General features: G+C 40.0%; 4 protein-coding genes across 11 annotated transcripts; 2 read left to right on the forward strand and 2 right to left on the reverse strand.

Annotated features, from left to right (window-relative positions):
- Positions 1-24,492: 24,492 nt before the first annotated feature.
- LOC104230228 (protein SLOW GREEN 1, chloroplastic) lies at positions 24,493-61,051 on the forward strand. Of its 8 annotated transcripts, XR_711832.2 has the most exons (17): positions 24,498-25,664; positions 25,840-25,895; positions 40,354-40,391; positions 41,258-41,351; positions 44,168-44,273; positions 44,368-44,438; positions 44,614-44,683; positions 45,257-45,319; positions 47,129-47,200; positions 47,290-47,391; positions 49,214-49,288; positions 55,157-55,273; positions 56,895-57,011; positions 57,457-57,513; positions 60,248-60,355; positions 60,505-60,571; positions 60,720-61,051. XR_711832.2 is itself a non-coding variant. In XM_070171252.1 (15 exons), exons 1-15 carry the CDS (start codon positions 25,401-25,403, stop codon positions 57,935-57,937), a joined length of 1,311 nt encoding a protein of 436 aa, XP_070027353.1. In that variant the 5' UTR covers positions 24,497-25,400; the 3' UTR covers positions 57,938-60,233. The 8 variants fall into 8 exon arrangements, 4 of the variants coding, with proteins under 4 accessions (XP_009781274.1, XP_070027353.1, XP_009781273.1 ...); XR_711831.2 differs by having other exon boundaries at positions 60,505-61,051; XR_711829.2 differs by having other exon boundaries at positions 24,499-25,664; positions 60,248-60,571.
- A 555-nt stretch (positions 61,052-61,606) lies between these two features.
- Positions 61,607-62,161, forward strand: LOC138888453 (uncharacterized). Its single transcript, XM_070170319.1, has 2 exons — positions 61,607-61,943; positions 62,049-62,161. The coding sequence occupies exons 1-2, from the start codon at positions 61,607-61,609 to the stop codon at positions 62,159-62,161; spliced, it is 450 nt and encodes a 149-aa protein (XP_070026420.1).
- Positions 62,162-64,299: 2,138 nt separating this feature from the next.
- Positions 64,300-64,986, reverse strand: LOC104230227 (uncharacterized). The gene has a single exon (XM_009782970.2). The coding sequence runs from the start codon at positions 64,984-64,986 to the stop codon at positions 64,300-64,302; it is 687 nt and encodes a 228-aa protein (XP_009781272.1).
- Positions 64,987-67,977: 2,991 nt separating this feature from the next.
- Positions 67,978-95,556, reverse strand: LOC104235454 (uncharacterized). The gene is made up of 22 exons (XM_070171253.1): positions 95,163-95,556; positions 94,570-94,954; positions 93,126-93,242; positions 92,940-93,022; positions 90,006-90,152; positions 89,765-89,913; positions 89,549-89,679; positions 89,313-89,435; positions 89,160-89,233; positions 86,218-86,805; positions 85,993-86,104; positions 85,740-85,877; positions 85,212-85,541; positions 76,491-76,740; positions 75,112-76,379; positions 74,387-74,780; positions 73,383-74,302; positions 73,193-73,258; positions 72,995-73,120; positions 72,338-72,582; positions 71,067-72,261; positions 67,978-68,263 (listed from the first exon to the last, which is right to left on the reverse strand). The coding sequence occupies exons 1-22, from the start codon at positions 95,309-95,311 to the stop codon at positions 68,258-68,260; spliced, it is 6,996 nt and encodes a 2,331-aa protein (XP_070027354.1). The 5' UTR covers positions 95,312-95,556; the 3' UTR covers positions 67,978-68,257.
- Positions 95,557-144,179: the final 48,623 nt, after the last annotated feature.

Consider the following 144,179-nt stretch of genomic DNA (forward strand, 5'->3'; position numbering starts at 1 on the left):
ATACTATTTGCTGTTATTAGTCGGCTGCAAGCCAAGGCTAATCATTTGTGCTCTCTTGTTCTTTCATTTTGCTTACTTCTCTCTTCACTGGTGTGTCCTAGTTTAAATTTAAAGCCTCAACAACAACATGCTTCTCTTATTATTTCAGTTTCTCTTATTTCTAGTCTGCTTCTACTTGTTGTTCTGTTGTGAAACTTGTAATTAAGTTACATTATCAGCATGTTATTATGTTTCCCCTTCCCTTTAAATTAATGTATTCCCTTATGTGTGTTTCAAAGCATGCCTTGTCAGTTGTCGTTTACTTACTGTGTACTTACCATATTATGAATCCCAAATCCCTATTCCCATCCATGTGTTTATGCCCTTCCTGACTGGTTTGTGATTATGCCAGTGTCAACTATTTCTGAGCATATCCAAACCAGTCCTAAAACCCTTGTTGGGGTTATGTGTTTGCAGTCAAATGTCTGTGTATCCCCAAACCCCTTGACCCCTGTATGATTACTGAATTAATTTGGATTCTGTGTGTGATCCTATCCTGAAGTGCTTGACTTTGTTTACCAATCCAACCTCTTTTCAAACAACCTCTGTTGCTTTACTAATTTCTTTCAAAACAATCTCTAATAAACCTTTTTCAACTTGTGTCCTGCACTCTCACTTTACTCTTAGTCAATAAGTTATGCCCCCTCTAGTATGTGTATTGCCTTGGGATCCTCTTGAAAGCCCTCTAAACTCTGGCATACTAAGGCTGGCCATTCCACACTGCACTGGATAAATTCTTGGTTGCTAAGTCTAGGTGTAAGCATTGCCCGGGGGTCCTTGAGACCCTTAGGGAACTTTGATGTACTTAGACTCTGATTTGTCTATGGAAATGAGGCTTGTAAGTCCATTGGAGGCTTTGGGAAACTTGGGCCTAATTGCAGGCTCTCTGTAGAATAGCTTCTTGATTTTCTATTTTACTTATGTAATTCATTCATTGGTTTGTAATAATTTGTAAACAAATATTTGGGGTATTTAGTAAAAGGGTGGGTAGATGCATACATTAAAGGGTAATATGGGTAGAAATCCTGCACTTAGGACCTTATTTTTGAAGTCTGGCTATTTGCATAAGTAGAAAGCATGCTCATAGGTTTGCTCTTCTGAATCTGATTGCCTTACCTAATAGAAACCATGCCTATAGGATTTCACTTCCAATTTCGTTTGCATCAAGTAGAAATCATGTTCATAAGGTTCTGCATTTTGTCATGCTAGAAACCATGTTTATAGGTTCCAAACAATTATGTCTCGAATCAGTAGTGCCTGTAGGATTCAACTCTAGTTCAGTTTTAACGAGTATTCATGTATGTTGCTGCAAATTGATTAAAATCAGTAATCCACCTAGATATCATGCCTATAGGGGTCTTTACTCGCAATTCTGTCTAATAATCTAATTAGCCTAATAAATCAACTTCATGTATCAAATTTCACAACTATGGGTTTGAATCACATCAAACGACTTCCGTTTCTTACCAAATTTCATATACGCATCTTAAATGTCATCTTGAACCTGTATCGGGCTCCGAAACTAAAATACAGGCCCGATACCATAAATTTCAAATATAATCAAATTTCCAAAAACTCTTATATTTTTAGTAAAATAATTTCTTTCAAAAATTTATTTCTCGGGTTTGGGACCTCGGAATTCGATTCCGGGCATACACATTAGTCCCATATTTTCCTACAGACCCTCCGGGACCGTCAAATCACAGGTTCGGGTCTGTTTACCCAAAATGTTGACCGAAGTCAACTTAAATTTAATTTTAAAGGCCAAATTAACATTTTCATCACATTTCCACATAAAAGCATTCCAGATATATTCCTGAACCGTGCATGCAAATCGAGGTGAGGAAAAAGGAGGCTTCTAAGGCCTTGGGACACAAAATTTACTCGTAAATCAAGTAAAGGTCATCACATCCTCGACCACTAAAACAACCGTTCGTCCTCGAATGGACATAAGAAGGAAGTATCTGAGTCGGAGAAAATATAAGGATAACGGCTCCGCATATCAGACTTGGACTCCCAGGTCGATGCCTCAGCAGGCTGACCTCTCCACTGAACACAAACAGAAGGGAAACTCTTCGATCTCAACTGACGAACCTGTCAGTCTAGAATAGATACCGGGTCCTCCTCATATGACAAGTCCTTGTCCAACTGGACAGCGCTAAGTCTAACACGTGGGATGGATCGCCGTGATACTTCCGAAGCATGGACACATGAAACACTGGATGCACGGCTGATAAACTCGGCGACAACGCAAGGCTTTAAGCCACCTCTCCCACTCGATCAAGAATCTCAAATGGGCCAATCAACCTAGGGCAAAGCTTGCCTTTTTTCCCAAATCTCATCACGCCCTTCATAGGCGACACTCGAAGCAACACCCGCTCGCCAACCATGAATGCCACATCATGAACATAACAGTCGGCATAACTCTTTTGCCTGGACTAAGTTTTAAGAAGCCTATCCTGAATAATCCTGAGTCCAAGGCATCCTGTACTAGATCTGTACCCAACAACCAAGCCTCTCCCGGTGCAAACCATTTGACCAGCGACCGACACCACCTACTATAAAAAGCCTCATAAGAAGCTATATTGATACTCGACTGGTAGCTGTTGTTGTAGGCAAACTCCGCTAAAGGCAAAAACTGATCCCACGAGCCTCCAAAGTCAATGACACAAGCTCGGAGCATATCCTCCAAAATCTGAATAGTCCGCTCGTACTACCCGTCCATCTGAGGATGAAACGTTGTGCTCAACTCAACCCGTGTACCCAACTCACGTTGAACTGCTCTCCAGAAATGCAAGGTAAATTGCATACCTCGATCAGAAATGATAGATACGGACACACTATGAAGACAAATAATCTCCTGAATATAGATCTCAGCTAACCTCTCGGAAGAATAGGAGACTGCCATAGGAATGAAATGCGCTGACTTAGTCAGCCTATCAATAATAACCAACACTGCATCGAACTTCCTCTGAGTCCGTGGGAGTCCAACAACAAAGTCCATAGTGATACGCTCCCACTTCCACTCGGGAACCTTAATCCTCTGAAACAAACCACTATGTCTCTGATGCTCGTACTTTACCTACTGACAATTCAAACAGTGCACCACATACGCAACAATATCCTTCTTCATCCTCCTCCACCAATAGTGCTGCCGCAAATCCTGATACATCTTAGCGCCACCCGGATGAATAGAGTACCAGGAACTGTGGGCCTCCTCTAAAATCAACTCTCGGAGTCCGTCCATATTAGGCATACAAACTCGACCCTTAAGCCTCAAAACCCCATCATCTCCTAATGTAACCTGCTTGGCACCACCGTGCTACACCGTGTCTCTAAGGATACACAAATGAGTATCATCATATTGCCGATCTCAGATACAATTCAATAAAGAAGAATGAGTGACTGTGCAAGCTAATACACGACTGGACTCCAAAATATCCAACCTTACGAACCAAAGCCTAAACATCCAAAGCAAGCGGTCTCTTACCTACCGGAATATACGCAAAACTGCCTATACTGGTTGACTTCCTACTCAAAGCATCGACCACCACATTCGCCTTCCCCAAATGATATAAGATGGTGATATTATAGTCTTTCAATAGCTCCAACCACCTCCTCTACCTCAAATTTAACTCTTTTTGCTTGAACAAGTATTGCAAACTCTTGTGATCCGTGAACACCTCACATGACACGCCATATTGATAATGCCTCAAAATCTTCAACGCATGAACAATGGCTGCTAACTCCAAATCATGAACTGGATAATTCTTCTCATGAATTTTCAACTGACGTGAAGCATATGCAATAACCTTGCCATCCTGCATCAATACCGCACCAAGTCCAATACGAGATGCATCACAATAAATTGTATATGGCCTTGAGCCAGCGGGCAAAACCAACACCGGCACCGTCGTCAAAGCTATCTTGAGCTTCTGAAATCTCGCCTCACACTCGTCCGACCGCTTGAACTGGGCACCCTTCTTGGCCAACATGGTCATCGTGGCTGCAATAGATGAAAACCCCTCCACAAACCGACGGTAATAGCCTGCCAAACCCAAGAAACTCCGGATCTCTGTAGCTGATGCGAGTCTAGGCCAGTCCTTGACTGCTTCTATCTTTTTTAGATCTACCTGAATACCATCTGCTAAAACAACATGACCCAAGAAAGCAACTGACCCCAACTAAAACTCGCACTTTGAAAACTTAGCATACAACTAACTATCTCTCAAAGTCTGAAGAACAACTCTCAGATGCTGCTCCTTCTCCTCCCGACTGCGGGAATAAATCAAAATATCATCAATGAAGACTATTACGAATGAATCCAAGTAAGGTTTGAACACTCGGTTCATCAAATCCATGAAAGTTGTTGGGGCATTTGTCAACCCAAATGACATCACCAAGAACTCATAATGCCCGTATCGAGTGCAAAAAGCTATCTTAGGGACATCGAATGCCCTAATCATCAACCGATGGTAACCCGATCTCAAGTCAATCTTCGAAAATACCTTAGCACCATGAAGCTGATCAAACAAATCATCAATCCTTGGCAGTGGATACTTATTCTTGATTGTAACCTTGTTCAATTATCGGTAATCTATACACATTCGCATCGATCCATCCTTCTTCTTAACAAACACACCGACCCACCCCAAGGCGAGACACTAGGTCTAATGAAGCCTTTTTCAAGCAAGTCTTGCAATTGCTCCTTCAACTCAGGCTGGGCCATACGATACGGTGGGATAGAAATGGGCTAAGTGCCCGGAGTCAAATCAATGCAGAAGTCAATATCTCTGTCGGGTGGCATACCCGGCAGGTCTGAAGGAAATACCTCAGGAAACTCACGAATAACAGGCACAGAATCAATAGAAGGAACCTCGGCACTAGAATCACGAACATATGTCAAATAAGCCAAACACCCCTTCTCGGCCATATGCCGAGCCTTCATATATGAGATAATACTATAGGTAGAATGACCAGGAGTCCCTCTCTACTCTAAACGAGGCAAACCCCTCAAGGCTAAGGTCATAGTCTTGGCATGACAGTCCAAGATAGCGTGGTATGGTGATAACCAGTCTATCTCTAATATGACATCAAAATCAACCATGTCCAAAAGTAACAAATCTATACGAGTCTCCAAACCCCCAATCACAACTATACATGAATAATGGACACGATCTACCACAATAGAATCACCCACTGGTGTAGACACATATACATGAGCACTCAATGAATCACTAGGCATGACCAGATATGGTGCAAAATAAGTTGACATATATGAGTACATAGATCCTGGATCAAATAGAATTGAAGCATCTCTACTACAAACCAAATTAGTACATGTGATAACTACATTAGAAGCCTTAGCCTCAGGTCTGGCTGGAAGAGCATAACATCGGGGTTGGGCCCCACCACTCTGAACTACATCTCTGGGATGGCCTATTGCTGGCTGGCCTCCACCTCTAGCAACCTGAGCTCTACCTCTAACACCTTTACTTCCACCTCTACCACCTATACCCCCACCTCTAGCCGGCTGGGCGGGCGGTGGAACACTTGGTGCCTGAACCATGGCACAGAAACCATGGTGCTGAGAACTGCTTGGTACTCAAGGACAAAATCTAGCAATATGCCTCGTATCACCACAAGTAAAACAAGCCCTCGGCTGCCGGGGCTAACAACCCTAAAAACTTTAAAGTGGCGGTGCACTGATAGGAGATGGTGGTGCACTATAGGACTACTAATCAGAATACTACATATGAGAACTACGGCCACCTGAAGCACCGTGAGAAACCTGAAGTGCTGACTGAAAAGGCCTAGGAGGATGGCCTCTACCAAACGAATCCCTGCCTCCAAACGAGGCGCCACTGAATCTGCCTAAATGATGAGGCCTCTTGTCAAACCCCTGACCACCTCCCTGCGATAGAACCATCTCAACTCTCCTGGCCACATTGGCCGCCTCCTGAAAAGAAATTTCACTCCCCATCTCCTTAGCCATCTGAAGTCGAATAAGCTGAATGAGTCCCTCAATGAACCTCCTCTCTCTCTCTCTCTCTCTCTCTCTCTCTCTCTCTCTCTCTCTCTCTCTCTCTCTCTCTCTCAGTAGGAAGTATAAGAAGAGCATGATGGGCCAAATCAATAAACCTGGTCTCGTACTAATTAATAGTCATAGAACCCTACTAGAGATGCTCATACTACCTCCGATAGATCTCTCTCTAAGTGATAGGAAGAAGCTTCTCTAGAAATAGCGGAGAAAACTGATCCCAAGTCAAAGCTAGTGACCCAGCTGGTCTAGCCAAACAATAATCTCTCCACCAAGTCTTGGCGGATCCAGATAAGCGAAAAATAGCAAAGTCAACCCTATTGGTCTCCACTGTCCCCATGTTCCTAAGAACCTCATAACATCTGTCTAAATAATCCTGGGGATCCTCAGAAGATGCACCGCTGAAAGTGGTAGTAAAGAGATTGGTGAACCTGTCCAATCTCCACAAGGCATTAGTAGACATAGCTGCTCAATCACCAGTCTGAGCTACCATACCCGGCTGAATTGCTCCAACTGGCTGAGCTGTTGAAGTCTGAAACTAGGGAGCCATCTGCTCCGGAGTGCGAGTAGCAGAAGTCTGGGCTCCTCCTCCAGCCTGAGAGACCGTTGGTGCTACAGGAAGCAAGCCTGCCCAGGTGACACTCTCCATAAGGCCCACTAGACGGACCAGAGCATCTGGGACTTGAGCTGGGCCCACCAGAACTGCCTGGGCTGGAACCTCATCATCATATTTAACTTGAGGCTCCGCCGCTGGTGCTGCTGCTCTGGGCTGAGCTCTGCCCCTACCTCGGCCTCGCCCTCTACCCCTCGTGGGAGCTACTGGGGGGATCGGGCTGCTGATCAGTGGATAACGAAGCCCGTGTTCTCTCCATCTGCGAAAGTACAGAGTAGAAATTCAATTAGCATTGAGAAACCAAACCGCACGATAGAAAATAATAGATGTGAAGTTTTTCCTAACTATGTAGCCTCTGGGGATAAATACAGACGTCTCTGTACCGATCCCTTAGAATCTACTAAGCTTGTCCATGAATTGTGAGACCTATGTAACCTAGAGCTTTGATACCAACTTGTCACGACCCAGATTTCCCACCCTCGGGAGTTGTGATAGCACCTACTCGTGGAAGCTAGGCAAGCCGAATATTATAAAATCATTACCCTTTTTATTAAACATGTTCAACAATTTAAAATAATAAGTGTTTAAACAGTGGAATAAATTAAATAACCAGAAATGTGGAAGACGAAAACTTAAAAATTCAGCCAAACACTGCTACATAATCTGAAGTACAATACTACCCAGAATTTGGTGTCACAAGTCAAGGACTATAAAAAATACTACAAATAAGGTCTGAATGGAAATACATAAGTTTGTCTCTGAATAAGTAAAAATAGAAAAAGAAAAGATAGGAGGAGACAAGAGAAAAGATAGGAGGAGACGCCAAGGCCCGCAGACGTCTGCAAGATTACCTCGGGTCGCCTGAGTGGACTGAAGACAGCACCCTCACAACGGTCCAAACGCTCAAGTATCAGTATCTACACATAGCGCAGAGTGTAGTATCAGCACAACTGACCCCATGTGCTGGTAAGTACCTAGCCTAATCTCGGCGAAGTAGTGACGAGGCTAGGACCAGACTAGCAAATAAACCTGCACAGTTAAATCATATACAGCGGAAATAAAAGCAGATAATTATAACTAAAGTTGGGCGGGGGAAACATGTTGCGGGGAGTAATAGATAACAACATAGTAACAGTAGAGAAATGTAAGGAATGCCATAAATCAGTTACCAGCAAAGGATAAGGAAATAAGAAAACAAGTACACATGTAATATCGTTGCAGGCGTGCAACCTGATCCCATTTCATATAGTATCGTTGCAGACGTGCAATCCTCCCCCATTTCATATAGTACCGTTGCAAGCGTGCAACCCGCTCCCATTTTGTATACTACCATTGCATGCGTGCAACCCGCTACCATTTCATGTATTACCCGCCCCCATTTCATATATTACCATTGCAGGCGTGCAATCCGCTCCCATTTCGTATATTATTGTTGCAGGCATGCAACCCGCTCCCATTTCATATATTACCGTTGCAGGCGTGTAACACGCTCCTATTTCATTTATCATCAGCAATCATAAAAAAAATCTCGGCAAGGGAACAATAGCATAATAACAACATCCCGGCAAGGGAACAATAATATTACAACAATACAAGACTCACGGGCATGCTTGACACCGACGTATAGATACTCGTCACCATGCCTATACGTCGTACTCCACAGTTAACATGTAGCAAATAAGACACAACTCCTAATCCCTCAAGCTAATGTTAGACCAAACACTTACCTCAAACTTCCACGGACAACTCAAGCCTCAAACACCGACTTTTCATTTAGAATTCGCCTCCAAATTACTTGTATCTAGTCCAAATTAATTTAACAATATCAATAAATGCTAAATAATTCAATCCCAATGCTAAATTATAGGTTTTCTATCATTTTCTCCAAAAAGTCAAAAATCGACCCTGAGCCCACTTGGTCAAAACACAAGGTTCGGACCAAAACCCGATCACCCATTCACCCACGAGCCCGAATATGCAATTAATTTCGGAATCCGACCCCAAAATGAGGTCTAAATTCCAATTATTCAAAAAGCCCTAACTCTACCTAAATCCCCAATTTTCTACCCTTAAGAACATGATTTAGGCCTAGAAATCATTGGGTGTTAATGGAAATTGAAGAAAACAAGTCTAAGAACACATACCTATGGTTTTGTGGTGAAATCCCTCTTCAGAAATCGCCCAAGTTCGAGTTTAAGTGAAAAAGTTATGAAGTTTTGAAGAAATCTCGTTTTGCTAATGTTTTAAAATAACTGGACAGGGAACCTATTCGTTCCCACACAATTGAATGCGTTCGCATAGGGTAAGGGGGGTGGACATTGCGATCGTGGGGCAGGGAGTGCGATCGCATAGAGGAAAATTGGTTTCCCTTCCCCCAGGCCAAGTTAACTCAGTGCGATAGCGTGAGAAGCCTTGCGTTCGCATAGAACAAATGGTGACCCCCAGAATTAACTCTATGCGATCCCGGAAGTTGTTATGCGATCGCATAGCACAAAATAGGGTCCCTAAGACTACACTATGCGATCGTGAACCTACCCATGCGATCGCATAGCACAAAATCCTGGACACCAGCAAACAACAAAAACACCAGGTTTTCTAAGTTCGAATCACCCGTGACACCTATCTGAAACTCATCCGAGCCCTCGGAGCTCCAAACCAAACATGTACACAACCTCAAAAGCATCCTACAGACTTACTCGTTCGATCAAATCGCCAAAATAACATCTTAAACAACGAATTTAGCATAGAAATCCAAGAAAATCTAAAAACTTTCAAAGTATCAAATTTCACAACTGTGGGTCCGAATCATATCAAACGACTTCCATTTCTTACCAAATTTAACAGACGCATCTTAAAAGTCATCTTGAACCTGTACCAGGCTCCGGAACCAAAATACGGGCCCAATACCATAAATTTCAAATATAATCAAATTTCCAAAAACTCATATATCTTCAGTAAAATAATTTCTTTCAAAAACTCATTTCTCGGGCTTGGGATCTCGAAATTCGATTTCGGGCATACGCCCAAGTCCCATATTTTTCTACGGACCCTCCGGGAACGTCAAATCACAGGTCCAAGTCCGTTTACTCAAAATGGTAACCGAAGTCAAGTTAAATTCAATTTTAAAGGCCAAATTAACATTTTTATCATGTTTCCACATAAAAGCATTCCGTATATACACCCGGACCGTGCACGTAAATTGAGGTGAGGAAAAAGGAGGCTTCTAAGGCCTCGAGACATAGAATTTACTCTTAAATCAAGTAAAGGTCATCACATCCTCCACCTCTAAAACAATTGTTCGTCCTCAAATGGATATAAAAAGGAAGTACATGAGTCGGAGAAAAGATAAGGATAACGGCTCCGCATATCGGACTCGGGCTCCCAGGTCGATGCCTCAGCAGGCTGACCTCTCCACTGAACACGAACAAAAAGGAAACTCTTCGATCTCAACTAACGAACAAGTCGATCTAGAATAGCTACCGGTTCATCCTCATATGACAAGTCCTTGTCCAACTGGACAGCGTTGAAGTCTAACACGTGGGATGGATCGTCTTGATACTTTCGAAGCATAGACATATGAAACACTGGATGCACGGCTGATAAACTGGGCAGCAACGCAAGTTTGTAAGCCACCTCTCCCACTCGATCAAGAATCTCAAATGGGCCAATGAACCTAGGGCTAAGCTTGCCTTTCTTTCCAAATCTCATCACGCCCTTCATAGGCGATACTCAAAGTAACATCTGCTCGCCAACCATGAATGCCACATCACGAACCTTACGGTCGGCATAACTCTTTTGCCTGGACTAAGCTTTACGAAGCCTATCCTGAATGATCATGAGTCCAAGGCATCATGTACTAGATCTGTACCCAACAACCGAGCCTCTCCCGGCTCAAACCATCCGATCGGCGACCGACATCGCCTACCATACAAAGCCTCATAAGGATCCATCTGGATACTCGACTAGTAGTTGTTGTTGTAGGCAAACTCCGCTAAAGGCAAAAACCGATCCCATGAGCCTCCAAAGTCAATGACACAAGCTCGGAGCATATCCTCCAAAATCTGAATAGTCTGCTTGGACTGCCTGTCCGTCTGAGGATGAAACGTTATGCTCAACTCAACCCGCGTGACCAACTCATGCTAAACTACTCTCCAGAAATATGAGGTAAACTGCGTACCTTGATCAGAAATGATAGACACGAGCACACCATGAAGACGAACAATCTACCGGATACAGATCTCAGCTAACCTCTCGGAAGAATAGGAGACTGCCATAGGAATGAAATATGCTGACTTAGTCAGCCTATCAGCAATAACCCACATTGCATCGAACTTCATGTGAGTCCGTGAGAGTCCAACAACAAAGTCCATAGTGATATTCTCCCACTTTTACTCGGGAAGCTCAATCCTCTGAAACAAACCACCTGGTCTCTGATGCTCGTACTTTACCTGCTGACAATTCAAACACCGCGCAACATACGCAACAATATCCTTCTTCATCCTCCTCCACTAGTAGTGCTGCTGTAAATCCTGATACATCTTAGCAGCGCCCGGATGAATAGAGTACTGGGAACTATGGGACTCCTCTAAAATAAACTCTCGGAGTCCATCCACATTAGGCACAGAAACTCGACCCTGAAGCCTCAAAACCCTATCATCTCCTAATGTAACCTGCTTGGCACCATAGTGCTGCATCGTGTCTCTAAGGAAACATAAATGAGGATCATCATACTACTAATCTCGGATACGCTCCAATAAAGAAGAACGAGTGACTGTGCAAGCTAATACACGGCTGGGCTCCGAAACATTCAACCTCACGAACTGATTGGCCAAAGCTTGAACATCCAAAGCAAGCGGTCTCTCACCGACTGGAGTATACGCAAGACTGCCCATACCAACTGACTTCCTACTCAAAGCATCGACCACCACATTCTCCTTCCCCGGATGATATAAGATGGTGATATCATAGTCTTTCAATAGCTCCAACCACCTCCTCTGCCTCAAATTTAACTCCTTCTGCTTGAACAAGTATTGCAAACTCTTGTGATCCATGAACACCTCACATGACACGCCATATTGATAATGCCTCCAAATCTTCAACGCGTGAACAATGGCTGCTAACTCCAAATCATGAACTGGATAATTCTTCTCATGAATTTTCAACTAACGTGAAGCATATGTAATAATCTTTTCATCCTGCATCAACACCGCACCAAGTCCAATACGATATGCATCACAATAAACTGTATATGGCCCTGAGCCTGTGGGTAAAACCAACAGCAGTGTCGTCGTCAAAACTATATTGAGCTTCTGAAAGCTCACCTCACACTCGTCTGACCACCTGAACTGGGCATACTTCTGGGTTAACTTGGCCATCGGGGCTGCAATAGATGAAAACCCCTCCACAAACCAACGGTAATAGCCTGCCAAACCAAGAAACTCTGGATCTCCGTAGATGATGCGGGTCTAGGCCAGTCCTTGACTACCTCTATCTTCTTTGGATCTACCTGAATACCCTATTCTGAAACAACATGATCCAAGAAAGCAACTAACCCCAACCAAAACTCCCACTTCGAAAACTTAGCATACAACTGATTATCTCTCAAAGTTTGAAGAATAACTCTCAGATGCTGCTCGTGCTCCTCCCGACTGCGGGAATAAATCAAATATCATCAATGAAGACTATCACGAATGAATCCAAGTAAGGTTTGAACACTCGGTTCATCAAATCCATGAAAGCTACTGGGGCTATTGTCAACCCAAATGACATCACCAAGAACTCATAATGCTCGTACCGAGTGCGGTAAGCTATTTTAGGGACATCGGATGCCCTAATCCTCAACTGATGGTAGCCCGATCTCAAGTCAATCTTCAAAAATACCTTGGCACCCTGAAGCTAATCAAACAAATCATCAATCCTCGGCAATGGATACTTATTCTTGATTGTAACCTTGTTCAATTGCCGGTAATCTATACACATTCGCATCGATCCATCCTTCTTCTTAACAAACAACACCGCCGCACCCCAAGGCGAAACACTAGGTCTAATGAAGCCTTTTTCAAGCAGGTCTTGCAACTGCTCCTTCAACTCAGGTGGGGCCATACGATACGGCGGGATAGAAATGGGCTGAGTGCTCGGAGCCAAATCAATGCAGAAGTCAATACCCCTGTCGGGTGGCATACCCGGCAGGTCTAAAGGAAATACCTCAGGAAACTCACGAATAACAAGCACAGAATCAATAGAAGGAACCTCGGCACTAGAATCATGAACATATGCCAAATAAGCTAAACACCCCTTCTCGACCATATGCCGAGCCTTTATATATGAGATAACACTACGGGTAGAATCACCAGGAGTCCCTCTCCACTCTAAACGAGGCAAACCCAGTAAGTCTAAGGTCACAGTCTTGGAATGACAGTCCAAGATAGCATGGTATGGTGATAACCAATCCATCCCTAATATGACATTAAAATCAACCATGTCCAAAAGTAACAAATCTACACGAGTCTCCAGACTCCCAGTCATAACTATACATGAACGATGGACACGATCTACCATAATAGAATCACCCACTGGTGTAGACACATATACAGAAGTACTCAAGGAATCACTAGGCATGACCAGATACGGTGCAAAATAAGATGACACATAGGAGTACATAGGTCCTGGATCAAATAGAACTGAAGCATCTCTACTACAAACCAAAACAGTACCTGTGATAACTGCATCGGAAGCCTCAGCCTCAGGTCTGGCTGGAAGAGCATAACATCGGGGCTTGGCCCCACCACTCTGAACTACATCTCTAGGACGGCTTGCTGCTGGCTGGCTTCCACCTCTAGCGGCTTGAGCTCCACCTCTAATACTTGTACCTCCACCTCTAGCATCTCTACCCCAACCTCTAACTGGCTGGGCGGGCAGTGGAACACTCGGTTCCTAAACCATGGCACGGGAACCCTGGTACTAAGAATTGCTCGTTGCTTGAGTGTTACGCCCCTTTTTTTCCCTCTGCAAAGAGAGGTCCGGGTTTCGACATACATGGAGGGTAATAACTCATTTCCTCTTGGGAATTGGGTATAAGAAGAGTCGCTACCTAACGGGTTATGGTGCGTTAGGGCACCTAGAGTGATTAACTCTTGGATTGGTTTGCATTACCAAAGATTAGGGTAAGGGCTCGAAATGACCTCGAGGGGAAGGTGTTTGGAACCCCTCTTGGTCCACAATTATGGGTCCCAGCCGAACTTATATTTTCGAATTAGTCCATTACAAAATATATAGTTTGAATCAAATAATTTGCAAGTAAAACACGTTGGATGTTGTATAACACAAATAACAAGGCAAAGATTTTGAACAAGTTGTATAAAACAAAGTTTAAACAAAAGGAATTTGGGAAAAGGGGGAGTCCTAGGTTGGTTAGCCTATAAGATCACCCCACACAATGTTACATGTGACATTAGCGCATAGTCATCATATCCCATATCTACCCTTCCCACCCCCTTAGTGGTCATTAAAGCGAGTATTTGTCAGCGATCTCTATTGCGTGCTATTACCCGTCCCTTCTTAATGATCCTGGAGAAATTTTAGGACCTCTACCTATAGGTAGTTCTGGACAGACCCCTAAGATTTTAAAGGTGAAATTACTAAGGCGACAGACAAGAACAATTAGGACCTTAGAACATAAGATAAAAGGGAGAAATTAGAGGCTCAAGTTTACCTTCTCAAACAATACATATAAGCAGCATGACTCAAGCACAAATAAGGGCCTTTTGTTAAACAGTATCCTAAGGCATGGTGTCTAAGTGAATATCAAGACACAGATGATAGACATTTTATTTTATAAACTCAGAAGTAATGGCCCTATTAGTTGCCTACTGATTTTTAAAGCCTGTCAAAATCAGAATGACATTAAGTCACAGAAACAGTTTCAGGGTTACAGGATTTGGAAAAGCCCTATAGGCTTGCCTACACGTGGAATAATGATAATTATGTTTTATAGTAAAATAGGGTAGATTTTAAAAACAGACTCTTGAATCCCTATAGACATGCTGTCTAATGATAGATTAAGGCAGTTTTTGAAAGAACTCATTTCAGGGAAAATAAACCACTAATTAAATTAGTTTCGAAGTGAACTAATCGAGAATTGGATTGGCTTATTTAAACTAAACTGGTTTAAATCTATAGGCGGAATTTCTGGTGGTGTTTTCTATAAGCATGATATCTAGTTGTTTAAAATTGATTTTAGAAACTGGTAGGCATGATAACAAATGAAAGCACATATAAATATCCGTTATAACAGAAGTCGGACTGGATCATATTCTATAGGCATGGTATCTACTTGTGAAGTTGATTTTAAGACCTATAACATGATTTCTATTATTGGAACCACTTGAAACCTATAGGCATGATTTCTAACATAACAAAATATAAAGTCCTATAGGTATAACTTCTACTTGGTAAGGAAAACATAGCACAATATAAAGTCATGTAGGCATGGTTTCTATTTGGTAAGGCAATCATAGCAAAATATAAAGTCATATAGGCATAGTTTCTACCCGTATTACCCTACAAACATGTAACTACCCGCCCTTTTTCATTAGTTACCCCAATATTTGTTTACAAATCATTACAGACCATATGGATGAATTACATAAGTAGATAAGAAAAAATAAGAAGTTATTCTATAGGGAGCCTACAAATAGGCCTAGATTTCCAAAGCCTCCAACAGCCTCAAATGCCCAAATTCTATAGATAGTGTCATTGTCTAGGTGCGTCAGAGTTCCCTAAGGATCTCAAAGATCCCGGGAAGTGCTCACACCTAGACTTGGTAACCAAATTGAGTAAGTGCAGTGTGGAAGGGCAAGTCTTAGTGTGCTAGAGTTCAGAGGGTTCTCAAGAGGATCCCAAGGCAGTACACACACTGGAGGAACCTAGTGACTTAGGAGTAGAGTGAGAGTGCTTGACACAGTTTGAAAGGTTTTACTGGGAAAATAGTATTAAAAAGAGATTTGCTTGAAATAGTTTAGTAAAACAACAGAGGAGTTATTCAATGAGACAGTTTTGAAAAGAGTAGGGCAATCAAAAAATAACAGACCAACCTTAAGACCAAAACAGGTTCAGCATCAAACACAGAATAAAGAACTAAGATAGGTTTAACACCACAAGCCTTCACACATGGGTAAAAGGGAATTGGGGACAGGTGAAGCACATAATGGTAAACACATAGCAGGCAGAAGTCTTTGGAATTGGTACAGACATGCTCAGAAATACTGATTAGACATAGTCACAGAATCAACAATGCTTAAGGGGTCAGCATAGGATCAACATGATTTAAAATCAATCCTCAAACTCATACAAGTTTAGGAGTGCAGACTACTTTACAAGGATTCATACCAGAAACTAGATAGAGCAACACCACATGGAGACAGACTACATAGAGGGGGTAACATGTTCATACTGATCCTAAGGAAGGGGAGTACATAACATGCTAATAATGTAAACATATCAACTATAGGTTTCACAGCAAAACCATAAGTAAAAGCAGACTAGAAACAGGATAAATTGAAGTAATAAAAGGACCATATTATTTTTGGAATTTGAATTGAGGTCAGAACATACCAGTAAAGAAGGTAGTAAACACAAAGTGAGGAGCAAGGGAGTAGAGTAATCAGCCTTGGCTTGCAGCCGGCTGACTTAGAACAATAGCAAGTAACCAGAGAAAAGAGAGCATAAGAGAGTTTTTTGTGTGAGAGAGAGTTTTTAACCAATGTGTTCGTGTGTTTGTATTAATGAGAGTGTATGTATATATAGTAGTTTGAAATTAGGTAAAATAAGGCAAGAATCACAGTAGTATAGTAATTATGGAACCAAGTACTAATCAGTATCAAATCAATGCAAGTACTCCTTTAATTAATGGGTAATCAACCAACGGTAATGGGCAGAAAATATTTAAGGAAAGAAATCTAGTAGGGTATCAGGTATAAAATAGACAATTAGAGGTAAGTACATAAGAGTTCAATTAAGAAAACAACTAGTGCAGAATTAGTAAAATACTCCGTTAATCAAATAAGGTAAGAAAACAAAATAAAGTTGCAGAATATGGAAATAATCGAAAATCAGCATATAGTAAATCAGTGAATCAAGGACTCGAAATTACTGATTTAAGGAGAGTAACATGGATTCCCATAAATAAGCAAATAAACCAAGTTTAAACAAGAGAATCGAAGGTCTAAAGGGAAGTTTTCAAATCAAGCCAAGAAATAGGGATCTCAGATTCAATCAAAGAGAGAGTCATGATTCAGTATTCAGCATATAAATAGAGTAAGATAAGAATAACCAGACATAGCAAACATGCAGGTTAAACAGCACTGAAAGAAAGAAGCGAGCCTTGAACAGTCAAGACAAACATAAGCACATAGAGGTGATATAAGTTAGGCTAAAAACTCAATAAGAACATATTCGAGGCAAGATAGTTACAGAAACTCAAACAAGAAACGAGCAGTCATGCTAATACATATAACCAAACGAAGAAATCTAGAAAATTAGGGCTTTCAACATAGGCAAGTTGAAAAGGTAGTATAATCATAGAATCAGTTGAGATATGCAAGAAATAGAAGTTTAAACATAAAGAATCAATTTAAACAAAGTTTTAAAAGAAAGTTCTGAAACCCTAATTTTTTAGAAGAATGTGAAAACACTTGAAATCACATGATTCTCGTAAAGAGTTCCAAGGACAGTGTAAAACATCAAAGAAACAAACTCAAATCATTTTAAATTTGTACAGATCTAGGAGATGTAGGCAAAAATTAGGGTTTCAGAAGAAACCCAACTAGAGATGAAAGAACCTATCTAGAATCCCAAGGATCGTAACAAATACGGCGTGATTCTGCTCGAAATCACACTGGAGTAGCCAAGAACAGATAAGTGACGAACCCTAGATGCAAGTCGGCGTGGCCCTAGGCCCTTTAAGACCTTAGAGAAGGCAAGCATGACATTAGAGAAGCCATTGGAAACTTAAGAGTCAATGAGAGATCACCGGAGAAGACCGGAGAAGATAGGTCAACGGTTTGAAAGGCTAGGGTTTGGTTGAGTCACTAAGAGAGGAGAGGAGGTGAGAGAATACAGAGGCGTCGGTCTATGAAAAATGGTTAGGGTTATGAGTAGTTTAGAGTTAAAAAAGGAAGGAATGAACGAGGGTCGTTGATTTTTTAGATCAACGGCCAGGATTGACAGATCTTGGGTCGGGTAATTTCACTTAGGGCCTGGGTCGGGTAATTTGATTAGGAATTGGGTTGGGTATTGGGTTTAATTGAGGCTATGATTGAAATGTAATCTGGCTATATTTTAAATAACCAATTTATCCCTATATAATTTATAATAAATAACAGATAATTTCAGAAAAAATAATTTTGTGTACTAAAATGATTTAAAATAGATATTTAACATTTTAAAAATATAAAATATCAATGTTATGCATATAAATGTAATTATACATTAATAATGTTAATATTGCAATTTATGCAATTTAGCTTTAAAAATGCAAAATATAATTATAAAAATGCACTAAAAATATTTCAACAATATTATGGCATAAATATAGAATTTATAGGACTAAATTACCACAACAATAATTTGAGGGATAATTATTGGGGATTTTATGAGTAAAAGGGAAGGAAATAAATTAATTTAAAATCTTTAAAATTATAGGAAAATTATAAAAAATTTGTGCATGCTTATATATGCATATATATTCTATTTTGAATGTATTTATGCATATTAAAAATATATAGAGAAAAATTGGGTATCAACATCAAGGACAAAATCTACCAATATGCCTCGTGTCGCCACAAGTAAAACAAGCCCTCGGCTGCTGGGGCTGACGACCCTGAAAACTCTGAAGCGGTGGTGCACTGATAGGAGCTGGTGGTGCACTGTAGGACTGCTGATCAGAATACTTCATATGAGAACCACGACCACCTGAAGCATCGTGAGAAACCTGAAGTGCTGACTGAAAAGGCATAGGATGATGGCCTCTACCATATGAATCCCTGACCACCTCCTTGTGATAGAACCATCTCAACCATACGAGGTGCCACTGAATCTGCCTGAATGACGAGGCCTCTTGTCAGACCCCTGACCACCTCCTTGTGATAGAGCCATCTCAACTCTCCTGACCATATTGGCTGCCTCCTGAAAAGAAATCTCACTCCCCGTCTCCTTAGTCATCTGAAGTCAAATAGGCTAAATGAGTCCCTTAATGAACCTCCTCACTCACTCTCTCTCTCAGTGGGAAGTATAAGAAGAGCATGACATGCCAAATCAATAAACCTGGTCTCGTACTGAGTAATAGTCATAGAACCCTGTTGGAGACGCTTAAACTGCCTCTGATAGATCTCTCTCTGAGTGATAGGAAGAAACTTCTCTAGAAATATTTGAGAAAACTGATCCCAAGTCAAAGCTGGTGACCCAGCTGGTCTAGCCAAACAATAATCTCTCCACCAAGTCTTGGCGGATCCAGATAAGCGAAAAGTAGCAAAGTCAACCCCATTGGTCTCCACTATTCCCATGTTCCTGATAACCTCATGACAACTGTCTAAATAATCCTGGGGATCCTTAGAAATGCACCGCTGAAAGTGGTAGTAAAGAGCTTGGTGAACCTGTCCAATCTCCACAAGGCATTAGTAGACCTAGTTGTTCCATTACCGGTCTGAGCTACCACACCCAGTTGAACTGCTCCAACTAGCTGAGCTGCTGGAGTCTGAAACTGGGGAGCCATCTGCTCCGGAGTGCGAGTAGCAGGAGTCTGGGCTCCTCCTCCAGCCTGAGAGACGGCTGGTGCTACAGGAAGCAAGCCTACCCGGGTGACACTCTCCATAAGGCCCACTAGATGGACCAGAGCATCCTAGAGTACTGGGGTAGCAATGAACCCCTCTAGGACCTGAGCTGGGCCCATCGGAACTGCTTGGGCCGGAACCTCATCATCATACTCAACCTGCGGCTCCACCGCTGGTGCTGCTGCTCTGGGTTGAGCTCTGCCCCTACCTCGGCCTCTAGCACGGCCTCGGTCTCACCCTCTGCCCCTCGTGGGAGCTGCTGCTGGGGGCTCGGGCTACTGATCAGTGGATGAGGAAGTGCGTGTTCTCGCCATCTACAAAAGAACAGAGTAGAAATTCAATTAGCATTGAGAAAACAAACCGCACGACATGAAAGAATAGATGTGAAGTTTTTCCTAACTCTGTAGCCTCGGGAGAATAAATACAGAAGTCTCCGTACCGATCTTTTAGACTCTACTAAGCTTGTCCGTGAATTGTGAGATCTATGTAACCTAGAGCTCTGATACCAACTTGTCACGACCCGAATTTTTCACCCTAGGGAGTCGTGATGGTGCCTACTCGTGGAAGCTAGGCAAGCCGAATATTATAAAATCATTACCATTTTTATTAAATATGTTCAACAATTTAACATAATAAGTGATTAAAAAACGGAATAAATTAAATAACCAGAAATACGGAAGACGAAAACTTAATAATTCAACCAAACACTGCTACATAATCTAAAGTACAATACTACCAAGAATTTGGTATCACAAGTCATGGACTATCTAAGAATACTACAAATAAGGTCTGAATGGAAATACATAAGTTTGTCTCTGAATAAGTAAAAATAGAAAGAGAAAAGATAGGAGGAGATGCCAAGGCCCGCGGACGTCTGCAGGACTACCTCGGGTCGCCTGAGTGGACTGAAGACAGCACCCTCACTGCGGTCCAAATCCTCCAGTATCAGTACCTGCACACAGTGCAGAGTGTAGTATCAGCACAACCGACTCCATGTGCTGGTAAGTGCCTAGCCTAACCTCGGCGAAGTAGTGACGAGGCTAGGATCAGACTACCAAATAAACCTGTACAGTTAAATCATATACAATGGAAATAAAAGCAGATAATTACAGCTAAAGTTGGGCGGAGGAAACATGCTGCGGGAAGTTACAGATAACAACAGAATAATAGTAGAGAAATGTAAGGAACGCCATAAATCAATTACCAGCAAAAGATAAGGAAATAAGAAAACAAGTACACATGTAATACTGTTACAGGCGTGCAACCTACTCCTATTTCATATAGTATCGTTGCAGGCGTGCAACTCGCTCCCATTTCATATAGTACCGTTGCAGGCGTGCAACTCGCTCCCATTTTGTATATTACCGTTGCAGATGTGCAACCCGCTCCCATTTCATGTATTACCGTTGCAGGCGTGCAATCTGCTCCCATTTCATATATTACCATTGCAGGCGTGCAACCCGCTCCTATTTCGTATATTACCGTTGTAGGCATGCAACCCACTCCATTTCATATATTATCGTTGCAGGCGTGCAACGCGCTCCCATTTCATTTATCAACACCAATCATAAAAAAATCCCGACAAGGGAACAATAGCATAATAACAACCTCCCGGCAAGGGAACAATAATATTACAACAACATCCTAGCAAGGGAACAATAATATCACAACAACATCCAGGCTAAGGAACAATATTATAATTCTCATATGAAGCATGAATAAACCACAACAGAGTCATAAAAATTACAATACAAGACTCACGGGTATGCTTAACACCGACGTATAGATACTCGTCACCATGACTATACGTCGTACTCCACAATTAACACGTAGCAAATAAGGCACAACTCCTAATCCCTCAAGCTAAGGTTAGACCAAATACTTACCTCAAACTTTCACAGCCAATTCAAGCATCAAACACCGCTTTTCCTTTAGAATTCGCCTCCAAATTACTTGTATCTAGTCCAAATTAATTTAACAACATCAATAAATGCTAAATAATTCAATCCCAATGCTAAACTATAGGTTTTCTATCATTTTTCCCAAAAAGTCAAAAATCGACCCCGGGCCCCCTTGGTCAAACATAAGGTTCGGATCAAAACCCGATCACCCATTCACCCACGAGCCCGAATATGTAATTAATTTCGGAATACGACCCCAAAACGAGGTCTAAATTTCAATTATTCAAAAAGCCCTAACTCTGCCCAAATCCCCAACTTTCTACCATTAAGAACATGATTTAGGCCTAGAAATCTAATGAATGTTAATGGAAATTGAAGAAAACAAGTCTAAGAATATATACCTATGGTTTTGTGGTGAAATCTCTCTTAAAAAATCGCCCAAGTTCGAGTTTAAGTGAAAAAGTTATGAAGTTTTGAAGAAATCATGTTTTGCTACTGTTTTAAAATAACTGGACAAGAAACCTATGCGTTCACACACAATTGAATGCGTTCGCATAAGGTAAGAGGGGATGGGCATTGCAATCGCGGGGCAGGGAGTGCGATCGCATAGAGGAAAATAGGTTTCCCTTCCCCCAGGCCTAGTTAACTCAGTGCGATAGCGTGAGAAGCCTTGCATTCGCATAGAACAAATGGTGACCCCCTAGAATTAACTCTATGCGATTGCGGAAGTTGCTATGCGATCGCATAGCACAAGATAGGGCCCCTGAGACTACACTATGCGATCGCATAGCACAAAAATCTGGACACCAGCAAACAACAAAAACACCAGATTTTCTAAGTTCAAATCACCCCGACGCCTATCCGAAACTCACCCGAGCCCTCGGGGCTCTAAACTAAATATGTACACAACCTCAAAAGCATCCTACAGACTTACTCATGTGATCAAATTGCCAAAATAACATCTTAAACAACGAATTTAACATAGAAATCTAAGAAAATCTCAAAACTTTCAAAGTATCAAATTTCACAACTACGGGTGCGAATCACATCAAACGACTTCCGTTTCTTACTAAATTTCACAGACGCATCTTAAATGTCATCTTGAACCTGTATCGGGCTTCGGAACCAAAATACGAGCCCGATACCATAAGATTCAAAAATAATCAAATTTCCAAAAACTCTTATATTTTCAGTAAAATAATTTCTTTCAAAAATTCATTTCTCGGGCTTGGGACCTCGGAATTTGATTCCGGGCATACACACAAGTCCCATATTTTCCTACGGACCCTCCAAGATCGTCAAATCATAAGTCCAGGTTCGTTTACCCAAAATATTGACCCAAGTCAACTTAAATTCAATTTTAAAGGCCAAATTAACATTTTCATCACATTTCCACATAAAAACGTTCCGGATATACACCTGAACCGCGTACGCAAATCGAGATAAGGAAAAAGGAGGCTTCTAAGGCCTTGGAACACAGAATTTACTCGTAAATCAAGTGATCACAAGTTTCTTTTTTATTTTCTTGATTCAACAAATAACTTCCCATTCCTATCAACAAAGCAAAACAGAGATTGAAATAGATGCCAATCCATCTTTAGAATTCTAGCCTGAAATAGAGCAATTCAATTGGAGCAGACTCTAGAATCTATTAGGCACAATTTCGATCATAATACATCTACCGCATGCGACTTGGTAAGACAAAAAGAATACAGAAAGTTAAGCATATAAGATCATAGTAAGCATTCAAACATACACATACATGAAACAAACAAAATTCTCAATCAAAGAAAAAGATGGTTAATCGATTGACATACGCCTGTCCTCATCCACTTCACGCTGCCAACTACATTTACACAAGCTGACAACTTTTGGGTTGAAACCAGCTATTTCAATCTTAACAGGCTTCCCATTTAACTGCACATTGTTATACATTTTATGTGCTTGGAATGCATCACTTCTCGTTAATAGCGGCATGTTGTCAGTTTGTTAACATATTATGAATTCGTTTATATGCACACAATTTATTCATGGGAATTTTTTCGTACACTATCTAGTTAAATACAACTAAAATAACATACAACTTAAATACAAATTTTACAAAATTTATACAGTATGCCTTTTGCATATTTTGTATCTGATTTAACATAGTAAAAACAAATTTCATACAACTAATTATATATTATACAATTTATCTACAATTTCCACACATTATTTCTACCTAGTTAAATACAACTACAATAACATACAATTTAAATATAATTTTTATATAATACTGTTCAACTTTCATATAATATTTAAATAAAAATATATATATATATAAACAACAAAATATAATTTTTCTACAACTTTACTACAATTTCTGCAGTATAATGTATGTCATGTCTTCTTCTTCGAGTTTCAATCTGAAATTCAGCCAAAACCAAATCAAATCTTCACCAAAACACCCTCAAAATTGAGATATAAACTCCAAACAATATTCCCAATTGTTTGCAATAACACCCAATACAAACAAATAATGATTTTTGAAAACCCAAATTCGAATTTAAAGCTTCAAAGCTTTTTAATGGTTGTCAATGGTGGAATTGCTGCTTTCTTTTTCTTTGTTTTACATTACTGAAATTAGGGGTTGAGATATAGAGAGAGACGTAGAGAGAATTCCCAATTGTTTGCAACGACACTCAATTCAAACAAATAATGTTTTTTGAAAACGCAAATTCGAATTCAAAGCTTCAAAATTTTTTAATGACTGTAAACGGTGAAATTGCTGCTCTCTTTTACTTTGCTCTATACTACTGAAATTAGGGATTGATATATATATATATATATATATATATATATATATATATATATATATATATATATATGAGAGAGAGAGAGAGAGCATGAGGGAGAGAGAACAAGGATGAGAAATAATTGATTTCTAATATAAAGAGATACTCATTTAATTCCTAAAGTGTATATAATTGGTAAATTTATATATAGAAGGTAATTAAATTGAAATTTGAGTAGGGAAGGTAATAAAATTTCCAATAGTATATAGGTACGCAAAAATTCCTTTGAAATTCCCTAATATTGGGGTTCGAAACTTTAACAAGTAAAACCCCAACGTAAGCTTCACTTGAGCCACACAAACTCCATTACAATATGTTGTAATTTTACTTGTCTAAATTTGAAGCTTCAGCCCACTATATTGGAGTTTCATGAACAAATTATGGGGTTTGATCAAATAAATATTTAAATTTCAATAGTCGTTCTTAGAGTTTCACTCTTAAAAGTTTCGAATTCCAGTATACAATACTGAGATTTCACATAAAAAATTTAAACTATAATCCAGGAATTTAGAAAATGTTCAAAGTCTAACAGTTGTTTCTGGAGGTTTTTCGTATTTTAGCAGGGGTATTTTTGTTCAAATATTTTTCGTATTAGAAGAGTGACTAATAGCCTGTTTGGCCAAAAACACTTTTAGCCAAAAATTAAGGTGTTTGACCAAGCTTTTGGAAGGAAAAAAAGTGCTTTTAAGGAGAAGCAGAAGCAGTTTTGGAGAAGCAGAAAAAAGTAGCTTCTGTCCTAAAACACTTTTTTGAGAAGCACTTTTGAGAAAAATACACTTAGAAGCAGTTTTTTAAAGCTTGGCCAAATACTCATTGCTGCTCAGAAGTGTTTTTCAAACTAATTAGCCAAACACAAACAACTTCTCACCAAAAGTACTTTTGAGAAAAACACTTTTGAAAAAAAACACTTCTCAAAATAAGCTGATTTTTGAGGCTTGGCCAAACGGGCTATAAATACTACTTTACTAGTAACTTTTGAAATATCGGTTAAACTCTAATACTTGAGGTTAAAAGTGGCTATTTTTGAAGTAAAACAAACATACTTGACTTTTTGACTTTCTGCATTTGCTTCAAACAATTGACGGCTGCACGAGGAAGATTTGTAGCGGCCGGGAATTGTAGGCAACGAACGGCAAACCTTATCTCATGGCCGTTGCAACGACTCACTTTACTATTCTTTGGCAGCCGCAACTGTTGTTTGCTCCTTCTAGGTCTCGCTTTCAGCCCGACGCTTGCAGTATATGTACTCGAAAAACATTCTCTTTCCCTTCTGGTATAAACCGGAGCAATCATCATCATTTTGAGCACACTACCAATTCCAAGTATGGGATTCTGAATTGTGTATGCTGCTCTACCGATTCAACTTCACGCCGTGGTTTCGGTGGTCCGAATGACGGCAACACTAACAAGGTCTTGCTTATCATCTTTCGTTTCTATCTTCTGCAATGCATTGACATTTCATCTCTCTTTTCAGACCCAATTGATGTCACCCTTTTGATTTTGTAACCATAATTTGAATCTAGTGCTGAACTGTTATCCCTGAATTTGGATCTAATGCTAAACGGTTGCTGCTACTTAAATTTAGGGAAAGAATTCTGCAACTGCCAGAAGGCAGGCCAAGGGCATAGTACGTCCGCAAAGGTGCTCTTCTCTTTCTTCCTCTGTGGAACTTTTTGTTATATATTGTTTACATTTAATTAATAATTTTTTAAAAAAATTCAATCCTTTCATAACTTTGTAGCCACCAATAGCGACTATTGTCTATTTAAATACAATTTGGTCCTTTCGAAAGTATTCTAACTTTTGCAGTAAATATTTCTTCTTTTACAACTTTCCTCCAAAACTCTCCTCCTTGTCTAAAGTTCTACACGTGAATCAAGTTGGTATTTCTTGCTTTCCTGAGAAGAATTTCTCCACCATTTGCGTAGTGCAGAAATTCAAATGATTGTCATATCTTTTTTTTTTCCGGATAAAGCTATTTGCATTAATCCCATCGCAATCTTGCGAAGGAGAGGGAGCTAATATCGCTTTTAGGAAAGCATTTTTAACGTGTTCTTATTCTTCATCTGTGGTGTTCTTAGTTCATATTTTCCAATGGTTCTGTCACGACTCTAATCCCGAACCCGGTCGTGATGACGCCTCTCATGAAAGCAAGGCCAGTCAATTAAACTCAATTCACTTTTTAAACAGTTAAATAATATAAAAGCAATCTAGAACATGATATAACAATACTAAGTAGCGAATAATGACAATAAAGTGCGGAAGTACAACCCAACACAGCCCTAACCCGGGTGTCACAAGTCACGAGCATCTATGAGCCATCATACAAGTCTGCTAAAGTCGTGAACTACTACAAATGTTTGAAAAGGAACAAAAGTGCTAGAGGAGTAGAGACACGAGGCTGCGGACGTCAACAACTACCTCGTAATCTCCGAAAGACCCGCCTGAAACTGGAGGAAATCAGCACTCTGGAGCGGAACCAGCAACGCCTGAATCTGCACACATGGGTGCAGGGAGTAAAGTGAGTACTCCAACTCAGTGAGTAACAAATGTAAATAACGACTGAAAGTAAGAACACACGTAAGGCACAAGGCATTCTATAATGAAGCAGTAAAATCACTTAAAAATAGTAAAACCAGTAAAATCAAGTAAAATCCTCTTTCAACCAGTAAACAGGTAATTGACAGATAATTAAAATAAAGTAAATAAATAAAAGTTCGCCCATCGGGCACAGTATCAGCAAAATCCGCCCCTCGGGCAACATCTCGGAACAGTACCAGCCCCTCGGGCTCAATCTCAGAACAATACCGGCCCCTCGGGCTCAATCTCACATCACAATGGGTACCCGCGCTCACTGGGGGTGTACAGACTCCTGGAGGGGCCCCTTACGGCCCAAGCGTAATAACAAGCCATCTCGTGACATCAAATCTAGGCCCTCGGCCTCATATAAATCAAGCCACCTCGTGACGTATATATATCTCAGGCCCTAAATCAGTATCAGTGTTTCCTCACAATAGAGGCCCTCGGCCTTACTCAGTCAAAAATCATCACAAGCCTCTCGGGCAATAGTAAAACGGTGTTTCTCAGTCCAAACATCATTTAAAATATCATTTAAGTCATAAAACTGAGTAAACATGGCTGAGTATGAAAACAGTGAGAAATAACATGACTGAGCTCAAGCAATAAGTCAAAACAGTGAGGAAAATCAATTAGCCTCGAGTGGTTGGCTCTAGGCCCAAATATGGCATTCAGCCCAAATAATGATGATAGCAAATAGTTTTCAATCAAATACGCGGTAAAATCATCAATCGGGACGGACCGAGTCACAATCCCCAATAGTGCACGGCCTCACGCTCGCCATCAAGCGTGTGTCTCACCTCAATATAGCACTACGATGTGCAATCCGGGGTTTCAAACCCTCAGAACATCATTTACAATCATTACTCACCTCGAACCGGCTAAATCTCTAGCTCGCGACGCCTTTGCCCCTCGAATCGGCCTCCACGCGCGTCGAATCTATCCAAAATTAGAATGAGGACGTCAAAATATGCTAAGGGAACAAAGCCCAAGCGAAAACAATCAATAAAGGGCACAAATCCCGAAATTAGCAAAACCCGAGCCCCTGACCCACTTCTCGAAACTCAAAAATTTTCACATACGAGTTCATACATATCAAAAGTTCTTAAATCCGACCCCAAATGGTCCTCCAAATCCCTAATCAAAAGTCCAATTTCTCAAGCCCTAGTTCTTCAATTTTAAGCTTAGCTTTCATGATTTTCTAGGTGAAATTCACATAATAATCGAGTTTTTAGTCCAAGAATCTTACCTCCCAACGATTCCCCTTGAATCCCTCTTCAATTTCCTTCAAAAATCTCCAAAAACGAGCAGCTATGGGTGAAATAAGCCCCAAAATCGCGAACAAGATGACTTAAAAACATTCTGCCCAAGCCTATATTTCCTTCTTCGCGAACGCGGTCAAACCCACGCGTTCTCGAAGCACAAACTCGCGTTGACCAACTTTTCTTCTATGCGAACGCGTAATGACCATCGCGAACGCGATGCTTCGTCCACCTTAACCTCCGCGAACGCGCTCACTCATACGCGAACGCAATGAACACTGGACCTCGAACCCATCTGACCCAATTTCCTCTACGCGATCGCGAAGACCTTCTCGCGAACGCGATGCACCACTTGCCAGCCCTCCGCGAACGCGAAGCCCTTCTCGCGAACGCGAAGGCTTAATTCTTGCCTTCCTCAACTGCCTCTTCGCGAACGTGAGGCTCCACTCGCAAACGCGAAGGGTAAAATCCCTGCAACAGCTGAACAACATTTTCTGCAATCTTTTCCAACTTCAAATGATCCGATTGACCACCCGGAACTCACCCGAGGCCTCTGGGACCTCAACCAAAGGCACCAACATATCCTAAAACCTTATTCAAACTTGTTCCAATCATCAAAACACCTCAAACAACATCAAATCACCCAAAACACATCGGATTCAAGCCTAAATTTCTAAAATCTTCCGAAACACGCTTTTGATCAAAAACCCAACCAAACCACGTCCGAATGATCTGAAATTTTGCACACACATCCCAAATGACATAACGAAGCTACTGCAACTCTCGGAATTCCATTCCGACCCCTATATCAAAATCTCGCCTATCAACTGGAAATCGCCAAAATTTCAACTTCGCCAATTCAAGCTTAAATCTACTACGGACCTCTAAAATTCATTCCGATCGCGCTCCTAAGCTACAAATCACCTCCCGAAGCTAAGCGAACCATCGTAACTCACATCCGAGCCCTCTAACACATAAGTCAACATCTAGTTGACTTTTCCAACTTAAGCTCACTCTAAAGAGACTAAGTGTCTCAAACCTTACCAAAATCATTTCGGATTCGATCCGACCAACCCGATACCACAAAACACGGATAACAAAGCATAAAGAAGTAGAAATAGGGAAAACGGAGCGGTAACTCATGATACGACTGGCCGGGTCGTCACATCCTCCCCAACTTAAACAAACGTTCGTCCTCGAACGAGTCAAGAAACATACCTGAAGCCTTAAACTGGTGAGGATATCTGCTCCGCATCTCCCGCTCGGTCTCCCAAGTAGCCTCCTCCACGGGCCGACCTCTCCACTGCACTTTCACTGAAGCTATATCCTTTAACCTCAACTTTCGAACCTGACGACCCAAAATAGCTACTGGATCCACATCATAGGTCAAATCATCATCCAACTGAACTGTGCTGAAATCCAAAACATGAGACGTATCCCCAATATACTTCCGGAGCATAGAAACATGAAATACCGGATGCACACTCGACAAGCTGGTGGCAAAGCAAGCTCATAAGCCACCGCGAACTCAATTTCCCTTTCTTCCCAAATCTCATAACACCCTTCATGGGTGAAACCTTCAGTAGAACCTTCTCGCCCACCATGTAAGACACATCTCGAACCTTTCTGTCAGCATAACTCTTTTGCCTCGATTGCCCTATACGAAGCCTCTCTTGAATCACTTTCACCTTCTCCAAAGCATCCTGCACCAAATCTGTCCCCAATAGCCTAGCCTCACCGGGCTCGAACCAACCAACTGGAGATCTATACCGCCTCCCATACGAAGCCTCATATGAAGCCATCTGAATACTTGACTGGTAGCTGTTGTTATAAGCAAACTCAGCAAGCGGTAGAAACTGATCTCATGATCCTCCGAAATCAATAACACAAGCACGCAACATGTCCTCCAATATCTGAATAGTGCGCTCGGATTGCCCGTCCGTCTGAGGGTGAAAAGCTGTGCTCAACTCAACCTGAGTACCCAACTCTCGCTGCACAGACCTCCAAAACTTCGATGTAAACTGAGTGCCTCTATCTGAAATGATGGAAACTGGGGCACCATGCAAACGAACAATCTCCCGGATATAGATCTCTGTCAACCGCTCTGAAGAATAGGTAGTACACACAGGAATGAAGTGCGCGAACTTGGTCAGCCGATCCACAATCACCCAAATAGCATCGAACTTTCTCAAAGTCCGTGGAAGTCCAACAACAAAGTCCATAGGGATCCTCTCCCACTTCCACTCAAGAATATCCATCTGCTGTAGCAAGCCACCCGGTCTCTGATGCTCATATTTCACCTGCTGACAATTGAGACACCGAGCTACAAATCCCACAATATCTTTCTTCATTCTTCTCCACCAGTAGTGTTGCCTCAAATCCTGATACATCTTCGCGGCACCCGGATGAATGGAATACCGCGAGCTATGAGCCCCCTCCAGAATCAACTCCCGAAGCCCGTCCACATTGGGCACACAAATTCGGCCCTGCATCCTCAACACTCTATCATCACCAGTGGTCACATCTATGGCATCATCATGCTGGACTCTGTCCCTATGGACAAGCAAATACGGATCATCATACTGGCGCTCTCTGATGCGATCATATAAGGAAGACCGAGATACCACACAAGCCAATACCCGATTGGGCTCCGAAATATCTAACCTCACGAACCGATTGGCCAAGGCCTGAACATCAACCGCAAGAGGTCTCTCCCCAACTGGAATATATGCCAAACTCCCCATACTCACTGTCTTTCGGCTCAAAGCATCGGCCACCACATTGGCCTTTCCCGGATGGTACAATATAGTGATATCATAATCCTTAAGCAACTCCAACCATCTCCGCTGCCTCAAATTAAGATCATTTTGCTTGAACAAATGCTGAAGACTGCGATGATCAGTGAACACCTCACAAGATACGGCATACAAGTAATGCCTCCAAATCTTCAACACGTGAACTATGGCAGCTAACTCCAAATCGTGAACGGGGTAGTTCTCATGGGGCTTCAACTGACGAGAAGCATAAGCAATAACTCTACCATCCTGCATCAATACACAACCAATCCCAACTCTCGAAACATCACAATACACGGTATATGAACCTGAAGCTGATGGTAAAACCAACACTGGAGTTGTGGTCAAAGCTGTCTTGAGCTTCTGAAAGCTCTCCTCACATTCGTCCGACCATACAAATGAAATACCCTTCTGAGTCAACTTGGTAAAGGGCGATGCGATAGATCAGAATCCCTGAACAAACCGTCGATAATAGCCTGCCAAACCAAGAAAGCTGCGAATCTCTGTGGCTGAGGACGGTCTGGGCCAACTCTGAACCGCCTATATCTTCTTCGAATCAACCTGAATACCCTCGTTGGACACCACGTGCCCCAAGAAAGCCACTGAACTGAGCCAAAACTTACACTGGGAGAACTTTGCATACAGCTTCTCCTCCCTCAATCTCTGCAACACAACTCTCAATTGTTCATCAAATGCATGAACGTTGCTGGGGCATTGGTCAGCCCAAAAGACATCACCAAGAATTCATAATGACCATATCAGGTCCTGAAAGCCGTCTTAAGAATATCTGAATCCCTGATCTTCAACTGGTGATAACCTGAACGAAGATCAATCTTGGAGAACACCCTCGCTCCCTGAAGCTGGTCAAATAAATCATCAATACGAGGGAAAGGATATTTATTCTTAATTGTTACCTTGTTCAATTGTCTATAATCAATGCACATTCTCATGGTTCCATCCTTCTTCTTCACAAACAGAACCGGCGCACCCTAAGGTGACACACTAGGCCGAATGAACCTTTTATCAAGGAGTTCCTGAAGCTGTTCTTTCAATTCCTTCAACTTCGCTGGTGCCATACGATACGGCGGAATACTGAGTGCCCGACACCAGGTCAATACCAAAATCAATATCCCTGTCCGGTGACATGCCCGGCAGGTCTGCAGGAAACACATCGGGAAAATCCCTCACAATTGGAACAGAATCAATACTGGGAGCGTCAGCTCCGACATCCTTCACAAACGCTAGATATGAAAGGCAACCCTTCCCAACCATACGCTGGGCCTTCAAGAAAGAGACCACTCTACTAGGAACATAATCAGTCACACCTCGCCACTCGATCCGTGGCACACCCGGCATAGCCAATGTGACTGTCTTAGCATGACAGTCCAGAATAGCACGACACGGAGATAACCAATCCATGCCCAAAATGACATCAAAATCCACCATGCTCAATAGCAATAGATCCACTCGGGTCTCCAGACGCCCAATAATTACCACACACGACCGGTACACACGGTCTACAAGTCTACAACAACAGTATCGCCTACTGGGGTAGATACATGAACAGGCAAAGCAAGAAACTCACGGGACGTACCCAAATAATGAGCAAAGTATGATGACACATAAGAAAAGGTGGAACCGGGATCAAATAATACAGAAGCATCTCTGTGGCAGACTGAAACAATACCTGTAATGACAGCGTCTGAAGCAGTAGCATTGGGTCTGCCTAGGAGTGCATAGAAACGGGCCTAACCGCCCCCTGATCGACCTCCCCCTCTGGAACGGCCTCTAGCTGACTGACCCCCACCCCTAGCTAGCTGAGCGGGTGGTGGTGAAGAAACTGGCACTGAAGCCGATGACTGACCCCTATGCTGGGACGAACTAGCAACATGATGAGGACACTACCTTCACATGTGACCCATCTCACCACACTCAAAACAACTACTAGGTGCTGGAGAAGGGGACTGAAGGGAACCCCTCGCACCGGAGTGACTAGCAGATGCACTCGACATAGAAGAGCCTTGAACTGATGGAGCACGGGTCGAACTCTGAGCTGGAAGGGCGCTAAGTGATGACTGGCCCTGTTGAGATCCATGATAACCATGACCCAAAGATGCCCCACGATAACCTGGGCGAGCGGACTGAGCAGGACTGAATGAACGACCTTTGCTGTGCTGAAATTGGCCCCTCGAAGGAGCGCCACTATAGCTGCCAGATCCTCGAGGCCTCTTGGCCTCCCTCTCCTCTCGCTCCTGACAACGAATCGTCTCAATCTCACGGGCGATATCCACAACCTCCTCGAAGGTAGCACCAGTCACCCTTTCCCTGGTCATAAGAATACGGAGATGATAAGTAAGACCATCAACAAACCTCCTGATCCTCTCTCGATCTGTCGGAACCAACCAGATGGCATGACGAGCCAACTCAGAAAACTTCAACTCATACTGTGACACAGTCATATCCCTTGTCGCAACCACTCAAACTGCCTACGCAGCTCCTCTCTGCGGGGCTGCGGCACATACTTCTCCAGGAAGAGAATGGAGAACTGCTGCCATGTAAGGGGCGCTGCACCAACAGGCCTACGCCTCTCATACGCCTCCCACCAAGTGAAGGCAGCCCCAGAAAACTAAAAGGTAGTAAATGTCACACCACTAGTCTCAAGAATCCCTGCTGTACGAAGCATCCGTTGGCACTTATCCAAGAACCCCTGGGTATCCTCGCCCTCTGCACCGCTGAATGTCGGAGGCTGGAGTCTACCAAACCTCTCAAGTCGACACTGCTCATCATCCGACATAACTGGTACCACAAACTCCTGAGCTGGTGCATCCGGCTGGGCTGGAGGTGCCACCGGCGTCTGAAGTCCCTGCACAACCTGTTCAGGTGTGCGAGCGGCAGAAGTCTGATTGCCTCCCCCGGCCTGTGAAATAGCTGCGGCTGTAGTGGCTGAAACCACCTGAGCCAGGCCAGTGCAAACTGATAAGATCTGTGCCAAGGCCTCCTGAAGACCCGGAATCACGATGCGCACAGCTGGTGCCTAAGCTGGTGCTGTTGGAGCATCCATAGCTGGAGCCTGATCCTGAGCTGGGGCAGCTGATGGATACACAGTTGCTGCCCTCGTTACTCTGCCTCTACCACGACCGCATCCACGGCCTCTGGTGGCCACAACAGGTGGCACTGGTGCTCGTTCACCCTGTCTGGTAGCGCGTGTCCTCACCATCTGTGAGAGAATAGAATAACAGAAGTTCAGTACTCGGATCAACAAGTTCGCACGACAAGAATTTCAAGAATATGAAGCTTTTTCCTAAAGGTTCTGCAGTCTCTCGAGGATAAATACAGACGTCTCCATACCGATCCGCGAGACTCTACTAAACCTGCTCATGACTCGTGACACCTATGTAACCTAGGCTCTGGTACCAACTTGTCACGACCCTAACCCGAACCCAGTCGTGATGACGCCTCTCGTGAAGACAAGGCCAGCCAATTAAACCCAATTCACTTTTTAAACAGTTAAATAACGTAAAAGCAATCTAGAACATGATATAGCAATACTAAGTAGCGAATAATGCCAATAAAGTGCGGAAGTACAACCCAACACAACCCTAACCAGGGTGTCACAAGTCACGAGCATCTATGAGCCATAATACAAGTCTGCTAAAGTCATGAACTACTACAAATGTTTGAAAAGGAACAAAAGTGCTAGAGGAGTAGAGACACGGAGTCGCGGACGTCAACAACTACCTCGTAATCTCCGAATGGTCCGCCTGGAACTGGAGGAAATCAGCACTCCGGAGCGGAACCAACAACGCCTGAATCTGCACACATGGGTGCAGGGAGTAAAGTGAGTACGCCAACTCAGTGAGTAACAAATGTAAATAACGACTGAAAGTAAATTCATACGTAAGGCACAAGACATTCTATAATGAAGCAGTAAAATCACTTAAAAACAGTAAAATCAAGTAAAATCCTCTTTCAACCAGTAAACAGGTAATTGACAGATAATTAAGATAAAGTAAACAAATAGAAGTTCGCCCCTCGGGCACAGTATCAGCAAAATCTGCCCCTCGGGCAACATCCCATAATAGTACCAGCTCCTCGTGCTCAATCTCACATCACAATGGGTACCTGCGCTCACTGGGGTGTAAAGACTCCTAGAGGGGCCCCTTACGGCCCAAGCGCAATAACAAGTCATCTCGTAGCATCAAATCTAGGCCCTCGGCCTCATATCAATCAAGCCACCTCGTGGCGTATATATATCTCAGGCCCTCGGCCTTAAATCAGTATCAGTGTTTCCTCACAATATAGGCCCTCGGCCTTACTCAGTCAAAAATCATCAGAAGCCTCTCGGGCAATAGTAAAACGGTGTTTCTCAGTCCAAACATCATTTAAAATATCATTTAAATCTTAAAACTGAGTAAACATGGCTGAGTATGAAAACAGTGGGAAATAACATGACTTAGCTCAAGTAATAAGTCAAAACAGTGAGGAAAATCAATAAATAGCCCCGAAGGGTTCAAAGAGTTGGCTCTAGGCCCAAATATGGCATTCAACCCAATTAATGATGATAGCAAATAGTTTTCAATCAAATACGCGGTAAAATCATCAATCGGGAAGTACCGAGTCACAATCGCCAAGTGCATGACCTCACGCTCGCCATCAAGCGTGTGTCTCACCTCAATATAGCACTACGATGTGCAATCCGGGGTTTCAAACCCTCAGAACATCATTTTAGGCTTTGCCCCTCGAATCGACCTCCACGCGTCGAATCTATCCAAAATCAAAATGAGGACGTCAAAATATGCCAAGGGAACAAAGCCCAAGCGAAAACAATCAATAAAGGGCACAAATCCCGAAATTAGCAAAACCCGAGCCCCGGGCCCACTTCTCAAAACTCAGAAATTTTCACATCATTAGATTCCTTATCTCCCCACGAGTTCATACATATCAAAAGTTCTCAAATCCGACCCCAAATGGTCCTCCAAATCCCCAATCAAAAGTCCAATTTCTCAAGCCCTAGTTCTTCAATTTTAGGCTTAGCTTTCATGATTTTCTAGGTGGAATTCACATAATAATCGAGTTTTTAGTCCAAGAATCTTACCTCCCAACGATTTCCCTTGAATCCCTCTTCAATTTCCTTCAAAAATCTCCAAAAACGAGCAACTATGGGTGAAATAAGCCCCAAAATCGCGAAGAAGACGACTTAAAAACATCCTGCCCAGACCTATATTTCCTTCTTCGCGAACGCGGTCAAACCCACGCGTTCGCGAAGCACAAACTCGCGTTGACCAACTTTTCCTCTATGCGAACGCGTAATGACCATCGCGAACGCGATGCTTCGTCCACTTTAACCTTCGCGAGCGCGCGCACTCATACGCGAACGCGATGAACACTGGACCTCGAACCCATCTGACCCAATTTCCTCTACGCGATCGCGAAGACCTTCTCGCGAACGCGATGCACCACTTGCCAGCCCTCCGCGAACGCGAAGGCTTAATTCTTGCCTTCCTCAACTGCCTCTTCGCGAATGCGAAGGGTAAAATCCCTGCAATAGCTGAAAAGTATTTTCTGCAATCTTTTCCAACTTCAAATGATCCGATTGACCATCCGGAACTCACCTGAGGCCCTCGGGACCTCAACCAAAGGCACCAACATATCCTAAAACCTTATTCAAACTTGTTCCAATCATCAAAACACCTCAAACAACATCAAATCACTCAAAACACATCGGATTCAAGCCTAAATTTCTAAAATCTTCCGAAATACGCTTTTGATCAAAAATCGAACCAAACCACGTCCGAATGACCTGAAATTTTGCACACACATCCCAAATGACATAACGAAGCTACTGCAACTCTCGGAATTCCATTCCGACCCCTATATCAAAATATCACCTGTCAACCGGAAATCGCCAAAATATCAACTTCGCCAATTCAAGCCTAAATCTACTACGGACCTCCAAAATTCATTCCGATCGCTCTCCTAAGCCACAAATCACCTCCCGAAGCTAACCGAACCATCGGAACTCACATCCGAGCCCTCTAAAACATACATCAACTTCCGGTTGACTTTTCCGACTTAAAATCACTCTAAAGAAACTAAGTGTCTCAAACCTTACCAAAATCATTCCGGATTCGATCCGACCAACCCGATACTACAAAAAACGGATAACGAAGCATAAAGAAGCAGAAATAGGGAAAACGGAGCGGTAACTCATGAGACGACTGGCCGGGTCGTCACAGGTTCTCGGGGCAACTTGTAAGTGGTATGCAAAATATGCTGATTCACTGCAAATGGTTTAACAGTTGTATCTTGCTGAATTATTTCGTTTTTAGCGACTCTTGCAATATTAAGCTGATGAATGATCAAGAAATATGGCAATAGTTGGTGTTTCTTTATATAACAACAAAAATCAAGCTAAAAAAATATGTATGAAATGGTTCTAAGGAGTGCATTCCTCCAATTTGTTAAAAGACAAATGGGATGGGTTTCGTGTCCGTGGAAATCCACTTTGCAGGGTTTTCCTTCGTATATCGTTCTTGATTCTTGAAAAGTTGGTAATGGGACGTTGACTCAATTTGGGATAAGACTTTATTGCTTTTGCTCTCCACAAACGATATCATCATTGTGACACTGGGAGATAATTCTCTTTCTTGGAACTTCCACTTTTTCCGCTATTTGAATGATAGATTATCAAATAATCTCACAACTCTATTAGCTTCTCTTATCAGTAACATCATTCTTTCCAGATTTCAGATACTCAGAGATGGATAGATTCCTCTACGTTTTTCACTCGTAAATCCTTTTCTCCTAGCTCACTTATATGCAACCACTCACGAGCTTTCCTTTGGTATCTTTTTCCTTGAAAGTGAAGTTCCGTCTAAAATTAAGTAACTTGGGAGACCTTACAACACCAACCTGTTACAACAGAGAAAACCTTTTAAATCTATATTTTCAGATTCATGCATCATATGCAAGAAGAACAGTGAGGTCCAAAGTCAATTATTTCTGCTTTGCACTTTTGCCAGAGGACTAAATTCAGTTGAGATGTATGATGACTCGTCTTTCTTACTAAGCGAGTTTTTAATGGTCAAACATTGGAACTTTTGTCCAAAAGTTTGGTGAAATTTTCTGAAATGAGCTTCACTTACTGACTACTGTTGTATGATGTATTTGGATGGAGAGTAACACGAGGACATTGAAAGATTTGTTTCTCGGTTCAATATGTGTGATAATCTTCTCTGCATGTAAAGCACTAGGTCTTTTTCATGATGTTGCTTTATCTGCAACGAGGTTGGAGGGCGATGTTTCTTCGGATATAGTAAGTCCTTTGGTTTAGGAGTCTACTCTTCTTCCATATATGGGTTCCTCTTTAATAAAATTTCCTTGCATGTCAAATAATGGAAAAAATGGTAAAAGGAAAGGGATTTGACATGCACCTGATCATTACTTATCAAAACAACTAGAACAACAACTATGCTTGTCTTAAACAAGTTGCAGTCAGTTATAGGTATCTACCATTTCTCCATTTAAATTCATCTCGGGCCAACTTTATACAAAATAATAAATAATAAAAAGTGCTAAGAGTTCTCTAGATCTTCTACTTGCATAAAAATCTATGACAGCAGTGTTATCAAAGGCGCGCTTAAGCTTTGAAGCGAGGCTCAAAACATGTTGAGCGCTTCACCTCGCTTAGGGGGCGCTTCAGAATTATTATCAAGGCTCTAAGGCAAACTTTTCCTTGTCAACGAGCGTAATCCTAAAGAGGCGACGCTAGACAATTGATATTTCTCTTTATAAATTTTCTTCAATTTCTTTGTCCATATATTTGGTATTCATGCTTATAGATATTAGTCTTGGACTATACATGCATATTTGTAGTTTTTCTCCATTTGTGCCTTTCTTCATTAAACCCACGTTGTATTTTCGCTTTGCACTTAAAGCCCCAACAGACCTTAGAGCTTTTTTGCACTTTTCGCCTTTGATAACACTGTATGACAGGGCTAAAAGAAGCCCCCCGCCCCACCCCTCCCCCCAAGAAAGCATATGACCTAAAGTAAACATAATAACATGTTTAAAACATATATGCAACTAATTAGTGTTGCCTACACACACACACATTGTGCCCTATCTGCCACCAAGTCGCATTGCTTCCAAGAAATTATAGGTCATTTGAGACAAATTCTTTCCATGTAATTTTAGGTCTACCTCGTCCCTGTTTAACACCTCTACTCATTATGGTTTCACACCTTTGGATATTCTGAAACTAATATATGGAAAAAAGCACCACACTGGATATGGCACCTATAGTGTTGTAATGCAAAGAGAATAGACTTCCATGGATGCAAAAGTTTGAGTAATCTGACATGATATTGTGAGTGTATCAGTGTGGATGTTTATGGAGGAGGATGGAAGGTTTTAGGGAAGAGAATATGCACTTAATAGCCGCACCCAGACAGTAATGACGTTTCTATTCTCCACTCCCTTCTATAATCCCACAATTTTCTGCTATTACCCCCTCCATAGGGCATTCTCCTCTATCCTAAACCTCCAAATCCACTTGCCTAATAGAGCTTTATTGAAGACCCTTTGATTCTTCACTCTAAGTCCTCCCATTTCTTCAGAGTCGTAACAACATTTCAGTTTACTAGATGAAAGGAAACTTCCTTGTTTCGCCTGTTGCATCCCGTAGGAAGATCCACTGAAGTCTTTCCAACGTTTCAGTAACTGAAACTTGGAGTCTGGCGTAACAACATGAAATAAGTGGGTATGCTAGACAGAGTACCTTTTATGAGTACAAAGTACCTCATTTGGACAAGTACCTCTTTCGCCAGCCTGCTAACCGCTTCTCAACCCTCTCAATCACTGGATTCCACACGAGCAGATCTCTGTTTGAAGCATCCAAAGGTAGACCAGGAGGTTGTAGGTAATGCACCAATTATCCACCCTACCAACCAGTATGATCTCACATTTTCTGAGGTTGATGTTGAGGCATAACACAACCTGGAGCCAGATGAGGATCTGCCTCAAGTATGAGAAACATCTGTGATATGCATCACAGAACACCAAAGTATCATCTGCAAATAAGAGATGGTACACCAGTATGTACGTGAAGACCTAACCTAAGAGGCGATATAGAAAGGTCATTTGATGTCAGAGATATTAATTTAATTTGAATGATACCATGACATAATGGAGAAGATTCATATTTTTTCAGTTATCTCATCTCCTTCTAGTGCTTTAGAAATTATTTGTATTTGTTCTATTGAACTTGTGCCTTGGTGTTGTCTAGAATTACATGTTGATCTAAATAGTGCTTTGAAGTCAGCAACCTTTTCTCTTTGTCATTATTTCATTCTCAAAAAAAAGAAGACACAAATTATACACAACACACACATATATATATAGAGAGAGACTATTGTAAGTCAGCTTATTGCAATTATTATCTAAAGCTATTGTTTACTTTTGCAGGAATTCATCCACTCCACAGTCCGATGACCTCCTTAATCGTTAGTAAACAGCCTACCTTGCATGTTCTGCAGTGTGTAGTTGCGTATCTTTTTTGTTTGTACCTATGGTTTACCGATTAATAATTTAGAGAAATAGAAAACTTTTGTTTAATTAGATGTATAAATTATAGGATGCATCAGAATATTAGCTTTAAACAAATATTATACATTGGAAACTTTTAAACCTAAAACAAGGCGTGCCTCAACTTTTATTTTTGAAAAAAATAAAATAAAACAAGGCACGAGGAATTTTTTTTTGTTCTGCAATACTGACAATATAAAGAATAACAATCATTTGGGTTTAAATTGTGATGTATTGCTCGAGTTCACAACTGCTGAATATGTTTCCAACTCTTGGTTGAATCGTTACCCTTTGGCCATACCTGGAACGTGTTAATAGATTACTGTTTAGCGCTGGATCCAATTTTTTCTCATACTGAACAGTTAATAAACTCTGCAATCAATTATTCTGATGTTTCTCTTGCCAGTTGGATTAGCAACGCTCTAACATTTTTTTTTGTGGTTTCCCCTTTCGAACTTATCTTTTGATTCCTTCATCGTCCTTCCACTTGTCAAAATTATTTAAAAATGATTAGCGTATCTTTTAATTGCCTCTTTGCACATTCTTCCGGAGTATAAATTTGATACTTCTGGCTAAAAATGTTATGCTTTGGAAGTTTATTTCCAATCCAAAATGTGTGATCATGTTCTTCTGAAGCTTATTTCCAATCCAAAATGTGTGATCACGTTTTTCTGTTATCATACTAAGTGGTCTCTTAAAGATTTCTTTTGTTATCTCTTGTTTAAAGTGATGTCTGAGTAACAGATCTTGTTGCATATATCATATAAGGCTCATTTTCGTGCAGAAGCACCTCGTTTGAGCTCTATGAATGATGTCGGAAAGGCAAAAAGTGTGGTGTCAGATCCTCAGTTTGAGGAACGGTTGCAAGCAGTAAAAAGGTGCTACTACTATTTAGAATGGTTTCTACCCCACTGCTTATCTGCAGTAGCTATCTTCCTTATAAGAATTTTAGATATATGATTGCAGTAACTTGCCATTCTGAATTTTCTTAGCCAGTTTTCCGCTCATATTGTATTGGAGTCCAAAATTTGATGATGCACGAAAGCTGCTAAAAGAGATGATGTTTCATCGCTGAACGTGGTGTACTCATTGATGTTACAGACATGCCAGTAGCCTTCGTACCTATTCTTCATCTTATCATCTTGTATGGACAGTCACAAATGAGATTCAAATAGAGAGTCTCCGCTCACCCACCCCCACCCCTCCACCCCAAAAAAAGAAAAAGTTGGAAGTAATCATAGACTAGGAGAGATTCTTTTAGCATTATTGACCAATTAATCACCTTGTACTGGTAGTGGCTATCATTTGTACAATGACCTAGTACAAAAATAATTTCCGAGCTGCTTGGCCATGCTTACTAGAGGCGTCACCACCACTTTGCATTCCAAGTAAGATGACGACAACAACAACAACAACAAGCCCAGTGAAATCCCACAAGTAGTGTTTGGGGAGGGTGAAGTGTACGCAGACGTTACCCCTACCTAATGAAGGTACAAAGGCTGTTTTCGAAAGACCCTCGGCTCAAAAGAAGTGAAAATGAAGCAATAAACAGACAGTAGCAACAACCAGGTAAGTAGACATGGGAACAAATGAAATACGTGCAACAACAGATATGTAAGAATACGACACTATAAAAATAGATTCATTCTTGCTGGAAATAATGACACAAGATGAAATAGCAAGGGGCTAGGCATCTAAAAATACAAAACTAGGACTAATACTACTGGGATGCTTAGACGAAACTCTAGACTGCTTGTCAACCCACAACCCTAATCCTCGACCTCCACACCCTCCTATTAAGGGTCATGTCCTCGGTAAGCTGAAGTAGTGCCATGTCCTGCGTAATCACCTCACCCCAGTACTTCTTAGGCCTTCCTCTACCTCTCCTCTGACCTGTCATTGTCAACCTCTCACGCCTCTTAACCGTCTCTCCTCTTCACATGCCTGAACCATCTCAGCCCCGATTCCCGCAACTTATCTTCTATCGAAGCCACGCCCACCTTGTCCCTGATATACTCATTCCTAATCTTATCTCTCCTGATATGCCCACATATCCATCTCAATATCCTCATTTCCGCTACTTTCAACTTCTGAACATGGGATTTCTTGACTGGCCAACACTCGGCTCCAGACAACATGGTCGGTCTAACTACCGCTTTATAGAACTTGCCCTTAAGTTTAGGTGGCACATTCTTGTCACACAAAACACCCGAAACGAGCCTCCATTTCATCCATCCCGCTCCAATACGGTGTGCGACATCCTCGTTGATCTCCCTGTTACCCTGTATCACAGTCCCAAGATATTTGAAACTATCTCTCCTGGGGATGACTTGTGTATCCAGCTTCACTTCCACTTCTGCTTCATGAGCCCCAACACAGAACTTACACTCCAAGTGCTCTGTCTTCGTCCTGCTCAACTTGAAACCTTTAGACTCCAGGGTCTGTCTCCACACCTCTAGCCTAGCATTTAACCCCACAACGCGTCTCATCAATCAGCACTATGTCATTTGCAAATAACATACAACATGGCACCTCTCCTTGAATGAATCGCGTCAACACATCTATCGCCAGGGCAAATAAAAATGGGCTAAGAGCTGATCCTTGATGCAACCCTATCTCTGCTGGGAAATAGTCCGAGTCACCTCCCACCGTCCTCACCCGAGTCTTAGCTCCATTGTACATGTCCTTAATCACCCTAATTGTACGCTACCGGGACACCACTAATCTCCAAACATCTCCATAAAACCTCCCTAAGGACTTTATCATAGGCTTTTTCTAAGTCAATAAACACCATATGCAAGTCATTCTTCGTCTCCCTATACTATTCCATCAACCTCCTTACCAGTTGAATGGCTTCTTTAGTCGACCGCCCTGGCATGAAACCGAACTTGCTTGCATTCCAAGCTAGAGACTGACTGAATGATCACTGGTTACAAGTGTCGCGATCAAGTATTTAGACCTAAGTTGCTAGGACACCGGTGTAGGTGTCCGACATGGGTGCGGATCTAGAGGTCGGATCCTTCGAGATGTAAATTCTAAGATTCAGGGATACGGATACGGGTGCAAGGATCCGGCTAAAAATAATTCAAAAAATAAAAATATAAAGTATTTCTAAATTATGAGAAATTTTGGGGAATACTTATGTATAGCTTGTAAAATGTGGCTTTCTTTTTTATTCTCAGGATAGATTTCCTAGATAAGGTATGCTATTTTCTTCAAATTTACCCTAATTTTGGTTTTGATTTCGGGAATCAAATTGTATATCAGTCTCAAATTTTTCCGTCCGTCGTGGTCAAAGTGCCCAAAATTGTTTGACCAGATCCAATACGGATCCCATACCCACACCCATACTAGTGTCGTGTCGACACGGGTGCGGCACCTAACTGCCATGTCGGAGCAACTTAGATTTAGACCTCAGATTCCGGGGCTAATTGATGTCAATTTCAACTTCTGCGTTATGTTCTAGGCTACTTTGGGATATTCTTTGTTCTTATAAAGTAAGCTGCTTCTACATTGTTGACTATGCTAAATCTATGCTGTGTCAAATATTGATGTCTAATTCCTTCATTTAGATTTTTTATTTCCATTTTTGTGGACTATGTCACTAATTTGTTGATGACATTATCCTTTTTTCTCTTTTCTTCTTCATTGATTAAAATGTGTTTCATTGACTGGCATTTCCACTAACTGGTAGGTTGGCACTAAAGCAGAAAAAAGCAGAGGAAGAGAAAGCATACGGAGCAATTGACTATGATGCTCCGGTCGAGTCCGAAAGTACTACAATCGGATTGGGTACCAAGGTAGTACTATAATGGAGCTGACACATCTCCATGTTGATCCAATCTGAGTTCTTTCTTCATATGGCCACTAATAGATTCATGTGGAATTTAATAGATTGGAGTTGGAGCAGCTGTTATTGTATTTGGACTCGTATTTGCACTTGGTGACTTTCTTCCTTCTGGAAGGTAGATTGTGGTGCTTCCAACTATGCTGGCTATTAGTTATCAAATAGATCTCATCATTTGCATCCTGGTTTTCTTTTCTACTCAATCAAGAGGTTACAAAGTTTCATGACTTGCTTGTTGCTTATTTCTTTTCAGTTTTTTCCTTAACGTAATCCTAATGAAGCCATTGGTGCAGTGTTAGTCCCACTGAGGAGATTGCCAGCACTGATAAGAGAATTGCTGAAGATGAGAGAGCTAACCTCCTGGTAAAATGATTGCTGTCACATTAAAATTAATTTTTTTTCTAGTGTACAAGTACAACTATAAGAAAGGAAAGACATACTTTTGAGTTCAGTTGAATTGCTGCAGAAAGAATAGGCAATATCAGTGAAGGCGTCTATTGCCAATCCCTGTCATCTATCTAATGGGCTTTTGTCTGTAGTATTCATTGCTAGTCAGTAGGCACAACTTTTCTCTATATGCACATTCTTCAATACACAGTTTTTTAGGCACAACTTTTCTCTATATGCACATTCTTCAATACACAGTTTTTTGTTTTCTCTGTTGTGTGCGTTTTCCTGAATACTAGGTATTGGATGAAAGTACGAAACAGGTCCAAATGGAGTTAAATGAATTTTTAGGATATAAAAATGTGCTATGCTAGCAATTTCTACATATAGAAGCTCTTTAGGAAAAAAAACTGTTAGTAATATGTTAAATTCACTCAATTTTGTATAATTTCATGGACGCCTATATGTGTGCTCTGTTATTAGATGATATTTTCCTTATCTATTTCCCTATATATTGTTGAAATATCATCAGATTTGATGCTTTTGCAGAAGACGCTTCAGCAGATTGAGGCAACACTGGCTTCATCACCAGAGGATTCAATCTCCCTTGAAGTGAGTTATTGTATATGATGTAATTTAAGATGTTTTTGTTTGTAATCCTATGCTTACAGTTTCAGAATTTCTCATTTCGCTCATCAGGATATAGCATACCTACTTAGAGCCCGTTTGGACATAAGAAATTTTTTCCTTTTTTCCAAAAGATTTTCACTTTTTTCCGAAATCGGCGTTTGTTCATAAAATTTTCAATTTTCACTTGAAGATGCATTTTGGAAATTTTCGAAAATTTGAAAAACTCCAAAAACCTGTTTTTCAAAATTCACTCAAATCACTCACGAAACTTCAAAAACAACAACAACAACAACAACAACAACAACAACAACAACAACAACAACAACAACAACCCAGTATAATCCCACTTAGTGGGGTCTGGGGAGGGTAGTGTGTACGCAGACCTTACCCCTACCCTAGGGTAGAGAGACTGTTTCCAAATAGACCCCCGACATCCTTCCCTCCAAGAACTTCCCACCTTGCTCTTGGGGGGACTCGAACTCACAACCTCTCGGTTGGAAGTGGGGGTTGCTTACCATCAGAGCAACCCCTCTTGTCTAAATATCAAATATCAAATATCATTTTCACTTGAAAATTTTTTTCACCCTTTTTTGGAATTTTACAATTCTTATGTCCAAACGCCCACTTAGTTTAGACTCCTTGAGTGGCATATACTTGTGCTCTGGGTGGAAAAGTTAACTTATTGCGTATGGAGGTGAAAACGTTTTGCAAGTTAAACATTGCTCACCCATCGTTTCCCTGCTCTATTAACTTTATGGGAGTTACGATATGAAAGCAAGTCTCTTATCTTTTACAAGAGACTTTGGAACCCTTAGACTATGTGGTTCTTTGCCTCCAATTGTTTTTGCTATGTTAGTTGATGGACATCAACCCATTTCTTTTACAATGAGTCATTCAGCTTGAATCGAGCAGACAATTTCGCAGTTCGGCAACACTAAAGTCCCAGGGTTAGTTGATATTCATATTTAAATTTTGACAACTTTTTGTTGGTGTGCAACTACTATACTTGACCTAACCGACTAATTCCTCGCCTAGCATGAAACCTTATGATGCCCCTTGTCCTCAACATCCCTGTGCATCATAGTTTCAATCCACACTGATGTCTTGTCCCAGTCACCCTTACCAAAAATGATCACATTTGGGTGATATTTAGGTGAAAGGAGGTATCAAATTTCTACAGGTTCTTATTCCGGAAAAACATGGGTTTAATTTCTCACTCTCCTTCTCTTTCCTATATTCCAACAACAATCAAGTGGATTGGGTCATGATTTATTAAGGCCACAACAATTGTTTGCTGAAAAGGTGCATTCTTTATTGAGTGCCAGCGCTTGAGGTTCACGGTATAGGAATCCCTAATAAATTTGAGTATCAAATTGTGGATTATATGGGTTATGTCAAATTGGTTTCCTAAGGTCCAGAAGTTTAACTATTAGCTGTCTTGTGGAAGTCAAAAGGGGAAATTCTCTGTGGGGGCTGATAGAGGTAGTAACAGTGAATTTCAGACTACAAGGCTGATAATTGTAAAAATTGTCGGTATTGCTTTGGATAGAAATTCCTCAGAAAAGAATTGCTCTTTTGTGCTTCTTAGGAGATGAAAGATAGAAATGCTCGTTGTGCCCTGTCAATTATATGGATTTTCCTTTATAATGCTATGTAAGAATTCTTGTTTGACAAATTCTCTTTTGATGGCATAAGTCCAAACGACCACTTTCTAAAATTTCATTCTGCAACTGTGTAAGATTCTTTTTTTGAGAATGAACAACTGTGTAAGTTTCTTTAAATGGTTTGCAGGGAGCTGCTGTGACCTTAGTTCAACTGGGGGAGTACAATCGAGCCTCTTCCCTTCTTGAGGATTTGATTAAGGTTTTCTTTTGGCTGATGTATTATTTTGTTTATGAAGAGATTTTTCGAGTCCATATGGATATCATGAAATAACCTGTTTGCAAATGCAGAAGAAACCGAATGACCCTGATGTCTACCGTTTGCTTGGAGAAGTCAAATATGAACTGAAGGACTATGAAGGAAGTGCTGCTGCTTTTAGGATGTCTGCCATGGTCAGTAGCTTATATGCTGGATAAGATGCCTATTCTAGTATACTTCGTTACTATGAGAAATACAACAACAACAAACCCAGTGAAATCCCACAAGTGGGGTCTTGAGAGGGTAATGTGTACGCAGACCTTACCTCTACCCTATGAAGGTAGAGGTTGTTTTCGATAGACCCTCGGCTCAGGAACAGTGAAAAGGAAGCAATAAACAAACAATAGCACCAACAAGGTAATAGGAGAATGGAAGCAGACGGCACATCATGTAAATAGCAAAGATCTAGGAATACGAAAATACAAGAATAGTGTCAATACTACTGGTAAGAATGACACACCGTGTAATAACAAGAACCAGAAATAGGAAAATATAAGACTGGTACTAATACTACTGGTAAGACTAGGGGAAACTCTTGACTACCTGTCAAACCCACAACCCTAATTCTCGACCTCCACACCTTCTTATCGAGGGTCATGTCCTCGGTAAGCTGAAGTAGTGCCATGCTAAGTTCCGCGGACTCTTCGATTTTGGTGTCGTCCCCGTCTCGATACGAGACAAGGATGAGAGCGGGAGCGGGATACATCCTGGATTCGGTCAACTGACTTGGGACACTTTAACCGGAGTCCATCGACAAATTTGGGAGAAAAATTAAGATTTTGATTTCTCAAAATAAAAAATAAAACAGATTTAGGAGAATGAAAGAATAATGTCCATCTTGAAGAATGAAAGATTGAATTTTACAATATTTATGTAAGTTTTTCACAGAATATCTCTCAAAAATTTTAATATTTTTATAGCTCTATTTTTTATTAGTCGAATCCCCGCACCAGTATCCATATCCGGATCCGCACCACCGAATCTTAAAATTTAGATTTTGCCGAATCTGATACTCGGATCCGTCCTCGTATCGGATACCCACACCTGAGTCCGAGCAACTTAGGTGTCATGTACTGCCTAATCACCTCTCCCCAATACTTCTTAGACCTCCCTTTACCCTTCCTCTGACCTGTCATGATCAACCTCTCGCACCTTCTAATCGGGGCATCAATGTCTCTCCTCTTCATATACCCGAACCATCTCATTCTCGATTCCTGCAACTTGTCTTCCACGGAGCCATGCCCACTTTGTCCCTGATAACTTCATTCCTAATCTTATCCTGCCTGGTAATAGGAAAATAATAGAAAAATTATATTATTGATTGATGTTTTAACTATAATACAACAACAACAACAACAACAACCCAGTATAATCCCACTAGTGGGGTCTGGGGAGGGTAGTGTGTACGCAGTCCTTACCCCTACCTTGGGGTAGAGAGGTTGTTTCCAAAATAGACCCTCAGCATCCTTCCCTCCAAGAACTCCCCACCTTGCTCTTGGGGTAACTCGAACTCACAACCTCTTGGTTGGAAGTGGAGGTTGCTTACCATCAGAGCAACCTTCTTGTCGATACATACTGTGCCCTATTTATAACTATACACAATACATATTGTACTCTTATTTCATGTGGACTATACTTATTTACACAACTATTTAACAGTTACTTTAAATAGTTTATCATTGTTTATGGTGTGTACCTCTTTTGAAACCTCATGTTCTTCCTCTTCTTGTAGCTCCCTTTACATGGATGAATGCTAACTTGAAAATACTTTACCTAGGAATCTAAACATCTACCTACCCTGAAAGCTCTGTGATTTATATATATATATATATAAGTTTTGTCATGTTAGTTGACCATATCAGAATCCCACAAACACAAATTTAATTAGACATTATTCAGACCAAGTTTTTTCAGCACTTACACAAGGTTGAATAACCTGCTAGGATGGTCTTACAGGTGTCCGGAACTATTGATTTTGAAGTTCTACGTGGTCTTACAAATGCACTGATAGCTGCAAAGAAGCCAGATGAGGTTGGTTGGTCAATATGCTGTTTCCTCTTTTTCAATTATTTCATTGCCTGCACTACAAGACAGGAAATGATTCTCAGTTTCTTTGTCCCAGTTAACCACATTTTTGACAGCTTGAGAATTTGTCAGATCTGATAAAAATGTGAAGGTGTCTTCTTTGTTGGAACTGAAGAGAAAAGAGTATCCATATTTACCATCATAACTGTGGAAAGAGTAAGAAACTTGAATAATTTCATTCATATTTTTGAATGTCATATACATGGCTTTATATACAAGAAGAGGTTAGAAACAAAATCCCATAAAATCTAACAAAATCCCATAAAATCTGGGATTATACAAAATAAAATAAAACAAAGAATCAAAATTTGATATGGAAAGATCTTAGAGAATCAAAAACTTGATATGGACAAATCTTAGAGGATCAAATCTTGATATGGAGAATATCTTCTTGGAAATCCTCCATCATTCAACACTCCCCCTCAAGCTGGTGAATGGATATCTTCCATTCCTAGCTTGCTTATCAGGTCTTGAAACACATTGTTTGGCAGTCCTTTTGTTAAAACATCGGCCAACTGATCTTTTGTAGATACAAATGGTGTACATTTCTCCTTAATGAAGTGTCTATCTACCTCAATATGCTTAGTGCGATCATGCTGTACAAGATTATGAGCTATACTTATTGCTGATTTGTTGTCACAATATAGTCTCATAGGTCCTTCCCATCTTATCTTCAAATCATCAAGGATTATCTTTAGCCATAACAACTCACAAACTCCCATCGCCATAGATCTGAACTCGGATTCTGCACTTGATCTGGCCACCACATTCTGTTTTTTACTTCTCCAAGTCACAATATTTCCTCCTAAAAAGGTACAGTATCCAGAAGTTGACCTTCGATCCACTGATGAACCAGCATAATCCGCATCAGTATAAGCCTCTAAAACCATGTCTCCTCCTCTTCTGAATAGTATTCCTTTTTCGGGGCTTCCTTTAAGATATTGTAGAATCCTGTTCGCCGCTTGGAGATGCATTTCTCTGGGGTCATGCATAAATTGGCTAACGACACTTACAGCAAAAGCAATGTCTGGCCTTGTATGGGACAAGTAGATCAATTTCCCTACAAGCCTTTGATACGAGCCTTTATCTACCACAGAATCTTCTGGAGAATTACACAACCCATGATTATAATTAATTGGTGTGACCACTGGTTTACACCCTAATTTTCCTGTTTCTTTCAACAAATCAAGCACATATTTTTGTTGGGAAATAAAGATTCCTTGTTTAGAATGTGTTACTTAAATTCCCAAAAAATACTTTAATTTTCCAAGATCTTTGATATCAAATTCCTCGAGTAAACAATTCTTCAAATTGTGTATCTCCTCTGAATCATCACCTGTTACTATGATATCATCTACATAGACTAGTAGAGCAGTTACCTTTCCTGTTTTTGAGTGCCTTATGTTCAAAGTGTGGTCTCCTTGACTCTGCCGATAGCCTAGCTTGATCATAACCTTTGCAAATCTTCCAAACCATGCACGGGGTGATTGCTTTAGTCCAAGAGTGCCTTCTTCGGTCTACATACCATTCCCTTCTTGCTTTCAAAACCAGGTGGTACCTCCATATAGATCTCCTCATTTAAATCTCCATGTAGAAAAGCATTTTTAACATCAAATTGTTGTAGGTTCCAATTAAAAATCGCAGCCAATGACAATAAGATCCTCACTATATTCATTTTTGCCACTGGGGCAAAAGTCTCCAAATAATCAATTCCATAGGTCTGTGTGTAACCCTTGCTACCAAACGTGCTTTAAATCTTTCTATAGACCCATCGGACTTGTATTTCACGGTAAACACCCATCTACGCCCTACCGGCTTTTTCCCTTTTGGTAATTCCACAATTTCCCAAGTTTTATTCTTCTGCAATGCTTCCATTTCCATCTTCATAGCTTCTTCCCACTCTTTGTTGCCTAATGCTTCAGACAAATTTTTTGGAACAGGAATTGTGTGGAGGTTACTGAGAAAAGCTTTATGGCTTGGGGATAGATTTTGATATGTCAAGGAAAGGCACAAAGGGTGTTGTGTGCAGGTTCTGATTCCTTTTCTAAGTGCAATGGGAAGGTCAAGATCATTTGTTTGGTTATGATCTTCATGTTCAGTTTGGTTTGGTGTTTCTGATGGTTCAACAGGTTCAGGATAGGTATTAGGAGCAGGAACATGAGGAGATAATTGTGGTTGAGTAGTTTGATCAGTTAGCCTCTTTCTTCTAGAATAAATCTGCAATGGTGGATTACTTTCTTGAATTCCTTTATCTATATCAAGATTAGAAGACTGAATAGGTTCATTAGGATTTAGTGACTCAGATGAGTTAAGAGATGGTGACTCAGGCAAGGACATAGATAAGGATTTGTCATGGCTAGGAATAGACAAATCAAGTAGTGATAAGTCTAGAGATCCTTTTCCATCCAATGACTCCCCCTAAATGTAAGAATTTTTAAAAAATGACTCACTTTCATCAAATGTGACATCAGCTGAAACAAAAAACTTCTTGGTTGATGGTTGGTAACACTTATATCCTTTTTGAGTAGGAGAATATCCAATGAAAACACACTTAAAAGCACGTGGATCTAATTTGCCTCTATTCTGAGAATGAATGTGAACATAGGCAATACTCCCAAAGATTCTAGGAATCAATTTACTGGAATTTTCGAAATTCGGGAAGAAACTCCTAAGAGTATCAAGTGGGCTCTTAAAATTCAGAATTCTTGATGGTATTCTGTTACTAAGATATGCAGCAGTTAGGACAGCTTCCCCCCAATACTGTTTTGGAACCTTTTTGTGAAACAATAGTGATCTAGTAATGTCAAGTAACAAACCGTTTCTTCTCTCCGCTATCCCATTTTGTTGAGGAGTATTGACACATGAAGATTCGTGAATAATTTCCTCATTTTTGAAGAAAACAGAGAGGTTTTGATTGAAGTAGTCCTTGGCATTATCAGAACGGAATCTTTTAATTGTCACATCAAATTGGGTTTTAACCAGATTAAAAAAGGTAGGAAGAACGTGACTGACATCTGATTTTTGCTTTAACAAATAGATCCATGTTACTCTTGTACAATCATCAATGAATGACACAAACCATCTAGCACCGGAAATATTAGGAATGGAAGAGGGTCCCCATACATCACAATGAATAAGAGAAAATGGAGTCTGACATCTTTTGTTGCTTATTGGAAAGGAAACACGTTTATGTTTTGCGATTTCACAATCTTTACAATGAAAAGACTCCAACCAAATTTTTGAATAATGATGGAAACATTAGCTTGATTACATAAAAAGAAGGATGACCTAAGCGACGATGATAGAGCCAAACTCTCTCTTTATTGGACATAACAGATTCAGACAAGAATGAACTAGATAAGGAATTCTTAATTGTATCTCCACCATTGTGAAAATCCAGAAAATAAAGACCACCTTTCTCACTAGCACGCCCAATCATCTCCTTCGTGTCCTGTTTCTGAAATGCACAATATGAAGAGAAAAAGGTTACTTTGCATTTGGAATCTTTGGTGACTTTGTGGACAGAAATGAGATTTGCAAATAACTTTGGGACATGAAGAACATTCTTAAGTATCAAAGACTTTCCCAGTTGTATATCTCCTTGGCCAGTTACAGTAATAACTGAACCATCGGCTATAGTTATTTTTTTATAGCTAGGGCAAGGTGAATATGATATAAAGAGATGGGAGGAACAAGTCATATGATCAGTTGCCCCGGAATCAACCACCCACATTGGAGAAAATTTGTCTCTAACATTAGCAACAAAAGTGGAAGAAATACCTGCAAAGGCCATTGAACAACTACCTGCCGAAGATGATATCTCCAGAGATTCCAGCAATGTCTTCAATTTCTCAATATCTTCTTTGTTGAATTCTGGGACTAATGGACTTTTTTTATCAACCTGAGGGCTGCTAGCAATGTGTGTCTGCGTTCCATCAAAAGTATTTTTGGTTGGAGGTTTACCATTGAGTTTCCAACATCTCTCTCGTGTGCCGGTACTTTTTGCAGTAAGTGCAGTAAAGATTGTCTCTGTTGACTATCGGTTTGAATGAACTTGCGGGCTTGATGGTGCTCTCCAATTGTGAAACTCCAGATTCCTTTTTATTTGTCCCTTTTGTCATAAGAGTTGATCCTTCATTTATTTGAGTTTCAAGCAGAACACTCCTCCGTCCTTCCTCTGTTCGTATAATGGCCATTGTCTCATTCAATGATGGCAGATCTTCTTTCTTTAAAATTTGCACTCGTACAGCATCAAACTCTGCATTTAGCCCTGCAAAAAAATCATAAATCCTTTCTTTTTCAATAAATCTTTTCAAAATTACAGCATCGCCTGTGCAACGCATTTGAATGCATTGATAGTGATCCATCTTTTGTCATAACCCCAGTAAAAGGTTAGAATATTCAGTGATAGATCGAGCTCCCTGTTTTGTTGTAGATAATTTTGTTTTTATTTCATAGATCCTGGCAGCATCATGAACTTTAGAGTATGTCTCCTTCACTGCATCCCAAATTTCCTTAGCAGTATTCAGAAACATAACAGTATCACTAATTTCTGGAAGCATGGAGTTCCATAACCATGACATCACCATTGAATCATGTTCATCCCATGCATCAAACTTGGGGTCTTCTTTGGATGGTCCTGTACCGAGGAGATGTCCTAATTTCCCTTTACCTTTTAGAAAGGTACGAACAAGCTGAGACCATTTTAGATAATTTTTTCCATTCAACCGATAAGAGGCTTGAATATTTTGTGAATCTCCAGTTGAAACTATAGAGCTATGCTCTACCGTGGCAGAAACATTTTCAGAGACTGGAGTATTCGCAATAGTACTCTCTTCGGACATGGTTTTCAAATGGTTTCAACCCTTGGGCGGAATAAAGAGGACAAATGTGATGAAAAGATGGATGAATGAAAAAAATCTATCAGTAATAAGCCTAAGGCTATGATACCATGTGGAAAGAGTAAGAAACTTGAATAATTTCATTCATATTTTTGAATGTCATATACATGGCTTTATATACAAGAAGAGGTTAGAAACAAAATCCCATAAAATCTGGGATTATACAAAATAAAATAAAACAAAGAATCAAAATTTGATATGGAAAGATCTTAGAGGATCAAATCTTGATATGGAGAATATCTTCTTGGAAATCCTCCATCATTCAACAATAACCATTGTTCATAAGTAGAAAAGTGAGTCCTAGAAGTATGAACAATTATGGACAAAATGAATATTATGCATTGAGGTTGAGTGAAAACTGTAAAAATGTATTGCGCTCATTGGTGTTCAAGATACTATGTGAAACTGGATATGTAAACTGCCTAAGATTTTAGCCTTTCGCCAAGGGTATGATATTTATGAATGTTTTCTTCTCAAACTCCTGCCATGTTAATGATGCACCTTTGTTAAAATTGGATATGACATATATTCGGTGCTTCACATGGATCCTTCAAAATATACGACAAAATAAAGTATCTGTGCAGGATTCATGTCTATGCATGAGTGCATGTAACATGTGTCGAAATTCATATACGTCTTGATTCATCACTTGATTAATGAAATCTTATAAAGCTTTCTATAATATGCCTTACGATATTCTCTATTTTAATTATAAAATTAGCATAGGGATCAATTACCTACCATATTATACATAGTCTACTTGGACTCGGGTGAGTGTGTCCAATATGGGTGCGGATCTAGAGGTTGAATCCTTCATCAATTATGTTTGTTGCTATAATAACATAATTAAATCTGAATTCCTATCATTTTCATGTCAATATGTGGACTTGATATGACTATGTTACTTTTTTAGGCTGTTCAAATGCTTTTGGCATCTCGCAAACGTCTAAATGAAGAAAAAACTATCGGTAGCAGTGATGGAATCAAGAAGAGTGCAGTGAAATCAAAGTCAGATGTTGACCCAATTCAAGTAAGCTTTGATATCATAGCATGTCAAATCTGCTAGTCCCTTAGTCCTAATTTGTTTGGCAAAAATTATTATTTGGAGAGTAAACAAATTCTCAAACATTTATTAAATATTTCTAACTTTGAATTTCTAAACATGTAAATTTATCTAAAATATAAGTTCTCTTTGAAACTTAGATGAGTTGCCACCTGCACTCTGAACACCGGAGGAAATAGTTGTTAGGTTTTATCATGTTTCCACTAACTCATCTTGTAGCATGTAAAACTTTCTTCATCTATAAAAAGTTTACCACATGAATCCAAATAATACACATTGGCGCACCACTATCACGTCTGTCCGATACATTGGAGCAGATGTCAGAGAATGAAACCAACAGTAGAGATCAATAAAAATAAAAATCTAGTTAATAATTTGAGGAAATGACAATGGAGAAGAAGTTTCTAGCGTTAGATGACTAGCACTACCAGAATATCATGTTCAAAGCTGTTAACAATTTCTACAGTTCTTTCACTTAGTTCAATTGTAAAGCTGTTCAAATGTGTTAGGTACTGTTGGTTAATATGAGCGAATACTGCAGAGTGCACATTTAGAGCCCGTTTGGATTGGCTGTTTTAAGTGCTTTTAAACCATTTTGTAGTGTTTGGATAAAGTAAAAAAGTGCTTTTAAGCACTTGTTTTTAAGCTAAAATGACAAAAACAAGCCAAAAGCCAAAAGTTAGAATTCCTAACTTATGGCTTAAAAGCTATTTTGGCTTAAAAGTCACTTAAAACAAGCTCATCCAAACGGGCTCTTAATGAGTATTAACTTCTTGCCACAAGATATACAAAGTCAGGTGCAGATTTAGGCCCAAATTATGATGCACGTGAACCCATGATCTTTCTGCCAAACTGGTATTTTTGTACATAATTCCTAGAATTGATCAAATATTATTTGCTGGCCCTTATGCTCCAAAATGGTTCAATGGTACACTTGGGTGAATGCTGAGTTATTTATCCAAAAGAAGAGGGATCAATTCCCACTAAATACTTTTTTTGTTCTTCTTTCTATAGTGGTGCACCCATGTTCTATAAATTCTAAATCCGCCTTTGTACAAAGTTGTTTCGTCTTTTCCTCTATGCATAGCATAGGCAAGAGGTTGATAGGATCTTATCTGGAACCCTTACCAATCACGCTCTCTCATGTCATCTATTTTGTAAGTGCCAAATGTAATTTTGAAAATCCTATTCAAGAAAATGAGGCAATTAAGTAGTCAATGACAATTTGGAACTTTTCTCTTGTTGCTAACTTCTGTACAACTCTTTATCCTCCAAAGCATTATGAGCTAGTCTTTTAATGCAAAATTGTGTTTTCTGTTTTCACAAAACTAGTCTTTATATTTAATTTGGCCTACTATGCAAGTGAAATAAACAAGTAAATAACCACTTTCCTTAATGGCGAGCCACTTTTGAGCGAACTGAACTTTTGGATTAGCTGAAAGGGAAGGGGGAAATTGTACAAGGTATCTTTCACTCATATAACTATTTAAGGCACCAGTCTCAAAGGCAAGGAGTGTTGCACTCTTGTGCTTGAACGAATGCACTCATTGCTTGTGGTTATGTTGATTTTTTTTCTTCTCCTTTACAGATTGACCTGCTTCTTGGAAAATCATACTCAGAATGGGGCCGTGTCAGCGATGCGGTGTCTGTATATAATCAACTCATTTCTACCTATCCTGATGACTTTAGGGGTTACTTAGCAAAGGTTTTTTCCATCTGGTCCTTATATATTTTACCGCGATGGTTATTTCCATATTCTTTCACTTAAAGTTTGCGCGATAAGTGGATTACACATTTGGGTGATCCGAAAATTGTGTTTTGTGCAATTTTTAGTATTGACACACTTTAGTAATATTGTGTAATTGACGTTAAGTTTAATTACTAAAGAAATACTAGAGTTCCTAATCTGCAAAGCTTATTTTAATGTGGAGATAGTAGAGATAAGATTCAAAGGATAGTGTGAAATGTAGCATTTAAGGAATAAATTGCTAGTTTTCAGCAAATTTCAAAGTACTGTAAAGGAATAGTAATCAATAAATAGCATAATATCCTATACATTGGAAAATGTTTCATAATGACGTGATAATTATTTTTTAAATTTTAGTGTTTTATTTATAGGTTTAAGATATTGATCATCTCGATTTGTGCAGGGTATTATTTTGAAAGAGAACGGAAATGTTGGTGATGCTGAGAGAATGTTTATACAAGTGAGTATATGAATAGCAATATGAATAGTCTCAGACACCCTTCCCATAAGCTGACACCAAGATAAACGCTTCCTTCCATCTTCGTCTTTTTAAGAGACAATGATCAACGTGCTATGCTTCTCCTTTGGCATGAGGTCCTTGGCTTGAGATTATTAGGTAGTTAAAGCCAACTGGGGCCTTGTGTTAACTCTCCCTTTCCCTTGCAATTATTTTCTATAATTTCTATAAACAAAATACTAAGTTTAATTGGTCATTAGTTATGGTACAATTATTACTGTCCCAGATATGACAAATGGTTTACCTTTCTTATTGGGAAGCATTCTTGTTTTGCCTTCTCATAGGCAACATAAGGATGTGCTCTTTACTCTAAGACTTGACACTGATGAAACTTTCTATTCATATTTAAATACCCCAGATAACTTGAAGGCAAAAAAATGAAGTGTAGGGAGAGGAGTCCTACTTCTCTCTAGAGTCTAAAAATGTGAAAGAGTAGCTGATGGGAAAGAACCCAGATTCAGAGTTCTGGAGAATGGAGATCATATGCTGAAAAGAAAGGAGTTCCTCAAGATTTGTCTGATTTCCAGATTTGAGCATATAGATTCTGCTTGAACTACTTTTTCCTTTATACCTTTGCTTTTAACAAATAACAAGGAGTACATGAAAATAAGTATGCTTCATTTTGCTCATTTTTTAAGCTTGATTAGACAATCCTTAGATTTAGAAAGGGTCAATCTTTAGAGTCACATAAACTGTTACTGGGGTAGTAATATAGGTCATGATAGTTAATAGTCAAAATATTAAAAAATATTGAGAAATGGTGATTTAAAAATTTTCTTTGATTCTCCAAATAGTAATAGTGACACATAAAAATGGAATAGAGGAACTATCTTTTTAAATTGTGCTTGGGCCTGTGGGTCTGCACAGGCTTCCTCTCCACTAGTAGTTTAATATGTTTGAGCACTGCTGCTTTGTTCCACTCCGATAATCCTATCCAACTTTTGCCTCAGCTTTCTCAAGCTTGAGTCCACTTCCCATGAATCTTTTCAACACTTACTCTCCAGGTAGTTTACAGACTGGGAATAGATGCTTGTATGCTAAAAGGAACAGAATAACTATTTTCAGTATTTTGAAGTATACCGGTATAGAATACCTCTCTTGATGTGAAACTACAAATTTTTGGATGGTAGTAGCAGCTCTGTCAAGTTCAAGAATAAAAGGTAACGAATATGGTTACAGAAAAACATGGATATGCTTCTTCCTTTTTTGGTTAGTCCGTTTATATTACTAGGACAAGGAGGGTGTACAGCATACATTGATTGTCAAAACTAGCAAAACTATGAGGAAATGGGATCCGACCCCCAGAAGGGTCGTTACAAAAAGGGGAGTTTAAAAGGATACTACTACTACCTAAGTTGCTAGGACACTGGTGTAGGTGTCCGACATGGGTGCGGATCTAGAGGTCGGATCCTTCGAGATGTAAATTTTAAGATTCGGGGATACGGATACGGGTGCAAGGATCCGGCTAAAAATAATTCAAAAAATAAAAATATAAAAAATATCTCTAAATTATGAGAAATTTTGGGAATACTTATGTATAGCTTGTGTGGCTTTCCTTTTTATTCTCAAGTTGTAGATAAGAAAAGGATAGATTTCCTAGATAAGGTATGCTATTTTCTTCAAATTTATCCTAATTTTGGTTTTGATTTTGGGAATTAAATTTTATATGGTCTCGAATTTTTCTGTCCGTCGTGGTCAAAGTACCCAAAATTGTTTGACCAGATCCGGTACGGATCCCATACCCACACTCATACTAGTGTCGTGTCGACACGGGTGCGGCACCTAAACTGCTATGTCGGAGCAACTTAGACTACTACTAATCTACTAGTACAACTACTAGTAGTTACTATATATCTAAGATAAGTTACTCCTCACTGATCAGCTTGTAGCATATCTGAAACAAAAAGCGATGGAGCATAAATAAAGTTGCTTGTGTCTGAATACTCCATGCTACATCCATGTTTAGCCAGTTGGTCTGCCATCCCATTCTGCTCCCTGTATGTATGAGTGATGGATTATCCAGCTACCTGATCAAGAACCTGCGATCATTGATAAGATTAGCTTTGTGCTAGGCGTAGGCCTTGTAGTAAAGCATGCGGCTCAGTTTGGACGCTAAGGTGAATATACAGTCTTATATTTGAGCAGAATGACTGGCTTGTATCTTGGGAGGGTGAATTATGGAATCTGGTAAGGATAAACTTGCATAGTTAATTTGCAAAGGGACTATGTAATCAGGAAAAATACATGTCGTTAGGATCTTGTTGCCATCTCTGAAAACCATATGCTTCGTATTTTGGCTTATCCATGACCGGTCTTTGCTTTGTATTAGTTTAGCTATGCTCTTTTTCCCATATACAATTTAGTCATTGACAAGACATTTCTAGGTTCCTGAACGGCAGTGTCATGATAGGTCCTCTATGTTTCTACCTATGTTGCTCGAATGCTCCAAAAATGTGTCTGCACCTGCGTGGGACCTTCAAAAATGCTGCAAGCTATTTGATCATTCTGTGATATCGGCATGCTTGCCTGATTGGTTTTAATGACAGAATGCAAACTTGTTAAATTTTATCTCTTAATCCAAATTTATGCACCTGCAATTTGTTTTTGAAAAATTTAAGGATTTCCTGTTAACATTTAGATTATCATTTATCTTCTAACATGGGGGATGATGTCACAGGCAAGATTCTTTGCACCAGAGAATGCGAAGGCGCTTGTTGATAAGTATTCAAAGTGATTACCGTTAAAGTGACCTTTGATATCCTGGCTGTTGGACTATTTGAGATAGGTTAGTAGGCCAAGAATTTGTCAATTGTGAGATTCTTCAGCAACTGAGAAGTAGTAACTTGATGGCAGTTTTCGCATCTGCTTCAGTACAAATTGCTAGGTACGCTACTGGAATTGTATATTTAAGATGTACTACTTGTGTACGCATAGGACATTTCTGTTTGAAAAATGTGGACGATGGTCGAAAAGCTCTGTTTGACATTCGGTGTACACTGAGGTTGGGACTACCTCTTTTCCATTTCTTCTTATTTTTACTGTGTTGGTTTTTTTTTAATGAATACGGGAGGTCAGCACTCAGCAGCACCTTAGATGATACGTTCACGATATTGACGCAGTACTAACTGGGCTAATTTGGTGTCCACCAGCCAAAATCCTGCAGGGATCCAATGAAGGAAACAGAGCCATCTACCCAATCAGATTGAATTAAGGGAAAGCAATAATAGAAAGCATTACCTGTTTGGCTCGGCATTCCCTTATCATCGATCAAGAATAAGCTGGTCAATGACTAGTGTGCAGTATGGTTAACCTATAAGCCTCGATGTTATCAGGGCGTGGACAGATAACTATTCAATAATTTCCTTTAACTACTTTATTATAATATATTCTACTATTCTGTTTCAATTGCAGAGCCATTTTGGGAACTGCCATTGGTAGCTTAATACCAAAATAATACAATTAATTCTCTTATTGAGCGCTATCTGATGATTCTGGGAATGGATAGTTGATGTGATCGGATCATATCCATAATTTGACGAATTATATACTCTCTTAGCACGCATTTATGCGGATTGAAGTACGTGATTGCTGTGTGCCTCATTAACAACCAAGGAGTTGGACTTTGTGCTCTTCCTCTCGTCTTGCCCTCCTCCAATGCCTTACCCTTTCCCTATAGCCTAATTGTGGCTCGCTGTACTCTCATCTGCAATCGTAGTTAACTCGTTAGAGATTATTTCTCGTCAGAAATTGCAGTTTTACTGAGTCAAGGAAAGTATTGGGTTCTCAAAATAAGTGCGTTGTTTTATTTCATTTACTAGTTATGTGGGCGACCTGAAGTGTGATGAGGGATTGTTTGTGCAATAATTTATAATGTTGGTAGTTATGCAGTTGAACATCATGTAGAGATTGTTACGTGGTAATAATAATACAGTGAACATTATGTGGGGTACACTTATTTTAAAAGTATGTGATGGTTCGACCCGCTATGTTGTATGGGGCTGAGTGTCGACCAGTCAAGAACTCTCACGTGCAGAAGATGAGAGTAGCAGAGATGAGGATGTTGAGATGGATGTGTGGGTGTACCAGGCGAGATAGAATTAGCAATGAAGCTATCCGGGACAGAGTGGGAGTAGCCTCCGTGGAGGACAAGATGCGGGAATCGCGGTTGAGATGGTTCGGACATGTTAAGAGAAGAAGCATTGATGCCCCTGTCGGGAGGTGTGAGAGGTTGGTCATGGAGAGTTTGAGGAGGGGTCGAGGTAGGCCTAAGAAGTACTGGGGAGAATTGATTCGGCAGGACGTGTCGTTGTTTCAGTTCACTGAGGACATGACACTTGATAGGAGGGTGTGGAGTTCGAGGATTAAGGTAAAAGGTTAGTATATGGGTAGTTTATAGTGTTCACCGATAGGCTTAGTAGCATGCATTTCCCTTCATATTCTTTGATTTTTATTATGGTATGTGGTTTTGTTTGCTTCAGGTATTGTATTTCGTGTTGCTATTATTGGATACTGTTTTCCTTCCTTTCTTCCCTCTTCTTCTTGCTCTCTTGAGCCGAGGGTCTATTGGAAACAGTCTCTCTACCTGCATTAGGTAGGGGTAAGGTCTGCGTACAGACTACCCTCCCTAGACCTCACATGTTGGGATCAAAATGGGTTAGTTGTTGTTGTTGTTGTATTTGTCTTTAGATACTTTTATTTATGTATCGTTAATACATGTAATCTTATTTTACATTCTATTGCTTACGGGTTTCTCTTTAGGGAAGAGGATTTGCAAATACCGCGAAACGATGAACTCCCTTTCTAGATATCCTCTTGTGATGCAAGGAAGTACTATCCCTAGTCGTCATTTGTTTCCCAAAAAACGTGAGCAAAATCTCCTTTCTCTACACGTACAATGGTGTATTTATGAGTTATACGTAGTAGGGATGTACATAGGCCGGGTTGGTTCGGATTTTATAATTATCAAACCAAACCAATTGTGTCGAGTTTTTAAATCTAAAGACCAAACCAATAAAACTCGGATTTTTCAATCTCGGTTTTTCTCGGGTTTTTTCGGGGGTTTTCTCCGGTAAAATCTTCGTAGAACAAAACATATAACGTATGCTCAAAATATTTCTTTAATCCTAGTAAGATATAACTATATAAAGTATTTTCCAAGAAAATAATACAAAATATGAGATATGCCATGACATTATCCTAAAATATTCAACAATAAAAACAATAAAATTATGTAATATAAATATTGCTCATTAAAAACCCATAATAAAAATAAACATAATCTAAAAGTACTAAGCCATGCTAAAATAAATAGACTAATAAGGGAGTATTAATTACATGACTAAACGCTAAAGAAAAATAAAGATAGGTTTTACATTTTTATCTAAATTATTGCAAAACAAAAAATAGATATTCGATACGTTCCCGTTCGTAATATTGAATTGATTGTCTTTTGTTAGCATTAGTATTGATTTGATTTTGGTTTGGGCTTTTGTTAGCATTATTTAATTTACTAATATTAATGACTATAAAACTTATTGGAGCATTCAAAAGTTCTAAGTCAAACCTTGAAATAATACCTTAAAAGATAAAATTATGAAAAAATTTAAGAAATATTTATAAATTACATCACAATAAGTATATTTATATATTAAATATATCTAAAATTTCTATATATGTAATGTCTGGTTGGTTTGGTTTCGGTTTGACTTTCTTTAGTTAAAACCAAACCAAACCAATTATGGTCGGATTTTTTTTTCCAACACCAAACCAAATCAAACTCGGGTTTTTTTTCTCGGTTTGACTCGAATTATCGGGTTGGTGCGATTTGTCGGTTTCCTTTGTGCACCACTAATACGTAGTATGTTGGAGGAGGACAAGCTAATAGGCTAATTAGTACCCCTTATGACTAGACCCGACCCAATAGCTTTTTCGATCCAATAATGTAATACATTGATTTTTACATAAATAATGGTGGCATTAAGCTTATTGCGAACCAAATACTGCATGATTGATGGGTGGATTTAATTTTTTCTTATACAGCAAGTGAAAAAATGTATATGTGAAACTTTATGATGGAATTATTTTGCTAATGTGGCCAATATTCAAAGACCCGAAGGGCCTCGTGATGTAATGGTGGCAAAAGTTGAGCCTCGATGCCGGGAAAGTGAAATAAACAAAATGAAAGAAGAAAGCTCGCAAAAGAGCGGTTTGTGTATGACGTCAATCTCTCTCCCTCTCAAATTATATTTGGAAGTTTCTATTATGCCCCAAAACTAGAATAGGATGTCAATCTCTCTCCCTCTTAGTAAGATGAATAATCCTGGTGCTAATTTCCTGCTTCTAATAAGTAATATGAATGGGTCGGGCCTGTTAATTGATGAAATTAGTATGAATAACTTGAGAGAACAGACAAAGAAGAAAAGAAATGCTCCAAGCTTGCACGATGTAGTGATGCTTTATTAAACAAAAGAAAACATGTCTGATTGGCAAGAATCTACAACATGCATGAGACGGTAACTTGAGATGAATTAAGATGGTGGAGGAATAACACTTATTGGACTAAACACTCTTTCGCTTTCTCTTCTTCTGTAGCAAAATAGATGAATTACCATGCATGGGCCGGCAAAGGAAAAAATGAATAAGAAAAAGCAGTACAATGATGATCATTAACTATTAGATCGATCGTTAATTGCATGCGCAATATTGCATGGAATTACGTACGCTAGGCGGTCAACTGCACAATTGAGGAGGCATGATTCCCTGGTGGTGTTGGTGATTGTCTGGAGAGCAGCAGCCAACGTTGTGAATGATATTATTATCATCGACGACGACGCTATTAATGGTGGATAAATCAGAAGAATGATGAGGCTGCTGCAGTTGGAAAAAGGCATCATGATCATGAGCTGGTGCTGGTGGTTGTCTGATCTTGTTGTTAGAGTTAATGTTTTTCAAAATCTTCTCGAAGACGGAGACTTCACAAGGAATCTTGAGGAGTCCCTGTTGTTGAAAACCAAACTCTTCTTCGGCTTCTCTCAAGAGGACTTGAAATGATGGGTGGCCCAAGTAATCCATTGGGATGACGAATCTCTTGACTTCTTCTTTGTCCTCCTTGCCAACGGATACTGCAAGGCACCCTTTGGGGACTGCTACATCGGAGCTATTAATGCTGCATACCTCTGCAGGTGATGATCTGTCCTTTTCCGAGAATGAAAGGGTTTTCTTGAGGAACTTATTGATGCTTTTGGTGCTGCTGCTTGTGCTGTTGTTTATACTGAGGAGGTTGTTATGGAGGTGGGTGGAGGAGGGGGAGGCAGCTGCTATCTTCTTCCATTTCTTGAGGAGCTGTTGAAGCCTAACTATTTGTCTGATCTTATTAGAAGAGCTGCCTGCAGACACAGATTTGTTTGATGGATCCATAGCTTAATTAATTTGCTAGCTGGATGATCAGGTAAAACACATTACTATATATATAGGAGGGGGAGAAGCAAGCCTAGTGTGTTAATCAATTGCAATTTACAATTAATTATTGGATGAATTATTCTACTAGCTAGCCCCCTATAATGCGGATGACCTGTTGCCTATAGGTACGGTACCTTCATCATTATTTGCAACCAATCCCCCATTAATTAATTAACGTACAAATAAATAAATTAAAAGAGTCTCTCCATCGGTTTTTGGTGCCTAACCACCTTGTTTTTAGTTATTTTCAAATATAGGGTTGGATACTATTTAGAGAACCCAGGATACTCTCTTCCGTACAAGTTACATTACACCTCTTCTCCTTTTCACTTTTGTCCTATCCCCATTAATCAAGTGATCAGGAGAGAGTTATTATTTGTTATTATTATACAGAGAATGAAGGATATTTATTATTTAATAGCGTAAATTCTAGGGTTGCATCTTAACTGTCACATCCTTCAATTCATCACAGCTACAATGCTTTTGTTACGCTGGCTTTCCACATTCTAATTGTTTCAGCTATACGAAAGCAATGCTGCTGTGCTGTATTCTTATTAATATTACAAGTCCACTTGTTAATTAAGTAACTGGACACTCTTAAGCCTTGGTGAAAATTAAAATAAACAAAACACAATTTGCTACTGGAGTGGTCACTCTTAATGAAAAATTAAAAGGCTTATGACCTATGTGGCATCATAATTTCGTTTGGCATGTGATTAGTCCCTATTCTTCGCTTGAACTATTTCCTGCTTCATTTCTTATTGAATTACCTGACGCTTTTTTTTTTCTAATTCAATATAATATATGTGCACCCTTTTACTTGATTCTCCATATTCTTCTAAACTTCCTGAGAAGTCTACCAACGTAGTATGAAGTCGGAGTCATCGAGATTAGTATTCCATAGGTCAAGAATATTTTGAAATATGGATTTTAAGGAACCGACTTTTTCCCAACTACCAAAGTTAGTATTTTGAACTGAAATAATCGTTTATTTGTTAAGAAAATCATTCGAAGCAATCATTATTAGGCATGATTCGACAAATGATTAATGTGCAACGTATTTGTAATTGTAATATACTCAAATATTTTAAGCCATCTAGACATATTTTGACAATGTATGGTACTAATTAAAATCATTCAAAAAGATTTATTTTTTCTTTGAGACCAGATTTTTATTTGCAAATGTGAAAATACGTTTAGTAAACTTTATAATTACGTAGACTGATACTATTCAGGTCTAACTGAAATATTTGTTAAAGAGGCGAATTTATTTATTAGCAGTAATAAATAGTGGTCAAAGAATCCATTGCAGAGGCTGGATTTGTGTAGTCTCATCATAGATATTGATGTACACATACATCATAAAAAGTAAGGTAAATCCAGGAAGGAAGGCGGTATTAATGCAGGAGTTGTGTGCATGCCGTTGGAGCAAATGCAATGAATTGTGACCCTTAGAGAAAATAAATCAAGAATTGGAAGAAAGCAGGGGCTCATTAATAAATGATTGGTTTGGGTTAGGCACATGATCAAAGTCAAAGCTGCAATAATGATGTAGCTAATGGAGATGAACGTGCAGCAGATTAATACGCGTAATAACTGCATACTGGGATTCCAAGTTGACGTAAATCCGGAAATAACGTGATTCATTCTTGGGGAACGTAACTTAACTACACATTATTGTTACTTCTTCTCATGACTCCACCCTGCCATGTGCCCAGCTTCATTGCTGCTCTCATTGGCTACTTAATTCCCCTTCTATTTTAATCAGTAAAGGCAATGGCGGGTACATTTTTGTACTGCCATGTTACGCAACTGTCCCTCCACTTTGCCTGAACTCAACATTTTTTATTCCAACGCCATATTTACTACTTAGGTGAAGAAACAGGAAGAGAAGTAACTAGGGATGCAACAAGAGAATGAATGAGATTTCACAGAAACTCTTAACATATATCCCCCTTCAGTTATACAGGAACTTCCTATACCATACTCAGAATTAGATTCACAAGCATCTTAACCAACAAGAGTCACATTTTTAAACTTTCATTAGCACACCCTCAATACTTATTCTGGCACGTCAGTCGGGGTGAATTTAGAATCAAAGTAAGATATTGCGACTCAACTTGAAGGCACCATTTTGTTCCTCGAACGCTTTGCTGCTGCACCACTCTCTTTGTTCCCAACAGATTACCCATTGTGCTTTTTCCCTTAATAAGCAACTTTACCTTTCATTCGTGTTAATGTTTTGGTACAAACGAATAACTTGATTAAATAAGATAGACTGAGGGTCAACAAAAGGTAAGACTAGATTACCCAAATGAGAATCTTAAGAGCCAACATACATGTTTTGCTGGAAAGATAAATTTTTGCATATTACTGAATATGTTTTTGTGACAGATATTTCAAAAATATATATTCCATAAAGAAGTCTTTGTAGATGTTTGATTATCAGAAAGTGACTTCTCTCACTATAGCGGTAGTCACTGATTCACTTAACTTGCTTCAACACACTTAGACATTATTATCAATCTTTAATACTAAAAAAAATCCAAAACACTATTCAATTTGCTATTATTATTTAATTATATATTATTCCCCACAAATATTTTTCACTCTCCAACCAAATACCAGAAAACCTTTTCTACGAAAATGACTTGGCATACCAACAACGAGTTTATTTCCATTCACCGAAATGATTGGTGTCATTTTTTAGGAGGGGGGCATCAGGAAAGGAGTTATCTTTCGCAGTGACTAGCCAACTGCAGAATAAATTTTAAGACGGTAGAAAAAAATACAGTCCAGCCCATTCATGTACCAAAAAGAACTACTAACAAGGAATCGGAGTAATTTGCAGCTATCAACTATTTGATTCACAGATATATACGAACTTTATCTGCAGAGAAAACAATCAAAGCCACCAAACGCCATTTTCAGGGCACACTACCTCAAAAGAGCAGAAACATGAAAAGGAAGTACATCCAGGATGATCAATTTTGAACAATTTTCCAACATCACACCTTCAATTGTTGAAGATTTCTTAGGGAACACTTAGCCTTACCTTGTTGAAACAAAACAGAAAAGGAAACTCCTATATCTTCATTGACTGGGAACTCTGAAGAAGGAAAACTACTCTAACCTGCACATCTCAAATGTTTCAACTGATGACTCTGGAATGCACACCTCATAACCACCTTGATGAATCGGACTGTCCTTCCATAAGAAGAAGTTGCTGCTAGTTCTATAAAAGTAAAATGTTTTGATTAGATGCAGAAAGAACCAAGGACACTACTGCTTACAGACTAAAAAACACATTCAACAGCCTACTATAGTGAGTCAAAGCAAATATGTGCAGCCAAACAGTCCAACTGCATCAGAAAATTGGGTCTGGGCAGAGGGCATAATTATTGAATATTGGAAAGTCAGAATGCTAGTCAATAACTAGGTTTATGGTATGCTTTTGAATGTTGAACATCCACAGAGATAGTATCAACAAATGCTACCATACTTGGAAAGACACAGATAGTATCAGTGTATCAAAATTCCCAAGGCTAAAAAGAAGTGCAACCTCCATTTAATAGGAATAGAGTCCCCAGCTTAACTGTAAAAAAAGATACTTCTCAAACAGCCAAAAGTAACATAATACCTTCAGCATAATAAACCAAATGCATTGGTAAAGTTCTAGATGTGCCTCAAGACCTAGAACCTCAACCACAAGAATCATGGTGGTGGAATAAGTACAAAGAGCTATTGTGGTATAGGAAGTTACGGAAAGCAAAAGATGGTAAAATCTTTGAAGAGTGCAACAAAGTTAAGAGAGAACCTAAGAAGGTTGCTACCAACGCCTTAGGTAAGACTCTAGATGACGTGTACCAAAAAGTTAGGGACATTGAACAAGGAGAAAGAAACACAAAGCTAGCACGAATGATAGAGAAAGGTGTCCAAATTTAAAATATGATAAGTGTATTAAGGACAATTCCCCAAGTTTTGACAGAAAAAAGTGAGAACAGAGAGAGAAGATGTTATTATGACGAATTGCTCCACTCAAATCTTGGAGGATAACTTTAAAGATCAGCATACATCCACAGAAGATAAACTTTAAGCAGTGGTTGGAGCAGCATGGCACCAAGCTATTCAACCATATATTACGCAGTGGAAACTGGCCAAACATGTGGAGAAAGAGTACTTTGAGTGTGATATAAGAACGATGAAGCCGTGCAATGTGTTATTAAACCTGTGACGTCATATGATGAAACCTTTGTACAGAATGATACAGCATATACTTATAACACTACAAGGAGGATAGTGAACAATTCAGATTTATGCTTGCTAGATCTATAACAGGAATTGCATCTTTGCAAAGAAGAGAAATTTAGAATAAAAAGTATCTCCACTTGATATTCATTCACCTACAGCAAACATATGATCCATCACACGAATGTCTTTTGGGGTGTACCAGAGAAGAAAGGACTCATATTCTTTATATACTCCCTCCGTTTCAATTTATGCGAACCTATTTCCTTTTTGGTCCGTGCCAAAAAGAATGACCCCTTACCTTATTTGGAAACAATTTACCTTTATGCAATGATTTATAGCCACACAAAATATATGTGCCTCATTTTACACCACAAGTTCAAAAGTCTTCTCTCTTTTCTTAAACTTCGTGCCCAATCAAATGGGTTCACATAAATTGAAATGGAGGGAGTAATATTTATGCCATAATGTATATGCACAAATGATCCATCACAAGGGTGAGAAAGTTAAGGAGATGCATGGGAATTTTCCGTGATTGTAGATTTACATCAAAGCTCTGGCTTGAGCCCTCATTTATTTATGGATAAGCTAACCAATGTATAAGGATAAGATATCATAGCACAAGCTAGTTGCAGATAATACCGTGATGAAACCAGCTACCGACTCGAGCAAAATTAAACTATGAAGAACCAAGCTAGAGAATAATAATTTTACAATTAGTACTATCTGCACTTTAGTAAAAGAACCACGCTAGAGTGACAAGATCGTGATACCTAAATATATACGATTTTGGTATCTAGGCTCCGTACTCTAGTAGAATGGTTGGATAGAATAAGAGGGCTAAAATGAAGGAATCCTGGGGCAGTGCTATGCAATAGGAAATACCTATCAGAGTGAAAAAGCAAGCTTTATAGAAAGGTTATGAGACTAGCAATGTTATATAGAAGAAAGTGTTAGCCCTCTAAGGTCCAACATATAAACTAGATGAGTGCCACAGAAAAGCAAATGTTAAGATGGATTTGCAGTAACACAAGATTAGACAGATTGAAAATGATCATAGGCGATAGAAGGTACAAGTAGCACATATTGAGTAGAAGATACAACTACCATACAAAGAATAAAACGAGGTTGTCACCGATCAATAAGTATGACACTAGTGAATGAAGATATTAAAATGAAACTAGGTAGACCTAAATCACATGGAAAGAGGTAGTATCAGAAAACCGGCAATCTAGATATCATGTGGACTAATGAAATAGGAGATATCAACTAATTAGGATTGAAGCTTAGATTGTTGGTACCCTCAATCTAGGTCTGGTATTTGGTAAGCGTCTTTTGGTCTATTTAGCTATTAGTTTGGTAGAGAAAAATGTCAAAGAACTTTTAGTTTTAAGAAACCCTAGTATTAGGATGAAATGGGTCCAAATAGAGTAAAACGAATTTGACTATTCGTATAGTTGGCCCTACTAGCTTGGGATTGAGGTGTAATCGTTGTTGTTGTTGGTAAAAATTAAAATGATACTCCCTCCATCTTAGGCTGAATGACCTATTACTCATTCAAGAATCCAACTTAATTAGTTATAAATAACGGTTCTTTTAAATATTTTAACATTTTCAAATGTGCAAAGTTTGAAAAGCTCGCATTTATCACATAGTTGACGAACATCTAAACTTCTGTCGAAATTTAACTTCACCGCCTAGTGACTTTAACTCGTCAGATAGTCATATTAACCGTTGATAGTGCACAAGGACTTCCGTCATGGGATGGAAGGAGCAAAATGTAACTTTACCTTATTTTGTTTAGGTGGTCTAATTGGAGGGCCACTAGCATTTGGTGAACTCATCCTTTTGGCAGGCACAGATCTTAGTGAGGACCTAGACTTGTTTGAAGATATTAGTGCTGAAGACAGAAGAGCATCAACGGCATCACGTTGTTGTTTCCTCTCTGATATTGTATGATTAAGTTTTTTAACCTGATTACAAGCTCCAACTCCATCTTCCGCATCCTTCTGCATAAGAGTTGCCTTAGGAGGCTTCTTCCAACCTCTGGTGTCCCGCTGTTTGTCATCGTGTACCAAAGGTTCTTGACATCTTTCAGATGCAACTGATATTGAACGTTTATAATTATCACCCCCTGACTTTTTTGAATGCCCACTCTCTAATGTTTCACATTGTTTTCCGCGAAGGCCATGAGCTTTCCTCTCTTTCCGGTGCTTCTTACTGATCTTTTCACAACTTTCACTTGATTCTGATTGATTTTCCCCGTGCAAAATATGCACATCCTTGGCATTTCTTCCATCATAATTATCGAGATCCTTTTTCAACAAAAGACTGCTTTCATCTTTAGTTCTCTGTTTTCCCTCAACATTTTTTCCAGACAGATCAGCACATATTAGAGTGTCAATTGGAGCTCCAGAGCTCGTGTTTTTTCTTTTCCTTTCCATCACATGCTTTACATTCTTATTTTGTCTATCCGTACGCTCACATGTGACTTCATCCCCTTTAACATGCTTCAACTTCCTTGAACAATTTTCTGGGTTTTCTAAAGTCAAATGTTTCTCCAGATCAACTGAGGTAAAAGTAGAATTATATGGTCTTTTAAGTGCCATCACTAATTCTCTTTCTTTTGCATCCTTCACTAGAGCTGCCCAGCTTTGGTTCGTCTGCAATGTCCTTGTGTTCCCCATGATCCACAAAGAAAGCTTTGCCCTAGTCAAAGCAACATTCATCCGCCTTACATCAGCCACAAAACCAATACGGCCAGCATTAACCTGTGCTGCAGTCGAGCATGCCTCGAGTGCCCTCACTGTGGAGAGTATAACTATATCAACTTCTCGACCTTGAAAACCATCAACTGTATTGAACTCCATGTCAGCGGTGATAGAAGATCCAAATGCACTTGAAAATCGTGAGCGTAATAGAGAAAGCTGGCGCCGGTAAGGAGTTATAATACCAATTCTTCCACCAACAAACTCAGACGGGAACCTAAATATGGCACAAGATGTACAGCTTAAAAACAATGAAAGTATAATTTTAGAACAGAAAACCAAAAGAAATGTACCTCTTCTTGAAAAATTTTAACACTTCAACTGCAGCATCAGCCTCACACTCGTTGTAGAGCGACAATGTGCCAGATTTTTTATCATGGAGCTCCTTGCCATCAACAACATCAAAGAATACATAGGGACCAAGGCCCTTAGTCCCATGAAATGATGCAACTTTGCTGGACAACTGGTCTCCATTAACCAACTTACCATCATAAAAATGGAAAGAAGGAAAGCGGCATATCTCATGGTGCATCCTATACTGCCATTTACAGAAACCATTAGATGACCGATATTTTCTAGGTGCTGATAAAACAAAACCCAAAAAAACTGTACAACAACCAGGCACCATATATTCCTTATTTTTGACATTTGGTAGACATGAAGATAACCGCATTTGTTAACACTTTGGGGATCGAAAAAAGTACAGACACCATATCCTTTATTAAAGACAAATGATGCAATGTTTAACGGTTAGTGCTGACCAAGAGCAAACAATTTAACCAGCAGATAGTTGATCAAGAAAACTGCAATATGAAATTATTGGAAGCACCATCACAGCAATAGTTCTTTCATTTCACATCAATTGGCTGCTGTCTCATGCAACCTATAGTCATCCCAAAATCTTGGAGGTATATTTTGAAACTAGTATACGAAGTTTGAGTGTACACTACCTGTTGTGTGAGCATGGTAACAGGATAACCAGCCCTTTGCAAGCGTTCAAACATGCTACATTGGAAGGAAAATTTGCTGGCGATATTAGAGAGAACTGTGGCTGGAAGCTGCTTTGGATCACCCACCTTCAACACCAAAATTACTCTTCAGTTAATATTAATAACCTTCATTACAATTTATATCCGTCCAAAGCTTACCATGACACATCTAGTTCCCTTTGATTTTAAGAGCTGAAGTGGAATGAGGGAAGCAGGTTCCAGAGCCTGAAAGTTGCAAAAGGCAAATTATTAGGTAAACATGAATGGTAATCCATCCTATAAACATCAAATGGAGAAAGAAAAAGAAACCAGGGGAAAAGAAAGAAATAAACGAAAAACAATTCCATACTTGAGCAGCTTCATCAATCACAACTGCATCAAATAGGACACCCTCGGATGAACTGCTAAATCTCTGGCCGGACACAGATGCTGCACAAACCCCATAAAGATCTCCACCACAACCACTCAGTGTAGTCACCACAATCTCAGCCTCTTTTAGTATAGCCTTCCGTAATTTATGTCTAAGAGCTTTTGCTTCTTCATTAGTTTTCTTCTCCCGTGCCTGAGCAGAAGCGAGATCCATGTATATTGATTTCTTTTTTTCATATAATATTCTCAGCTTTGCTTCGACTTCGGCATCGGACAATTCCTTTGCATTATCTGCTTTATCAGTGTCTCCTTCTAATAAACAGTTGGAATCAGAATTTCCATCCCGTAAACTAGCTCTTTTAGCTTCATAACATCTGATAGTATCAACCAACTTCTCAAGATTAGACCGCAAGAATGTCAAAGTATCCTTGTCGGCGTCATTCTTTGAATCACTTGCATTCATTTTCTCCTCAGCTATGCGGTGATCAACAAGTGTATCAATGAAGAACGGCAATGAATTAGCATGAACTGTTTTTGCATTACCTACTCTAACGATATAAGGCTTGTACATCATCCCATCACTACCATAAAGACCTTCACTGGTTATTCTTGAAACTAGTTCATCTACTGCAGCATTTGATTGTGCACAGATGAGTATTCTTCTCTTAATGCTGTTTCCCATTGGTTTATCATTCTCTAAATCCTCGTTAAGTTGTCTAGCCAAGGCTGCGTCCTGCCATGCCCTAGCAACAGCTGCAGCTTGACAAACCCGCTGTCTTGAAGCAGTGCAAGACATTCCAGTAGACTTTGGACCTCCACTTGATGATCTCCTGGTGTCCACTTGAGAGAAAGCAAGCAACGCACTGACAATGGCTACGATCACTCTGGTTTTCCCGGTACCTAATAGAAGTTATCCAACAATGAACAGAGAAAAAAAAATTGCACAGCACAATGAATAAAAAGAAATAGATAACAATAACACACCTGGAGGACCCTGTATTAGGGACAACTGAAATTCCCTTTTAGGATCAAAAGGTCCAATAGCAGCACTAATAGCTTCCAGTTGACTGCCATTATATGCCGATTTGAGGACTTGCTGCAAGGGTCTAGATAGTTTATAAAAACTCTCACTGTGATGTTTACAAAGATCGTAACTGCTGGGATTCAAGATAACAGGAAGCAAAGGAATTCCCCTAATAGCCGACAATGCTTGAAATTCTCGTACTTGAGAAGTTATGGTCATTAGACGACTAATGCACCATTTGCTGCGCTCTACGAGAAGCTTTCGAGCTCGGATCAGATGAGGTCTATTTTGCAAGTACACCCTGATGAGTAGGATACTTGATCTCTTTTTACAATCTTTTTCACGCTTTTCCACCTGCAAACAGTCAGGATGCTTCAATACCACAGCACCCAGACATTCACATCTAAATGTCTAATTGATGGTACACGGTTTTCAATGAAAAGTCGAACAAGGGGGAGGTAGGATTTAAAAGGAGCTAATGCACTCATTAATAGTGATCAATAATACCCCCCGGCCCCCCAATGTCCTAAAGACAGAAAACATATACTGAGTTTATGCACTGAAAAAAAAAATCAACAAGTGCCATACCAACAGCAACCAATTTAATGTAAATATCCACCAATAACTGGTCATAACGTAATGAAGTTCAACTAAAGAAGCCTATGCAAATAAGAAAACGGTTCACCTTTCCAACCATGTGAATATCATGAGAAGAATTCCTCAGGGGTTGTCTTGTAAGCAAAAAAAGATCATTTTCGGAGCAGCTTTTAGAACCAGCTGAATCAACATCCTCGTGAACACAGCGAATGAAGTGAAAATCATCAATTCTTTCAACTGACATAACAGACAGACTACCACAAGACATCTCTTCTAGAGAAGTTATCTCCTGAAAGGAACTCTGCAGTTGTGCTTTGAACTCCTCCAGTACAAGTGGTCGAAAAATTTCAACATATTCGTCAGCAGATTGGAAACAAACAGGAACCTGCTTTAATTTAGTCAAACTATCATTCTTTCCTTCACCTGCAGTTTTTAATCCAACTGTTAAGAAGTAATCGAACTCTAAAATAGGTCTATACCAGTCATCAAGCCTCACAGCTTTAAATCTTTTCACTCCATCATCCAATCTCAAAACGTTAGACCTATTTTCAACTGGTAAGCTGAGTTGAATGACTTTCCGTTTTGGACCAGAGAGACTTGCTTTTATGGAGAATGATTGTTGACGCCTAGCTGAAGTGAGGAAAGCTAACTCCCGATCACTTTTGTTTTCACTTACAATCTCTTTCAGGACTGTATTATTAGTTTTCATAACCCGATCACCTTCCCCATCATTTTCTTTGATACTCACACCTCCATCAGATGAGCTCCCTAGAGCAGAATAAAGCTGAGAGGCGACAGAACTATCTTCTTTTGAAATCAAATTTGTACAATTCAAACGGCACTTGATATCAGTTTCCTTGCTCTTAGGCTCTACAGCTTTTGATTTGACGAGAGAAGATTCCTTCCCCGCCTGCAGTGCATCTAATTCAAGTGGTATATCCAGATCCAAACAAAGATCTACTGGCTGAGAAATCTTCTTGGAGTCAATTCCTTTCACAGGATCAGAATACAAACCTCTTCCAGCAATATGGCCAACAGGTTTAGGATTAAAGCTGACACAAGAATTAATATCTGCACTGGCAGAAATATCTGTTTCTCTTTTATCACCTGAATGAACTACCAAATTAACTCTTTCCTCACCAACTAATGTTTTCAAGTCCAGAACATGCACTTTTTTAACCTCCCCACTAAAAGGCTTCGCTGTTTCAAATAAAGATTTGTCAGCAAGCACAGATTCTACATCAGACAAACATTTGGAAACAACACTAGCTTTTGTCAAGTCAGTGGAACTCCCATCCACAAGTGAAACAGAAAGCCGAGCAGCTTGTCTGGTCAACTCACTCATTGGAATATTATCTGCAATCCAGCAACGTGGTAAAAGGAATTTTATCTAAGAAACTCATTATCATAATGGCACAACAGACAAGAACCCCCAGGATAACTTTACAAACAGAGTAACAAACTCACCACATAAAATAATTTTCTCAATATCTGCAACTAATGAGGCAGGGACACCACTGCATGATGCTTTAATTAGAATCAGCAATGAAATTAACGCATCTTTCCAATATCTTACCACTACTGCAAGTGGTGAATGCCCCCAATCTATCAGATTACGAAGACATTGTGTCACTGCATTATTAAGCACTGTAGTTGGATCATTGCAAAGCCTTCTGAAAACCACAGGAAGGGTCTCTAATAATCTGATGCAGGTCATCTGGAATAAGAAGAAAGCATACTTCGTTTTAAAATTGCAGAAAAACTTTGGTTCAGAATTGCACATCAAAGTTTTTAGTCGTGAATAAAAGAAGATTTCTACATCCTCAGCATTCATATTTTCCAACAAAGTACTCAGCTATTGGCCAAATGCATCCGGAAATTTTTCAAAAGTCTGTACACCACATTTTTTTAATGAGATAAGTTGTTTCATTACTGGCATCAAGAAGATGCAATGTATACACTCTGTAGGCCATATTTTAACACTTCAAATTCAACAAAATCAATCATTTATTTATCAGTACAGTAAAACTTCAACAAAATCAATCATCCCTTGTTTTAATCTTTCTTTTGGTACTAACGAGTAATGAAATCTCATTTTCATAGAAATGAAGTGATACTTCGAGAGAACTCAACAGATAATTCAAATGCCGGACCACATCGAGGATAAGAGAGAACAGGGACAATACAGAATACACTTCCACACATGTAACAGAAATTCATACTCCGCTATCCACAAAATAAGAGAAAACAGGGACAATACACTTCCATATATGTGACAGAAATTCATACTCCGCTATCCAAAAAAATAAAAAAAACAGCAGATCTAGACAAGTATATGAAGCTGATGACTTAGGAGGTGGAGAAGGCTAAGAGCCATCATGTGGTTTAGAAAACCATGCATTATCACCCCCACATGTGAAAATTTTGCCCTTGTTATCCTTCAAACTTGTAGAAATAGTAAATATCGTTCCTTACCAAATCTCAGCTATATGAACCGTAAATGCTAAAAGAATAAACTCATTTTTTCCTTCAACCGAGAACTGCAATACTTAACGATTTTACTTTTTAAGCAAATATCTTCTTTTCATAAGTCAAATAAATTTATTGATATGCACCAAGATGGTGATAAAACTTAAAAGTACAACGCTCTTAAACACGAAAATGTTATAATCCAAAAAAAAACCTTCCTACTATCAGTACAACATGGTATTTCCTCTCTACACCAAAAAATCAAATGAAATAAAAGAGAATTTTTAACATCTTGAGTTGAACTCTCCGCTTCTTTAAAAGTTATTTTGTTCCTCTCTCCATATTAGCCAAAAGGACATAAAGTTGCAATTTTCAAGTCTTTCTTCGTTCTGCATCCGGCTGATTCATTACAACATTCCATTTTCTCAACCACAGTTCCTTTGGGAACACCAACTAGAAGTTGAAGGCAGAGAAGATAATGACTATAATTCCGAGGCAAAGCTGCAATGCATTAGGAGGCGATTCACTTCTTCCCCTTCGCTTTTGCACAATCAACACAAACTAACAACAATGCGACCTCCCCTTCTTAAGTCGCCAGTAGTAAGAGTTACTCCCAACATTGCATACCATGTGATAAAGCTACTTTTTTCTGCTTTTGTTTACAATTTTGACTTCCATCATCAGTTTGTTTAGATAATTCTAGATTCTGCGATAATGCCGTAAAGTTTAATTGCAATGGAGAGTACTCCATCCGTCCCAATTTATGTGGCGGATGTTTGACTGGACACGTAGTTTAAGAAAGAAAAAAAGACTTTTGAAACTTGTGGTCTAAAACAAGCAATAGATATTTGTATGGTTGTACAACATTTTTTTTTTTTGAGAAGGTAACAAATTTTATAAATTAAGTAGAAAAACCTTTAGCATAAAGATTATGCTAAATGTTAAAGATAGTTACAAGACCCTCGAAAAAGAGCAAAAACGCAAACCCAGACTTGTGGTAGTTACAAAGACCCAATAATATCCACTATAGACTCTACATCCTCTACCAGAGCTTCTTTACACCAAAAGTGAAACAAAAATATACAATTCGTCTTGATCTTCTGTTCAGTGTTAGCTCTATCTTCAAAGCATCTTGAATTTCTCTCCAACCAAATTGTCCACCAAATACATGCTAGGATCAACCTCCACCAATGCTTCTGCCTCAGTAGAATACCTGGGTCATTCCAGCAAGCTAACATTTCTGCAGTTTAGCTAATCTATTTTGGCATTTTCCACATAAAACTATTATTCTTGGCTCTTGCTACTGTTGATCTATTTTCCAAACACCACTCAATTGAGCTACGCCCTTGGTTTTTCATCTTCTGGGTTTAAATTTGCTGAAAAGCTTTGCTCAATTAGATCTCGTTTTCAAGTGACCTGTGGAGCTCGCTGATCTAGGTCCATCGTTTCCTTCTCATGTTTGGTCTCCACGATAAAAGCCAGATCTGACCATTATTGGTCCGAAGAATACTAACCCATTCTCTATTAGTTACTTTCGGGGCTACACCAGTGGTAGCGGTGACGGCCCTTTTTGGTTTTTGGGTTGTGGTATTTTCTGTGTTTTCAGGGAAATTCTCGAAGTTGTTGGAGGCAAGTTGGGCGCACGAGCACTAGCAAAGGAGAGCAACCTGGACGAGCGTCAGCAAAGGGCGGTGGGAAGCGGTACGTGAGCTTGCAAGTACATTGAGTACTGCAAATCAACACAGGTTTGGTTCTCGGGAATTGGTACCTCCCGTTCTACTGTTTCCCTTTTGGTGTTAGCTAAATTGATGTTACTTTAGTTCACAATAGTTAAAGCATTCAACTAGTGTACTGGTAGTCACTTGTTTCCTTCTAGTTTGATTCGTTGTCCGATGTGCTCTAGCGAGCCTTCTTTAGATTTGTCGTAGGCGTAGTGGCTGCAGTCTGGGATGATAGATTAAAGGCATGTCCTCAGGTGGGGCAGAGTGTGGGGCAAAGGGTGGGGCCGGGGTCAGGGTGTGGGTCGGGAGGCAGGGGAGGTAGAGGGGGCAAGGGAGCCTATAGGTTGAGAATCGGGTCATGGAACATAGGTTCGCTAACGAGTAAGTCTATAGAGTTGGCAAAGATCCTTCAGAAGAGGAAGATTAATATAGCGTGCGTCCAGGAGACTAGGTGGGTCAGATCGAGGGCGAAAAACGCGGATGGGTATAAGTTGTGGTACTCTGGAGTCGTGAGGGGTAAGAATGGAGTGGGAATCCTGGTAGATAGACATCTTAGAGAGTCGGTGGTAGAGGTCAGGCGTGTGAATGATAGACTAATGACTATTAAATTGGTGGTGGGTGAGTGTACTTTAAATGTCGTTAGCGCGTACGCGCCGCAAGTAGGCTTGGATGAGGAGATTAAAAGGCGCTTTTGGGAGGGGTTGGATGACATCGTTCGTAGTATTCCGCCTTCCGAGAGGTTATACATAGGAGGGGATTTCAATGGTCATATTGGGTCGTCTGCAGGTGGTTATACTGAGGTGCATGGCGGCTTTGGTTTCGGGGAACGGAACAGAGGGGCACTTCGCTGCTGGATTTTGCCAAGGCATTCGATCTAGTGATTGCGAACTCAAGTTTTCCGAAGTGGGAGGAGCATTTGGTTACTTACCAAAGTTCGGTGGCGAAGACTCAGATTGACTATCTCCTCCTTAGGAGATGCGACAGAAGGTTGTGTGAGGATTGCAAAGTTATCCCAGGTGGGACCCTTGCAACGCAACATAGGCTTTTGGTGATGGACATTAGTATTATGATAAGGAGGAAGCAGAGGTCAGTACGAGGCCACCCGAGGATTAGGTGGGGCGCATTGACTAAGGATAAAGCTCAGGAGTTGGAAGGAAGGTTGTCGGCAATGGGAGCTTGGAGAAGTAGTGGGGACGCAAACACTATGTGGTCGACGACGGCGGACTATATAAGGAAGGCGGCGAGAGAGGTGTTAGGGATATCTTCGGGCCGCACCGGTGGCCACAAAGGAAACTGGTGGTGGAAATGCAGTTGTCCAAGGTAAAATGGAAGCGAAGAAGGTGGCTTACCTGCGGTTAGTAGGGAGCACTGGCGAGGAGGAGAAGAGAGAGAAAATTGCGAGATATAAGGTAGCTAGGAAGGAGGCGAAGATGACAGTGACGGAGGCTAAGACGACAGCTTTTGCTCGTTTGTATGAGGAATTAGGGAACAAAGGCGGGGAGAAGAAGTTACTCCGACTCGCTAAGGTGAGAGAGAGGACGGCTCGGGATCTGGACCAAGTGAGGTGCATAAAAGATGATGACGGCAAAGTTTTGATAGGGGATGACCAGATTAAGAGGAGATAACAGACCTACTTTCATAAACTTCTAAATGAGGAAGGGGATCAGGATATTGTACTAGGTGAATTAAGGAATACCGACAACCCCCATGAATTAAGTGATTGTAGGGACATTAAGGTCGATGAGGTCATGGAGGCAATGCGTAAGATGAGGAGGGGCAGAGCTACCGGGCCAGATGAAATTCTGGTTGAACTTTGGAGGTGTGTGGGTATAGCAGGCTTGGAATGGCTTACTAGGTTGTTTAATGTTATATTCAAGACTAATAGGATGCCTGAAGAGTGGAGGTGGAGCACAATGGTTCCGTTGTATAAGAACAAAGGCGATATCCAGAGCTGTAACAACTATAGGGGTATCAAATTACTAAGTCATACCATGAAAGTCTGGGAGAGAGTGGTAGAAATGAGAGTGCGAAGGACGGTGTCTATTTCAGACAACCAGTTCGGGTTCATGCCGGGGTGATCTACCACAGAAGCTATCCACCTTATTAGGAGGATGGTGGAACAATACAGGGATAAGAAGAAGGATCTCCACATGGTGTTTATCGATCTAGAGAAAACGTACGACAGGATTCTTAGGGAGGTCTTATGGAGATGCTTAGAGGCTAAAGAGGTCTCGGTTGCCTACATTAGGGTGATTAAGGACATGTATGATGGAGCTAAGACTCGGGTTAGGACAACAGGAGGCGACTCCGAGCATTTTCCGGTTGTTACGGGGTTGCACCAAGGGTATGCGTTCAGCCCTTTCCTATTTGCCCTGGTGATGGATGTCATAACGCATCATATTCAAGGGGAGGTGCCATGGTGCATGTTATTTACTGATGACATAGTCCTAATTGACGAGACACGACGCGGCGTCAGCGAGAGGCTAGAGGTTTGGAGACATGCCCTTGAGTCAAAAGGTTTCAGGTTGAGCAAGACGAAAATGGAATACCCCGAGTGCAAATTTGGGGCCGAGCCGACGGAAGCGGGAGTGGAAGTGAGGCTTGATTCTCAAGTCATCCCTAAGAGGGATAGTTTCAAGTACCTTGGGTCAATTATTCAGGGGACCGGGGAGATCGACGAGGATGTCACACACCATATAGGGGTGGGGTGGATGAAGTGGAGGTTAGCGACGGGAGTCCTATGTGACAAGAAAGTGCCACCGTTACTGAAAGGTAAATTTTATAGAGCAGTGGTTAGGCCTGCCATGTTGTATGGGACCGAGTGTTGGCCGGTTAAGAACTCACACATCCAGAAGATGAAAGTTGCAGAGATGAGGATGTTGAGGTGGATGTGCGGGCATACAAGGAGGGATAAGATTAGGAATGAAGATATTCGAGAGAAGGTGGGTGTGGCCCCCATGGAGGACAAGATGCGGGAAGCAAGACTCAGATGGTTCGGACACATTCAGAGGAAGAACACTGATGCACCGGTGAGGAGGTGTGAGCGACTGGCTATGGTGGGTACGAGGAGAGGTAGCGGGAGACCTAAGAAGTATTGGGGAGAGGTGATCAGGCAGGACATGGCGCAACTTAGGGTTACTGAGGACATGGCCCTTAACAGGGAATTGTGGAGGTCGAGTATTAAGGTTGTAGGTTAGGGGAAAATTGTGAATATTTCTACAGCGCACTAGAGTGAGACTAGCCAGTTAGAAGTTAGTCTTAGGATGCTACTGATCAGCTATTGATGATGGGCTTTATCTGTTGGTTATTAGTATACTTTACATCTTTCTCGTATTTCCTATATTGCTTATATTGCTGTTATTTTGTTATTTTATGGTATTTTATGTTATGTTATAGATTTTATGTTATTTTATTATGAGTCTATTGATAGTACTAATATAGTGTCTCTTGTTGCTTTCTTGAGCCGAGGGTCTCCTGGAAACAGCCTCTCTGCCCCTCGGGGTAGAGGTAAGGTCTGCATACATATTACCCTCCCCAGACCCCACTTGTGGGATTATACTGGGTTGTTGTTGTTGTTGATATTAGGAAGAGATGAACATACTTTTTCTCATTGCTCTATTTGGATTGCTAGAGCACCAATAAAGGTGTGTTTCTTTGCTTGATTGGTAGTGAGGGGAGTGATTTTAACAGCGAAAAATTTGAGAAGAGGAGGATCACCTATGTTAGTTGGTACTTCAGGTGCAAAAGCCGGGTGAAGATGTAGATCATCTCATATTGCATTGTCAAGTGGTAAGTTGTTTGTGGAGAGTGGTCCTTAATTTGTTTGAGGAGCAATGGGTGATGCCGGACACAGTGAAGGAGGAGTTGTATAGTTGGGCTCGTATGAAGGAGAAGAGAAGTCCAAGGGCATAGAGTGTTGCCCCCTAGGCAATTATGTGGGTTATTTGGAAAGGAGAAAATAGAAGGGCATTTGAAGGGGTGGAATGTAGTCTTTTGTTTTTAGTTTTTTTTTGGTGTACTCATGAGGTTCCTATTTGTAACTGGTAAAGTTGTTCCCATGTGACCAGGAGGTCACGGGTTCAAGCCGTGGAAACAGTCTCTTGCAGAAATGCAGGATAAGATTGCGTACACCAGACCCTTGTGGCCGGCCCTTACCCCGACCTCGCGCATAGCGGGAGCTTAGTGCACCTGGCTGTCCTTTATGAGGTTCCTATTTGTACAGAGGATGGGCCTTTGTTGTTGAGACCATCCTGGTGTGGGTTCTCTTTTTTTGGTATATGGCTTGTACACGGGGTTCTCCCCAATTATTAATAAAATCATTTACCTTATTGAAAAAAGACAATATAGATCATTCGTTTTTTCAATGTCTAACATTGAAGGTTTGGGAACATATATTTGTGCATTTTCGAGTACATTGGGTATTACTAGATTGTATGAAAGAAGCATTTGTTAGCTAGGAAAGGTGGAAAGTTGGGAAGTACAGAAATACCTGGAAAATGGTGCCATTTTCTGCTATTGGAGCATTTGGAAGGATAGGAATCAGAGGTGTTTCGATGGAGTCCAACTCCAATTCATGTATCAGCTCTTCAACCATCTCAACATGTAGGTCATTGTTCTTATGTTGCGTTTTTAGAAATCATATAAATAACTAAACCTTCTATTTAAAACTCTAATATGAATCACATATAAGCTTTCGTTGTTTGCAGCCGCAGATATTTCTGGGGCTTTTTTATTTTCATTAATTTTATGACCAAAAATCCGTCTGGGCCCAACCCTTAGGGCCAACTGCAACCTCCAAGACTCGGGGCTAATGGGCTCGCCCCTCTATTCTTCACCATTTACATACTAGACTTAGTTTTCCATGCTTATTTCTGGGGCTCTTTACTTTGATAGGGATGAGAAAATTAGAATTCCAAATCATATATGATTATGTCAGAATTTGGACAGACAACAGATGTAGGGTTTTGAAGAAGGTGAAAATCTTCAATCCATTAGGATGATTATTTTTAGGATATGGGGCCTTTCTCTTTCATTTTTACATAGAGTTGTATATGCTTGAGAGTTTGAATAATTTGTTAGGATTAGTTTCTGAAAACCTTTTGGCTATATAAACAATTAATGGTCTTTTTCAAAATATTCATTAAGAAGAATTACTGAGTCGTTGTGGGTTTTCTATCCTTTCGAGAGTTTATTCATTGATGTCAGTCTTGAATTTAATCTTCTTTGACCACAAAGCATTGAATCAGTACTGAAAAACTGAAATTTGGATAATTTCAAAATGTTATCTTTATTTCATGTTTTTCCATCGAAGGACTATGAGAACGGGAGAAAGGTCGTTGACTTCCCCTTCTTTCCCCATTTCTCCCATCTTTCTTTTTTTTTCCTTATCAAAAAAAGAAAGATGGGAGAAATGGGGAACGAAGGGGAAGTCAACGTGCCATCGAAATGGCTCCATTATGGATAAAATGAGTTCTGTTAAATAATAAGGGCATATGTGACACAGTCCATTAAGGGCAACATTGTTTTTAAGCAAGCTATTAACAGAGGGCATATGGTACTAATTTCACAAAGTTCAAGTGTATATTTGGACTTTTTGGCTTTTCTTATATAAGGAAAAGTAACTAAAAACAACGCACTCTTATACTAGATAAATATTTTGATACAAACTGCAATTAACAAGATAATGTGATGAATATTTTATCATATAGTACTTTATACATGGGAATTGGTGGTATTTAATCTTTCATGAGGTTTTTGGAGGCAAGAGGAACTCAAGAAGCATTTGACAGGTAGATGGGGATGATTTTCGTTTTTTATTGGAAGCCTCCTATTTTATTATTAGTATCATGGTTTTCAAACCACAGAGGCACTCTCGACCTATTCTGCACAACAAGAAGGTAACATACAATTCCTGAAATCATACAGCCGTAGACAATATACGTATCCAGGAAAGAAAGAAATGTCACGAGATAGTAGATAAACACGCTAAGATCCATACCTGAGATGGTTTTTGACCTATAAACACCTTCCCAGCTGCCAAGCACTTCTGAACAGAGATCCAAGCCATTTCTGAGAGTAGGCAACAAAATTTTTCCCATACAATGAAACTGACAACTGATTTATGTGCATCCATGTGTTCAGTTTGAGTTTGAAGCACTGGCTGCTTTAAGAATCCACCCTGGGAAGAAAATTTTGAGATACTAGAGTCCTCGGATGATTTTCTCACTAGAGGCTGGGTACATGAATTCCCTTCTTTCAGTAGTTTGCACAATACAAAAAAGAAATGATGTAAAGTCTGAAATTCTGATAGAACACAGTCCAACTGAACCTGGAAAAGAGACAAGCAGAATTATGCCAGACAAATATAACTGGAAAACAATGGCAGTTTTAGAAAACATGCAAGCCAGAAGAAAAGGAAATCAAAGACAGTACAGGAATTGCACGAAAGAAATAGAGATAGGGTGCTATAAATTCCAATGCTGGCTAACACTCAAAAAGAGCAATTCCCTTCATTATTAAATCTTACCAGCTTAAGACCATGTCTTAACCCTGTAAAGGTAGCTGAGAGTGAAGATGGGCTAGAGCAAAGAAACTGCAGTCCACTTGTTAGGCCTCGTGTGTTTGAAACTTGTTCAAGGATACACCGACCAACATGTCTAGCATTCTGCATCAACCAGATAAGTAGGATACAGCATCAATTTAGAGGCAAATGTTGGTAGGTAAATACACGAAAACTAACTCAATTGTTCAAAATGGAACATTTTGAATGAAAATATTACATCATTGGGATCCATGAGCAGAAGAATCAAACTGTCACTCATCATGGGCTCCCAGGTCCACTGCTTCCTTAGCTCTCCTTGATCCATTCTAATGATGAAATGAGCAGTCAACCTGTAATAACCTCCAGAATAATCAAGAAAAAGTGTTTATATGAAAACGAAATTCTTCCGATCACTAGCAAAACCTCATAATCAACAGCATTTAGTCATAGGATCAACTCAAACCTCTTGAAAAGCCTAATTAGAGGTATACACTTTGTTGAGACCTTAATGGAGTTCTTAGATTCCACTCCCTCGCCACCATCATTTGAACCAGATGGAACCTTCCAATTGAAAACATGAGAGATATCTGAAGCACAGGTTCTCAACCAATGACCAAGTGAAGGTGTCATATCAGCGTCATTATCAGATTCTAGTAAAGAAAGGCGTGACAAAGCCCAGAAAACAGCCTTAGCAAATGATACTGGAAGAACCAAGGGATCAATTTCAACTAAAACCTCAAACCACAACATTGGGATGCACATCCAATCCCCACATACATCTGATGATATATCAGCTTGAGAACTAAATTCCTTCCAACAACTGTCATCATTTTCTTCAAAATCACAACCAAACAAATTTTCTTGGCCATCTTCTTCATCAAGCTGGAACGGCAAGCATCTTTCATCACTTGAAGCAAGTCCATACTTCAGAATTGAAGTTACCAGAGCTGCAGCATCAGAAACTATAATAATTTGAACAACATCAAATGCAGGTTGACGGAGAGAACTGTGAAGCGATGAATCCTTCAGAGAGGACACAAGAGAAGGTCCCCTGCAAAATTAAGTAGGACAATGCAAAGTTATGTATCAGGAATCCAACATTCCGTCAATTATTTTGGATATATGGCTGCTTTGAGATAGCACTTTAGAATATATGCATATCGAATGATGCGAATTCCAACAAAGTAATACAATGAACTAGAAGAGAGGTTCATTAAAACACTATACTCAAGTACGCTATCTTTCAAGAATATGTCTAGATCCATTGCCCGGAATCAAAAAGATATTTTATTTTATATTTTATTTTTGATAAGGTAATAAGATTACATTACTGAAGGGCATAAGTAACTGCATACAAGAAAAATACCAAAAAAGGAGAAATCTCACAAAAAAATATGGTTCTCTACGAAACACCCCCAATTTCTATGCTTTAAGGAATCCCATGGGTGCATCAAAACATAACAACAACAACAACTACCCAGTAAAATCCCACAAAGTGGGGTCTGGGGAGGGTAATGTGTACGCAGACCTTACCCCTACCCCGATAGGGCAGAGAGGCTGTTTCCGATAGACCCTCGGCTCAGAAAGACGGAAAGGGTGCATCAAAACATAATAAAGGGAAAAGAGGCTACTCCTCAAATGTACAAAATTCTTCTCTATTCCTTCAAAAGCTCTCCTATTTCTCTTTCTCCAAATGATCCACATAACCGCAAGTGGAGCGGCCTCCCATGCCAATGCATCTTCTCCTCCTCCTTCTGAAAGACCAACTAAACATTGCTTCTTTAACCGTGTGTGGCATCACCCACTGAAGGCCAAACCAACCCAAAACTTCCCACCACAAGCGAGATGCAATTTAAAATATTGTTAGTGATTAGGAGGGACTATTTCATATTAATAGAATTCTGCAAATAAGGTAACTTATCTTAGAATAGGCGAATAACTCCAACAGGGTCACTTTCTATTGAGTTCAATGTTCAAGACAAATAGTTTCTCTCTTCTCATCTTGCATTTTAATGCAGTATCAAACATCCACACATCCACAGAGTATCAGAATCAAGAGAAATAACATCCGCATCTAGACCAATATAGTCACCGGAAGTTCTCTAATTTGTTACAAATGTGTGGTCACGGAAAAGATTTTTTAGCAAGTTTAGGAAGAGGTTAATAAACTGCTTAAAGGTTTGGGCTTATCATGTCTCCAAGTCAGCTTATACCAGGAGCTTTGTCTCAATGAGACATACACTAACCAAACAGTACTAAGTTTCGCTGCTGTACAAAACCTCACTCGCTGTCACTGTGACTGCCGCTCACTGGCGCACGAAATCATGGGCCAAACGTTGTCTCAGTCATTGCCATGTGTACAGCACGTAAGCTATATGTTAGACTTGTCATGACACGTCAGGGTTTACCATACTGGAGAAAAATAATTGGACATATGACCTATATGCTCCAGCTTGAAAAGAAGTATCAAGCATATGCCCAGAATTCATTGCACAAAATTTGTAGAGTATTCTATAATATGGTGTGTTAATTTAAAAAGATTACTTTGAAGTAATAGGATCCTTCTAATTCAGGTAACTTACCTTATTAAAGTAGGCTAACAACTCATATATAGGAAACAACAATATAATGAGTTTAATCATCTAGACAGGTTGTTTTCTCTCCGGTCGTCTCTCTCTTTTATAAAATCAATGTTTTTGCTTTGCTTTCAAGGTCAAATAGACTTTGCTCAACTTCATTTTTAAATTAACAATTTTCTTCAATTAATGACAAGAATGAATAGGACAACAACTATCATATGCATCTTTAACATAATGCAAACTTTTTTATGAAGAGGGAATCGAACAAAATCCGGTTTTACTTCTGAAAGGTCAGTAAGGAGGAAATAATGTGAAGGGAAAAGTAACTAGCAGAAAGCAAAGACCAAGTTCTTGGCCATGTTTGCTCGGGGTTAGTAAAAGTCATCTCTTCGTTGCCTAAAGCAATGAAGTGACGTGAAACAAGGGGTTATTGCTTCATGGATGAAGCCATGCACTTTAGTAAAGTGTCTGCTTCAAACACTGACACACAAATTGATCCCAAGGAAAAGCAGTCGGATCTTTTTTTTTTCAAGTTTGAAGAGATGAAATAATATCAGTATCATTGTACATCAGATGCTGAAATTACTCAAAAAATACAATTTGGTTACTGTAGTACTGAAGTCATATATTTTGGTATTTACTATTTCTAGTAAGTTGTGCGATTCACTTCAAAAAAGCATACGCTTCAAGCCCCATGAACCTTGCCTATTTGTTGTGCTTCTCTCTTTTAAACATTGTGTATGAAGAACATCTGTAAAGTAGCCAATGCAAGGGACAAAAATAACAGCCAGTCAATCATATAAATAATTAACCTCTAGGTACATACCACATATGTGCACATTCATATGGTGGAGAAGGCGGGTTCATAGTATAACCTCGGTGAACTATGAGAAGAGCTATCTGCAATATATTGAATCTCGCGATAAATAAGACAGGACAAATAATTTAACACGCTTTAGGTTGATGACAAGATAATAACCTGGCAAGCCTTTTTTCTCATGAGCAAGCTGAAGTTACTACTCACACTAACTTGATGCAGGAGAAAATAAAGAAGATTCCTTCGTTGCTTTTCATGTTCTCCATCTTGTAAAGCTTCAAGAGACTGCAGGGGTTTACACATAAGAGTGGAAAATGGTAACTAGGACCACAGATAGCATCAATAGAAAGAAGATTACCACACAGCACTTAAATCACATAGCTGAGTGAATAACATGCCTGTAGAAAAGGCTGGAAAAGATCAAAGATTTCCTTATGGCTTTTTTCATTTCGAGTGTGGAAACACTGACCCAATAGTGTATTGCGCATCACACTTGGAGATAATGAAGTCTTCAACCAAAGCTTATATCCTTAACAAAGTGTGATTGGAGATATATCAGGTATTAGCTGATGAGTAAATTCAGAACCTTAAAATGGTATATATGGAAAACATACCGAGCATCTCAAACAATAATCTCAGACAATTAACTGCATAAGAAAATTCTGGTGAATCATCACTGATATGGTTAAGAACAACACTCAGAAAAATGGGATAACGATCTAATATGCCTTCTTCAAATGCTGGAGGCTCCAAGAATCCAAGCCTTCAAGACACAGATAGATAACAATAAGAAAAAATAAAAATGATGAATACAATAGCTCATGCACGCGGGAACAGAAGCCAACTACTTCCTACAATGCTTTGATCCCAAGCCATACAGTTACTCGATCCAACTCAACCCTAGGCCTTGGATTCTGACTAGACAATGACAACACGTCTGCTGCCAAATAAGAAATGTACTTCTTCAGCAAAGGCTGCAAAGCATCCAAATCTGCTGATTGCCTGCAATGAAAGACAAGAATAAAAACGACATCAATAAGGTGTGCACATATTAGTTTCTACCAATGGTCTAGTAACTCAAAATAGAGGAAGTCTTTCCTAAAGAATGGCTATTCTATAAATACTTCAGGATGCTAATCTGTGATATCAATGCAGAAATTTTTTTTGATAATGGATATCAAGGCAGAAAATTAGAGCCTAGTTATTTTCATAATTTGCATAAGCGGGCTACAATGAGCTAACTGCACTTCTTTTTTTCTTTTCTTTTTTTAATAACTACCTTAGTTATCTCTTGAACATGGACTATTTTACAAGCTGATCCTTCTTAGATTGGCACGGAGCAGCTTCTCCTTCGGTCTCTGGTTTTGCATGTGAGGAACTTGGGATCTGAAACAACCACTTCCTCAAGCTCCACCTGCAGAACCAAGAGGACCAGCTTGGTTTATTTAGAGAGGAAAATTCATTCAAAGAGGATGGAATTTCTATTAAAGAGTTCATTCAAGAAGGGTGGACTTTTTTTAATGACTTCACTAGGACTTGGAGAAACAAGCCTTTTCACATAACTCCTCCTCGTGAAACACTCAATGGATCAATCCTCACTCATGTGGCCTCTCACTTATAATTCTCTTTTGTTTTTCAATTAGGAGTCAATGGGCATGCCAGCCTATTGAAGAAGAAAAAATCATTTATAGGTTTCCTACATTATATTAATTGCAGTTTCCCTATATTGTTAAGATGAGTTTTCCCTAAAGGATTTGCAGCTGAGTGAATTTATCAAGCTTGCAGTCTTGTCCGAGGGCAGAGCTAATCAGGCTAGGGGTGGGCATCGGTCGGTTTGGTTCGGTTATGAATATTATCGGTTTAGCATATTGGTTATTGGTTTACAAATTTGATAAACCGATAATCGAACCGATAAGATATCCGTTATCGGTTATCGATCATTATCGGTTCGGTTATCGGTTTGCCCGATAAGATAACTCAATCTAGAGTTAAGCAGAAAAGAGAAGACAATTCACTGGAGTTGCAAAAGAATAATGTTCAAAATATCCCGAAACTGATGAAGATTGTCGATTGAGAATTGATAGGTGCAAAGAGAAATTGGTAGTTGTTATAGGCTACACAACGTGAGCTCACAAAATTAAGAAACGAAAATAAAAAAATAAAGAATCATTAACCGTCAAAAATACCAATATGAAGATGAATTTTGTTATAGAAATTAAAAGCCTAATGTATAAGACTAAAGATTTATGCTAGGAGTAACTAGTAAGGTCTATGAAGAATGAAAATGAAGCAGCTGAAGAGTGCGGCTGAAAAAGAATAGGAGAAAATGAACTGAAGCCCTAGCATATGTATATACTTAAGGGTAAAGTCATAATTTTATTAGTTCTTATTGGATTATCGGTTAACCCATTAACAAAATTGGTAACCCGAGGCCCGAACCGATAATCCACTAGTGAAAAATTCTAAACCGTTACCGAACCGTTAACCCAATAACCCGATACCGATAACCCAATAAACAATTAACGGTTCGGGTTATCGGTCTTACCCAATATATGCCCAGCCCTAAATCAGGCAAGTCATTTTTGTACCCTTGTCGCCTTTGTGCTTTGTGAATAATATATACCTACTTATCAAAAAAACAGAGTATGTCCTGACATGTTCCCTCCTCCGTTCTAGTTCCATTGTCTCTCAACAATAAATCATCCACATTGGTTTTGCAAATAGAATTCTAGTATTCTCAACTGGAAAGCCAACTAACCCAAAACTACCATTATTAGTGGTGCCTATGCTGTTTCGTGATATGCTAAGGCAATATATCCCACATAATTACCAGCTTTGCTGTCCTTTAAAATATCCAGAAGTAAAGCGTCTAAATGGTCCTCTTTTTATTGTAAATTATGAATCCCACCGAAAATGGGTTTAGAAGACACCTATCCTGCTATATGCATCTCCAAAAAAAAAGAAATGAAATAGTCCTTGCATAATTTATGGCAGAACACAGTGAGCAGTCAAGATAAGTTTTAAGGTGATATTAACAGTTCTAGACGCTCAAGGAGTCCTACATATTTATATCTACATCTAAGTTTCTTTAGGCATGAGATTTTCTTTCATCTAAGGAATAATATTGCAAAGCAATTTAAATGATAGACAATGTTTAGTCTTAACTGCAAAAACATTTGAAGACACAAATCATCGCAGGCTTAGCAATTTAAGCTAAAAGAACCTAAAACAATGTACTCTTACATAGCATTAATAATAAGACATTAATATCAAATTCATAATTAGGGTAGAAGGTTAGGTAGCCAAGCGATTTACTTGTTTATACCAGTAGTATTAGTGTACGACTTAGTGTTAGTCTTGTATTTCATATTCTTAGATTTCTATATCTCATTATTTCTTTCGCTTCGGTTTTCTGACTGGTTTGTTGGTGTTGTTGCTTGTTGTTACTCCTTTCTTTTTATCTGTCCTGAGCCGAGGGTCTACCGGAACCAGCCTCCCTACCTTCTCAAAGTAAGAGTAAGGTATGTGTACACACTACCGTTCCCCATAGGGCCCATACCCCACTTGTGGAATTACACTGGGTTTGTTGTTGTTGTTATCAAATTCATAGAACTTTTTTTTGATAAAGTAAGTGATTTCAAATCAAATTCAGAAAACTTAATAACCTTATACTTCTCTATTATCAAAACCATGTTCGCTCGACCAAAAATGACAACAGCATATACAAGAATTGGCTAGAGTTACAAACCACAGAATATAGTTGCACGCGAAGTCCAATAGAAACAATACCTCAATTTACTCATGCGTCCAGCCAGCCGCAAACCTATAGAACGAGCTCTTCGGCCTTTATGGAAAAGTAATGCATAAACTCCCTAAAATATAAAAATGACAAAATCAAATGAAGATGACTATAACAAAAACAGCTGAAGCATGACATGAAGTAGAGACATCAAGTCATAGAAAGGCAGATCAAACCGGATACTGCTGGTGTCCACCCAAGGTCAGTTCATGAGATTTGTCGATTGCGTCAATGAATGTTTCAAATTCACTTGCCAAATAAGAATCATCTAACAAAATTGGGAACATCAAAACCTGCAACTCAAAAAAGAGAGATCTATATAATCACAGAGAAACAATGACCACAAATCAAGACAGAATGGGAAAAAAAGAAGAAAAGAATGGATGGAAAGTAGGATCAAATCAGTCAAGTAAACTAAATCTTATTTTCTTCTGATAAAAAGGATACTCGTAATCATTTACATCATCTAGAAGCAGAAAATCAACGTTTCATAAAATTGTTCAGAATTAGGCTTGATTTTCATGTGTACGTAGCCTTCATGGCTTATCAATTCAACCCAACATTCCACTCGCAATGCAGCCCTTAATGGGAAGCCGGTGCACTAAGCTCCCGCTATGCGCGGGATCCGGGAAAGTACAAATTGTAACTAGAGTGCATCGGTGCTGGCCATGTCGTTTGCAATGTTATATTGCATACTATTGACACAGTAGCTAACGCACATCTAGAGATGGTGTAAGTTGGATAGCCAGACAGTTCAAATCTGTCTTATTTAGCAGAAAGACAGATATTCCTTGCTCATTACCAGACAACCACTTATATAGAACCTGTATGGGGAAAATAGTTTTCATTTCCGTCGAGTAGTAGCATGGACTTCTGACCCAAGTGGGGGCAATAAAGTGATGGGACACAACAAGTTTTGATTTTCCATCTCATGGAAACCCCTTTTCCCTCCACTTAGATTATCCCCTACTAGACTAATGACAAGAATTTAAACTTAAGACTTAAAGTTTTTAGGTATTCTACGTCCATGTTGTTTGATTACCTTGTTAGTCATCCTTTAGTTGCTTGATTATTTCCTGATTTTTGCTATTTCATAGGGTTTTAGATTTCCCAGTTGTAGCTTTATTATTAAGATTTAAGTACTATCCATTAAGGAAAGCTTTCACAGCACTTTTGCTAGCAGGTGTCAGCTGGTCTGGCAGTAAGAAGTTTACTAGATCTCCTAGTTATTTCCTTTCATATATTCATGACTTATCATTGATTTTGAGCAGTTCTAAAATGAAGATATATTTGAAACTCGTATCTGATAGCTCTCCATCCTTTCCCTCCCTTTCTCTGCTTCTTCTACCTTGTGTCTCTCTTCTTCTTCTTTCTCCTTTCTTTTTTTTTATTTTTCCGCAATTCTCTGCTACTGCAACAGCTTTCTACAGCCATTTCTCTGCTTGAGAGCAATCTAAATTCTAAACTTGCTCTTTTCTTAGAAATAAATTAAGGATGCTGCAACAACTGAATACAATCCTTCTCCTGCAGAAGCATGCCAGTATATCTAATGCAGAAAATGAACCAAAAGATGAATTGGTGATTCATATAAAGGAAGAGGAGAAATGTAAATGGAAACACCTCAAACATGACGCTAACTATTTCTCCGCTGTCATGCACGATGTCGTACTCTCCACATCTTATTCTGCTATTAATCTCTTTAAGATGCTGACTGATCCTTTCTTCATCAAGAGTGCGCAGCACCTCAAGAAGAGGACCAATGGAACTTGAGTCGTATTCTGTACTATAAAGCTCTTGGGCTTGATGGTATTGACATATACATTGAGTGCACTGGCGCATTTCCCTAGATGTTCTGTCCAATAGGAGCTTTAGAGGAGAATCACTGCGATCATCCTTAAAATAATTATAGAAAGTCTCCAGAAGAGGTCCCATTAGGTCCCAGGAACCACACCAAATATGATTTTCTTCCGGCAAAAAGATCAAGTAGTTGAATGCATCTGAAAACCTGCATACAAAAAGGAAAACTGACTTAATTAAATTGGAAGTATACAAACAATTGTTTTCTTTGTTTTAAAATGGAAGTTTGGCATGGTCTCCCTCTTTCGCTAGTTTTGGGTCGATAGTGAAAGGTTTAGCAAATGTGGACACGTATAAGTTACGAGGAACGAGAATTGGGAGCAAGAAAAAAAGAAGAAGATGATGAAGAAGCAAACCATTCTTCTTTGAGCAGGCGGAAACGATGTCGCTTGAGAAGGTCTACAGATGCAATGTCGTCGTCTTCTTCGATGCCCCTCCATCGGTCCAACAGCTCTCTCCTTGTGACCATCTTCTTCGACATTCTCCCGACACCTTCGGCTGTCATAACCCACCTTCAATTGTTAGGGTTTTCCACCTTCCCAATATTTGAAGCCGTGTAGTTATAAGTCACCGCGATTTTGCTCACTGCGAGGGTACGAAAGAAAAGTATCCCGCCTGCCTGGCTTCGCATTCCCGGTGCATAGGTATAAATCCTAATGCATCAAAGCGGCAAAGGAAGAGCAACTGTGCAAAATATTCTTGATGCACAATTAAAATAAAAATAAAAATTTTAACAAAAAATTAAGAGATGAGATGCCGTAACAGTGAATTATTGGATCCTATATGGTTATAAAATTTGCTATGGACTTTTAGGAACATACACATAATTACAAATATGTTATGAAGTTCATACTTACTGCTGAATAGATCTTTGCACAATTATTTTTAGTTTTATGTATTTTTTACAAAAGCTCTTTATTTTTATACATAATAGACTTGAAAATAACATTGTATACGGTCGAAATCGAGCTCGTCTACTACACGGCAAATCGGGCTCGGAACATGAGGGGTTGGAGATCGACCCCAAGTCTCATCGAACCAGAACACGAGGTAAGAATGTCCGTCCTCGAAAATATTAGATCCATGATTCCGGAATCGACCCCGACCCCGAACGAGTTCGAGGAAACATTGTCAGTGTGACCAACAGAAGACCGAAATAATAGAAGGCCGAAATATTCGTGACCGGTCGAGTATTACGGCGGGAATCTCGGCACGTATCATTAAAGAACCGGTAAATCAAGAGATTTTTACTTTTTATAGAATTGTACCTAAAGTATGACTCCCCTACTATATAAAGGGGGTCTAATTACTTGTAAAACACATTGTTATACGCACTCAGAAGCAACATAGTGTTATTTTTCTCTTTAAGTTCTTATTCAACTGTGTCTTGTGATTGATCGAAGTGCATTCTGTTCAAGGGTGGCTCATCCAACAAGGTTGCAACTTTTCAATTCGTATGGTTTGAATTTACTTTATCCTACTTTATTTCAATTGCAATTCAATTTATCGTTTTGTGTCAATTAAATCCACGTATCCTTAAAACTACTTACAAATTCAATTGTTATCCGATTTTGAGGCAAAAAGTTTGGCGCCACCCGTGGGGCTAAGGATAATAGTGGTTATTTGATATAAATTTTCCATTACACACACTACTTTACACTTGTTCTTTGAAGTGCCTCTAATTTTGGGTTAAAGCTCAAAATGTCAAACTCACAATTGGCACCCTACCTATTGACAATGAGCCCAGTCACCACGGTGAAAGTAACAACATAGCGCTCGGTAACGAGATATCGCCCGTTGATCCTATCGGAATTCCAGTCACGGACCCGTTGGACGCTAACTCGCATGTGGCTATCGATACAAACCTGCCTACCGACCACAAGAATAGCATTCGTGGTGGAGCTCGATTGACAGAGCAGAATACTCAAAACAATGGGGGATATGGGATCAACCACGGATGGTCTTCGAAATGTTACAAGCTTAACAGGCGGCGATAGCTTAGTTACAGAACCAAAGCTGCACACTGAGCAGAATTGAACCTGATCCATCCCGGGAAATCGCCCACATGGAAGAACCGGTCGTAGAGAGGTCGAATGAAAATGAGTCGGGGACCAACCCTGAGATCATAAAAATGCTCAAGGAGCTGACAAAACGGATAGAATCAGGGGAGAAGAAAATCGAAGCAAATGACAAAAAGGTAGAAACCTACAATTCCAGGGTCGACCAAATCCCGGGAGCACCGCTGATACTGAAAGGCATGGATTCCAAGAAGTTCGTACAAAAATCTTCCCCTCCAAGTGCGGCTCCAAAGTCGTTCCCTAAAAAATTTTGCATGTCTGAGATGACTAAGTACAATGGAACGACCGACCCAAACGAGCATGTCACTTCCTACACATGTGCCATTAAAGGGAACGACTTGGAGGATGATGAGATCGAGTTTGTCTTGTTGAAGAAATTCGAAGAAACCCTGTCAAAGGGAGCTATGATATGGTATCACAACTTACCTCCTAATTCTGTTGACTCATTTGCTAGGCTTGCAGACTCTTTCGTGAAAGCATATGTCGAGGCTATCAAAGTCGAAACCAGGAAGTTAGACCTTTTCAAAGTAAGACGGAAGGGTAATGAAATGCTCAGGGGGTCTATATCCAGGCTTTAAATGGAACATATGGATCTGCCACCAGTCGCTTATGATTGGGTTGTTCAAGCTTTCACCCAAGGACTCAATGGTCGAAGCTCGGTGGCTTCACATCAGTTAAAGCAGAATTTGATAGAGTGTCCGGTTGTTTCTTGGGCTGATGAGTATAACCAATATTAATCAAAAATCAGAGTCGAAGATGGTCAACTTGAGGCTCCTTGTAGGTCCGTTTATCCCGTTAAAGCCATTGACAAAGTCAAGAAAGATATCGACCTTGAACCGAGGTCAAACATGGATCGATACCAGCCGTCCAATGAAGATCGAAGAAGAAGTGGGTCCGAACGAAATTCTATGCGAAATGAAAGGAGAAATGATCGAGGTCAGAGCAGCCGGGGACTCATGAGAAAGAACGATTTCGACAAGCCTATCGGGCCTAAAAAAGCACCGAGGTTATCAGAATATACTTTAATGTTGATGATGCTGCCATCGTATCAGCTATCGGACGCATCAAGGACACAAAATGGCCTCGACCTCTACAATCTGACCCATCCCAAAGGAATCCTAACCAGATGTGCAAATATCATGGCACGCACGGCCACATAACAAAGAATTGTCGACAATTGAGGGAGGAAGTGGCCCGGTTATTCAACAATGGGCATCTTCGAAAATTCATGAGCGACCGAGCCAAGAATCATTTCAAAAATAGAGATTCTAATAAACAGACCGAACAAGAAGAACTTCAACACATCATTAACATGATCATCGGGGGGTCGATTTCCTCAAGGGCCGATGTTAAAGCGCACCAAAGTAGTCATCACAAGGGAAAAACGGATTTAAGATTACATACTAGAAGGAACTTTGTCTTTCAACAACGAGGACTCGGAAAGGATTATGCAGCCCCACAATGATGCACTGGTAATATCTGTACTCATAAATAAATCTCGAGTTAAGCGTGTGTTAATTGATCTAAGTAGCTCGGCCAACATCATCCGATTGAGGGTCGTAGAACAGCTTAGCCTACAAGATCAATTTGTGCCTGCAGTTTGAATTCTAAATGGATTCAATATGGCATGTGAAACCACTAAGGGAGAGATAACCTTACAGTGAATGCCGCTGGGACCATCGAGGAAACAAAGTTTTATGTGATCGAATGAGACATGAGGTACAACGCTCTGTTCGGGAGGCTATGGATCCACAACATGAGGGCAGTGCCCTCGACTCTTCACCAAGTATTAAAATTCCCAATGCTATGAGGGATTAAAACAATCTACAGGGAACAACCAGCTGCAAGGAAATGTTTACAGTCGACTAAGTGATTCCGGTATCAATACTCGCAACATCGAAGGAACCAAGTTCGGGTACATGCAGAAGAGGAGACCTCAGTCTGAGGTCAAACATGATTTTTGTCACGCCCCAAACCTGGGGAAATGTGGCTGGCACCTGGTGTCGTGCTGGCCCGAGCAAACCACTTTGTAACTCATGATCATTCGACGAAAACTAGAATATACATAGGTCGATTTGGCTGAACTTATTCCTTTTTGTAACTATCATGGGCTAACATGGTCACAACTCATAATGTATAACTATAAGTGGGCAAACACTATATTAATGAACCATCATTCTTAAAACATGAATACATATGGGTCGTCAAGGCCTCTGACATACTGTACAAAATGAACCTCTGTCTACAAAGCATCTACGATTATTTGACATCAAATAGGACAGGGTACCAACCTACCCATAAGTTTGTAGCAAAACTCTGACACAATGAGTCATAGACATGGTTGCACTCTAAATGAGGTGGAGTCTTACCGATCATTTACTGAATGCTACCCTCGTCTACTATGAGGGCTCGTCAAACTAATTGTCTATACCTACAGGCATGGATGCAGCATCCCCAACAAAAGGACATCAGTACGAATAATATACCGAGTATGTAAGGCGGAACTAAAACATAACAATAAGCCAACATTAATTAAAGACATATAAGAATCAACATGAATCTTTGAAGTGCCACCGTGTGTGTGTGTATATATATATATATATATATATATATATATATATATATATATGTATATATATAATGCTTCTCTTTGAGACTATTTCTATTATCCATATCGTATGATGCCTGACTGCCCAACTGATCAGTGGTAACTGCCCGACCGGCTGTCGCACGGTGGTAAATGTATGATTCCCCAACCGGTGGTAACTGCCTGACTGGCTATAGCCCAATAATAAATGCATGCCTGCCCGACCGGCTGTAGCATGATAGTAAATATGTAAATGTCCCAACTAGTCGTATCACGATGGTAAATGAATATGCATGACTGTCCAACTGGCTGTAGCACGGTGGTAAATATATGACTGCCCAACCGGTAGTAAATAATGATACATAACTGCCCAACCGGCGGTAACTGCCCGAATTGCCGTAGCCCGGTGGTAAATGAATGAAAATGCATGTATCACTATATTATAAACATTAACACCTTTATCAAATAGCTCAATAGAGACTTAGGAACATACTTAGACATGCTTTGAATTACACTCTATAGGAGTGAATAATGTGGACATCCTTAACTACTAAGAGTAGAACCATTTATAGAATAACATTACGTTTACGTATCGTTACTTGGATCATGCCAAAAGAAAGAAGGATTAGCCTTAACATAACTGAGCCAATTCTTTTGACAATCCTTCCAACACACGTCAAACGCGGCAAAATATGTAACGGGGGATCGAAAAAATCTGTATGATATTCTTGAGAAAGATTATACCGTGTTTCCTTAGAATTTGTAATTCACATTGCATCTTGTAGGAGTTTATAAGAATTCCTTTTGAGAATTCCATCCCTTACTTAAACAAGCTTATCATCAAAAGACTTGGAGTTTCAAATGAAATTTTTGGAGTTCCATCCGTAAGTTTAGCATCCAAGGACTTGGAGTTTCAAATGAATTCTTTAAAAGTGTTAGTTGGTAGGCTCCACTAATTTGATGACTTATCCACTTAGTCTTCTAAGTGTGCCATGTTGCTATATAATTCAAGAGTCATTTCTTTAGCTTCCATTGGCTGCCACGTTAGGGGCCTTAACTTTATCCAAAGATTTTTAATTAATCTCCCATTAAAATTTGTTAATAACCCAATTATCCACATAATTAAAAATTATCTCAAATTACTTAAAATAATACTCACTTTTAACACACTTTATACACCTTACTATCATGGCCATGTGGTATTTTGTACAACACTAATTCATAAATACTGGGTATTATAGCTTGAACATTATTTTATCTTCAAATGTCAAACTTCGACCAACCTCGTTTCCTTCAATTTGCTTACCCTCCACCTTCACGAATTTACTTATCACTTGCTTGAAATGACATAATACTTATAATCTCCAAACAATTTTGTCCTTGAAATGATGTCAATTATCTTACGACAAATTCATCGTATAATACTGCAGGGTGTAACATCGTCGTAATATAATACTTCGCGTAACATCATCATAATATAATATTGCGGAGCATAACATTATCATAATATTGCGGGGCGTAACACTTTCATCAAGGACAAGGTATCTAAACTCCTTAAAATAGGATCCATTCGGGAGGTTAAATACCCGGAGTAGTTAGCAAATGTAGTGGTAGTCCCTTAAAAAGGGAACAAATTAAGAATGTGTGTAGACTATAAAGATTTGAATAAGGCGTGTCCCAAGGACTCTTGCCCTTTGTCCAACATCGATCACATGATCGATGCCATGGCCGGCCACGAGATCCTCAGTTTTCTAGATGCCTATTCTGGGTACAACCAAATACGGATGAACCCGGATGATCAAAAGAAAACCTCCTTCATCACTAAGTATGGTACATATTGTTATAACGTGATGCCATTCGGACTAAAAACGATGGTGCCACTTATCAACTCTTAGTAAAACCGATGTTCGAGGAACAAATAGGAAGATCAATGGAAGTTTACATTGACGATATGTTGGTTAAGTCCTTGCGAGCAGAGGACTATTTAAAATATTTGTAGGAAACCTTCAGCATATTGAAGAAGTACAATATGAAGCTGAACCTAGAGAAATGTGCGTTTGGAGTCGGATCAGGTAAATTCCTCAAATTCATGGTATCCAACCGAGGAATCAAGATCAACACAAACAAGATCAAATCCATCGAGGATATCACAGTGGTGGACAATTTAGAGGCCGTGCAAAGGTTAATGGGGCGCATAGCCGCCCTGAGGCGATTTATCTCAAGGCCCTTCGATAAAAGCCACCGATTTTTCTCACTACTGAAGAAAAAGAACAACTTCTCATGGACCCTGGAATTCCAACGAGCCTCGGAGGAACTCAAGCAATATCTATCGAGCTCACCACTGCTTCACACGCCGAAGGCAAACGAACAATTATACCTGTACTTAGTAGTATCGGAGATAGCGATAAGTGTAGTCTTGTTCCGGGAAGAACAAGGTACGCAATTTTCCAATTTACTATGTTAGCAGGACTCTAGGTGAGGCTGAAACTAGGTACCCTTACCTAGAAAAATTGGCGCTCGCTTTGCCAAGCGCCTCTAGAAAACTGAAACCATATTTTCAATGGCATCCTATATGTGTTGTGATTACTTACCCATTGCGAAATATAATGCATAAACTCAAACTCTCGGGACGACTGGCCAAATAGGCTATGGAAATCAGCAGGTACGATATTGAATATCGACCTCGGACATCCACTAAATCTCAAGATTTGGCAGATTTCCTGGCTGACTTTACGCTGGCCCCAATACCCGAGGTAGAAAGAGAGTTGTTGGTAAACTTGGGGATGCCTTCAGGAATGTGGACCCTCTTTACAGGCGGCTCTTCGAACGCAAAAAGGTCCGAACTTGGCATCGTGTTAAAGCCACCAACAGGCAATTTAGTTAGACAATCTATTAGGACTGTGAAATTAACTAACAACGAGGCCGAATATGAGTCCATCATTGTAGTTCTCGAACTAGCCAAAGGCTTGGGGGCGGAGGTGATCGAAGCTAAGTACGACTCCCTCCTCGTGGTAAACCAAGTTAATGGGACATTCGAGGTTAGAGAAGAATGAATGCAAAGGTAGCTGGATAAGTTGCAGGTAACATTACATCAGTTCAAGGAGTGGACTTTACAACACGTACCTCGGGATCAAAACAGCAAGGCACATGCCCTTGCAAACTTAGGGTCGTCGGTCGAGGACGACGAGCTCAACTCGGGGGCAGTCGTACAACTTATGAGATCGATAGTGGAAGAAGGTCATGCCGAGATAAACTCTACAAGTTTGACTTGGGATTGGAGAAACAAATATATAGAATATCTGAAGACTAGGAAACTACCATCGGATGCAAAAGAATCGAGGGCCGTATGTACAAAGGCAACCCGATTTAGCTTGTCTAAAGACGGAACCATGTTCAGAAGAACGTTCGATGATCCACTAGCGATATGTCTAGGACCAGGAGATACCGAGTATGTTCTAAGGGAAATTCATGAGGGCACCTGTGGAAATCATTTAGACGCTGAATCATTGGTTCGAAAGGTGATCGGAGCCAACTACTGAATCGATATGGAAAAGGACACGAAGGAGTTTCGTACAAAATTTTTATGAATGTCAAAGACATGATCCGATGATTCACCAACTTAGGGAGCTGCTGCATTCGGTTTTGTCACCATAGCCATTCATGAAGTGGGGAATAGACATCGTTGGCCCCCTTTCATGGGCACCCGGTAAGGCTCAATTTATATAGTTTATGACTAACTATTTTTCTAAGTAGATGAAAGACCAGGCATACGAGAAGGTCAGGGAGAAGAAAGTCATCGATTTCATTTGGGACCACATCATATGCCGGTTCGGCATGCCGGCCGAGATTGTGTATGACAACGGGAAACAATTCATCGTCAACAAAATGACCAAGTTTCTCGAAGACCATAAGATCAAAAGGATCCTATCAACATCTTATCACCCTAGTGGGAACGGACAAGCAGAATCGACCAACAAAACCATACTCCAAAACCTCAAAAAGAGGTTAATTGACGCCAAAGGAAAATGGAAGGAAATCCTACCCGAAGTTTTATGGGCATACCGTACGACCTCAAAGTCCGCTATTGGGGCCACCCCATTCTCGTTAGTTTATGGCGCCGAAGCTCTAATACCGGTCGAAGTCGGAGAACCAAGTCTCAGGTTCCGATACACAACCAAAGAATCAAATGACGAGGCCATGAGTACGAGTGTCACGACCCAGATTTCCCACCCTTGGGAGTCGTGATTACTAGTGAAAGCTAGGCAAGCTAACTATTCCAATTAATTTACCCTTTTCAGTTTTAATCTCTTAACAATTGCAAATGAACATATTATAAACAATGAAAATAATAATGCGGAAGAATGAAATTTAACGATTAAGCTAATATCAATATGAATCCATCAACACAAACTACCCAGAATTGGTGTCACAATCTCACGGACTATATAATAATACTACAAATAGGGTCTAAATAAAATAAATACATGTCTGTTTCTGAAATAGAAAAGAACAGAAGAAACAAGATATGGGGGGACACCAAGGCTTGCGGACGCCTGCAGGACTACCTCGGGTCTTCGATGGACTGAAGGCAACAACCCCTAGCTAAGGTCAGTATGCTCCAGTATCGGGATCTGCACGGAAGAGTGTAGCATTAGTATAACCGACCCCATGTACTGAGTAAGTGTTAAGCCTAACCTCAGTGAACTAGTGACGAGGCTAGGACACAACAAACATAATAACCTGCAGTTAAACAGAATCTAGCAAAATAATAGTAAAAGAAGCAATTCAAAAGTAATAGGGAGGGGTATCATGCTGTGGAGGAATAACAACATAAGGAATCACAGTAATATCGGAATAAAACAATTAAGGCACTTGAACAAATAACAACAAGAAATCATAGTAAACTAGCAATAAGTGCACGACATTACCCTTCGTGCTTTTATTCTCAATCCTCACCAAAACAATCAAATAATGAAAATATGCACGGCATCACCCTTCGTGCTTTATCTCTCTCCCTCACCATGTAAATATTAGAAATGTGCACGGCATTACCCTTCGTGCTTTATCTCTCTTCCTCACCATATTCATCAATATCAATATAAATGTACACGACATCAGCCTTTGTGCTTTATCACTCTTTCCTCACCAAATGCATAAGTATGAATGTGCATGGCATCACCCTTTGTGCTTTATCTCTCTTAAACAATAGCAACAACCCCGGTAAGGGAATCAACAACAAAAATAAATACATCCCAGCAAGGGAATCAACAATAGGAATTAAATACGTCCTGGCAAGGGAATCAGCTATAACCAAACTTGTACCAACAATTAACTTCACAAATAAACCTCAACTGCAGCCAATGCTCAATAATAAACTAATACCAAGAAGATAATCATAAGTCTTGCTCAACATGGATAATCAACAATTTAGGCATTTATAGTACTTGTTAAGGAACACAATGATCACAAATTAAGACTCACGGGCATGCTTGACACCAACGTATAGATACTCGTCACCACACCTATATGTTGTACACTACACTAGCACACAACAAATAAGGCACAATACTTATTCCCTCAAGCTAAGGTTAGAGCAAACACTTACCTCGAACTTCCATGGCCAAACTCAAGCCTCAAACACTGCTTTTTCTTTAGAATTTGCTTCCAATTTACTTGTATCTAACCCAAATTAATTTAACAACATCAATAAATGCTAAAGAATTCATACCCAAAGCTTAATTATAGGTTTTCTATCATTTTCCCAAAAAGTCAAAAATCGACCCGGTCCCGCTTGATTAAAACTCGAGGTTCAGACCAACAATCGATCACCCATTCACCCACGAGCTCAAATATGCAATTAGTTTCGAAATCCGACCCCAAATCGAGGTCTAAATCCCCAAATATGTATAAAAAAAACAATTCTCTTAAAATCCCTAATTTCTACCCTTGAAGAACAAGATTTAGGCCTAGAAATCTAAGGGGTGTTGATGGAAAGTGAAGGAATTGAGTTCAAGAATACATACCTATGATTTGGGTTAAATTTTCTCTTCAAAAATCGCCTAGGGTCCGATTTTGGGGAAGAAGATATGAAAATATGGCTAAATTCCCGTTTTGGTTCTATTTTAAATCGCTGGACAGACCTTCTTCGCGTTCCCGAAGCTTATGGCCAGAAGGGCCTACGCGTTCGCGATGAGCTTCTCGCGTTCACGATGGTCAATCCCCCTGACCATCATGTTCGCGGGCCTAGGACCGCGTTCGCGAAGAACAACTCAAAGTTTTCCCCCAGCCACCTCCATTGCACTAGGCGTTCGGATGTGGCCAGTCGCGTTCGCGAAGATCAAACCCCCCAGTGCTCCGCGTTTGCGACCAAGGCCTCACGTTCGCGTAGAAGAAATTCCTCCCCAGCGCAGCTTGTGCTTCGCGTTCGCTTGAGCTGCATCGCGAACGCGAAGAACAAAATATTAAGACACTAGAAGCAGCAAAACAACAGAATTCCTTAAGTTCAAAACATCCCAAAACTTATTTGAAACTCACCCGAGCCCTCGAGACTCCAAACGGAACATGCATACTAACCCAAAAATATCATAGGGACTTACTCGTGCGATCAAATCGCCAAAATAACATCTTTAACAACGAATTTAGCATCAAAATCAAAAAAACTTCAAGAACTCTTAAAGTTCCATTTTCACAATTGTGACGACCCAAAGGGTCATCACCGGTTTTCTCCCTTTTCCGTGCTTCCGAGGCCTTGAAAACCCCACCTTTAGTTGTCTCGATTTACGTGCGTAGTCCGGACGCGTAGCCGGAAAAACTTATGTGTTAAATTATGTGAAATTTGGTAAATTGTGGCTTTAAAATGGTTAAAGTTGACTTTGGTCAACATTTTGGGTAAATGGACTCGGACCCGTGATTTTACGGTCCTGGAGGGTCTGTAGAAAGATATGGGTCCCGAGCCTGAGAAATGAATTTTTTTTAAAAATTGTTTTTCTGAAATTTATTTGAAAATTTGAAATGAAAATGGATTAGAAAACGTTGGTATCGGGCCCGTATTTTAGTTCCGGCACCCGGTACAAGTCTTATATGTGGTTTAAGCGCTTCCTGTGAAATTTGGTTGAAATCGGACGTTATTTGTTCGGACCTAAAACTCTAAGTTTGAAAGTTTATGAAGTTTGATGAAAAAGTGATGATCTTGAGGTTTGATTCCTCGTTTATGATGTTATTTTGGCGATTTAATCGCATGGTTAAGTCCGTAGGATATTGTTGAGTTATTGTATGTGTTTGGTTAGGAGCCCCGAGGGCTTGAGAGTGTTTCGGAAGTGTTTCGGAGTGGTTTTAGCCTTAGAGATGTTGCAGAATCTGATGTCTGTTGTTGCCCAGTTCTTTGTTCTATGCGATCACATAGCTAAGTCCGCGATCGCATAGTGTAAATTCTCAGGGGTCCAGTTTGTTCTATGCGATCACATAGATCCTCATGCGATCGCATAGTGTTTGCCTGAGAAGCCCTATATTTTCCTCCTATGCGATCGCAACCTTGCTTTCGCAATCGCAGTGCACACAGACCTGACCATATGCGATCCCTTCTCCGCGATCGCATAGAGCAATTTTGCCCAGTTATAAATTTTAATTCCAGAACAGTGTAGTTACAGGATTTTCATAACACATGAGCTCTTTCTTCTCCAAGGTCCTTAGGCGTCCATTGAAGCTCTCTTTCACCAATACTTCTTGAGTTAGTAAATTTCAACTCGTTTTATTCATTTTCCATCAATATCTATTGAATTCCTAAGCCTAAAAACATGTAATTTAGAGTAGAAATTAGGGGTTTTGGGTAGAGTTAGGTTTTTGGGAATTTTGAGTGATTCAACTTCAATTTGGGGTCGAATCTTAAAAATAAATTATATATTTGAACTCGTGGGGTTATGAGTAATCAGGTTTTGGTCCGAGCCTCGTGTTTGAACTGTGTGGGCCCGGGGTCGAATTTTGGTATTTTTGGAAGAATTCTAGGAACTTCATATCTAGCTATGGGATTTTGTTATCGAGTCTTCATTGATATTATTGAATTAATTATGCCTAGATATCGTTGTTTCGGAGTCGGATTATAAAGGAAAGGCGGTATTTGAGGGTTGATTGCTATTCTTTGGACCGAGATAAGTGTTTATTCTAACTTTGGCTTGAGGGAATAGGATTAGAGTGTTGTTTGCTATTTGTTAATTGTTGAGTACGGTGTATAGGCATGGTGACGAGTATCTATACACCGGAGTCTAGCATGACCGTAAGTCTTATTTGTGTTTATTCGGATTTTGTGATATCTCTTCCTTGTAAATTGATAAATTTCATATGATGTGAAGAGTTTGAGGAAGAATTATAATTTGTACATTTTTGGAGCATTGGCTCGAGTATATTATAAAGCGTGAAAGTATATGAAATGATTGAACCCCTTTGGAGCGTTGGCTCAGGTGGTAAAGTGAGATAAAAGGCAAAAGTGAAAGAAAGAGAAAGAATTATCGAATTGTTCCCTTGCCGGGTTGTTTACCGTTTTGTTGATTATCTCCCTTGCCGGGATGCTGAGATTATTGATATTGTTCCCTTGCTGGTCTTTGATTGTTTAATTGTGCTCCCTTGCCGGGATTTAGCTGTTTAATTGTATTCCCTTGCCGGGATTTCCTATCATTATTTGTTCACTCCCTTGCCCCCCTTTGTTTGTGATTGTTGTTGGGTGAGGAAGAGCGATAGAGAACGAAGGGTGATGTCGTGCATTGTTTGTTATTGTGAGGAAAGAGTGTAAAAACACGAAGGGTCATTCCGTGCCATGTTTTGAATAATTATGCACGAAGGATCATTCCGTGCCATGTTTTGAATAATTATGCACGAAGGGTCATTCCATGCCATGTTTTGAATATTATGCATGAAGGGTCATTCCGTGCCTTGATATGAGAGTTTATGTGAGGAAGAGCACGAAGGTTAATGTCGTGTACCTTATATGATTGTTTTGGCGAGAACGAGAGTAAAAGCACGAAGGTTGATGCCGTGCAACTATCGATTAACCTGTTCTCCTTAACTGTTGCTATTATACAATTTCACTTCTCTATCTGTTGACTTTATATCTGAATTGCTACACTTTCATAGCATGATTCCCCCTCCCTCTTAGCTGTTTAAATTCTGTGTATTCCCTTTATTGCATATATCTGCACAGGTTGTTTTTGGTAGGCTCCGTCTAGCCTTGTCACTACTTCGTCGGGGTTAGGCCGGGCACTTACCAGCACATGGGGTCGGTTGTGCTGATGCTACACTCTGTACATCTTTTTGCACAGATCCAGGGACAGCTTTTGGACCTCAGCAATAGGAATTGATCGGGAGCTGACTTCAGTCCAGGGACTTTCGAGGTAGCCTAGCTGACGTCCGCAGGCCGGAGTTCCTTCCTATTTTACTTAAATTATTTCCCTTTTGTATCAGAACAAAGCATTGTATCTTTTATTCCAACCTTGTTTGTAGTACTCTCTAGTAGTTCGTGAGTTAGTGACACCAGACTCTGGGTAGAGATGTATTTAGAATTCCGCATTTGATTTCCGTTATCTAAGTTTAAAGACTTTCGCTTTTATTTAATTATCTCGTTTTATTTATATTGTTGCGAATGTTATCAGCAATGTATTAATACTTGGCTGGCCTAGCTCCAATAGTAGGCGCCATCACAACTCCTGATGGTGGGAAATTCGGGTCGTGACAAGTTGGTATCAGAGCACTAGGTTACTTAGGTCTCATAACTCACGGACAAGCTCAGTAGAGTCTGAGGGATAGGTACAGAGATGTCTGTACTTATCCCCCAGAGGCTACAAAGTTAGGAAAACTTCACATTTGTTCTTTCTTGTCGTGCAGTTCTGTTTCTCAAATACTGATTGTCTTTCTACTCCATTCTTTCGCAGATGGCGAGGACACGCGCTTCCTCATCGATCGCGCAGCAGCCCGAGTCCCCAGCAGCAACTCCTAGTAGGGGTAGAGGGCGAGGCCAGGGCAGAGCTCAGCCCCGAGCAGTAGTTCCTGAGGTGGAACCTCATGTTGATTATTATGGGGAGGTTCCAGCTCCAGCAGCTCCGGTGGGCCCAGCTCAGGTCCCAGAGGGTTTCATAGCCACTCCAGTGCTTCAGAACGCTTTGGTCCGATTGGTAGGCTTCATAGAGAGCGTCTCTCGAGCGGGTTTGCTTCCAGTAGCACCAACCACTTCTCAGGCTGGGGAGGAGTTCAGACTCCTGCTACACATACTCCGGAGCAGGTAGCTCCCCAGGTTCAGGTTCCGGTGGTTCATCCAGCAGTGGCAGTTCAGCCGGGTGCAGCGGCTCAGACCGACGATGGTGCGTCTATGTCCACCGATGCTCTGTGGAGATTGGATCGATTCACCAAGCTATTCACTACCACATTCAGCGGTGCTTCTTTAGAGGATCCCTAGGATTTCTTATACAGCTGCCACGAGGTTCTCAGAAACATGGGTATTGTTGAGACCAATGGGGTTGATTTTGCTACATTTCGCCTGTATGGATCCGGCAAGACTTGGTGGAGGGATTATTGCTTAGCGAGACCAGCCGGATCGCTATCTTTGACTTGGGAGCAATTTACAGTGTTGTTTCTAGAGAAGTTTCTCCCCATTACTTAGATAGAGGCCTATCGGAGGCAGTTTGAGTGCCTCCAGCAGGGTTCCATGGCTGTTACCCAGTATGAGACCAGGTTCATCAACTTAGCTTGCCATGCTCTTGTCATACTTCCTACCGAGAGGGAGAGGGTGAGGAGGTTTATTGATGGTTTGATTCAGCCGATTCGTCTTTAGATGGATAGGGAGACTAGGAGTGAGATCACTTTTTAGGAGGCGGCCAATGTGGCCCGCAGAGTTTAGATGGTTCTGTTACAGGGAGGTGGTCATGGGTTGGATAAGAGGCCCTGTCATTTAGGTAGATTCAGTGGTACCTCGTCTAGAGGTAGAGATTTGTATGGTAGAGACCATCCTCCTAGGCCCTTTCAGTCAGCTCTCCAGGTCTCTTATGGTACTCCAAGTGGTAGTGGTTGTCAGCCATATGATTCTGAGCAGTAGTCCATCAGTGCACCACCATTTCAGAGTTTCAGGGGAGGACATTCAAGTCGACAGGTTCAACAGTCTCCGCAGCCGAGGGCTTGTTATAATTGTGGTGACCCGAGTCACATTGTTAGACTTTGCCCTCGAGCTTCGGGTAGTTCTCAGCAGCAGGGTCCTCGTCCTATGGTTTAGACACCAGCTACTCCACAGCCTGCCCATCCAGCTAGAGGCGGGGGTGGAGGACGTAGAGGTAGAGGTAGAGGTCATAGAGGTGGAGCTCAGACCGCTAGAGGTAGGGGTCAGCCAGCAGTCGATCGTCCTAGGGATGTGATTTAGGGAGGTGGGGCCCAGCCCCAATGTTATGCTTTTCCAGCCAGGCCAGAGGCTGAGTCATCCGGTGTTGTTATTATAGGTACTATTTTGGTATGTGATAGAGATGCTTCAGTGCTATTTGACCCTGGATCTACGTATTCATATGTGTCGACCTATTTTGCGCCCTATCTGTTTATGCCTAGTGAGGCCTTGAGTATTCCTGTGTATGTGTCTATACCAGTGGGTGATTCTATAGTGATTGATCGGGTTCATCGTTCTTGTGTTGTGGTGTTTAGGGGTCTTGAGACTCGTGTTGATTTGTTGCTCTTAGATATGGTGGATTTCGACGTTATATTAGGGATGGATTGGTTGTCCTCATATCATGCGATCTTGGATTGTCGTGCCAAGACTGTGACTTTAGCCTTACTGGATTTGCTCCGTTTGGAGTGGAGATGGACTCATGGTCATTCTACCTGTAGTGTTATTTCGTTTGTGAAGGCTCGGCATATGGTCGAGAAGGGGTGTTTGGCCTACTTGGATTATGTTCGTGATTCCAGTGTTGAGATTTCCTCTATTGATTCTGTGCCCGTGGTTCGTGAGTTTCCTGAGGTTTTCCTATCAGACTTGCCAGGGATGCCACCCGATAGGGATATTGATTTTTGCATCGATTTGGCTCCGGGCACTCAGCCCATTTCTATTCCGCCATATCGCATGGCCCTGCCAGAGTTGAAAGAGTTGAAAGATCAGTTGCAAGACTTGCTTGAGAAGGGTTTCATTAGACCCAGCGTATCGTCTTGGGGTGCGCCGGTTTTGTTTGTAAAGAAAAAGGATGGCTCGATGAGAATGTGCATTGATTACCGGCAATTGAACAAGGTTACAATTAATAATAAGTATCCACTGCCGAGGATTGATGATTTGTTCGATCAGCTTCAGGGTGCCAAGGTATTTTCAAAGAATGACTTGAGATCTGGCTACCATCAATTGAGGATTAGGGCATCCGATGTCCCTAAGACAGCATTCCGCACTCGGTACGAGCATTATGAGTTCTTGGTTATGTCATTTGGGTTGACCAATGCCCCAACAACCTTTATGGATCTGATGAACTGAGTGTTTAGGCCTTATTTGGACTTGTTCGTGATAGTCTTCATTGATGATAGTTTGATATATTCTCGCAGCCGGGAGGAGCACGAGCAACATCTTAGAGTGGTTCTTTAGACCTTGAGGGATAGTCATTATATGCTAAGTTCTCTAAGTGCGAGTTTTGGTTGAGCTCAGTTGCATTTCTTGGTCATGTTGTATCAGCAGAGGGTATTCAGGTTGATCCAAAGAAGATTGAGGCAGTCAAGAACTAGCCTAGACCAGCATTAGCCGTAGAGATTCGGAGTTTGTTAGGGTTAGCAGGTTACTATTGTCGGTTCGTAGAGGGGTTCTCATCTATTGCAACCCCGATGACCAGGTTGACCCAGAAGGGAGCCTAGTTCAGATGGTCGGACGAGTGTGAGGCGAGCTTTCAGAAGCTCAAGACAACTCTGACTACGGCACAGTATTGGTTTTGCCCACAGGTACAGGCCCTTATACGGTCTATTGTGATGCATCTCGTATTGGGCTTGGTGCAGTGTTGATGCAGGATGGCAAGGTCATTGCCTATGCTCCGAGGCAGTTGAAGGTTCATGAGAAGAACTATCCAGTACATGATTTGGAGTTAGCGACCATTGTTCATGCATTGAAGATTTGGAGGCACTATCTGTACGGCGTGGAGTGTGAGGTGTTCACGGATCACAAGAGTCTTCAGCATTTGTTCAAGCAAAAGGAGTTGAATTTGAGGCAGAGGAGGTGGTTGGAGTTGTTGAAAGATTATGACATCACTATCCTATATCACCCGGGAAAGGCCAATATAGTGGCCGATGCCTTGAGTAGGAAGTCAGCTAGTATGGGCAGTCTTGCTTATATTCCGATCGGTGAGAGGCCGCTTGCTTTGGACGTTCAGGCTTTGGCCAATCAGTTGGTGAGGTTGGATATTTCTGAGCCTAGTAGAGTATTAGATAGCACGGTTGCTCATTCTTCGTTATGGGAGCGTATCCGTGATCGGCAGTTTTATGATCCCCTTTTGTGTGTCCTTAAAGACACGGTACAACGTGGAGGTGCCAAACAGGTTACCTTAGATGTTGATGGAGTTTTGAGACTGCAAGGTCGAGTTTGTGTGCCCAATGTTGATGGGATTCGAGAGTTGATCTTAGCAAAGGCCCATAGTTCTCGGTATACTATTCACCCGGGCGCCGCGAAGATGTATCAGGACTTGCGACAGCATTATTGATGGCGTAGAATAAAAAAGGATATCGTTGCCTATGTGGCTCGGTGTTTGAATTGTCAGCAGGTTATGTATGAGCATCAGAGGCTTGATGGTTTATTTCAGAGGATTGAGCTTCCCGAGTGGAAGTGGGAGCGGATCACCATAGACTTCGTTGTTGGGCTCCCGCAGACTCGAAGGAAGTTCAATGCAGTTTGGGTCATTGTTGATAGGCTGACCAAGTCGGCGCATTTCATTCCTATGGTAGTCTCCTATTCATCCGAGAGGTTAGCTGAGATCTATATCCGGGAGATTGTTCGCCTTCATGGTGTGCCGATATTTAACATCTCAGACCGGGGTACACAGTTTACCTCGCATTTCTAGAAAGCAGTCCAGCGAGAGTTAGGCACCCAGGTTGAGTTGAGCACAACATTTCATCCTCAGACGGACGGGCAGTCCGAGCGGACTATTCAGATATTGGAGGATATGCTCCGAGATTGTGTCATTGACTTTGGAGGTTCGTGGGATCAGTTCTTGCCTTTAGCAGAGTTTGCCTACAACAACATCTACCAGTCGAGTATCCATATGGATCCTTATGAGGCTTTATATGGGAGGCGATGTCGATCTCCGGTTGGATGGTTTGAGCCGGGAGAGTCTCGGTTATTGGGTACATATTTGGTTTAGGAGGCTTTGGACAAGGTCAGGATCATTCAGGATAGACTTCGTACAACTCAGTCCAGGTAAAAGAGCTATGCAGATCGAAAGGTTCGAGATGTGGCTTTCATGGTGGGTGAGCGGGTATTGCTCCGAGTGTCGCCTATGAAGGGCGTGATGAGATTTGGGAAGAAGGGCAAGCTTAGCCCTAGGTTCATTGGTCCATTTGAGATTCTTGATCGAGTGGGAAAGGTGGCTTATAGACTTGCATTGCCACCGAGCTTATCAGCCATACATCCAGTGTTTCATGTGTCCATGCTTTAGAAATATCACGGCGATCCATCCCGCGTGTTAGATTTCAACACTGTCCAGTTGGACAAGGACTTATCTTATGAGGAGGAGCCTATAACTATGTTAGACCGACAGATTCGCCAGTTGAGGTCGAAGGGTTTTCCTTCGGTTCGACCTGGGAGTCCGAGTCCGATATGCGGAGCCGTATCCTCATCTATTCCCCGACTCAGGTACTTCCTTCTTATGTCCGTTCGAGGACGAACGGTTGTTTTAGAGGTGGAGAATGTGACGACCCAAAGGGTCATCGCCAGTTTTCTCCCTTTTTTCGTGCTTCCGAGGCCTTGAAAACCCCACCTTTAGTTGCCTCGATTTGCGTGCGCAGTCCGGACGCGTAGCCGGAAAAGCTTATGTGTTAAATTATGTGAAATTTGGTAAATTGTGGCTTTAAAATGGTTAAAGTTGACTTTGGTCAATATTTTGGGTAAACGGACCCGGACCCGTGATTTGACGGTCCCGGAGGGTCCGTAGAAAAATATGGGACTCGGACTATGCCCGAAATCGAAATCCGAGGTCCCGAGCCCGAGAAATGAATTTTTAAAAGAAATTATTTTTCTGAAATTTATTTGGAAATTTGAAATGAAATTGGATTAGAAAGCATTGGTATCGGGCCCGTATTTTGGTTCCGATGCCCGGTATAGGTCTTATATGTGGTTTAAGCACTTCCTGTGAAATTTGGTTGAAATCGGACGTCATTTGACGTGTTTCGAACCTAAAACTCTAAGTTTGGAAGTTTATGAAGTTTTATGAAAAAGTGATGATCTTGAGGTTTGATTCCTTGTTTATGATGTTATTTTGGCGATTTAATCGCATGGTTAAGTCCATAGGATGTTGTTGAGTTAGTGTGTGTGTTTGGTTAGGAGCCCCGAGGGCTCGGGAGTGTTTCGGAAGTGTTTCGGAGTGGTTTTAGCCTTAGAGATGTTGCAGAATATGCTGTCTGTTGTTGCCCAGTTCTTTGTTCTATGCGATCGCATAGCTGAGTCCGCGATCGCATAGTGTAAATTCTCAGGGTTCCAGTTTGTTCTATGCGATCACATAGATCCTCCCGCGATCGCATAGTGTTAGCCTGAGAAGCCCTATATTTTCCTCCTATGCGATTGCAACCTTGCTTCCGCGATCGCAGTGCACACCAGACCTGACCATATGCGATCGCAATCCCTTCTCCGTGATCGCATAGAGCAATTTTGCCTAGTTATAAATTTTAATTCCAGAACAGTGTAGTTACGGGATTTTCATAAAAACACATGAGCTCTTTCTTCTCCAAGGTCCTTAGGCGTCCATTCAATCTCTCTTTCACCAATACTTCTTGGGTTAGTAAATTTCAACTCGTTTTCTTCATTTTCCATCAATATCTATTGAATTCCTAAGCCGAAAAACATGTAATTTAGAGTAGAAATTAGGGGTTTTGGCTAGAGTTAGGTTTTTGGGAATTTTGAGTGATTTAAACTCAATTTGGGATCGGATCTTAAAATAAATTATATATTTGAACTCGTGGGGTTATGGGTAATCGGGTTTTGGTCCGAGCCTCGTGTTTGGACCATGTGGGGCCCGGGGTCGAATTTTGGTATTTTTGGAAGAATACTAGGAACTTCATATCTAAGCTATGAGATTTTGTTATCGAGTCTTCATTGATATTATTGAATTAATTATGCCTAGATATCGTTGTTTCGGAGTCGGATTATAAAGGAAAGGCGGTATTTGAGGGTTGATTGCTATTCTTTGGACCGAGGTAAGTGTCTGTTCTAACTTTGGCTTGAGGGAATAAGATTAGAGTGTTGTTTGCTATTTGTTAATTGTTGAGTACGGTGTATAGGCATGTTGATGAGTATCTATACACCGGAGTCTAGCATGACCGTGAGTCTTATTTGTGTTTATTCGGATTTTGTGATATCTCTTCCTTGTTAAATTGATAAATTTCATATGATGTGAAGAGTTTGAGCAAGAATTATGATTTGTACATTTTTGGAGCATTGGCTCGAGTATATTATAAAGCGTGAAAGTATATAAAATGATTGAATCCCTTTGGAGCGTTGGCTCAGGTGGTAAAGTGAGATAAGAGGCAAAAGTGAAAGAAAGAGAAAGAATTACCGAATTATTCCCTTGTCGGGATGTTTGTCGTTTTGTTGATTATCTCCCTTGCCGGGATACTGAGATTATTGATATTGTTCTCTTGCCGGGCTTTGATTGTTTAATTGTGCTCCCTTGCCGGGATTTAGTTGTTTAATTGTATTCCCTTGCCGGGATTTCCTATCATTATTTGTTCGCTCCCTTGCCCCCCTTTGTTTATGATTGTTGTTGGGTGAGGAAGAGCGATAGAGCACGAAGGGTGATGCCGTGCATTGTTAGTTATTATGAGGAAAGAGTGTAAAAGCACGAATGGTCATTCCGTGCCATGTTTTGAATAATTATGCACGAAGGGTCATTCCGTGCCATGTTTTGAATGATTATGCACGAAGGGTCATTCCGTGCCATGTTTTGAATATTATGCACGAAGGGTCATTCTGTACCATGTTTTGAACATTTATGCACGAAGGGTCATTCTGTGCCTTAATATGAGAGTTTATGTGAGGAAGAGCACGAAGGTTAATGTCGTGTACCTTATATGATTGTTTTGGTGAGAACGAGAGTAAAAGCACGAAGGTTGATGTCGTGCAACTGTCGATTAACCTGTTCTCCTTAACTGTTGCTATTGTACAATTTACTTCTCTATCTGTTGACTTTATATTTGAACTGCTACACTCCCATAGCATGCTTCCCCCTCCCTCTTAGCTGTTTAAATTCTGTGTATTCCCTTTTATTGCATATATCTGCACAGGTTGTTTTTGGTAGGCTCCGTATAGCCTCGTTACTACTTCGTCGGGGTTAGGCCAGGCACTTACCAGCACGTGGGGTCGGTTGTGATGATGCTACACTCTGTGCATCTTTTTGCACAGATCCAGGGACAGCTTTTGGACCTCAGCAGTAGGATTTGATCGGGAGCTGACTTCAGTCCAGGGACTTTCGAGGTAGCCTAGCTGACGTCCGCAGGCCGGAGTTCCTTCCTATTTTACTTAAATTGTTTCCCTTTTGTATCAGAACAAAGCATTGTATCTTTTATTCAAACCTTGTTTGTAGTCTCTCTAGTAGTTCGTGAGTTAGTGACACCAGACTCTAGGTAGATATGTATTTAGACTTCCGCATTTGATTTCCGTTATCTAAGTTTAAAGACTTCCTTTTTTATTTAATTGTCTCGTTTTATTTATATTGTTGTGGATGTTATCAGCAATGTATTAATACTTGGCTGGCCTAGCTCCAATAGTAGGCGCCATCACGACTCCCGATGGTGGGAAATCTGGGTCGTGACAACAACCGAGGGTCCGATTCACATCATTTGAATTCCGTTTCTTACTAAATTTTACAGGCTTAACTTAAATACCATATAAGATTTGTACCGGGCTCCGGAACCAAAATACGGGCCCGGTACCATCAAATTCAAACATCTTTAAATTTTCAGAAACTCTTATAATTTCAGTTAAACAATTTTCTTCGAAAATTCATTTCTCAGGCTTGGCCGCTTGGGACCTCGGAATTAAATTTTGGGCATACGCCCAAGTCCCATATTTTTTTATAGATACTCCGGGACCATCAAATCACGGGTCCGGGTCCGTTCTCCCAAAATATTGACCAAAGTCAACTTAAATTCAATTTTAAAGGCAAAATTAGCATTTTTATCAAATTTTCACATAAAAGCTTTCCGGATATATGCCCAGACTATGCATACAAATCGAGGTAGGATAAAAGGAGGGTTTTAAGGCCTCAGAACATAGAATGGACTTTTAAAACAAGTGATGACCCAAACAACGAGCCTGGAACTATTAATTGAAAGGCGTGAACCCGCCTTTGTCCAATTGGCCGCCCATAAACAACGGGTCAAGTGATATTACAACTGAAGGACCAACCTTCGACACTTCAACGTCGGGGACTTGGTGTTAATAAGGGTCATACTAAGCACCAAGAATACGAACGATGGGAAGCTATGTCTGAATTGGGAAGGGCCGTATCAAATTCTCGAGATCAGCAGAAAAGGATCGTACAAACTTGGGGCAATGAATGGTGAACGACTACCGAATAACTCGAGCATAGCTCACTTGAAGTGATACTACAGCTAAGGTACAACCCCATTCATTCCTTTTTACTTATTTTTGAACTAACACTTGCAGGTAACCAACAAGGAACCGTGTAATTTTTAGCCCTGAAAGCACGCGTTGCACTCTTTTTCCCTTGAGCCGGTTTTGTCCCAAATGGGTTTTCCGACAAGGTTTTTAATGAGGCAGCAGTGGATCGTGCTAACTTAGAATCAAAGGCCGTTCATGAATCGGTATCAAAGATCATATCAATGGTATCCAAAGCTTCTCAAAGATCATATCAATGGTACCTCGCATTACCCTCAGATAATGACTTTAGCAAGGACAAAGACTTTATGATTAAACGGTCTCGGCTCGATCGATAGGATTTACTGTAAAGATCAAACGGTCAAATGAACCGTACCCACATAGACTACTCAAGCCTTGACATAAAGCTTGTACACATGTGTAACTATTGCGCACAAGAATAAAATGAAGTCTCTACTTTGCGGATTAACATATGTTCCTTTAAATTTTTTTCTTTTTTCAAGGAACATTTCCTACATCCGATCCTCTAAAGGTATCGAGCCCAAGGGCTGCCTTAATCAGAATTAGATCGGTCACTCCCACTTGGGGACTTCCATCCAAATATAAACTCGGACGGCCCGGGCTATCGAAGCTTGAGGGCATAAGACCTATTAGGCAACGCCCGAACTTTAAAGGTTATGGACATCCCTACTTGGGGATTGTTATCTTAGGCAAGCCCGGATAACTTGGGATAACAAGATCACTAGGCAACACCCGAATTAAAAGGCTATGATCATACTAAAATGGCTTAGAGATGTCCGAGACCCGTAAAAAAAACAATAAGGCCTTAAAATTTCTTAATCGCTTCTAAAGGCTACCCTCGACAAACTATAATCTGAAAAGGTCTAAGTACTTTGGGGGGGGGGGGTTTGGATCACACCGAACCCCCACGATGCCTTAAAACAAAATAATGTTGAAGGAACGGTTTGTTCGAACCTCCGAATGTAACCTAACTATTTCATGCTAAGGCATTTGAATCTTTGCAAATATAAATAATAAAGCAAAGGGAAAATTCAGAAGTTGTTGAAGGGAAAAAGTCTTATATACATATCAAAAATTCTTTTTACAAGGGCAAAACGGCCCCGATGCACATTTTTACAAAGGCCAAACGGCCTCAACAAAAGGGTAATACAAAAGGAAAAAACAAAACATCTGAAAAGAGCCTAAGTGTCCTAGTTTTCGTCGAGGCCCGTATTATTACCTTCGGGGCCTCCTCCACCCTCGGACTCGCCCAAATTTTTAGAATCTTCATCATCTTCGCGATAGGCTAATTTTTTTGCCTCGGCTTCAAGCTCCTTGGCACTCTCAATCTTAGCTGATAAGTCGAAACCCCGAGCATGAATTTCCTCGAGGCCTCCTTTCGAGATTGCCGCTTCACGTGCTCCATGGTATCCTTTGCTCGAACCTGAGCCACCTCGGCATCGGACTTATAAACGGCCACCATCTCATCGACATCGACTTTAACCACCTCGGCCTCCGACTTGGTGATATCGCTCAAATTTACGCCACAATTATAGGTAGTGAGGCAGTCGATGCAATAAATAAAAACCCAACGTAAGTCGGGGTCGAATCCACAAAGAGTTAGAATTGAGATTAGGTATAATTTAGTATAATTGTATGATGTGCCTCAAATTGCACTTCCACATTCTTCTTTATTGTTTCTATTTCTACTTTAAACTATTGATTGCAATTATAAAATTAGGAGATAATATTTTTGGTTTTGGTTGTTTTTCAAATGATAAAGGATCTAGGATTGTGACCTCCACCTAGGTGGTTACCTGACGGGTCGTAAACTCAAGCACAAGTTTGATTAGTCGGGGTTATAATATAGCAATCACACGCAATTACCTACTCTATACCTCTCAGTAGTTTGAGTGATTTTTCCCAATTTGGCTTTCTCAAGACCAAATGAGTATTGCACAAAACAAGAGATATATGCTCAAGTCGGGTCTTACTATCTCTAGATTTGACCCTTTAACTGGGGATATAAATTTCTTGAGTTCACCCCAATTTCTTGTTAGCCAAGTTTTCCTAGACTTAGTCTCTCTTTCTCAAGTAGAGACTAAGTCAAATAGGCATGAATCAATGTTTGCAACCATTAATTCTTTGATTCAAGCAATAACTAGGCTAAATATCATTAACCCAATCAGAAACAAGCCCTAAGTCAAACACCCATAAAGTACCTACACTAAAGTTGGGCCACAACCCTAGTTAGAAATTTAGCTACTCATGAAAAATACAGAAAATAAAGAAGAAATTCAGATAAAATGCATAATAATTGATTAGGGAAAGAAGATCTAATGTTTAGAAGCTATGCTAGTACAAAATTACTCAAAATAATAAAAAAAACGGCTCAGGTTCTCTCCCCAATACTAAACTTGACCTAAAAATGATAAAAAGTTCTATTTATACTAAGCTGAGAATATTTGACAAAAATACCCCTACGAAGGTTGTGCGACCGCACAAATAGACTTGGCTTGACAGGTTCCATCTCTGCAGATGCACAATTCTGGGTTGCGGCCACATTCCTTCTTCTTGTGTGGACCACACATTTATGAGTGCAGCCACACTCTTGCTTCTGCGGCCGCACAATTATAGTGCGATCCGAAATTCTTGACTTTGGACTTGAACCTAGTGTAGACATATAATTTTTGACCCTCTCCAAGATTTTACACCTTTTAGCGTAAATATTTAGTTTAGGTTTAGTATTGCTCTCTTTTGCTTTATTTTATCACAAAAATAAAAATTACAAAAATATTTTCTCTTATTTTAACTATTAGTTGATATATTGTCTAGTTAGTTTTACTTTTGAAAAAATAAAAAAAAAATTTGGCATTTTTATTTTCCAAAAAAAAATAATAAGAAGAAAAAGTTCAAAAAATATATCTATATTTACTTAGTTTAGTTTAAAAGTTGTAGGCCTCTAATGAAATATTGAGTAGTTAGATTTTCTTTTTTTAAATAAAAATTATTTTATTTCTTTCTTTTAATATCCGATTAGTTTAGATAAACTAACAATTTTGTTTCATCTTCAAAAGATTAAAATTGAAAACAAACAGAAGAATAGAAAAAAAGAAGAAGAAAACAAAAAAAAACGGAAAGCAAAAAAACTCGAAAAAGCAAAGAAAAAAAATCAAAGAAGAAAGAAAAGAAGGTAGAAAGAAAATTAGATCTCCCTTACGTGGCTTCCATATTTTTTGTCTTTCCTTAATTTCTTATTCTTTAGTAGGTCCCACCTCCAAAATTAATTTTCATCTATATCTTCTATCAAAATCACGTGTCATCCTTCCATCCATAACAGAATTTGATTCCTTTTGGTTACACTCTTAATTTTGGCATTTTCATGGGGACTATAAATTAACCTTCTCATCAAGATACAATACTATATAACAGCACACACAGATATACACAAAAGGAGGAGGTATGCAAAGAGAGAATAAGACGAAAAAAAACAAAAATAAAGAATAAAGAAAGAGGAGGAGGAACGAAAAGATCTGGGGGAAGGTAGATAAACACACACATGCAAAGAAAGAGGGTCTGGGGATGGGATCCAAGGGGAAGGAGACAGAGAAATAGAAAAACGAAAACTGAGGGGAACGTGAGAAAAACAGAGGGACATAGGCAGCTGGTCTTCTTTATCTATAACCCAAAAAAATCCATCCCTAAGAACACTATAGAGTCCATGTAAAGTTCACTACCAAAAAGCAGCTCCTCCACCTTGAAAACAGCCGCAAAACATCCAAAAAGAGTCCAAAAATCAGCTCCAAAACACTAACTTTCTTAGCCCTGAAATTCAGCCAAAACAGTCCCCAAAAACATTCAAAATAGTAGCTGAAATTGCTGCCATTTTCGCTCAAAAACAACCTAGAAATTCAGTTAATAACTGTCCTAAAATACGTAAAAATTCAGCTCTAAAACACGGTAGTCCAAAGTCGCCAAACCTGCCGTTAAACCCACCTAAAACCACCAATTTTGTATTCCAATAACTCATTGAAAAATAGTAAAAATACAGCAGCAAGTGACCGTGAAAACCAGCCCTGAAACAACCATGAGAATCCATGGCATGAACCCCTTTGCCTTCGAGTTCCAGTTGTAGTCGAGTAGCGAGGTTCATTACGTCGAGTTCGCCGATTCAAAGTTTCAGTAGCTCGCTGTGGTCAACTTGATCTGGATTTTCACGTTTGGAGAATATTGAGCAAAGGTCCATTCTAATCTTTGTCATTTTTTTTGTGTAATTGCGTGAATAAACCTACACCATATTTAATAAATATTGTTTAGTTTAAATTGTGGTTTGCAAATATATGTTCAGTTATATTATTCGGTGAATATTTTCATGTTATCATTATTAGTAGTATTTTCTCTTTCTTCTGTCTAGCTTGATCTATTGATTGTGACCATGTTAAAAATTTGTGCTAATCTGGTGGTTACATCTTTGTTGCGGGGTGTGCTTTGGATTTTACATGATTCATGAAGTTTGTTTTTGTTTGTATTATTGCTTGTGTTTCGTATATTTATTATCTTAAATTTATAATGTTAGATTATCAAATGTTTAGGGGTGGATATTTAAAAATAAGAATGTTAAATTAGTTGAATAATTCAATAACTTCAATCAACCACATGCCTTTTCCTATAGTTTTGATAATTAAATCACATTATTTTTTTACAATGATCCCTCTCATACCTTTTGGCCTCCCAATAATCTCAAGATTTAGGAAGAATAATGAATATCATTGGAATATTTTTAGGCACTCAATTTATCATCGTAATTATGTACACGTTCGCGTGACATAATTATGATTTTTTATAAATAAATAAATCGAGGTATGCGTTCGCGCAACTTCGGCCAAATTTTCTTAATAACAATAAAACGTTATTAATTGTGGACACGTTCACGTGATATGATTTTTGACACACCAAACAAATGGGTACACGTGCGCGTGACCCGTTTCAAGGTAATTTCTTAATTACGAATAAATTAAGCAATTAAAAGTGGTTAAGGAGGTGAATGCACATAGGTTCTAAAATAAGTAATTAGACAATTTAATTAAGTCCAGTATGATTAAAGTGACCGTGCTAAAACCACAAAACTCGGGAATGACTAACACCTTCTCCCGGGTTAACAGAATTCCTTACCCGAATTTCTGTATTCGCAGACCTTAAATAAGAGTCAACTTTCTTCGATTTGGGATTTTTAAACTGGTGACTTGGGACACCATAAATTATCTCAAGTGGCGACTCTGAATTTAATATAAATAATCCCGTTTTGATTGTCACTTAAATTATAAAAACTCCCTTATATCCCTTTTGGGGTGATAAAAAGGAGGTGTGACAGCTCTGGCGACTCTGCTGGGGATAAGAACCCAGAACTTCCAGTTCAGGGTTCAAGAATTCGAGCTTGTTAATGCGATTTTTATTTGGCTTTATTGTTGATATTACTGTATTTTGTGGACTTAATGTGCTATTTGTCATTTACTGCTATGATATTACTTGAACTGTATTTAAATGTCTTCTTACGCCACTCCTCTGAGTCTTCTGAAAATGGTGCACGCGTTCACGTGACCCGCTTTTTCTATAGAAATTATACCAAATAATTCGAGGCTGGACTAGTAACAAGGCCGGGTAGACTTTAGTGCTTCCGGTACATTGCCCCCTCTTCGGCCCTAGTTATCCGCTCGGGTAACCCAAGTCTAGAACACAACCCCAGGTTAAATCTAGAATGACATAGCCTTATGCTGGATCCCTAGTAGGAACGTTTGTTTGCATCACGTGCATTTGACCTTAGGGGGCTCAACACAGGGGTTGGGTCCGTCTAGGACAAGTGTACCCGAAATGGAAGACCATCCTGGAGCATCTTACGTGCTATTTGTATATTTATTTGCTTTGGCTTGTATGCTGACCGGCTAAGGAAAGAAAAATAACAAAAAAAACAAGAGTGAGGTAGGATAGAGAATTCACCCGGTTCTGAAAACTCTGTTATTTGAAAATGCCTCAAAACTCTGCCAAAATTTTTGAAAGAAAAGGAAAAGAAAATGTATTTCAAAAAAAAAATGAAAGTGAGTCAATATCATGTTTTTCCAATTATGTCAAAATTGGGCTAACTACGCGGGTTTGATTCCCACTAGATGTGAGATACGTAGGCAAACTCATCGGTTCCAGCCCACAATTTGTAAAACAAATCCAAAAATATTTTTCATTACTTTCTTCTTTAGAAAGTCTTTCTTTTATACCCCATTTTTTTTAAAAAAAAATATAAAAAATATTTTCTTTTAATTTCTTCTAAAAATCCAAAAAAAATATTTTCATTTTTCTTTCAAAAAATGAAAAGAAAATTCAAGTTTCAAAAATATTTTCTTTTTCTTTAGAAGCATTTCTTCATAAATTCAAAGTAAAATTCCAAAAATTCAAAAATATTTTCTTTTTTCTTTAGAAGTTTTTCTTCGAAATTCCAAAAAAAAAGAAAAAAGGTTGATATTAAACAAATATTAAAAAATATATCTCTTTTCTTTAGAAGTTTTTCTTTGCAAAATTTTTGAAGAAAAATCAAAATCCAAAAATATTCTCTTTCTTCTTTATAAGTGTTTCTTTCGAAAAAATAAAATGAAAAATTCAAAATCCAAAAAAAGGTTAGTTTGTTTACTTTATTCCTGATCTTCCCGAACTACGCAAGATCTGATTCATGTTCCCACATGATACGTAGGCAATCCACATAAGGTTTGATCAACCATTGAAAAGGAAAATGAGAAAAAATGAAAAAAAATGAGAAAACAAAAGTGAAAAAATGTTGATAATAATAAGGACTGACTGAGTCCATTCTAACGTGTCTTTTATTTTAAATTGTGAAGAAATTTTGAGGTGGTCGGTTCGTGGTAAGTGGACAACACAAGATCCAAGGAAAAATGATAACTGACATCGAAGCTGTTACAAGTGCTCAAGAGACTCAGGATCAGATGGTTCAACAAGAGTCTACCGTGTTTGAGGAAAAAAGAATACTGAAACAGTAAATGGCCAAAATGTGTCAAGCATAGGCCAATGGCCAAGGACAACCTTGTCATGAGTCACAATTTTCTATCCAGCAAGAGTAGTACCACTCTCCTGAGTACCACTCTTACCTATTTGATCTTCTTGCAAAGATTGAGAAGCCTGCCCGAAAGATGGCACAGGAAGAAATGACCCAAAGAGTGAAAATCTTAGAACAAAAGTTGAAAAACATACAATGGTTGGCGGGTCAGAAGAGCATTGCCTTCAAGGATTTATGTATGTTCCCCGATGTCCACTTGCCACCTGGTTTCAAGACTCCCAAATTTGAAAAGTATGATGGATATGGAGACCCCATAGCCCACCTGAAAAGGCATTGCAATCAACTAAGAGGTGCAGGAAGAAATGAAGAATTGCTAATAGCTTATTTTGGGGAAAGCCTTACGGGAGTAGCATCCGAGTGGTTTATGTATCAAGACACGTCTCGCTGGTATGTCTGGGATGACATGGCACATGCCTTTGTCAAACAGTTCCAATACAACATCGACATCGCCCTAAACCACAATTCCCTTACAAACCTGAAGAAGAAACCAACTGAGAGTTTCATTGAAAATGCCACTAAATGGAGAGAGCAAGCAGCTAGAGTTAAACCACCCATGGATGACCACGAGCTAATCACTGTCATTCTTCAGGCTCAAGAGCCAGATTATTTTCAAAACATGATGTCCGCAATGGGTAAATCCTTCTCGGAAGCAATCAAAATGGGGGAAATGGTTGAAAATGATCTTAAGACAGGCAAAATTGTAAGTCAAGCAATTCTCAAAGCCGCAACTCAGGCTGTCCACATTGAATCTGATAATTTTAGTTACACAAATGAGAAAGACGAAGAAATCATGATGACATCAGGGTCGGGAACAAATCCTAGGAGAGCATCTCAAAGGTATGATCAGCCTCGTCTGTTTTCCGATGATCCTCTGGAGTATTACTATCCCCCTCAGAACTCACAATACTCTGTCGCTCCACCTCAGTATGTTGTCCAGCCACCAAAACACCCCAGAAGGTGAGCACGAGCATCGCAAAATCTCCACCAACCTCCACAAAATTTTCAAATGCCCTATAACCCACATCCAAGCCAGGGGTATAGAGGGGAACAAAGGTTGAAAGATAATTTTACACCAATAGGAGGGTCCTATGCAAGCTTGTTTGAGAAATTAAAGCATTATGACATGATTTCACCTATTCCTCCAAATCATGTGGACCCATGTGCAAGAAACTTTGACCCTTCTAAAAGGTGTGAATACCATTCCAATACCCAGGGGCACAATGTTGAAAGCTGTCGGGATTTGAAAAGAGAAATAGAAAGGATGATCCAGGAAAACCCGATTGTGATCCAAGACAGTGACACCCAGAATATCGCACAGAATCCTTTACATGCACATGATGATGCACACTTTGTGGGGATAATTCCTGGTGACATGGAGTATGAGAATCCTCTTGGGAACTTGCCGACTAAAATTGGAGAAGGCCATGGTGATTCTGATGAGCAAATTTGTGGCTAAATGTCAAGCTTAACAATTGAAAAGTTATTCTCTCCTCACTAGGAAGGAATCTTGGTAGCTTGTTTTGATGTTTTTTCTACTATCTGGGTTATTTCAGGGTTGTCATCCAGATTTTATTTGTTTTATTTAGTCAAACCCTTCTATCCATCAATTCTTTTTGTGTGAGTCTTGTCTGTGTGTTCTATTGCTATTTTCATTATGCGAGTTATTTTAGGGTTGTAACTCGGATTTTAGGTTGTTTGTCTTATTGTCAAACCCTTTCATCCATTATTTAATAAAATACAGTTTGTCATTTTATGTCATTCTGTTCCTAGTTCTTTTCTCGCTAGTTCTAATAACATGACATGCATGCGGAAATTTTGGCTAAATCTTAGAAACTGATTTAATCTGAAATTGAAAAAAAACACTTTTGAGGATGAATAAAGAGTTGAAGTACTTTGGAACTAAGGTCGAGTAAAATTCACCTTCAAATCATTGTGAAGATCGGACTTGAGGATATTTAATCAATTGAAGTTTGCTATAAAGTTTGACATTAAGGGATGGAAAGTATCTTGTGACCACGACACACCAAGAAGACAGACATATTCGTCAATTGCTGTGATCGCGAAAAGATTCTATGTTTGGCATTCTCGAGGCTGGGAGGCCCTTTTTCTGCTATCCAAACACTTTATAACCTTCGCTACCCCTTTTGAGCCTGTGTTATTTTCTTTGACCACCCTCTTTTGGAATCAAGTTTAGAGTCAAGAGTCAAAAAACAAAAAAATGAAAAAAAAGAGTAAAAGAAAAGAAAAAAATGTCCATGTCCAAACTACTAAGAGTACAAACCGGGTCAATTCTTAGAAAGTTCAAATGAAAAAAAATGAAGAAGAAAAGAACTGGCAAAGGTCCATGCCCCCAGAAAATAGAAGCTGGGGCAACTTGTTTTGAAAACAACAAAAAACAAAAGACAAAAGAAAAAAAAACAAAGAAAAAGAAAGACAGATGAAAAAAATAATTAGGTCAGATGTTTGAACTACGTTAGACCTGATTCCTTAAAAAAAGGATACGTAGACAGCCTTACACGGTTCGGTCCAACCAAATAAAAGTCGTAACAAAAAAATCCAAATAAAAAAAATCCCAATATTTGAAACTGGGGCAGAGATTTTATTTCACTTTTGAAAGAGTCGATTCCAAGAGTTGTAAGTGTACAACCCATCATATTGAGTCTACTTTGGGTCTTCATGCCGTCCTTTCTTTCCAACCCTATCCAAAAACCTTCCAAATAAAGGTCTCGTGATCAGCCTTCAAGAATGCTAAGAGACGCATGCGATGAGCAACAGTTGTCGCATGACGTAGAACACTATCAAGTTGCTCACAAAAGAAAGAGAAAAAGAAATAGAAAAAATGAGAGAGTCTTACTAGTGAAAACCCTCACGTACACTGTAAGACGACGGTAAGCAGAGATGAATAAATAAGAGAGACTTGGTGGTGAAAACCCCTCGAGGCACCACTAGTCGAAAGTGAGACATGAAGTTGATACAAAGAATTAGCACAAACAAGCCCGACTTCAAAGGTCATAAGAATGGTAAAAAGGAAGATTGGATTAGTTGGATAGATCAGGCCGTTAAGTCCAAAATGCATGTCATGATCATTAAGGCTAGTTACCTCATTAAAAAAAAGAACAAAGCCTTTTCTTTCTAAAAAAAAAAATCTTCCTTCTATCCTTCCCGACAGAGACATTTCTTATTAATATTATTTCTTTGCATCATTTGTGTCCTTCACTTTGAGTCCGTCCTTGTCAAAACAAGCAAGAAAAGATTTCAAAATCTGCTACCAGCTTTTCAGTTGCACAAAGTAAATTTGGCCAGCGCACTCAGTTGTTACTGTTAACATGCCTTGGAGAATTAATGCAAAGGTTTCTCCCCAAAAGACTCTTGTCAGCCTATTCGGTTAAAGCAAGCAAAGATAACCTCAAGGTTAATCATGGATTCTTTGTAGTACCGAACAACGACTATGAAGTGTGCATATCATGCAAAAGGCTCTTACAAGTTGTGATTCTCTCTGACAGGTAAATTGTTCCAAAAGCAAAGACATTCAAGATATCTGAAAAGGTTATCTAAGAAAGAAATCTCTTTTTTGAGATAAGGCTGACTGAGCCACAAATACAAATGGTACTAGGTGAGAAATAATCAGAGTTGGTGCAGAACAAAAGTCTCTTGAGGCCGACTCAAGCTGATTGAGCACAAAGCCAAGTTGCTCAAGACTCAAGGCCACAAACCGACCACCACTTTCAAAACTGATAAAATTTTCTTTGTTTGAAACAGGAACAAAGCAGTGCAAGGATAGTTGTTCAAAAAAAAGAGAAAAAGAAAACCAAAAGAAAAGAAGAAGAAGAAGAAGAAAAAGTCGACAAAGGGAAGTTTCTCAAATCTCTGCCTTTATTTGTCTTGTTATTGTACATAAAATCTTACCATTGATCTTCACATTATATCCTCCTAGGATAAAAAGTCATAGTCTGATGGATTTTTCTTCCAATAAAAATCTTAGTTTGATGAATCTTTCTCCTAAGATACCAAAAAGAAGAAAAGAGACCTAGTCTGATGAATTTTCTCCTAGGATCAAAATCTTAGTCTGGTGAATCTTTCTCCTAAGATACCAAAAAGAAGAAAAGAGACCTAGTCTGATGAATTTTCTCCTAGGATCAAAATCTTAGTCTGATGAATCTTTCTCCTAAGATAGAAGACCTAGTCTGATGAACTCTCTCCTAGGATAGAAATCTTAGTCTGATGAATCTTTCTCCTAAGATACCAAAAAAAAGAGACCTAGTCTGATGAATTTTCTCCTATGATCAAAATCTTAGTCTAATGAATCTTTCTCCTAAGATAGAAGACCTAGTCTGATGAACTTTCTCCTAGGATAGAAATCTTAGTCTGATGAATCTTTCTCCTAAGATACCAAAAAAAAGAAGAAAAGAGACCCAGTCTGATGAATTTTCTCATAGGATCAAAATCTTAGTCTGATGAATCTTTCTCCTAAAGATAGAAGACCTAGTCTGATGAACTTTCTCCTAGGATAGAAATCTTAGTCTGATGAATCTTTCTCCTAAGATACCAAAAAAAAGAAGAAAAGAGACCTAGTCTGATGAACTTTCTCCTAGGATTAAAATCTTAGTCTGATGAATTTTCTCCTAGGATCGAGATCTTAGTCTGATGAATCTTTCTCCTAAGATAAAAGACCTAGTCCGATGAACTTTCTCCTAGGATAAACGTCTTAGTCTGATGAATTTTTCTCCTATGATAAGAAAAGAGACCTAGTCTGATGAACTTTCTCCTAGGATCAAAATCTTAGTTTGATGAATATTTCTCCTAAGATAAGAGACCTAGTTTGATGAATTTTCTCCTAGGATCAAAATCTTAGTCCGATGAATCTTTCTCCTAAGATAGAAAACCTAGTCTGATGAATTTTCTCCTAGGATCGAAATCTTAGTCTGATGAATTTTTCTCCTAAGATAGAAGACCTAGTCCGATGAACTTTCTCCTAGGATAGAAATCTTAGTCTGATGAATCTTTCTCCTAAGATACAAAAAAAGACTTAGTCTGATGAACTTTCTCCTAGGATCAAAATCTTAGTCTGATGAATCTTTCTCCTAAGATAGAAAACCTAGTCTGACAAATTTTCTCCTAGGATAATAATTTAAAAAGAAGAAGGGGGAAGTCTGAATTTGAAAAAAAGATGGGTCAATTTTTAGTTTTCTTAATTTATCAATGTTTAGTTTTCTTGAAATCAGGGGCCTCGCCTGGAGAATCGGGTCAGTCTTTACTTTAGTCAATCTTAGTTTATAGTTTTCCTAGTCTATTCTTTAGTTTACTCTCATCATTGCATCAATGGTATAAGTGGTTTACAATTTTGCTAACAACTCACAAATCTTCTTAGTGCAAACTGGGGCAGAAAAAATTTCTTTTGTTTTGTCTGTTTTGTTGTAATCAGGCACCCATCCGGAGAACAAGGGAAGACAGTTCAAGTTTCAAGGAAAAGCAGTTTTGAAGGAAGATAGTTCAAGTTTCAAGGGAAAATAGTTCGAGTTTCAAGGGAAAACAATTCAAGTTTCAAAATAAGTCAGTTCAAGTTTTAGCAATCAGGTGCCCACCTGGAGAACAAGGGAAGTCATTTCAGAATCCGATTCAAGTTAGAAGTAGCAGAAGCTCGCCTAAAAAATATGGGTCGATAGGGGTCCGGGATAACAAAAAAGAAGTCTCAATCAAGAATAAAAGAAAAAAAGTGAATCCAAAGTGCAGAAGAGGAGAAAAGATGTGGTCTGCTCAAGACATAATTGAAGTCACAAGCTCTACATGTCCCGTCTTGATCTGAAAAAGCTGAAGAAGATTGAACCAACACCTGTAGCTAACAAGCATCAAGATTCAGATCAGAGTCCGCATGAAGAACCAACCAATACTCAAGATCAAGCTTTAGAAGACTCATAGATAGGAATCTTGTAACTCGTAGGCTGTAGCTGATAGGCTTAGTTAGTTTTTTCAATTTTGATTTTTGATGTAATAACGGGACCGCGGACCGGAACCTCGACGGAACGGAACCTCACCCGGCTCTCCACCTCAGTACGCTCTATCACCTCATTCAGTTCTGAACTACACATGGCCTGATTCCTTTATAGCCAAGGATATGTAGGCAGCTCAGATACCAGGCTCGGTCACATTCTCTTTTCTTTTAAGTGTTCGGTCTCTCTAAATAAGGTTCGGGTCAAAAAACCTGTCTCGTCGTTCTTTGTCTGAAAACTCTTCGCGTTTCCAGTTAAAGATGGGCAGCCGTAGACATGTAATTTTTGACCCTCTCCAAGATTTTACACCTTTTAGCGTAAATATTTAGTTTAGGTTTAGTATTGCTCTCTTTTGCTTTATTTTATCATAAAAATAAAAATTACAAAAATATTTTCTCTTATTTTAACTATTAGTTGATACTTTGTCTAGTTAGTTTTACTTTTGAAAAAATACAAAAAATAATTTTGGCATTTTTATTTTCCGAAAAAAAATAATAAGAAGAAAAATTTCAAAAAATACTTAGTTTAGTTTAAAAGTTATAGGCCTCTAATGAAATATTGAATAGTTAGATTTTCTTTTTTAAATAAAAATTATTTTATTTCTTTCTTTTAATATCCGATTAGTTTAGATAAACTAACAATTTTGTTTCATCTTCAAAAGATTAAAATTGAAAACAAACAGAAGAATAGAAAAAAAGAAGAAAAAAAACGGAAAGCAAAAAAACGTGAAAAATCAAAGGAAAAAAAATCAAAAAAAAGAAAAGAAGGTAGAAAGAAAATTAGATCTCCCTTACGTGGCTCCCATATTTTTTGTCCTTCCTTAATTTCTTATTCTTTAGTAGGTCCCACCTCCAAAATTAATTTTCATCCATATCTTCTATCAAAATCACGTGCCTTCCTTCCATCCATAACAGAATTTGATTCCTTTTGGTTACACTCTTAATATTGGCATTTTCATGGGGACCACACGTTAACTTTCTCATCAAGATACAATACTATGTAAAAGCACACACAGATATACACAAAAGGAGGAGGTCTGCAAAGAGAGAGTGGGACGAAAAAAACAAAATTAAAGAAAAAAGAAAGAGAAGGAGGAACGAAAAGATCTGGGGAAGGGAGATAAACACACACATGCAAAGAAAGGGGGCCTGGGGACGGGAGCCAAAGGGAAGGTGACAGAGAAATAGAAAAACGAAAAACTGAGGGGAACGGGAGAAAAATAGAGGGACATAGGCCGCTGGTCTTCTTCATCTATAACCCAAAAAAATCCATCCCTAAGAACACCAACTGTAGGAAAATGAATTGATAAGGAAAACATTTTCCAAAACATTTAAGCCAACCAAACATGGGAAAATTGGAAAATATTTTTCGAAAAATGTTTTCCTTCATACCAAACACACCCTTAATTGCAAAATTAGTGGTTCATGAAATGCTTTACATTCTACAGTTACCAGAAACTAATTTACTCCGCTAAGGGATTTATACTCTTATTGAAGAAACTAAACCATTAATAAAACAACAGAAAAGATATTAACTTGATTATTGAAACTAGAGATCAAATTTCATCTTTCCTGCAGGTTTTTGCTGTTCTCCTTCATTCACTCCCTCTGATTCCCCCCCTTTTCCCGTCCTCTCAAAAAAGAAAAAAAAACCTTTCTCTCTCTCTAACATGGGCTGGCCTTGCATATGAGGAATCTAGTGATATGGGTTGAATCTGTGAGGTTTTGAACACAAAAAAGAAAGAGAAATTTTTGGAGAAGGTGTGTTGCTGGTTTGATGTTGGACGACTAATTAGTCAATTGTTTCTATTTTTTGAAGAGCTTGCTGGAAATTATCGAAAATAACAAAATGAAGAAGAAGCAATGCACATGAGAAAAAGAAAGCTCCGTTAGAAAGTGAAGGAAAAGTTAACAGAAGGATGTTCTCGAGAGATGTTTTTAGTTAAGTGGGATATTATAAGGATGTAGTGAAAGTTGAGGTAAAACAATTGAGATGAAAAAGGTCAAAAACTCTAAGATTTCGTATTGAATACATTACTTTTGATATTTGAGTTATAACGACGTTGCAACTAATTTGCATATTTGATATATGTCATACTTTTCGTATTATTCATAGTTGAATTATAATTTATAAATATTTTAAACAGATTATTTGTCATAATTTTGTGATTTTAATGTAATTTTTATAATTATTTTAATATTATACTATCTTAAAATTCTTGAAATTAATAAAATTTAAAGATACTTGGGACTTACGCCCCATGTCTCAAGGCTTACGCCTCGCCCCATCAAAGGTAAAACGTCTCGCCTCACGCCCCCGTCTTTTAAAACATTGCTCGTAGCTGATAGGCATAGTTAGTTTTTTCAATTTTGATTTTTGATGTAATAACGGGACCACAGATCGGAACCTCAACGGAACGGAACCTCACTCGGCTCTCCACCTCAGTATGTTCCATCACCTCATTCAATGCTAAACTACACGTGGCCTGATTCCTTTATAGCTAAGGATATGTAGGCAGCTCAGATACCAGGGTTCGGTCACATTCTCTTTTCTTATAAGTGTTCGGTCTCTCTAAATAAGGTTCGGGTCAAAAAACTTGTCTCGTCGTTCTTTGTATGAAAACTCTTCGCATTTTCAGTCAAAGAGGGGCAGCTGTAGACATGTAATTTTTGATCCTCTCCAAGATTTTACACCTTTTAGCGTAAATATTTAGTTTAGGTTTAGTATTGCTCTCTTTTGCTTTATTTTATCACAAAACTAAAAATTACAAAAATATTTTCTCTTATTTTAACTATTAGTTGATATTTTGTCTAGTTAATTTTACTTTTGAAAAAATACAAAAAATAATTTTGGCATTTTTATTTTCCAAAAAAAAAATAATAAGAAGAAAAAGTTCAAAAAATATATCTATATTTACTTAGTTTAGTTTAAAAGTTGTAAGCCTCTAATGAAATATTGAGTAGTTAGATTTTTTTTTTTAAATAAAAATTAGTTTATTTCTTTCTTTTAATATCCCATTAGTTTAGATAAACTAACAATTTTGTTTCATCTTCAAAAGATTAAAATTGAAAACAACCAGAAGAATAGAAAAAAATGGAAAGCAAAAAAACGTGAAAAAGCAAAGGAAAAAAAATCAAAGAAGAAAGAAAAAAAGGTAGAAAGAAAATTAGATTCCCCTTACGTGGCTCCCATATTTTTTGTCCTTCCTTAATTTCTTATTCTTTAGTAGGTCCCACCTCCAAAATTAATTTTCATCTATATCTTCTATCAAAATCACGTGCCTTCCTTCTATCCATAACAGAATTTGATTCCTTTTGGTTACACTCTTAATTTTGGCATTTTCATGGGGACCACACATTAACTTTCCCATCAAGATACAACACTATATAAAAGTACACATATATACACAAAAGGAGGAGGTGTGCAAAGAGAGAGTGGGACGAAAAAAACAAAAATAAAGAAAAAAGAAAGAGGAGGAGGAACGAAAAGATCTAGGGGAAGGGAGATAAACACACACATGCAAAGAAAGGGGGGCCTGGGGACGAGATCCAAGGGTAAGGTGACAGAGAAATAGAAAAACAAAAAACTGATGGAACGGGAGAAAAACAGAGGGACATAGGCAGCTGGTCTTCTTCATCTATAACCCAAAAAAATCCATCCCTAAGAATACCATAACCTTGAAAACAACCGCAAAACGTCCAAAAAGAGTCCAAAAGTCAGCTCCAAAACACCAATGTTCTTAGCCCTAAAATCCAGCCAAAAACAGTCCCCAAAAACATTCAAAATAGCAGCTCAAATTGCTCCCATTTTCGCTGAAAAACACCCCAGAAATTCAGTTAATAACTGTCCTAAAATACATAAAAATTCAGCTCTAAAATGCGGTAGTCCAAAGCCGCTAAACCTGCCGTTAAACCCACCTAAAACCACCAATTTTGCAGTCCAATAACTCACTGAAAAACAGTAAAAATACAGTAACAAGTGGCTGTGAAAACCAACCCTGAAACAACCCTGAGAATCCATGGCATGAACCTCTTTGCCTTCGAGTACCAGTTGTAGTCAAGTAGCGAAGTTCATTACGTCGAGGTCGCCGGTTCAAAGTTTCAGTAGCTCGCTGTGGTCGACTCGATCTGGATTTTCACATTTGGAGAATATTGAGCTAAAGTCCATTCTAATCTTTGTCATTTTTTTTGTGTAATTGCGTGAATAAACCCACACTATATTTAATAAATATTGTTCAGTTTAAATTGCGGTTTGAAAATATATGTTCAGTTATATTATTCGGTGAATATTTTCATGTTATCCTTATTAGTAGTATTTTCTCTTTCTTCTGTCTAGCTTGATCTATTGATTGTGACCATGTTAAAAGTTTGTGCTAATCTGGTGGTTACATCTTTGTTGCGGGGTGTGCTTTGGATTTTACATGATTCATGAAGTTTGTTTTTGTTTGTATTATTGCTTGTGTTTCGTATATTTATTATCTTAAATTTATAATGTTAGATTATCAAATGTTTAGGGTGAATATTTAAAAATAAGAATGTTTAATTAGTTGAATAATTCAATAACTTCAATCAACCACATGCCTTTTCGTATAGTTTTTATAATTAAATCACATTATTTCTTTATAATGATCCCTCTCATACCTTTTGGCCTCCTAATAATCTCAAGATGTAGGAAGAATAATGAATACTATTGGAATATTTTGAGGCACTCAATTTATCATCATGATTGTGTACACATTCGCGTGACATAATTATGATTTTCTAAAAAAATTAAATCAAGGTATGCGTTCGCGCAACTTCGGCCAAATTTTCTTAATAACAATAAAAAGTTATTAATTGTGGACACGTTCGTGTGACATGATTTTTGACGAGCCAAACAAATGGGTACACATGCGCGTGACCCGTTTCAAGATAATTTTTTAATTATGAATAAATTAAGCAATTAAAAGCGGTTAAGGAGGTGAATGCACATAGGTTCTAAAATAAGTAATTAGACAATTTAATTAAGTCCAGTATGATTAAAGCGACCATACTAACGGAACTCGGGAATGCCTAACACCTTCTCCCGGGTTAACAGAATTCCTTACCCGGATTTCTATGTTCGTAGACCATAAATAAGAGTTAACTTTCCTCGATTCCGGATTTTAAACTGGTGACTTGGGACACCATAATTTTAATCTCAGTTGTGATATGAGATTGAGCCCGAGGGGCTGGTACTCTACTGGGATATAGCCCGAGGGGCAGATTTGTGGATACTAAGCTTGGGGCGCGAACTTCTATCTGTTTACTTTGCATTATTTAACTGTCAATTACCTGTTTTACCTAATGAAAAGAGATTTTACTTGGTTTTCACTACTTAACTGTTTTCAAATGATATTTTACTGCTTTATTATAGAATGCCTTGTGTTTTCACGTGTTTTCTTACTTTCAGTCATTATTTATGTTTATTTCTTACTGGGTCAGAGTACTCCTATTACTCCCTGCACCATGTGTGCACATTCAGGCATAACAAGTCTCGCTCCTGAGTGCTGATTCCTCCAGTCCAGGCGGTGTTTCGGAGATTACGAGGTAGCTTTTGGCATCCGTAGCCCCCGTGTCTCCCTTATCTTATTGTTTCTATGTTCTTCCAATAGTTGTACCAGATATTGTATTCAGTAGACTTGTATCAGGATCCACAGTTGCTCATGACTTGTGACACCCCGATTAAGGCTGTGTCGAGTTGGATTTCTGCTTTGTTATCTCTATTTACGCTAAATATTGCTATTAAATCATGTTTAAACTATCTTTATGTTATTTAACTACTTAAAAAGATGAATTGTGTTGGATTGGCTGGCCTTGTCTTCAAGATAGGCGCCATCACGACAGGGTTTGAGGTTAGGGTCATGACAAGTTTGTATCAGAGCCTAGGTTACATAGGTCTCACGAGTCATGAGCAGGTTAGTAGAGTCTCGCGGATCGGTACGGAGACGTCCGTATTTATCCTCGAGAGGCTGCAGAACCTTTAGGAAAACTTCATCTTCTTGAAATTCTGTCATGCGAATTGTTGATCCGAGTACTAAACTTCTGTTATTCTATTCTCTTACAGATGGTGAGGACTCGTGCTACCAGACGACGTGGATGACCACCAGTACCACCAGCTGAGGCCACTAGAGGCCGTAGACGCGGTCGTGGTCGTGGCAGAGGCAGAGCAGCGAGGGAAGCACCTATAGATCCACCAGCTGCCCTAGTTCAAGATCATGTCCCAACTGTGGACCCTCCAGTAGCACCAGTTCAGGCACCAGCTATGCCTATTGTGATTCCGGGTCTTCAGGAGGCCATGGCACAGATCTTATCAGTTTGCACTGGCCTGGCTCAGGCAGTTTCAACCTTTACAGCCATAACTACTATATAGGCCGGGGGAGGCAATCAGACCCCCGCTGCTTGTACACCTAAGCAGGTAGTGCAAGGACTTCAGACGCTGGGGGCACCTCCAGCCCAACCGGTTGCACCAGCTCAGGAGTTTATGGTACCAGTTATGCCAGATGATGAGCAACGTTGACTTGAGAGGTTTGGTAGACTCCAGCCTCCGACATTCAGCGGTGCAGAGGGTGAGGATGCCTAGGGTTTCTTGGATAAGTGCCAGCGGATGCTTCATACAGCAGGGATTCTTGAGTCTAGTGGTGTGACATTTACCACCTTTTAGTTTTTTGGGGCTGCCATCACTTGGTGGGAGGCGTATGAGAGGCGTAGGCCTGTCGGAGCAGCGTCCCCTACTTGGCAGCAGTTTTCCGCTCTCTTCCTAGAGAAGTATGTGCCGCAGTCCCGCAGGGAGGAGCTGCATAGACAGTTTGAGTGGTTGCGATAGAAGGATATGACTGTGTCACAGTATGAGTCGAGGTTTTCTGAGTTGACTCATCATGCTGTCTGGTTGGTTCCGATAGATCGAGAAAGGATCAGGAGATTTGTTGATGACCTTACTTATCATCTCCGTATTCTTATGATCAGAGAGAGAGTGATGAGTGATACATTCAAGGAGGTGGTTGATATTGCTCGTGAGATTGAGACGGTTAGCCGTCAAGAGCGAGAGGAGAGGGAGGCCAAGAGGCCTCGAGGATCGGGCAGTTATAGTGGTGCTCCTTCGAGGGGCCAGTTCCAGCATGGTAGAGGCCGTTCTTTCAGGCCTGCTCAGTCAGCCCGCCTAGAGTATCGTGGGGCATTTTCAGGTCGTGGTTATCATGGATCTCAGCAGGGCCAGTCATCACTCAACGCCCTTCCAGCTTAGAGTTCATCTCGTGCTCCATCAGCTCAGGGCTCTTCTATGCCAAGTGCATCGGCTAGTCACTCCGGTGCGAGGGGTCCCCTTCAGTCCCCTTCTCCAGCTCCTGGTAGTTGTTATGAGTGTGTCGAGATGGGCCACATATGGAGGCAGTGTCCTTGACGAGTTGCTAGTTCGTCTCAGCAGAGGGGTCAGCCCTCGACTTCTGCTCCAGATACTTCACCACCTGCCCTGCCAGCTAGGGGTAGAGATCAGGCAACCAGGGGTCACCCTAGATGGGGAGGTCGATCAGGCGGCGGCCAGACTCGTTTCTATGCTATCCCAGGCAAGCCAGATGCTATTGCTTCAGATGCTGTCATTATAGGTATTGTCTCAGTCTGCCACAAGGATGCCTCTGTATTATTTGATCTCGGTTCCACCTTTTCTTATGTGTCCTCGTATTTTGCTCATTATTTGGGTACGCCCCGGGGGTTTCTTGCTTTACCTGTTCATGTATCTACCCCGGTGGGCGATACTGTTATTGTAGACCATGCGTACCGGTCATGTGTGGTGACTATTAGGGGTCTGGAGACCTAAGTGGATCTATTGCTATTGAGCATGGTAGATTTTGATGTCATTTTGGGCATGGATTGATTATCTCCGTGTCGTGCTATTCTGGACTATCATGCTAAGACAGTCACATTGGCTATGCCGGGTGTGCCACAGATTGAGTGGCGAGGTGTGACTGATTATGTTCCTAGTAGGGTTATTTCTTTCTTGAAGGCCCAACGTATGGTTGGGAAGGGTTGCCTTTCATATTTAGTGTTCGCGAGGGATGTCAGAGTTGAGACTCCCAGTATTGATTCTGTCCCAGTTGTGAGGGATTTTCCCAATGTGTTTCCTGCAGACCTGCTGGGCATGCCACCGGATAGGGATATTGATTTTGGTATTGACATGGTGCCGGGCACTCAGCCCATTTCTATTCCACCGTATTGTATGGCACCAGCGGAGTTGAAGGAGTTAAAGGAGCAACTTCAAGAGCTCCTAGATAAGGGGCTCATTCAGCCTAGTGTGTCACCTTGGGGTGTGCCGATTCTGTTTGTGAAGAAAAAGGATGGCACAATGAGAATGTGCATTGATTATAGGCAATTGAACAAGGTAACAGTGAAGAACAAGTATCATTTGCCTCGCATTGATGATCTATTCGACCAACTTCAGGGAGCGAGAGTGTTCTCCAAGATTGATCTCCGTTTGGGTTATCACCAGTTGAAGATCAGGGATTTGGATATTCTCAAGACTGCCTTCAGGACCAGATATGGTCATTATTAGTTCCTTGTTATGTCTTTCGGGCTAACCAATGCCCCAACAACGTTCATGCATCTGATGAACAATATGTTTTGGCCTTATCTTGACTCGTTCGTGATTGTCTTCATTGATGATATTCTGGTATACTCGCGTAGTTAGGAGGAGCACGCGGATCATTTGAGAGTTGTGTTGTAGAGATTGAGGGAGGAGAAACTTTATGCAAAGTTCTCCAAATGTGAGTTCTGGCTCTGTTTAGTGGCTTTCTTGGGGCACGTGGTGTCCAATGAAGGTATTAAGGTTGATCCGAAGAAGATAGAGGCAGTTCAGAGTTGGCCCAGATCGTTCTCAGCTACAGAGATTTGCAACTTCCTTGGTTTGGCGGGTTATTATCGCCAGTTTGTTCAGGGATTCTCATCTATCACATCGCTCTTGACCAAGTTGACTCAGAAGGGTGCTCCATTTGTATGGTCAGACGGGTGTGAGGAGAGCTTCCAGAAGCTCAAGACAGCTTTGACCACAACTCCAGTATTGGTTTTGCCATCAACTTCAGGTTTATATACCGTGTATTGTGATGCTTCGAGAGTTGGGATTAGTTGTGTATTGATGCAGGAGGGTAGAGTCATTGCTTATGCTTCTCGTCAGTTTAAGCCCCATGAGAAGAACTACCCCATTCATGATTTGGAGTTGGCTGATACTTCACGCATTGAAAATTTGGAGGCATTACTTGTATGGCATATCTTGTGAGGTGTTCACCGATCATCGCAGTCTTCAGCATTTGTTAAAGCAAAAGGATCTTAATTTGAGGCAGCGGAGATGGTTGGAGTTGCTTAAGGATTATGATATCACTATATTGTACCATCCAGGAAAGGCCAATGTGATGGCCGATGCTTTGAGCCGAAAGGCAGTGAGTATGATGAGTTTGGCATATATTCCAGTTGGGAGAGACTCCTTGCAGTTGATGTTCAGGCTTTGGCAAATCGGTTTGTACGGTTGGATATTTCGGAGCCTAGTCGGGTTTTGGCTTGTGTGGTTTCTCGGTTTTCCTTAAATGATCGCATTAGAGAGCGCCAGTATGATGATCCGCATTTGCTTGTCCTTAGGGACAAAGTTCAGCATGATGATGTCAGAGATGTGACCATCGGTGATGATGGGGTGTTGAGGATGCAGGGCTGGATTTGTGTGCCCAATGTGGATGGGCTTCAGGAGTCGATTTTAGAGGAGGCCTATAGCTCACGGTATTCCATTCATCCGGGTGTCGCGAAGATGTATCAGGATTTGAGGAAGCACTATTGGTGGAGGAGAATGAAGAAAGATATTGTGGGATTTGTAGCTCGGTGTCTCAATTGTCAACCGGTAAAATATGAGCATCAGAGATCGGGTGGCTTGCTTCAGCAGATGGTTATTCCTGAGTGGAAGTGGGAGAGGATCACTATGGACTTTGTTGTTGGACTCCCACGGTCTTCGAAAATGTTCAATGCTATTTAGGTGATTGTGGATCAGCTGACCAAGTCCGCCCACTTCATTCCTGTGTGTACTACCTATTCTTCAGAGCGATTGGCAGGGATCTATATTCGAGAGATTGTTCGATTGCATGGTGTTCCAGTTTCTATCATTTCAGATAGAGGTATTCAGTTTACTTTGCAGTTTTGGAGGGCCGTACAGAGAGAGTTGGGTACTCGGGTTGAGTTGAGCACAACTTTTTGTCCTCAGATGGACAGATAGTCCGAGCGCACTATTCAGATATTAAAGGACATATTGTGAGCTTGTGTCATTGATTTCGGAGGGTCATGGGATGAGTTCTACCGCTTGCAGAGTTTGCTTATAATAACATCTATCAGTCGAGTATCCAGATGGCTCCATATGAGGCTTTGTATGGGAGACAATGTAGATCTCCAGTTGGTTGGTTTGAGCCCGGTGAGGATAGGCTATTGGGGACAGACTTGGTTCAGGATGCTTTAGAGAAGGTGAAGGTGATTTAGGAGAGGCTTCATATAGCGTAGTCGCGACAGAAGAGTTATGCTGACAAGAAGGTTCGAGATGTGTCCTATATGGTAGGTAAGAAGGTTCTGTTGAAGGTTTCTCCCATGAAGGGTGTTATGAGATTTGGAAAGAAAGGGAAGTTGAGTCCGCGGTTCATTAGGCCTTTTGAGGTGCTTCAGAGGATTGGGGAGGTGGCTTATGAGCTTGCTTTGCCGCCCAGCTTGTCGAGTGTGCATCTGGTATTTCATGTTTCTATGCTCTGAAAATATATTGGGGATCCGTCTCATGTTTTGGACTTCAGCACGGTTCAGTTAGATGATGAGCTAACCTATGATGTGGAGCTAGTAACTATTTTGGGTTGTCAGGTTCGGAAGTTGAGATCGAAGGATATAGCTTCAGTGAAAGTGCAGTGGAGAGGTCGGCCTATGAAGGAGGCTACCTGGGAGACCGAGCGAGAGATGTGAAGTAGATATCCTCAACTATTTGAGGCTTCAGGTATGTTTCTTGACTAGTTCGATTACGAACGTTTGTTTAAGTTGGGGAGGATGTGATGACCTGGCCAGTGATCTCATGAGTTACCCTCCGTTTCCCCTATTTTTGATTCTTTATGCTTCGTTATCCGTGTTTTATATGATCGGGTTGATTAGTTTAGGTTCAGAGAGATTTGATAAGAAATGAGACACTTAGTCTCTTTTAGGAAAGTTTAAGTTGGAAAAGTCAACCAGATGTTGACTTATGTGTTAGAGGGCTCGGATGTGAGTTCCGATGGTCGGTTAGCTTCGGGAGATGATTTATGACTTAGGAGCGTGATTGGAATGGGTTTTGGAAGTGTAGAGAAGATTTAGGCTTGAATTGGCGAAGTTAAGATTTTGGCGATTTTCGGTCGATAGGCAAGATTTTGATATAGGGGTCGGAATGGAATTTCGAGAGTTGCAGTAGCTTCGTGGTGTCATTTGGGATGTGTGTGTAAAATTTCAGGTCATTCGGACGTGGTTTTGTTGGGTTTTTGATCAAAAGCGTATTTCGGAAGATTTTAGAAACTTAGGCTTGAATTTGATGTGATTTGGTAGATTTGATGTTGTTTGAGGTGTTTTGATGATTGGAACAAGTTTGAATAAGGTATTGAGCTATGTTTGTTCTTTTGGTTGAGGTCCCTGGGGCCTCGGAGTGATTTCGGATGGTTAACGGAAAGATTTTGTGCCTTAAAAGATTGCAGATTTTGAGTTTCAGCTGTTGCAGAGAAATTACCCTTCACGATCGCGTAGGGTGTTTTGCGATCGCATAGAGGGATTTGAGGAAGGCCAAAATTAAGCCTTTGCGTTTGCATGAGAGGCTTCGCGTTCGCGGAAGGCTAGGGAGCTGTGCATTGCGTTCGCGAGAGGGAACTCACGATCGCGTGGAGGAGTTTGGATCTGAGGGTCCAAGGTGAATTGTTCATCGCGTTCGCAAAAGGGAGCCTGCGTTCGCGAAGGTGTAGGAGGCTGAAGCATCGTGTTTGCGTAGGCTTTGTCGCATTCGCGTAGTGTAATTTTGGGGAGATGAAGATTTGTTCTTCGCGATCGCGAGGCTAGTGCCGCGATCGTGATGAAGGAAAAGCAGGTTTGGGCAGAATGTTTTAATTAATTTCTTCTGCGATTTTGTGGCTCATTTCCTCTATAGTTGGTCTTTTTGAGAGCTTTTTGAAGGAGATTGAAGAGGGATTCAAGGGGGAACGATTGTAGGTAAGAATTTCGGACCTAAAAACTCGATTATATTGTTAAATCCACCTAGAAAATCATGGAAACTTAAGCTAAAAATGGAAGAACTAGGGCTTGAGATTTTGGACTTTTGATTGGGGATTTGGAGGACCATTTGAGGCCGGATTGGAGAACTTTTGATATGTATGAACTCGTGGCGAGATAAGGAACCTGTTGATGTGACAATTTCTGAGTTTTGAGAAGTGGCCCCGGGGCTCGGGTTTTGCTTATTTCGGAATTTTTGATATTTTTCGATTGTTTTCGCTTGGGCTTTGTTCCCTTAGCATATTATGATGTATTCGTTCTTATTTTGGATAGATTCGACGCGCGTGGAGGCCGATTCGAGGGGCAAAGGTATCACGAGCTAGAAATTTGGCCGGTTCGAGGTGAGTAATGATTGTAAATGATGCTCTGAGGGTTTGAAACCCCGGATTTGCACATCGTAGTGCGATATTAAGGTGAGACACGCGCTTGATGGCGAGCGTGGGGTCATATACTATTGGAAATTGTGACTTAGTCCGTCCCGATTGATGATTTTACCG

This window comes from Nicotiana sylvestris, chromosome 3 (genome assembly GCF_000393655.2).
Source record: "Nicotiana sylvestris chromosome 3, ASM39365v2, whole genome shotgun sequence".
In the NCBI taxonomy this organism is placed as follows: Eukaryota; Viridiplantae; Streptophyta; class Magnoliopsida; order Solanales; family Solanaceae; genus Nicotiana; species Nicotiana sylvestris.

Excerpts from the sequence above, each read along its gene's own strand:
- LOC104230228 (XM_009782971.2), top strand. The coding sequence starts at position 25,401 with ATGGCCGTTGCAACGACTCACTTTACTATTCTTTGGCAGCCGCAACTG. Across the intron at positions 44,274-44,367 it reads CAATCGGATTGGGTACCAAG|ATTGGAGTTGGAGCAGCTGT; the intron begins GTAGTACTATAA and ends GGAATTTAATAG. Across the intron at positions 44,439-44,613 it reads GACTTTCTTCCTTCTGGAAG|TGTTAGTCCCACTGAGGAGA; the intron begins GTAGATTGTGGT and ends CCATTGGTGCAG.
- LOC138888453 (XM_070170319.1), top strand. The coding sequence starts at position 61,607 with ATGAGAGTAGCAGAGATGAGGATGTTGAGATGGATGTGTGGGTGTACC. Across the intron at positions 61,944-62,048 it reads TTCGAGGATTAAGGTAAAAG|GTATTGTATTTCGTGTTGCT; the intron begins GTTAGTATATGG and ends TGTTTGCTTCAG.
- LOC104230227 (XM_009782970.2), bottom strand. The coding sequence starts at position 64,986 with ATGGATCCATCAAACAAATCTGTGTCTGCAGGCAGCTCTTCTAATAAG.
- LOC104235454 (XM_070171253.1), bottom strand. The coding sequence starts at position 95,311 with ATGACAGCCGAAGGTGTCGGGAGAATGTCGAAGAAGATGGTCACAAGG. Across the intron at positions 89,436-89,548 it reads TTTTCCAGCCTTTTCTACAG|TCTCTTGAAGCTTTACAAGA; the intron begins GCATGTTATTCA and ends AAACCCCTGCAG. Across the intron at positions 72,262-72,337 it reads TTAAAATTTTTCAAGAAGAG|GTTCCCGTCTGAGTTTGTTG; the intron begins GTACATTTCTTT and ends TGCCATATTTAG.